Source organism: Chenopodium album, chromosome 19, assembly GCF_948465745.1.
Source record: "Chenopodium album chromosome 19, dcCheAlbu1.1, whole genome shotgun sequence".
Classification (NCBI taxonomy): Eukaryota; Viridiplantae; Streptophyta; class Magnoliopsida; order Caryophyllales; family Amaranthaceae; genus Chenopodium; species Chenopodium album.
In genome coordinates this window covers 10,050,749-10,194,927 of record NC_137852.1, presented here as the reverse complement: position 1 = coordinate 10,194,927, position 144,179 = coordinate 10,050,749, and the positions used below count along the sequence as shown (strand labels likewise).

At 35.7% G+C, this 144,179-nt stretch overlaps 6 protein-coding genes, 1 long non-coding RNA gene, 2 other non-coding genes and 4 pseudogenes across 10 annotated transcripts; 8 read left to right on the top strand and 5 right to left on the bottom strand.

Moving 5' to 3' along the window:
• The first annotated feature begins 30,264 nt into the window (after positions 1-30,264).
• Positions 30,265-30,371, top strand: LOC145596313 (small nucleolar RNA R71). The gene has a single exon (XR_014103160.1). It is a non-coding gene; the product is annotated as a small nucleolar RNA R71 (small nucleolar RNA).
• A 9,452-nt stretch (positions 30,372-39,823) lies between these two features.
• LOC145593991 (PKS-NRPS hybrid synthetase cheA-like) lies at positions 39,824-43,406 on the top strand. The gene is made up of 4 exons (XM_081650341.1): positions 39,824-40,169; positions 40,717-42,739; positions 42,827-43,329; positions 43,374-43,406. The coding sequence occupies exons 1-4, from the start codon at positions 40,119-40,121 to the stop codon at positions 43,404-43,406; spliced, it is 2,610 nt and encodes an 869-aa protein (XP_081506467.1). The 5' UTR covers positions 39,824-40,118.
• LOC145593803 (uncharacterized) lies at positions 43,404-43,921 on the bottom strand. The gene is made up of 2 exons (XR_014102803.1): positions 43,739-43,921; positions 43,404-43,652 (listed from the first exon to the last, which is right to left on the bottom strand). It is a non-coding gene; the product is annotated as an uncharacterized LOC145593803 (long non-coding RNA).
• A 4,947-nt stretch (positions 43,922-48,868) lies between these two features.
• LOC145593990 (cytochrome P450 CYP72A616-like) lies at positions 48,869-52,104 on the bottom strand (annotated as a pseudogene).
• Positions 52,105-68,491: 16,387 nt separating this feature from the next.
• Positions 68,492-71,362, bottom strand: LOC145593989 (uncharacterized). Its single transcript, XM_081650339.1, has 5 exons — positions 71,143-71,362; positions 70,835-71,097; positions 70,250-70,792; positions 69,323-70,201; positions 68,492-69,091 (listed from the first exon to the last, which is right to left on the bottom strand). Exons 1-5 carry the CDS (start codon positions 71,360-71,362, stop codon positions 68,492-68,494), a joined length of 2,505 nt encoding a protein of 834 aa, XP_081506465.1.
• A 3,171-nt stretch (positions 71,363-74,533) lies between these two features.
• Positions 74,534-75,735, top strand: LOC145593988 (loganic acid O-methyltransferase pseudogene; annotated as a pseudogene).
• Positions 75,736-78,715: 2,980 nt separating this feature from the next.
• Positions 78,716-86,704, top strand: LOC145593987 (7-deoxyloganetic acid glucosyltransferase pseudogene; annotated as a pseudogene).
• Positions 86,705-88,289: 1,585 nt separating this feature from the next.
• Positions 88,290-104,427, top strand: LOC145595930 (uncharacterized). 2 transcript variants are annotated; one of them, XM_081652362.1, is made up of 16 exons: positions 88,290-88,597; positions 88,746-88,827; positions 92,060-92,144; positions 92,989-93,113; positions 94,071-94,141; positions 94,220-94,292; positions 94,391-94,521; positions 96,508-96,678; positions 96,809-97,033; positions 97,183-97,227; positions 97,332-97,372; positions 99,357-99,447; positions 99,558-99,753; positions 100,961-101,089; positions 101,650-102,307; positions 102,585-104,427. In XM_081652362.1, the coding sequence occupies exons 1-15, from the start codon at positions 88,426-88,428 to the stop codon at positions 102,281-102,283; spliced, it is 2,271 nt and encodes a 756-aa protein (XP_081508488.1). In that variant the 5' UTR covers positions 88,290-88,425; the 3' UTR covers positions 102,284-102,307; positions 102,585-104,427. The 2 variants fall into 2 exon arrangements, with proteins under 2 accessions (XP_081508488.1, XP_081508487.1); XM_081652361.1 differs by lacking the exon at positions 102,585-104,427 and having other exon boundaries at positions 101,650-102,467.
• Positions 104,428-111,143: 6,716 nt separating this feature from the next.
• Positions 111,144-114,067, bottom strand: LOC145595926 (NAD(P)H-quinone oxidoreductase subunit U, chloroplastic-like). Its single transcript, XM_081652357.1, has 5 exons — positions 113,644-114,067; positions 112,936-112,997; positions 112,403-112,492; positions 112,134-112,277; positions 111,144-111,377 (listed from the first exon to the last, which is right to left on the bottom strand). Exons 1-5 carry the CDS (start codon positions 113,978-113,980, stop codon positions 111,282-111,284), a joined length of 729 nt encoding a protein of 242 aa, XP_081508483.1. The 5' UTR covers positions 113,981-114,067; the 3' UTR covers positions 111,144-111,281.
• A 109-nt stretch (positions 114,068-114,176) lies between these two features.
• Positions 114,177-114,248, top strand: TRNAD-GUC (transfer RNA aspartic acid (anticodon GUC)). Its single transcript has one exon. It is a non-coding gene; the product is annotated as a tRNA-Asp (tRNA).
• Positions 114,249-114,558: 310 nt separating this feature from the next.
• On the top strand, positions 114,559-120,233 carry LOC145594607 (peroxisome biogenesis factor 10-like). The gene is made up of 11 exons (XM_081650929.1): positions 114,559-114,906; positions 115,001-115,032; positions 116,418-116,507; positions 116,909-117,003; positions 117,112-117,310; positions 117,437-117,506; positions 117,601-117,679; positions 118,892-119,025; positions 119,320-119,411; positions 119,664-119,746; positions 119,837-120,233. The coding sequence occupies exons 1-11, from the start codon at positions 114,732-114,734 to the stop codon at positions 119,937-119,939; spliced, it is 1,152 nt and encodes a 383-aa protein (XP_081507055.1). The 5' UTR covers positions 114,559-114,731; the 3' UTR covers positions 119,940-120,233.
• A 518-nt stretch (positions 120,234-120,751) lies between these two features.
• LOC145594599 (small ribosomal subunit protein uS2y-like) lies at positions 120,752-123,901 on the bottom strand. Its single transcript, XM_081650919.1, has 5 exons — positions 123,656-123,901; positions 122,368-122,630; positions 122,067-122,264; positions 121,634-121,829; positions 120,752-121,062 (listed from the first exon to the last, which is right to left on the bottom strand). The coding sequence occupies exons 1-5, from the start codon at positions 123,780-123,782 to the stop codon at positions 120,962-120,964; spliced, it is 885 nt and encodes a 294-aa protein (XP_081507045.1). The 5' UTR covers positions 123,783-123,901; the 3' UTR covers positions 120,752-120,961.
• A 2,740-nt stretch (positions 123,902-126,641) lies between these two features.
• Positions 126,642-128,930, top strand: LOC145593986 (small ribosomal subunit protein uS3z pseudogene; annotated as a pseudogene).
• Positions 128,931-144,179: the final 15,249 nt, after the last annotated feature.

Sequence of the window (144,179 nt, the reverse complement as noted above, 5' to 3'; positions counted from 1 at the left end):
TTGTTCGGGTTGCCCAGGCCCATTTCATATTGTCTTGAAAATTTAACATGGTATCAGAGCCCGGATTGCGGGTCTCTTCTAAACTGGGTATTTAATCGCTACTACTGGATAAGGGATTTACCTCGACAGGATGTCCAGCCCCTAAGATGATTATTGATCTGGCCTTATCCAGTTAGCTCAGAAGTTATAAGGACACTCACAAGTGTGGGGGAGTGTTGAATCCCATTGTAGCCCACTTATGAGTGTCCCACATTGGAGAAAGAGGAGAGAAGGTTTCACTTTATAAGGTAGAGGAGTATCTCCTACTATTGCCAATTGGTTTTAGTATGGAAGCTGCAAAGCCTTGTTTGTGGACCTAACCCTCCTCCTCCTTGTTCGGGTTGCCCAGACCCATTTCATATTGTCTTGAAAATTTAACATTAATTAATTTCAATATATATCCATATTCAAAGCATTTCAGAAGTATCGTCATATTTATTTTGAGTGTACCACCACAACCATCCACGCTATCTCTATAATCATTATACGTGAAAAGCTATACCGCGCTCATCTAATATGCCAACATAACAATGAGATTGAGTCGTTTACTTAATCCCAAAGATCAACAATGAGCTCTTGCCCCTTGCTTCCACTACTCGAATAGCTATCAATAATTTGCCCCCAAAAAATTGAAAAAAAAAATCTTTTTCAATAATTTGCTTTAGCCACAAGTAATTCTTTTAATAACCTCCACATGTAAAATTCATACGTGAACGTGCTAAATTTAGTGACACAAAAACGCAAAATATGCAAAAAAAAAAGTTGTAATAGTGTTACACTGCACAATGTGAGTGCTTTTCTTTGCTGGGTTTTCGCCTTCCCTTCTTTTTGGGCTTTTCTAGGCTAAAAAACGTCCTACAAAATTAAATCACTTTGGACTAAAAAAGAAGTAGAAAGTTAACTGACCCAAAAATTTAAAGTGCCTAATGATATTTTTTCGAGGAAAAAAAACTGCACGAAACATGATTTTTTTTCAGGATTTTTTGACATTTACTACCACTAAAAGTGGCTGTCTTCAGATTCACTACCAGTTTTAAAAAAAAATTTACTTTACTACCAGACAAAACAGAGTTTGTTAAAAATAACTACCACTTAACGGAATCCGTTAGGATTTCCGTTAAGTTAATTTAAAAAAAAAAATTAAAAAAAAAATTAAAAAAAGAAAAGAAATAACCCAGCCACCCCCTCCCTAAACTGCCACCCACCCCTCCCCTCCCCCCCCCCCCCGCCGGCGGCCGACGCCAAAAGAGTCGGTCGGCGTCGGCGACCTCACCCCCCTCTCGATTCCTCACCCACGAGCCACCACGACACCACCCAAACCCCCAAACCCAGACCACCACCACCACCGACAACCCTATACCCAAAACCCACGAACCCAGACCTCACCACCACCACGACACCATCCTAACCCCCAAACCCAGACCACCACCACCGACAACCCCTCCCCTCGAAAACCCGCCTCGATCCCAGCCAAAAACCCCAATTGAGCAAATCTCAAACCCTAATTCAAGGGGAGGGGCTTGGATCGGGGCTTGGATCGGGTTTTCAAGGAGAGGGGGTGGGGTTGGCTTCGTGGTTGGTCACAATTTGGTGACGGTGTTGGTGCTGCTGCTGAAGGGGGGATATGCCGCTGTACGTGGTGGTGTTTTGCGGTGCTGGTGCTAATGGAGGAGGTGCGGTGCGTGGTGTTGCCTCGACGATGAAGGTGGGACGATGAAGGTGGGTGCTGCTGCAGATTTTGCGGTGGTGACGGTGGAGGGAGGTGTTGTGTGCGGTGGTGAGACAAGGATCGTTGTTGGTGGTAGCAGGGAGGCTGGAGGGTGGCAAGGTGGCTAGACGGTGGTACAGCCCTAGTGACAAAAATTATAACGGTGTAAGGCATGAGGTAGTTATTTTTAACAAACTCTGTTTTGTCTGGTAGTAAAGTAAATTTTTTTTTAAAACTGGTAGTGAATCTGAAGACAGCCACTTTTAGTGGTAGCAAATGTCAAAAAATCCTTTTTTTCATGTAACTTCACTATATTATTAACTATATAATAATCATTTTACACATTTGTATTTTTTTGGGAAATTATCATTGCTACACCCTAGGTTTGGGCTTTTATCAATGATTACTTAATTTCAGTTCAGTACAGTTTAGTTTAGCTCTAATCAATTCAGTTCAGTTCAGCTCTAATCAATTCAGTTCAGTTCAGCTCCAATTAGTTCAGTTCAGTTCAGATCCTAATTTTCTTCTCTCATAAAATATTAATTTCAGCTCAGTTCAGCTCCAATCAGTTCAGTTCAGTTTAGTTCAGCTCCAATCAGTTCAGTTTAGTTCAGTAAATGTGAACATGCCCTCACTTAACTTTTAATTATCAGCGTTACACCTGTACTTTCAACTAATTAATTACAGTAAGCTTTCCGTTAATTAAACGTTAGTAATAGGTTAATAACTTGCAAATTTGACCAATTCTAACTTCCCTCCTTTTTTCCATCCTATATTTAAAGTAATCCACCCACAACGAAGCCCCCTCATTTTATGTGATTTATGCAACTTCTTCTTCTTCATATGGCTTCTTTATTTATTCATTTATTTATAATTTCTTCTCTACCTTTTCTTTTACGTAGTATATACTGTACTATGATTAACATTGATGTCGGAAAAGATATCAAATTTAGACGGGGTTTTGCTAGTTAGATCAATTATTATATAAAGAGGGAGTTAAATTGGTTAAAATTACAAGTCATTAACCTATTACTAACATTTAATAATGCTTATGGAGTTATGGTTATTAATTTGTTGAAAGTACAGGTTTACTGCTGAAAATCAAAACTTAAGCAGGTGTATCATTGATAAAGCCCAAACTTTAAGTGTACCAATTACCCATTAAAAGATTATACAATTGTATTTGAATCTTTTTTTGGTATTGTCTACTCTATACTATGTAATTCATATGTGACATACATGACATGCATGCTATAGTATACGAAATATATCTTTGGTATGTGATTATTATTCCACATATTTATCAATTGGATGAAACATTGTTAAAATTAGGTTTTTATCTAGTCAAACCCTCTTTTTATTGTGCTTAGTCCAATGAAAACTTATCATTTATTGATGTTTAACTTTTCGTTTTCTTTTTTGACAACAGGGCTAAAAAAACACAACAAACAAACCTAGGGAAAAATTAAAAAAAAAAAAAAAACTTTTCATTTTCTAAACATGTTATAGATTTGAGAAATGTAGACTTTTTTCTTTTTCTTTTAAAAAAAAAAGCCTATAATAAGAATATTCATGGGATGCTACTTGGATATTGTAATTTTTTTACATATATAAATTGTGTGATAGTGATACTAATCCAATGCTAATAATTCATAATTTATTTTCTCCTATAAGTCAACTACACCTTCTTTTTTTTTTTTTTAATAAACCATCTAATTAACTTAAAAAATGGTCTTAAATCAATTCTAATAATAAAAAATAAAAGTCAAAATCAATAATTAATCATATTTTAAGCCATGATTATTGATCAAACTATCCTTCGTTTACTTTTTTTTTGAAGCTAAATTATCCTTAACATAATTTAATTAGTTAATTGCTTTTACTTTACTTCCGGGATGGCGGATTCATCGCTTGATCTTAGGGTAAAGGTATAATTTTTTTTTTATAAAATTGATGACTCCGAAAGCTCACTGAACATAGCACATAAAATAATGCTTAGTACTATTGTAAACTTGTAAACCATGATCAAGTTCATGTACTAGTGACTTTTTTTTTTTTAATTAATTAAACAAAAATAATCCACGATTTTTTTTTAATTATTATTTTATGTTAAACAAAATTAAGCTGTGAAGCGGTCGATTTTTGTTTTTCAAGCGTCGCAGGCCTTTTGAGATTTGCACTCCACTCTGTGTCAAAAAAAAAAAAAAAAAAAAAAAAATGCACTCCACTCTTTTGTTTCCCTAGGAATTATTTTCATATGTCAAATAGTTGACTTCCTATATGGTTGACATTTCAATTGATAAACTTAAAAAAGTATTGTACTCGTAATATAAAAATAAATTGTCAAAGCTGGTCATGTTCTTATGAAGTCATTTTCATATATATATATATATATTATATTTGATTTAGGTTTTTTTTAGGTATTAGGGTCTGTTTTGATTTACTGAACTGAACTGAAATTTAGCTGAAGAGAACAGACCCTTAATATTTGAATTAGGTTTTGGTGCTCTTAACAATGGGTTTTTATTTTTAATAAGTTTTGGTGTTGTTAACAATGTTTTTTTCCCTATCACTAGTGATTCTTAAATCAAAATATATACAATCGGTTACAAAACTTATTTTGGGTGATGAAAATTAATTTAATTATTTTTTTTGTAACAACTGATTTAATTGATTATTATACAATCAATACTATAATACAATTAACTAATTTATCATACAATTTTAACTAATTTATCATACAATTTATTGTACTTATATTTAACATGTACATGTAATCGTTTATGTAGCAACTTAATCGATGACGTGACTAAATAAGAAAAAGAAAGTGACACGTGGTGATATAACACTCCGATATTGATAGATTACAACATTAGACTAAATGTAAATTTGTTAAGAAAAATTTAAATAATTGGACGTCAATAAATTAATTAAAGTATTTAGAGTAAATGGCCGGATGTACTATTGGTATTAGTCACTAGCTTAAAAAATTATTTTTGAGTATCTATTTTGTCATCTCCATTATTTAGTCTTCGTATCAAATCAGCCTAATCAGGGTTTGCATTATTACATGTTAGTCACTAATGAAGTTTATTATTGCATCAAAAAAAAAAAAAAAAAAAACTAACGAAGTTTATTATTATATAGGTAGAAATTCAATGTCGTGGAGAAGTTTATTATTTATACAGGAAGAAATTAAATGTTGTCTAGGCCTCGACGGCTTGCTAGTCCCAACTGAAGCAGAAGGGACATTAGTCACATTACTCGTTCAAACTTAACATGAGTTTATTATTATTATTATTACTACTCCGTATTATTCAATCGTTAGATGATAATAGACTATGTACTATGTATAGTTAATTAGTCATGCTGCTCATTACATTTTCCTTGAATTTTATATTTAATTTATAATAGTTAAACTTTACACTGAACTACTTTGTATATATGTAGTATTAAAAATAAAATTACGAGAAATTTGGCATACATATCAACAAATTCTTTCGTTAGTGTTAAAGGAGTTACAACATCACTAGTGTCATATGCAGGCATTGCATATTTGCATGTGTTAGTTTTGAAGGGATCACCATACCGACCAATCAAACAAATTTAAAGGGGAAGAATTTTTTGTTACCATAAAAGACAAAATTACACCTCCAATCCTAAACATCTCTATAAAGATTATTAGAAAAGGAACGATTGAAAAGGTTTTTTTTTTTTCATCTTAATTATTATTATTTAAAAAAAAAAAAAACTTTTCATCTTAATTATAATTATGCTTATCTTTGTTGTTTCACAAAGAAAAATTATATCATTGAATATATATTTCGTTTAAAAAAAAAAGTTCATAGGGCCTGTTCAGTTTAACTTAATTTCAATTAAGTTTAGCTCCAATCAGTTCAGTTCAGTTCACTTTAGCTCCTAATTTCCTTCTTCTCTCATAAAATATTCAGTTCAGCTATATTCAGCTCAGTTCATTAAATGTGAGCAGGTCCATAGTTATATAGTTATTCGATGAGTATGCATCAAAAATATAGTTGTGCACTAATCATGGCCTTAATTTGCTCCATGATTAACTATAGTTGAAAATTCAATGAATTTTTTTCTTGAATTCATATATTTTAAGGGTTTTTTTTTTTTGTGTGTGTTTTTTTGTTTGTTTGTTTTTTTTTTTTCAAGTTCAATATAATAATAAGGGTAATGTAGACATTTGGTGGACATCACTCTCTTAGCCATTGACTTAAATAATACTACAAATTAGTAATCGATATGGTTGGAGTAGCAAAAATTGTTACATACACATGAATGCACAGTGCACTCAATGTAATTTTTTTTTTTTTTTTACAAACAAATAATGCACTATTGTCAACGGTTTTTTCATAACTAAGACGACTTTGGACATAGAGCTTTCGCGTTGGTTGTATTATACTCTTGTATATTTGTCTAGTTTATTTAGGTAAATTAGTACTTCGTAATTCTAATTTCCCATCATCGACTCAATTAATAAATCTTGGTGATTGTACTACCTTCGTTCCCAAAAGTTTTTTAACACCCATTATACGAACTTCAATGCAATGTTTAACCAAATATTAATTTTGTATTATAAAAATTGATTTTTGAATAATAAATACTTTCTCAGTTCCTCAGTTCACTTTTTTATTGGAGTTTTCAATTTTGTCAACGTACTTTTTACAACATTTATATCTTTAATTATACTTAAGTAAAAATTAATGGAATGTTAGTATTTTGAAAGTACATACCGAAAAAATCTAACAAGACCTTACGTGACTGTTTTTTAACATATAATATCACAAAAAACCGTCAAAGAAGATTGTGTCCATAATGCAAAATTTTCAACATTGCGATTAAAACAGAACGAAAAAAGTATATGACAGAATACAAGCATTTTAGGAGGGGCTCTCTTACTCTCTAAACCATAACCTATCAATAATGAACTTTTTAGTCCAAATGGCCAAAACAACCATTACAAACAAAGCAAAATCAGTCCCTGTGTCTTTTGGTTTTGCGGCCCAAACTCATGATCCATCATAAGAGATGGACTTTTTTAACTCTTGAACTTTACAGCCCAATAAAAATGCTTTTTGAGGAAACCCAATAAAAATGTTTTAAACAACAATACTCTATAAAAAACTGTAAAGGGATAATATATAAGAGCTTGATTCCCTTTGAGGAGGACAGTGACCAATTGAGGATTTTTTTTTTTTTTTTTTTTTTTTTTTTTTTTTTTTTTTATCCTTAAAAGATTTGACGAGTAAGGACAATATACTTACTGTTGTGTATCTCCTCAATTCTTTGTTCCATACATGTATAATTACAACCCACAACAGAGATTAAGAACCTTAGTTTTGAGTGTGTAAAACACAATCCAAAGCAATTATATTATTGTGTTATTGTCAATTGTAATAAGCATTACAAGCTAAATCAATTTGAATCTCTTTTTTTTTTTTTTTTTTTTTTTTGGCCCAATATTATAGCCCATTAATAAGTAAAAATAAGAAACAAACTTTTTATTTCTTCAACTTGCCGGCCCAAAATAAAAAACGTTTAAACAACGATTTTTGAAAGCTAGGAAATTATAAAAGGAGCTTAATTCTTTTTGACAAGGACAATGAACAATTGAGTTCCTTGCTTAAGGCTTGACTTTTTGGATGAAGTGGAGCGACGAGTCAGGGAAGAGACGGCCATAGAAGGAACCGGGCACACCAGCTGAGAAGTAGGCACGATCTGAGGGAAAGGAGGTAAAGAGGGTGTTGAAATCATTTCCTACATGATCATTGAAGAAGACTTGAAATTGCGGGTTTTGACAAGACAAGGATTTGGCTTTGGTTGTGATTGTGTCTATCACATTTTGCATTGCAGTGAATGTATTCGGACCTACTGAGCAGCCAAGGTCAGCTAACCGGATCGTCGGGGTTGCTGATGGTATTGTGGTAGTAATGGCCAAAAGGAAGTCATAGACATCAAATTTCTCAGTGATTGCTGAACAAATTAGCTCTTGTACTACACTTGAAGCTGATTTCTGTGTGTTGGCTTCAAGAATTCATCATTAGTACTTAACTACTTACTACTAAAAGTGGATACTAAAATTATTATGCAATTTCTTGCATCAACTTAATATAATCATGAATTGATGATGGATTATAACATAATACACAAATAAACTACTCTGTACTTAGAGATAGAGTGGTTATCATAGATAATGCTAGAATACAAACTTATTCAGTACCGCTAATGATATTAGTGGCTCATTAATTAAAATCGCTAATGGTATTAGCAGTTTAGTACACGAGACCATTAGACCAATTTTCCAATAACCCACCATGAAATCCGACCTCTTTTACCCAATAAAAGTATGATGACCCTCTTTTGGCTCAATTCTTTACTCACACTAAATATTGTTTGTCCCTATGAAGTAAATTATATCTCCATTCTCAATTAATGCAATACTCTGTGTCATGTTATGCGCTACTTCTACGGGCCTGTTCTCATTGGCTGAACCTCAGCTGAACTGAACTGAATTTATTAGAGCCGAACTGAATTGAAGTGAACTGAAATGAATATTTTCTAAGAGAAGGAAATTAGGAGCTGAACTGAACTAAATTGAAAATAATCGTATGAGAACGGACCCTACACACTCTTTTGAACAAATCCTTTTGGTGTGTAGTTGGATTCAAATGACAATGCATGTGACTGTTTTTGGCCCGAAAAAATGTTAATGGCCGGATCTGGTTTAAATATCCTTGCCACAATTAAAATCTGGGCAAAAATATTGGTATGTGTGTTATGATTATGCTCCAAAAAATAAAAAAAAATCTTCCTAATTAACATAAGAAGAAAAAGAAAGATTTAGTGAAAAGTAGAGAAATAGAAAGACATTAATATTATTTGTACTTAGGCGTTTCGAGTCAAGTTAACATATCTCACGTGGGACTCTCCCGGCCTTCTTTAATTTATTGGTTATTATTCAATGGCATCATACATTTTAAAAAGGGAGGTACTAAATGCAGGTACCAAATTACCTAAATGCAGTATAAATTAATTTTTATGAAAAATTAGATTTCCAATCTTACCCTTTGTTAACAATAACCTCTTTAAGACTCTTAAGTCCCAGAGTTCCAACCCAGAAATTTTGAAATTTTATACTAGTATATGTAGTATATAAATATAATCATCCCTTTCACCACTTGTACGCAAATTCCAACTTCTTTAACCTTTTGACTTTTTTTTCCAGTTACTTCCATCATTCGAAGTACATAATATTTGTAAGATTGATGGAAAAGTTTCTCTAAAAAATTTCCAACTCCAACATTTTGCAATTGGTTGCAATGTTCGGGCTTTAAAACCAACTACCGGAAAATGTTTCCGGGGCTGACAGCTATGTACCGGATGATGTTTTCGGGGCTTTGAACCACCTACCGGATGATGTTTCCAGGCGTCAAGACAAATACTCTTATCAAAATACAGTGAATTATAACTTTTAAGGCAATTTTTTTCACAAACTAGACATATACTTCGTATAAGTAAACTACCTAATTATGAATTATAACAACAGTTTGTGAACCCAATTGACAAATAAGCAACCAAAAAATTGTTTAAGAGATGAAGTTAATGTAGAATTGGCTTGGAGAAGATTACAGTAGACATTAAGAGAAGGGGGGAAGGAGTGAAGAATCCACTGTATTAAGGAAAACGATAGTATTGATTTAGAAGAGGTTATTTTTGTCTTCTTTTTAATTTACATATTATTAATCTTTTCTGCATTTAGGAAATTTTTTACTGCATTTAGTACTTGTGTTTAAAAAAAAGATATATGATTTACACAGGAAAGTTAACTGTAGGATTTTATCATAATATGTGGCTTTAATAACAAACCATTTATATATATCAATATAATGATAAAAAAAAAAAGGAAATTTTGTTAGAAAAAATCATTTATAACAAATTTTGTCAACTATTAAATAATATTTTAGTTACATTTATTAATTTTTTCCCCTCAATATAGTTATGAATGATGATGCAATATTATTTTCAATAATTTGATAGTTGCTTAGACAAGGTGAGGTTAACTGCGAACCAAATCTCAACCTAAAAATTAATTAAATAATCACAAAGTTATTTTTTTTTGACACAAAGTTAAAACTTAAAATAAGCATACATATTGAAAAATATGATACTTCGTATTAATTTATACTTCGTAAGTAATTAGAGTCGGACAAAACATATATACAGTGGCTGTTCTATGAATTTTCTTGTATGGGTTCGAAATGTTAGAACATTTATTTTGGGACAGATTTACAATGAGAGTGATCTTAACATAAGCCTTATAAATTTAGCTAATAGAAGTATATAAATATATTGATAGATATAAGTAAAATAAAAAAAAATACTCTGATTTTAATGAAAAGTAAAAAAAAAAGAATACTCCTTATAATATAAAGGAAAATTTGTCAAGGATAAATCAACCGTTGCGTGATTAGTTCAAAATAAGCAAACTTTTTTATTTACCCAAAATACGTCGATTTTAAAGGTTGTCTAGTGGTTTGTGAGGTTTTGAGTAAAAACTCATATGCTGGTTAATCTCTATTTAGCTATGTACAAAAAAGTGTTTCTTTGCATGTTCTTGTATATGTCGATGATTTGATTATTGTAGGCTCCTCTCATGATGCCATTGTTTGGTCTAAAGCTTTGTGCAAATGCTTCTATGTGAAGGATTTGGGTTTGCTTAAGTACTTCTTAGGTATTGAGGTTGCTCGGAGTCTGGAAGGCATCTTTCTTTCTCAACGGAATTATGCTCTTGATATTTTGACTGAGGTAGGGATGTTGGGTTGTAAGCCCATTGACACTCCGATGGAACTGAATCATCGTCTTGCATATGCTTTCGGTGAGCCGTTTGCTCAACCGGAACAGTATCGTCATTTGGTTGGACAATTGGTCTATTTGTCGGTCACTCGACTACAGTTGAGTTATTCCGTGCATGTTTTGGCACAGTTTTAGAGTGTTCCACAGGTTTTACATTGGGATGCAGCCATCCGCGTCTTGCATTACCTTAAGGATAGTCCGAGACAAGGTATTTGTTGTGACTTATGAAGGATTTACGCTTGACGACGTTTTGTGATAGCGATTGAGCGGCGTGGCCGTTGACTCGGCGTTCCTTGTCAGGTTATTTTGTGTTCTTAGGTCGTTCCCCTATTTCTTGGAAGACTAAGAAACAACCTACCGTATCCACATCTTCGGCACAAGCTGAATTGACAGGCTAAAGTCGTATCACCTAATCAAAAATAGTTACCTAAGTCCACTAGCTTATGCAGATAGGGAAGTAGGGTCGAATCCACAGGGAAACAAGTCTTTCTACTCCTAATTAATTATTATAATCTAAATTATTAAAGTAACCAATATTTGTTTGTGATTATAAACTATATTACGAAGATTATAAGTAAGGAGAATAATTAGGGAAGAAATCAATAATAATAAAGCCTAGGGCATAGGTTCACTAATAAACAATATTCCAGGGTAAAACATAATAATCAATCGTCAATGCATTAATTAATCAGATCATAAAGGACTTTCGCTACGTATTACAATCACAGAGTTAATTTACCGGTATTAAATCTCATCTCTCAAATCTCGACCTAACCATTTATAAATTAATCTGCCTATTGAAACTAAGCCTAAACATTAATTCTCATCTCTCGAATCTCGAATCAATATTGCTAAACTCATACAATTAAACCTGGCCAAATCTAATTGCATAGCATTCAAACAATCAATAGGAAATCAATTAATCATTAACAATCAATAATCATAAAATTACCCCTTCATACTATTTATTAGATCCCCATAAACCCTAGAAAGAGAACTACTCAGACATAATTAAAACTAAACAAAACATAATAATTAAACAAGACATGAAGAAATTGAATGAATAAAAATACTGAGATTAATAAGAGAGAAATCGTACCAAGACGGCGGAATACAATGGAATTTTAGGAACAAGAGAGAAAATAAGTCTAGAGAGAGAAGGTCTAAGTAGAGAGAGAAAGAATTAAAAACTAGAGTAAGAGAAGTGAAAAAGAGGTATCTAATCTTGCCTAATAAAATTACGTTAATACTAAGCAAGAATTATTCGTTAAACAAAACTGAACGAAAAGTAATTAAACCCCTAAAGCTACATGCGCCCGGTCGGGCAGTGGCTCGCCCGACCGGGCCCGCCTTTTTTCTCGTGGAGCCTTCTCGCGCCCGGCCGGGCGCGTGCACCGGGCGCGTATATTGCTGGAATGGTGCCTCGCCCCGCCCGGCCGGGCGCGCCTTCGGGCGACCCATTGTGGATCCGGGCGAGGCTTTTTTAGCCTCGGGCTTCTTCCTTTGGGCCTCCGAACTCGACCCAAGTGCCTTGTAACTCCAAAACCGAGCCCTTAGTCACCGATTTGCTACCTCCAATCGGTCTTGGGCTATCGAACGTGGTCGCGGTCTTCCAACACTTGTAGATGCTCCTCGAAAACCCGGAAAAATGCTCCAAGTACGCAAATTCCTACAAAACTCAAGCAAAACTACAAAAACACTGGAGAACACAAATTAGTAATAAAAGTGGCTCGAAGGAGCCAAAAACACTACTAATTACGACAAAGGGACGGGGGTAAATATATATATAAAATTGTAGACACCAAATTGTGTCTCCCCAAAACCAAACCCAGTGATGAATACCTTTCGCGTCGAACCATAATCGAATGAGCTGAAAGTGTGAAAAGTCAAGTGTTGCGGTTAGTTTTTATTAAAATCCTTCTTTCTGTTTTCGAAAACCCACTCTATTTTATAAAAACGTCCAATTCAGTTTATTTTGGTCCATGATAAGGGTCCAATAATGGTGTAGTTGGATGGAGATTGAAAAGACCTTTCCAACGATATATTATAAGCCCAATTCCGATGAATAATGAGGAAGTTATGGCCAAAATACTAAACTGGGCCCAAATCGAATTTTACCTACGACCCAATGATCATGAGGAGGGTCCAAAGGTTTAATCCTATTCCTAAACTAATTAGGATTGATTAGAATCTTCTATAAGTTTCTAAAATATCTTAATTATCCTTTTTTGAAAAGATAAGATCATAGAATTTGATTTGAATATAAACTTTCCTTTTTTAAAACTTTCCTAATTCTATTCGGATTTAAAGATGTTCAAAGATAGTCAGATATTATTTTCGTGCCTCATATATTTTATCCAAATTTTATATGGTTGGATAGATCGTGAAATTATCTTTCCAATGATATATTATAATAATAAATCCGAGCTATAACGAAAAAGATATGAAAAGAATACGAAACTCTATCCAAAACTGACACCCTTTCACTATTTCGGCCATATCTTTTTATCTACATAATATTTTAATCGGATTCAAATTTCATTAGAAAGTAGACTTCAAGAGCTTTCCAACGACATATTATATGACTTATTTGGACTTCTAGATCAAAAGATATGATAAAAACAAAATCCGCAAAAACTATCTCTGTCGCCAAACGACAGTTTTGTCGCCTCGCGACAGAATCTGTCGCCTGGCGACAAGATAACTTTATGGCGACAAGGTCGGTTTGTTAGCGACAGCGTGTAGTTTTATTCCTTATCAAATTCTATGTTTTTCCGGACTATTTTCATTATAAATAGGGTCCGAATCCCTGTTTTCAGAATCATCATCTCTCATCAACTCTCATCATCAATTCTCTTTATTCTCTCTCTAAGCAATATTGCTTAATTCTTATTTTCTCTCTCTTTCTAAACCAACCTTTTTACAAAATACAATATTCCGCATTTACAAGACTTAGAGTCTCTTATCCAAGTTCGAAGTTGCCTTCACCCTAGACGTGCAAGGTTGATAATTTCTGAAGGTTTGGTCCAAATCTAGTCAAAACTTTATTTAATTTGATTTTAATTTAATTCTTTAATTATTCTTTATTTATTTTCATTGAAGTTTACTAACTTGTGTATTTTGTTATTAGAAAGAGGTACGAGGCTTCAAAGTATGTAATCTTATTACTCTCTTTCAATGTAGAAAGCATGTTTATTAATGTTTAATTCCTAGTATCATGTTAGGATGTTTAATATTCCTAATATCATGTTAGGATGTTATTTTATGCTTTCTAGTGTCATGTTTAGGATGTCTTTGCTCTTTTCTAATATCATATTATCATGTTAGTACCATGTTAGGTTTAAAGCTTTGATCTTTATCGTTTAGTGACATGCCAGGATTTGTTATTAATCTTGTTAGTATCATGCCAGGATCTTGCTATTATTTTCAAGCTTTATTATGCCTTATCATGTTATTGTCATTATTATTGTTTTATTGATTTATTATGTTGCTTGATATTTTATATTGTTATTGCTTGATCACACCTTTTATGATTGTTAAAGGGAATTTGTACTTGAAATCACGCTTAATAAGATAAATAATAATTTGGTTTAGGCTAATGTGATTTTAATACAAGTGATCGCCAATAAAAGTTTATTTGTGCATTAATTTCAACCAACATAGATAAACAGGGTAGGATCAATATGATGTGTGTATGTTATTCGAAAAGAGCACATGAATACGAGCAGAACAAAGTAGAGACCTATTTTATAGGGCGGGTCCTTTCTTTTGTAGATTGGATTCGTACCCTCATCCCCGAACCCTGTTTGGTTCAAGACCTTATGGAGTTGATGGTCCTTTTGGATTGTCTTTTGGGTTTACAAGTTCCTAAAACTTGTTGGCGACTCTTTTGCTCTCTTTTCTTTCCCTTTGGAACGCCACCATACTTTAGTGTATGATCACAGTGGGGTTCAAGTTTGGGATCATAATGCTTGAAATATTCCCTACAAAAATGAACACATCAAACTCCCCCAAGCCAAACCTTTGCTTGTCCCTAAGCAAAGAGTTCCTCAATGAACAATAAAACATGCCTCACCCCAACATAAAAATCAAGCACAAACGATTCAAGGCAAATCAAGTGAACATGCTTCAAAATCAACCAATCCTATCCATCTAATCACCCTTCCTCCCCAACAATTGTCAAGTAGAGCAAACCACAAGAGCATATAGAATTCAAGACTAGTGCTCACACACTCAACTCTCATTTATGTGGCGAGTAAAAGATGTACTCGATCGCTCTCCATCCCAACCCCTTTAATGTGAACAATGCCCTCCCAAACTCACAACACTCGTGTGTTTAAAAAGACATACACTCAACCTAATAGTCGACTCGAAATATGTCAAGTCATAACTTGCATTGACAAACAACACTTTCACATTTACACAACTCTATGCACAAGGTCAAAAGGTCTTTTAAGCTTGTAATGTAAGGCTAGGGTGAAAGGGTAGGATAAATTTGGGAATATGTGAGAGAAAAGCTTTGCTAAAAGGGAGCCATATCCTAAGAAACCCATGATCAAATATAATAATCACAAACATCTCCAACAAAACTAACTCCAACACAAATCCACCAAATATACTCCAATCATAAAAACCCAACCCAATACTTACAAAATTCACTCATAAAAAATATGATATTATAAGCTAGAGTGAATAAACAAACTTTGAACTCAAACTCAAATATTTACAATGAAACTCAATTTTTTTCCTTTTCTTTTGATAAACCTTCACTTAGACAATTTGAACATCAAACTTTTTTTTTTTTTTGCTCTTTTTTTTTCATTTTTTTTTCTTTTGTTTTCTAGAAGTTCACTTTTTTTTTTTTTCTCACTTTTTTTTCCTTGAACTTCTCTTTTTTTCTTTTCCATCACACTTTTTTTTTTTCAAATATATACACTATAAAACTCATCAAAACAAAAATATGATCAAGAACAAATAACTTCTCAAACCCACCCAAACTGTGCAAATAATGTGCACACCACAAACTCCCTCACCTCACTCACTAATAGCTCCCCCAAGCCAAGCTTGGGACTAGTAACCAATGGGGCAAATATGGCTTGTAATGTGGCTAAAAACAATAAAAGGGCACAAGCAACAACATGGGTAGCAAGAAGGGAACAAATGTATCTAAATAAATCTGAAGGCTACCTAAAAGAACAAATGCCTTCGTCCTTCACATGTGCATAATAGTGAGTTATGAAACACTACTCATCGTTGCAAACCAATACTCAAATTCATTGACATACCAGGAACTAATCACACATTCCTAACCAAATTAACTAGTCAAGCACTATATTCACATGTAGTTGGGCAAAATTGACGCATGTTTAGGAATCCAAGCAATTAAACTTCAAATCATGATCAACAAATCCACAATGCTCAAAATCAAATACCAAGAATCAAAACAATTTTTTCTCAAGTATGGGGCACAAGGAAGCATGATTTACAGTTCATTGGTTCGTATTTTTTTAATTTTTGATTTTTCAATTTTTTTGTATTTTTCATATAAGGAAAGCAATAAAACTAATCTAGAAAGCAATAAATCTAAACTAACAAAACACACCAAAAATAAACAAAAATAAAGAAAAAGGAAGAAGAAATATATACCAAATCCTGCCCTGGGGGGAAAGCGGTCAGGTTTGGGTTGGGCAAAGGAAAAATGGGTAAAGGTTGTTCAGTCCCTGTCCTAATGCACCAATGGGTGACTTGGCTCCCGTCTACCCTCAACCAGCCAAGCCCCTCAAGGTAACTAGAGGTAATGTAGGTGTCGGGTCCCATGTTAGTCATGCGGTGGGGTCCACTCTCTACAAAGTCGGCCTTCTTGATGGCTATCCTAGTGATAATGCCACCAAGACGGATGGGGGTAGTGACCTGGTTGCTGGCCGTAGCGTGCCTACTTAGGTGGTGGATGATATATCTAGCTATGTTCAATTTTCCGAACCTAAACATATAATGGTCAATTACAGCTAATTCCATTGACGATCCAAATCAGGTTCCAATTCAAACAATTTACAAAATTCCACAAAAGAAAGAGTGATGTTTCTATTATTAAGCCTAAAAATTAATTTCGGACCACTTTTATGACTTTGAATAACTAAAGAAGATAAGAATTCACAAGTTAATTCACGGTATGTCGAATAATGCATATCTCCAAATTTTCTCATACCAATATCATTTAAAAATCTCCTAACAAAACCATAAATTCCTAAGGCCTCTAAAGTAGGACGGTGTAACCACCGTGAGGGAATTACCTCTCGTCCGTAGAGCACCTCCAGCTTTTCCCGTTGTTCCGCCGTCGCGATCTTGATCGTCGGCCATTGAGGGAGTTGCAAGGCTGGATCGTATTGCTGAGAAGAGCCGCTCGAGCTTCCTCCAAGTAAGTTCCTTGCTCTTTTAGCCATTAGAGTAGAGGTCGAAATTAAAATTTTGTGGAAAGTGAAATTTTTTGGAATAGGAGTGTAGAGGATGAAGAGAGGATGAGAAATATGTAAGAATTTCTGAATTTGGGTGAGGAATGGAGGAGAAATCTTAGAGAGAAGTTAGAGAATTTTTGAGTTTTAGAGAGATAAAGTATGGAGGAAAATGAGAAAGAAAGAAGAAAGAAAGAAGAAAGGAAGAAGAAGAAGAGAAAAGAAAGAAGGAGACGGGGGGTACCGTCGCGCCCGGTTGGGCGGTATGGGGCCCAGTCGGGCGATCTTCAGTTCTCCAAAGTGTTGATGTCGCGCCCGGTCGGGCGCCACTTCGCCCGATCGGGCGCCACTTCGCCCGATCGGACGATCTTCAATACACTTCCCGACCTTTTTCTCGCGCCCGATCGGGCGTCACATCGCCCGGTCGGGCGAATTTCTCCTTAATTTTGAGCTTCTCCTCGCGCCCAGACGGGTGTCCCAGCGCCCGGTCGGGCCAATAAAATGTCCGTATACCCCAACTCTCGCGCCCGGTCGGGCGTTCCTTTGCCCGGTCGGGCCAATTTCAAGCTTTTTCAACCCCAACTCTTGCGCCCGGTCTGGCGAAGCTTCGCCCAGTCGGGCCCGAGAGCAAGGTTAGTCGACCTAACTTTCTTCAAAGGCTAACTATTTTCCTCTAATCTGTACCAAAAACTCACAAAACTCGTTAAATTCCCTCCTCTCTCCTCTCATAAGAAAAAGAAGAAAAATAAAAATAAAAGCAAGTAAAATACGGGTTGCCTCCCGCAAAGCGCTGGTTTATTTAGGTCCCGCACGACCTTCTTACCATAGTGTTCTCAAGGTGAACTGGAACTAGTTAGGTGTAGCAATTCAACTGCACCAATTGTAGCCCCTTCATGATATAACTTGAGTCTCTGGCCATTTACCTTGAACTCACTACCATACTCATCAAACAACTCTACAAAACCGAACTTGTTGGCCCTTTTTACAGTGAAAGGACCTAACCACCTTGACTTCAACTTTCCTAGGAAAAGTTTAAGCCTAGAGTTGAACAACAACACCTTATCACCCTCTTTGAATTCTCTCGGAAGGATCATCTTGTCGTGCCATCTCTTAGTCTTCTCCTTGTAGACTCGCGCACTATCATAGGCCATCAACCTAAACTCATCAAGCTGGTTAAGTTGTAGAAGCCTCTTTTCTCCCGCTAGCTTAGCATCCAAATTGAGCTCCTTAATAGCCCAATATGCCTTGTACTCTAACTCCACCGGAAGAGGACATGCTTTACTGTACACAAGTTTATAGGGAGTGGTACCTATAGGGGTCTTAAATGCGGTTCTATATGCCCAAAGGGTGTCATCCAACTTATCACTCCAATCTTTCTTAGATTTTGCTACCACCTTCTCTAAGATAACCTTAATCTCGCGATTAGACACTTCGACTTGGCCACTAGTTTGGGGATGGTAGGCTAACCCTGTCCTATGGTAAACACCATACTTCTTTAGGAGGGTATCTAACTTCCGCTCATGAAAGTGGGATCCTCCGTCACTAATTATGGCTCTAGGTACTCCAAATCTAGGAAAAATAATCTTCTTGAAAAGCCTATGGACCACCTTGGCATCATTGGTAGGAGTGGCAATGGCTTCTACCCACTTGGATACATAATCTACCGCGACTAGAATGTAACGGTTCCCCCTAGAAGAAGGGAACGGTCCCATGTAATCAACACCCCAAACATCAAAAATTTCAACTTCCAAAATCCCAGTTTGAGGCATCTCATGCCGCCGCGAGATGTTGCCAGTCCTTTGGCAAGAGTCACAAGCCTGCACAAAAATGTTAGCATCCTTGAACATGGTGGGCCAATAGAATCCTGACTCATTTATCTTGGCCACCGTTTTAGACGGACCATGATGTCCACCATAAGGTTAAGTGTGGCAGCTAGTGAGAATACCATGTACCTCCCATTCGGGAACACACCTGCGAAATAGTCCATCTGCACACTCACGAAACAAAAAAGGATCATCCCAAAAATAATGTTTAACATCATAAAGGAATTTCTTTTTTTGTTGGTAGGACAAGTCAAGAGGTAGAGTACCACCCACTTGTAACACCCCAATAATTCTCCCTTTTTCAAACCACTTACTTTAAATAAAATAGTGGAGAACCATTGACATGTTACCGCCACGTATTAAAACGTTAAGGCTTTATCAAAGTATCGCAGCGGAAAAACAAACTTAAGTATTTAAAATAACACAATTTAGAAAACGAATAAGTCAAAGCTTACAAATTGGAACCATATAAGGCCCTTATTTAAAACCAAACCAATATTAAAAATCCAAAACATAAATGAAATTGCAAAGCATAAATAATTTCAAAGAACGAATACACTCAATCACACCATCCCTTGACAATGCGATTGTCAAATCCCGAACTGCACATCATCAAGCTAACCTGTGCAATACTGCTCCCCAATAATACAAGTGTAATAATTGGATCATCACAGGGTCATTGAAAGGCGAAGGCCATGACCAAAAGAAAACACACACAAAAGCACGCAATCAGCAAAGCTGAGTACATACAAGCTACAACATACCAAACCTAGCATGCTCAATTAATTAAAGTAAATAAACATACAACACGAATTCATTAATCAAGACTCCACACTTAGACAATTTAATTGACTCAACATACTTACTAAATTCCAAACACTTGACTCATCATATTCAATTTAATTAATTTAATTTAGTTTGGAGTAAGCAATAGACCAGGTTGTCCAATCCAGGTCTCAAATGACCATTTGAAATAAAAGTTTAGCGCGATGCAAGAATGGGCGCGACTCCATTCTCACAAAGTTAGTCTAGGATCCCATCTAACTTTCATTATAAAATAAAATGTAAATACCAAAAGAGAAGAGGACATGTTGATCAAACAAGCCTCGAAAAGCCACGGGCTACCACCGTGTACCCCAACCCATAATTGTCAATACTCTAGAAGTGCACGCTTTCCAGAGTTTTATTGCTCATCCATGTTTCACTTTACGTGATTACAATTTTAATTAATAGCCAACTCAATCAAGAAGACCATACATAACAATCATACATCAATTCGTTTTTAATCTTATTTAGGACAATGGTGATCACATCACAAATTAACCTTTAATTCCATTAAACTTCCAAATTATCCAAAATTGTTGAACATAGTCAACTCACCTAGCCATTTCGGCTTAATCCACCTTTACTCAACATACTAACAAGTTATGATTGAGTAATAAATAAATAATAATAACCTTGTGGAATAATTAATAACTTCATTCCACTTAAACCATTCGATTCCAATCCTTTAATCATCCAAATGTGGTTAACAAACCAATCCAATAGAATATGTTTGTATCAAAATTCCATACAAACAATTAATCCAATCTAACTCAACATGTTTTCATCCATAATTCCATACAAACATAATCAATTCACCAAAACATATCTCATAAACATAAGCACATGAATTAAATCAAGGTGTAACCAAACAATTTCCATCCAAGTGTTCACTAATCATAAAACTAAGTTCTTTCCTTTTGGTACCTAAACATGATACTACTTATAACGAAGTAGACATGTACGTACCTCATACAAACAATCCTTTTGAGCCACTTTTAATCACTTAAAATTCTCCTAGGGAATAATCACTTCCTAGAAAACAACCAACAATTAATATTACTATCCCAAGTAATTTCCAACAATATAATATGATGAAAAACTTATTAAAATAAATAAAACATATTTATATGCTTAATTAACTTTAAACATAATTAATTTTATTAATCAAAATCAAGGATAAAATTTTAAGCATAAAAAACTTCGTTAAAAATGAAAAACTGCCCGAAAATCATATTTAGAGGCAGAATTTGGCCACGATAGGGTGGTGCTCACTACCACAGGTAGTGAGTCTTTCTTAAAACATCATTTCTACATGGAAAACACTACTTTTTTGTCAAAATCGGATGAGTTCAGAACCTAACCGGGATTAAAACGGGATTAATATTAACGAACCGAAATCTAAACATTAAAACACGAATTTACGTGTTCAAAATAATCTGGAAACTAATTAGTAATATAATCACCAAAATTTCAAAACATCATTACTATAAAAGCCCTAAATCAATTGTTCATAAAAACCCTAAAATCATGATTTTCAATAAATTGAAACCCTAGGTTTATAATTCATAAAATATGAAATTTATAACATAAATATAATCTGAAATTTATAATCTTTATACCATTAAAATATAATTTAATACTAAAAATATAATCTTTATACTAAAATCAAAACCCAAAACAATTAAAATAACATTAAGCAAAATAATGAAACAAAGGAGGATGAAAATAAGACTAACCTTTTTGTGTGGGAAATTTTGGGGATGTATGGGGTATTTATAGGAGAGAGAGTGGTGTAGGGTTAGTTTTAAGATTGGGCCTCATAAAATTAATGGGCCAATTAAGAAAAGAAAGTGGGTTTGGTTTGTTTGCTGGATATAAATTAGTGAAGAAAGGTTCATAAAAAGTTCTTTGTAATAAAATCGTTCATCAAACCCAAAAATAATTTGAAACTTTTGAAATTAAATCCGAAAAAAATACAAATAAATATTATGAATAAAATATAATTTCATTAATAATATATTTAAAAATACGGGGGATTACAATCTACCCCTCTTAAAAGAAGTTTCGTCCCGAAACTTAGCACAAAATCCCATAAATTGCAAAACTTTTGCATAAAGCCATTTCAAAAATTACAAAATTATATCCCAATTGTGTCATAATATCGACACTAATACTTTATCACCATTCCAATTTACGCACTTCACTAGATGCGTAAACAAATAAAATCGCTATGAAAAGCATGAAAACACCATAAAATAGCATAAAATAGGGTAAAAAGCGTGAAATTATACGCATTCTACCCCCCTTAAAGAACAGGAGTTACGCCCTCGTAACTCACCTCATTAAATAATTTAAGTTATCTCTTATGTATCTTGGTGTACCTCACAACCTTACCAGTAGGCAAACTAATAAGTAAGTCAATAGGTGGCTCTAGAATCAAACAAAGCTTAAGCAGAAATAGAATAAATAGAAAAGTTACCAGTGTCAAAAGACCTTTCAGCTTCTGTTTTGCTCATCACAAACAAACGACCTTGAGTGACATTCTTTCCTTGATTCTCGGAGTTGTTGTTGTGAACATTTCCGTTCTTTCCATTCCCATTATGGCCATTCGAATTCCCTCCTTGGTTGCTTGTTGAAGTCAACTTGTTCCCATTCCCTTGTTGCTTTAATTTGGAGAAACACTCAAACTCCCTATGGCCCTTCTTATTACAGTATCTACACACAACCAAGTTCCCATCACAATCCTTTCCAGGATGATCCTTGCCACATCTCTTGCAGTTGTAATGCCTCTCAGCTTCGCCATTAGTTCTAGATGACCCTCCATTGTTCTGAACATTCCTATTCTGGAAATTCTCATTCCTTGGCTTCTTGGAGTTGCATTGGTCACTCGAATTCCCAAAATCATTACGCTTTCTCCAACACTTCCATTCTCAGGTGCACTCCTGGCATTCAGACAGTACAAGTGCGCTGCTCTCCCATAAACCTTATCTAGAGTCTTAAATGTCTTTCCAGCCAAGTTCTTCTGCAATTGTTTAGTCAAACCTTGCTCAAATCTTTGAGCCTTCAACTCCTCAGTAGGCACTACTTCAGGGGCAAACCTTGCCAAGTTCATAAACTTGTTATAGTACTCAGTAATCGACATATTGTTCATTTGGAGATTGATGAACTCCTGAGCCTTTTGTTTCCTTAAGAATGGTGGATAGAATTTCTCCCTAAGTTTGGTTTTGAAAGTCTCCCACCCAAAATTAGCCTTAGCACGAAGCACATCTCCATTATCCCTCCACCAAATATCTGCCTCTTCCTTCAAATACATGGCAGCTTGGTCTACTCTCATATTCTCAGGGCAATTCAAAGCAGCAAAAATCTTATCAAACTCCCTAATCCAATTCTCTAGAAAAGTTGGGTCTCCACCTCCCTCAAAGTATGGTGGCTTGACTTGAGCAAGTTTCTTAAACATCTCACCCGCGGGATCAGGATTATCATTGCGGTTTTGGTTCAAGTTCTCAGCTAGTAGCCTAATAGCAGCAGCTAAAGCATCGTTGTTAGCCATCCTCCTTCTCTGCCTAGAAAAGTAATACACTCTTAGGCCGACATCAACACGAAAGAACTCTACTTGTTCAATAAATCACATTCACAATCATCAAATATATATATTAAGGTAGAAAGGTGGACACGACCACACAATCGCCCCTAATAAGTCACTTTTAAAGGAAATGATTATTTAATTATAATCATTCCTACGCACGCGAAAAATAAAATAAAATAATTCCTTTGATTCAATTCCATCAAAAATTCATGCATCAAGTGTATAGAATCATTAAATAAATACATATTAGTAGACACATAGTTACATGCTTCACACAAACAACTCATTTAAACATTTCACATTGCATAAAGAATCTCATTCCATTCTACATTACATGTTTTAATCTTAAACATGATACTAAGTGATCACTCAAGTTTGCACCATTACATAAACATACACAATTAAATAACTTGCATGATCACTTCATACAATAATAAAAGCATAAAGTAATTAATTACAATGCATAAAGAAATAAATAATCTATTCTATACGCCCTTTCTAATGCTACCCAAATCTCACCGATAAGCAAAATAAACACACAAGTTAGGAATAAAAATAAATAATTAAATTCATTTTATTTCAAAATAACAAAAATACTTTGAAAATATATAAAACAAATAAATAAACTTTTTTTTATTAAATGCCGAAATAAATATATTAGAATAGAATAATTTTTGAAAATCTAAGTTAACTTTAAATAAGGTAGTCGAATAAACTCATTAGATTTAAAACGTTAGGCGCCTAAAAACTTTAAATTAAATTTAGTGGTAATTAAATCGAACCTAAGCTCTGATACCACTTTGTAACACCCCAATAATTCTCCCTTTTTCAAACCACTTACTTTAAATAAAATAGTGGAGAACCATTGACATGTTACCGCCACGTATTAAAACGTTAAGGCTTTATCAAAGTATCGCAGCGGAAAAACAAACTTAAGTATTTAAAATAACACAATTTAGAAAACGAATAAGTCAAAGCTTACAAATTGGAACCATATAAGACCCTTATTTAAAACCAAACCAATATTAAAAATCCAAAACATAAATGAAATTGCAAAGCATAAATAATTTCAAAGAACGAATACACTCAATCACACCATCCCTTGACAATGCGATTGTCAAATCCCGAACTGCACATCATCAAGCTAACCTGTGCAATACTGCTCCCCAATAATACAAGTGTAATAATTGGATCATCACAGGGTCATTGAAAGGCGAAGGCCATGACCAAAAGAAAACACACACAAAAGCACGCAATCAGCAAAGCTGAGTACATACAAGCTACAACATACCAAACCTAGCATGCTCAATTAATTAAAGTAAATAAACATACAACACGAATTCATTAATCAAGACTCCACACTTAGACAATTTAATTGACTCAACATACTTACTAAATTCCAAACACTTGACTCATCATATTCAATTTAATTAATTTAATTTAGTTTGGAGTAAGCAATAGACCAGGTTGTCCAATCCAGGTCTCAAATGACCATTTGAAATAAAAGTTTAGCGCGATGCAAGAATGGGCGCGACTCCATTCTCACAAAGTTAGTCTAGGATCCCATCTAACTTTCATTATAAAATAAAATGTAAATACCAAAAGAGAAGAGGACATGTTGATCAAACAAGCCTCGAAAAGCCACGGGCTACCACCGTGTACCCCAACCCATAATTGTCAATACTCTAGAAGTGCACGCTTTCCAGAGTTTTATTGCTCATCCATGTTTCACTTTACGTGATTACAATTTTAATTAATAGCCAACTCAATCAAGAAGACCATACATAACAATCATACATCAATTCGTTTTTAATCTTATTTAGGACAATGGTGATCACATCACAAATTAACCTTTAATTCCATTAAACTTCCAAATTATCCAAAATTGTTGAACATAGTCAACTCACCTAGCCATTTCGGCTTAATCCACCTTTACTCAACATACTAACAAGTTATGATTGAGTAATAAATAAATAATAATAACCTTGTGGAATAATTAATAACTTCATTCCACTTAAACCATTCGATTCCAATCCTTTAATCATCCAAATGTGGTTAACAAACCAATCCAATAGAATATGTTTGTATCAAAATTCCATACAAACAATTAATCCAATCTAACTCAACATGTTTTCATCCATAATTCCATACAAACATAATCAATTCACCAAAACATATCTCATAAACATAAGCACATGAATTAAATCAAGGTGTAACCAAACAATTTCCATCCAAGTGTTCACTAATCATAAAACTAAGTTCTTTCCTTTTGGTACCTAAACATGATACTACTTATAACGAAGTAGACATGTACGTACCTCATACAAACAATCCTTTTGAGCCACTTTTAATCACTTAAAATTCTCCTAGGGAATAATCACTTCCTAGAAAACAACCAACAATTAATATTACTATCCCAAGTAATTTCCAACAATATAATATGATGAAAAACTTATTAAAATAAATAAAACATATTTATATGCTTAATTAACTTTAAACATAATTAATTTTATTAATCAAAATCAAGGATAAAATTTTAAGCATAAAAAACTTCGTTAAAAATGAAAAACTGCCCGAAAATCATATTTAGAGGCAGAATTTGGCCACGATAGGGTGGTGCTCACTACCATAGGTAGTGAGTCTTTCTTAAAACATCATTTCTACATGGAAAACACTACTTTTTTGTCAAAATCGGATGAGTTCAGAACCTAACCGGGATTAAAACGGGATTAATATTAACGAACCGAAATCTAAACATTAAAACACGAATTTACGTGTTCAAAATAATCTGGAAACTAATTAGTAATATAATCACCAAAATTTCAAAACATCATTACTATAAAAGCCCTAAATCAATTGTTCATAAAAACCCTAAAATCATGATTTTCAATAAATTGAAACCCTAGGTTTATAATTCATAAAATATGAAATTTATAACATAAATATAATCTGAAATTTATAATCTTTATACCATTAAAATATAATTTAATACTAAAAATATAATCTTTATACTAAAATCAAAACCCAAAACAATTAAAATAACATTAAGCAAAATAATGAAACAAAGGAGGATGAAAATAAGACTAACCTTTTTGTGTGGGAAATTTTGGGGATGTATGGGGTATTTATAGGAGAGAGAGTGGTGTAGGGTTAGTTTTAAGATTGGGCCTCATAAAATTAATGGGCCAATTAAGAAAAGAAAGTGGGTTTGGTTTGTTTGCTGGATATAAATTAGTGAAGAAAGGTTCATAAAAAGTTCTTTGTAATAAAATCGTTCATCAAACCCAAAAATAATTTGAAACTTTTGAAATTAAATCCGAAAAAAATACAAATAAATATTATGAATAAAATATAATTTCATTAATAATATATTTAAAAATACGGGGGATTACACCACTAAATAATTTGCAAAATCGGCATACCAAGGGTGTTGCTCTACAACTGCATACAGGTTGTCATCAGGGAATGAATCATCTATAGGAAGAAAATCCTTACCCTCATCATACCTGATTCGTGACAAGTGATCTGCCACTACGTTCTCTGCACCCTTTTTTTCCCTTATTTCAATGTTGAAATACTGGAGCAAGAGAACCCACCGGAGTAGCCTAGGCTTTGATTCAGCTTTGGCAATCAAGTATTTTAGAGCTGCATGGTCAGTAAAAACAATAACTTTAGAACCAACTAGATATGATCTAAATTTTTCTAAAGCATAAATAACAGCTAGAAACTCCTTCTCCGTGGTGGCATAGTTGACTTGAGCCTCATCCAAAGTTTTACTTGCATAGTAGATAGCATGTAAAACTTTGTCCTTCCTCTGTCCAAGCACGGCTCCTAGAGCAAAGTCGCTTGCATCACACATGATCTCGAATGGAAGATTCCAATCGGGTGCACATATGATGGGTGCCGATATCAAAGCCTGCTTAATCCTGTTGAAAGACTCAAGACACTCGTCAGTAAAAACAAAAGGGGCATCCTTAAGCAAAAGCTGAGTCAGTGGTATAGCAATCTTAGAAAAATCTTAGATAAAACGGCGATAAAACCCCGCATGATCTAAGAAACTCCTAACTCCCTTAACATTAACTAGGGGAGGTAATTGCTCAATCACTGAAATTTTATCCTTGTCCACCTGTATGCCCTTATCAGATACAATATGACCTAGGACTACTCCCTCTGTCACCATAAAGTGACACTTCTCCCAATTTAAGACCAAGTTGCATTCTTCACATCTTTTCAGGATTTTAGCTAAATTAATTAGACATGAATCAAATGAAGAACCATAGACACTAAAATCATCCATAAAGACTTCCATAATAGACTCTATGAAATCAGAAAATATGCTCATCATGCAACGTTGAAAAGTAGCAGGTGCATTACATAAACCAAAAGGCATTCTACGATATGCAAAAGTGCCATAAGGGCATGTAAATGTAGTCTTTTCCTGATCTTCAGGGTGGATCGGAATTTGGAAAAATCCTGAATACCCATCCAAATAGCAAAAGAACTTGTGATTAGCTAACCTCTCAAGCATTTGATCAATAAAGGGGAGAGGGAAATGGTCCTTTTTAGTGGCGACATTTAATCTACGATAGTCAATACACATACGCCACCCTGTAACAGTTCTAGTGGGAATTAATTCATTTTTATCGTTTTTAATCACAGTCGTCCCACCCTTCTTAGGAACCACCTGAACAGGACTTACCCATTTAGAGTCAGAAATAGGATAGATAATACCTGCATCAAGTAATTTCATAACCTCTTTCTTGACTACATCTTGCATGTTGGGATTCAACCTCCTCTGGGGTTGAATGCAGGACTTGTAGTTGTCCTCTAAGTGTATCCTGTGCATACAAAAATCTGGGCTTATACCCTTGAGATCATCAATACTGTACCCTATTGCCCTTTGTGGGTTCTGAGAACCTCTAGAAGTTGGGAAGTTTGTGGGTCATCAAGTGCAGTACTAATGATCACAGGGTGCATTTCCTGCTCATCAAGAAAAACATATTTTAAATGAGAAGGGAGAGGTTTTAGTTCAGGTTTCTTTACCTCTGCAGGTTTCGATTCCTGAACTAATTTTACTACCTTCTTGTTCTCGTTGTCATCAAGTTCTTCTATGGCAAGAGCTTTTTCAATAATATCCACCTCCTTACTCCAAATACTCGCATCACCTGTAGACAAATTTCCACAAAGTATTTCTTCCAAGGGATCCCTTGCAAGAATCTGTGTCAAGCTATCATCACAAATATCATCCATTTTATCAATAACATCGATCAAACAACAATTTTCCTCAAGCATAGGACCTTTTAAAACCTTCCCTAAATTAAAAGTAATATTATCATCACCAACAGATAGGGTTAGTTTACCATTTTTAACATCTATAATGGCTCCTGTAGTATGGAGAAAAGGCCTACCTAATATAATGGGGATTTGTGTATCCTCATCCATGTCTAAAACAACAAAATCAACAGGGATGAAAAATTTACCAACTCTAACAGGGACGTCCTCTAAAATACCTAGGGGATATTTAACAGAACGATCTGCCATTTGCAAAGTAATATTAGTAATTTTTAATTCACCCATATTCAATTTAGAACAAATAGACGATGGCATTACACTAATAGAAGCACCCAAATCACATAATGCTTTATCTATGAAGACATTACCAATATGACAAGGGATAGAGAAACTACCAGGATCCTTTAATTTAGGAGGAGACTTATTTTGTAACAATGCACTACACTCCTCAGTAAAAGCTACAGTTTCTACTTCATTAAAGGCCCTCTTCCTAGTCAAAATATCTTTCATAAATTTAGCATATGCAGGAACCTGTGTAATAAGTTCAGTAAAAGGGACCGTTACTTGCAAATTTTTAACAACCTCCAGAAACTTACCAAACTGCTTGTCCAACTTAGTCTTTAGTTGGCGATTAGGGAATGGTAATTTGATAACTGGTGGTGCTTCCCTACTCTTCCCTTGGGGTGCATCCTTCCCTGAGGTTGTACCCTGCAATGAATCATCAGAAATGTTAGTATTAGCAATTTTACCCTGGAGCCCTGCAGGGGCATTTGGTACAACGGAATCAGGATTAGCAATATTAATTAAATCAGGTTCATCCTCTTTGGGCATTGGGGGCCCATCGTAGTGTGAACCACTCCGTAGGGTGATTGCATTTGCATGTTCCGTAGGTTGAATTCACTGCGCTGGTAAAGCTCCCTGCTGGCGAGATTGAAGGGTAGAGGACAATTGGGCAATTTAGGTGTCCATGACTTTATTATGGGCTATAATAGAGTCAATTTGTTGGTCTCTACTCTCCATGTGTTTTTGCATACTGGTCAGCATTGCCCTAATTTCTGATAAAGCAGGGTCAGAAGATGTAGTAAGGGCTTGTGATGGGGGTTTCTGGTTAGCATGAGGGTGGTAATATTTCTGCTGTGGAGGGGGTGCTTGTTGTGGTTGTTGTGGAGGTGGAGTGTTTTGAACATTGGTGCTACGATAAGATAGGTAGGGATGGTTCCGGTAGCAAGGATTGTAGGAATTGGAGTATGGGTTATTTTGCTTATAAGTTTGAAAAGCATTAACTTGCTCTATCGAACTTCTGCATCTTGCTCAAAATGCCCTACACTTCCACAATTTTCACAAAAAGCATCATTAGCATTATTAGAAACAGCAGAAACATTAGCAACAGAATTAGGAATATTAGTACTAAGGCTATCTAAAATCTGGAAAATAGAAGTAAGCTGAGCTTGCATAAGGGTTACTGAATCAACATGATGCTTGCCCTTATTAGCATAACCTCTAGTATTCCCATATTGGGAATTATGGATCGCCATATCTTCAATAACCTGACCTGCATCATCAACATTTAAATTCATGAATCTACTGCTAGCTGCGGAGTCTAAAATTGTCCTAGATGCATTTCCTAATCCATTGTAAAAAGTTTGAATTAACTGCCACTTTGCCAAGTTATGGTGGGGACACTCCCTCTGCAGATCCTTGAATCTTTCCCAAGCCTCATATAATGCTTCATCTGGCTCCTGGGCAAAATTCTGAATGGTACTTCTCAATAAAGCTGTTTTCTCTGTAGGGTAATATTTATTATAAAAATTTAAAGCAAGTGTCTCCCAGTTAGTAATACCAAGTGCAGCTCTATTCAAACCATTAAACCACAATTTAGCTTTTCCACATAAAGAAAAGGGAAAAAGAATCTCCCTGATTTGATCCTGCGTTACCCCATTCTGCCTAATAGTATTGCAATATTGACAGAAATCTGCAATGTGAAGATTAGGATCTTCACCCTTAGCTCCACTGAACTGCTTTCTTTCTATCATCGTTATAAACTGGGGCTTGATCTCGAACTGGACTCCCTCGAGATCAGGTGTAGGAGAAAGATGTGGAAAATCCGTCAGGGATGGCTGCGAATAATCGCTAAGCTTACGAGGTGGAGGTGGTGGTGGTGTACCTATCTCTAGTTCTGAATCAGAAGAGTGCTCCGAATCACTAGAATTAGGTAATGGATTTCTAGGAATATCGTTACTCCCAGAACCTGCCAGGATCTGCCTATAAAGATTCTTCTGTCTATGGAAGGAGCGCTCGATCTCAGGATCGAATGGAATGTAACCTGATCTGGAACACCTAGGCATAAACAAAGAACTAAAAAGACAGATATTCGAACTACCTCAAAGAACTAATGTCCTTTGAGGCAAAAGAAAAATAATCTAGACTACAAAAACAATTAGAAATAAAAATAAAACCGTTTCCCCGACAACGGCGCCAAATTTTGACAGGCTAAAGTCGTATCACCTAATCAAAAATAATTACCTAAGTCCACTAGCTTATGCAGATAGGGAAGTAGGGTCGAATCCACAGGGAAACAAGTCTTTCTACTCCTAATTAATTATTATAATCTAAATTATTAAAGTAACCAATATTTGTTTGTGATTATAAACTATATTACGAAGATTATAAGTAAGGAGAATAATTAGGGAAGAAATCAATAATAATAAAGCCTAGGGCATAGGTTCACTAATAAACAATATTCCAGGGTAAAACATAATAATCAATCGTCAATGCATTAATTAATCAGATCATAAAGGACTTTCGCTACGTATTACAATCACAGAGTTAATTTACCGGTATTAAATCTCATCTCTCAAATCTCGACCTAACCATTTATAAATTAATATGCCTATTGAAACTAAGCCTAAACATTAATTCTCATCTCTCGAATCTCGAATCAATATTGCTAAACTCATACAATTAAACCTGGCCAAATCTAATTGCATAGCATTCAAACAATCAATAGGAAATCAATTAATCATTAACAATCAATAATCATAAAATTACCCCTTCATACTATTTATTAGATCCCCATAAACCCTAGAAAGAGAACTACTCAGACATAATTAAAACTAAACAAAACATAATAATTAAACAAGACATGAAGAAATTGAATGAATAAAAATACTGAGATTAATAAGAGAGAAATCGTACCAAGACGGCAGAATTACAATGGAATTTTAGGAACAAGAGAGAAAATAAGTCTAGAGAGAGAAGGTCTAAGTAGAGAGAGAAAGAATTAAAAACTAGAGTAAGATAAGTGAAAAAGAGGTATCTAATCTTGCCTAATAAAATTACGTTAATACTAAGCAAGAATTATTCGTTAAACAAAACTGAACGAAAAGTAATTAAACCCCTAAAGCTACACGCGCCCAGTCGGGCAGTGGCTCGCCCGACCGGGCCCGCCTTTTTTCTCGTGGAGCCTTCTCGCGCCCGGCCGGGCGCGTGCACCGGGCGCGTATATTGCTGGAATGGTGCCTCGCCCCGCCCGGCCGGGCGCGCCTTCGGGCGACCCATTGTGGATCCGGGCGAGGCTTTTTTAGCCTCGGGCTTCTTCCTTTGGGCCTCCGAACTCGACCCAAGTGCCTTGTAACTCCAAAACCGAGCCCTTAGTCACCGATTTGCTACCTCCAATCGGTCTTGGGCTATCGAACGTGGTCGCGGTCTTCCAACACTTGTAGATGCTCCTCGAAAACCCGGAAAAATGCTCCAAGTACGCAAATTCCTACAAAACTCAAGCAAAACTACAAAAACACTGGAGAACACAAATTAGTAATAAAAGTGGCTCGAAGGAGCCAAAAACACTAATAATTACGACCAAGGGACGGAGGTAAATATATATATAAAATGAACACATCATGAATACCGCTCTATGGATTTCACTACTCGTGATCTGAAATAATTGAAACAGTTATTGATTGTTCTTTGGTGTCAATCATTCAAAGCCTATGCAGTTGTTTTATGATAGTTAGTCGACTAAGCATATAGCTAAGAATCCGGTATTTCATGAACGTGTGAAACATATTGAGGTAGATTGTCATTTTGTTCGTGATGAGTTGTTAAATGGTAATAGTACTACCTCATATGTTTCGACAGGTCATCAGTTGGCAGATATTCTCACCAAGGCTTTTGGACGTCAGCAATTTGGTTTATTACGCAAGTTGGGCATTCGCGATTTGCATGGTCCAACTTGAGGGGGAGTATTAGAGTTAGTTTGGTTATATTTGTTAATATTGTATATATGTTAACTTTATCTTGTTAAGAGTTTTAGGCAAGTTAGGTTTCCTATTGTATTGAGTATATATTTGTAATTATTATCAATGCAAAGCCTAAGCCGTTTTCTCCAATATTTTCCCTAGTTTAACATAAATTGCAATATTCCTGAAAGAATGTCATGTATTGCAACTAATTTTCCTCAATTCTATTTATCATCAAATGTTCATTTGTATACAAGGGATTATATCCAACAATTATAATGTATAATGTTAAAAAAATTAAAGCCAGGTGCATTGTTAGGGACACTTATTACTAGTAAGTGTGTATTTAATTAATTGATTAATTATGGGTAAATTTGTAAAATTGTAAATTTGTGCTAAAAATCTTTAGACGTACTTTTTAAAGTGTGTTACAAGTATTGGGACAATTTTCTTTTGAGGAAGTGTTGTAAAAAAAAAAAAATGGAAGTATGAAATACTTCCTCCATCTCTAAAAATTGACACATTTGACAATTCATATACATATAGACTAATAACTTTTACCATAATAAATTAGTTATGTTGTTAAATAGGTACGTATTAACTGAACTATTTTATTTTATTTTTCTTATAACTAGGGTGGCTAACCTTTTTTTTTTCTTTTCTTTTCTAATTGGAAATATTAGATTTTAACACCACAAAAAAAAAAACTTTTATTTTAAACACCTCAAAAAAATTACAAAATTGGATATTACCACCACTTAACAGATCTTTGGATTTTGGATGAAACCCATTAAGCGAGCACCATAAAGTACACATGTCATAGCTTTGTTGGCTGAAAAAAGAATTTTTCTTTTTTAAAAAAACACACCTAAAACTAATACAGCCACCCAACCACTGCACCACCACCAACACCTGACCACCATCGACACCCACTGGAAATCTCTTCCCATGCCACCTACGCAGCCCCCGCCCAACCTTACTACCTATGTGAACCGTGAACCAAGAACCACCTCCCGCAGCCAGACCGACACCCAAGGTAACCCTAATAAAAAATGGCCACCCTATCCAAAACGGTCAAGAAATCGGCCACCAACGGCGAAATCTGCCGGTTTTGGGGTTGAGTGGTCGATTTTGACCCTAAAACGGCCGATTTCGGCCATTAGTGGCCGACTTCATGGCCGCTTTTAGGGAAAAGGTGGGCGTTTTGGGTTGGTTGTAGGTGTGTCGGTCAAGCTAGGGTTGCAGAATAGGGTCAGGGGGAGGTTTTTGGTATCGACCTAGGGAGTGGTTTCGCCTGAGGTGGGACCGGGGGCTGGGGCTGTGCTGGTTAGATGGGGGAAACGGTGTCTGTGGTGGTGGCTGGGGTTTTAAAAAAAATTTAATAATTTTTTTTTTCTGTTTTTTATTTTTCTTTTATATTTTAGCCAACTATACGAAGGCACGTGGCATTGTAGCCCCACTTAACGGATTTCATCCTTAAATTCGTTAAGTGGTGGTAAAAGCAAAATTTTGAGCTTTTTTGTTGTGTTAAAATAAAAGGGTGTTTTTTTTTTTTTAATTTAAAATTTATTTATAGTGTTAAAAACCATTTTTGTATTTTTTTTTGTGGTGTTAAAATCTAAAATTTCCTTTCTAATATGTTTCATATGCATCTATATCTTTCTCTCTATCTCTATTTAACACTTACAAACAAATTTGTTCAAGAGTCTATATATGTAACTACGCCAATCAAGTTGCGAATAATAAGAAACAAATGTAGTATAAAAACAGAAATGAGGGAGTAAAGTAAAAATCTAAAGAATTTAAAAAGGCACAACATTTGGGAATACCTAAATTAGAATGCGTAGACATCCATTTGTGTCTCCCAAAAACCAAACCCAGTGATGAATACCTTTCGCGTCAGACCGTAATCGAATGAAGTGAAAGTGTGAAAAGTCTAGTGTTGCGGTTAATTTTTTATTAAAAACCTTCTTTCTGTTTTCGAAAGCCTACTCTATATTATGAAATAGCCTATTCAATTTAGTTTGGTCCATGATAAGAGTCCAATAATAGTGTAGTTGGATAGGACTCGAAAAGAGCTTTCCAACGATATATTATAAGCCTAATTCCGATGAATAATAAGGACGTTATGGCCAAAATACTAAGCTGGGCCCGGTTTAGTTCTTACATACGGCCCAATCATCTAGGGGATGACCTATTATTATTCCTAAAGCTAGTAGGATTGATTATAGTCTTCTAGAATCATCTAGAAGGTTCTTTATATATCCTAGTAGGATTAGGATTGATAATTATGTATACGAGTTTTACTTGGAATAAAATAATATTTTATATGAAAATACGATTTTAGCCTTCGTACGGACTAAACAATTCAATTTTATTGATTAGGGGATTCCGTACTGAAAGCACGTTGAAAGCGCGACGGCAGGTTCGTCACCTCGCGCCTCGCGCTGCAGTGCAGCGCCTGGTGACAATTTCGTTGCCAGGAGACGAAGCTTGTCGTTGGCGACGAGGTGGAGTTTTATTCCTTTTCAAATTCTGACTATTTTCTATCGGTTTTCGGACTATTTTCCTATTAATAGGGTCCCTAGACCTCCGTTTTCCATCAACCAATTCTCATTAACAATTCTCTCTCTTCTCTCTCTTATGCAATATATAGCTTATTCTTTCTCCCTCTAGCTTTTCTAAACTAGTCTTTTACAAAAACACCATACCGCATTCACAAGATCTAGAAACACCTAGCCAAGTTCGAAGTTGCCTTCGCCCTAGACGTGAAAGGTTGATTATTTCTGAGGGTTTGGTCCCAAATTCAGTCTAAACTTTTTAACTCTTTTCTTTTTATTATTTAATTTAATTGTTTGATTTTTTATTTCATTGAAGTTTACTAACTTGTGTATTTTGTTATTAGAAAGAGGTACGAGGCTTCAAAGTAAGTAATTAGCTTACTCCCTTTTTATTTCAATGTAGAAAGCATGTTTAGATTTGATTAATTCCTAGTATCATGTTAGGATGATTTTATTGCTTTCTAGTATCATGTTTAGGGTGCTTTTTATTCTTTCTAATATCATGTTAGTATCATGTTAGGGCTAATTAAAGCTTTGATCTTTATTGTTTAGTGACATGCTAGGATTTGTTATTAATCTTGTTAGTATCATGCTTAGGATCTTGCTATTATAATTAAACCTTATTATGCCTTATTATGATTATGATATTATTATTATTATTATTATTATTATTATTATTATTATTACTATTATTATTATTATTATTATGTTGCTTGATTGTTATTATTGTTATTGCTTGATCACGTCTTTTATGCAAGTTTAAAGGGAATTTGTACTTGTAATCACGGCTAATAAGATATTTAATAATTTGGTTTAGGCTAATATGATTTTAATTCAAGTGATCGCCGACAATAGTTTTATTTGTGCATTAATATTCAACCAACATAGATTAAAAAGGTTTAGGGTTAACCTAATGATTGCATGTTAGCCACAAAGCGCACATGAATACGAGTAGAATAAATTAGAGGCCTATTTTATAGGGCGGGTTTAATCTCTTTTGGATTGGATTCATACCCTCATCCCCGAACACCAGTCTTGTTCTAGACTTATTGGAGTTGACAATCTCATGGATCGTTAAGGGGTGTAACCTTCACCTCGTGAACGGTTTACAAGTTCCTAAAATTTGTTGGCGACTCTTTTGCTCTTGTTTCATTCCCTTTGGACGCCACCAGCTTAAGTGTATGATTACAGTGGGGTTCAAGTTTGGGGTAATGCTTGAAATATTCCCTACAGAATGAATATACTATATACAAATATATTAGATGGAGAGATTGAGAGAGTAATATTTATTGTACTATATATACTCCTCCGTTTTTTAAGTGTATCACTTTAATCAATACAGTTGTCAAGTATTATTTTGACCAATAACATCTTAAATAAGCAACAAGTATAAATTACACACACACATAATAAATTTGTTATTTGAAAAAATATGCATTAAGACTAATATAATTAATACACATATGATCATATTTAATATCACATATAAAGCATAAACATTGGTCAAAATAATGCACATGAAACTTTAATCACAATGATACATTAAAAAAATTATTGGAGGGAGTAACTAGTTGTAAATTTATGCATTGCAAAAATAGTTGACTTTTCAACAATATTTTTTTTTACTCAAAAGGAAATTAAAGAAGAGTAGTTTTTACTCAAGTTTTACCCCATTACAAAAAATGATAAACCAAAAAAACTATCGGGATCTATTTTGTCATGTGTACAAAAAATGAGAAATTTTTTATTTTTTTATTTGCACAAATATTAAAGTACGAAGTAATTATTATGCAATTGCCACTAAATAGACCTTAGCAATTGTCACTCAAAGCCTGTTCTTTTCAGATTACTTTCAGTATTTCTTCTCTCGTAAACTATTCAGCTCAGTTTAGTTCAATTCAGTCAATCAAACATATGCCCTAAATAGACCTTTCCCCAAAGCTAACAATTTTGACGGAAATGGACCTCCTTTAATAATACTTACTATTGCTTATTTATTTAAAATAAAAAGAAAGAAAAAGAAAAAAGCCTTGTATTTCCCCGTTCAAAACAAAGACGAGGTAATTGAAGAAGGTCACGACTCCTCACGAGGCACACGCGAATTGATTGTAGATTGATGTTGATTGTACATTTGTAAATCATGATTCATAATCTTTGCAAATTCAATGTTCAGCGTACACGCTGTCCAAAGTATGTCACTTCACCGTTGTATTGGGATCCATCATCAAATTCGTGAATTTGCCACTGATAGTAAGAATCACAAAGATAGAAAAATAGGAGTATACGTAATTTATAATAAAGTACGAGTATTTGCCTTATTTAAGACCAAAGGAATGAGAAATACGAAGTATAGTTTAAAATGACATACGGAGTAAGATTTTTATAAAGGAATAATATGTCACTTGTGAGTTGTGAACTTGTGATCAAAATGACACCAGGGTAAAAATGAATAATTTGCAGTACTCTCTTTATTTTTAAAAACTTGCTCCACTTTTCCCTTTTCGATAATTTTTAAGTACTTACTCCAATTTCTTATTTAGAAGATTTTACAATATTTAATTCATTTTATCATCTAATGACATATAATTCACAACTCACAAGTGACATATTATTCCTTTATAAAAATCTTATGTCATTTTAAACTATATTTCTCATTTCTTTGGTCTTAAATAAGGCGAATACTCATACTTTATTTTAAATTACTTTTCTATCTTTGTGATTCTTAGAGCACCCTTATTCATGAAATATAAAAAATTGTTCATGTTACTATTCATATAAAAAAAAATACTTTCTCTCTCATATACATAAACCAAACAAAAAATTTCCAACATCCTCGTCTTAACCATGAACCAATAAACAATTGTTCGTGTTACTATTCACCTACCCCACCTCAATTTATCTTTTTACTTAAGATTAAAATACATACATAATTAACAATATATTAATCTCATTTAATATGTAATTTATTGTTATTACCGTAAGGAAAATTTGTCAAAAATAACACCACCTTTAATCGGTCTTCCCTAAATAACACCACCTTTTGATTATTCCACAATAACACCACCTTTGATACACATATGCCAAAAATAGAACAAAAAACATGTGACCTGTATTACAGGTTACAAATGACACATGTCACATGTATGAAAAAAAAAACTGAAAATAAGGAAAACTCCTCCCCTTAACGGTAGCTAAGAAAAACCACCACCATCGGCACCAGCCAACCTCCGTCCCTGGAGCCCCCACACCCCTCCCTGTCCTCCGCCTCCACCCCCATAGCATCCAGAACCACCAATTCCCCTCGCCGGCATTTCCCCTCCCCTACCCCCTACATCGCCACTTAACCACCACAATCCCTCACTGCCTTCCACGAATTCTTCATCAACTAATTTAAATTGGACTCAAAATCATCACGATAACCATCAACAGTAAGAACCCATTAACAAATTCTTCTTCATGCACATCTTCAGAACCAAACCCTTGAAAATCAGAACCAAAATCAATGGCTATTTGAGCAGGGGTTTGTGCTATGATGGTTTAGGGGCAACGCGGGTTTAAGGGAAATGGAAGCATCGGCAAGGAGAATCGGTGGGTGCTAAAAACTGAAAATCGGTGGGTGCACGGGGGAGGGGTTTCAGGCGCCGGCGGTGGTGGCTGCCTGGCAGGTGGCGTTGGTGGGAGGGATTTTCTTTTATTTATTTTTTTTTTAGTTTTTTTTTTTTTTATTTTAAGTTTTTATTTTTTTTTTGAAATTCTAAGGTTTTTTTTTTAAAAAAAAAATTGTTAAAAAAATTGACCAATGATAGTTTGACACGTGTTACAGGTAACCTTTTTAATAGGTCACCAACCAGTCATGTTTTATTTTTGGTAGATGTATATCACAGGTGGTGTTATTGTGGAATAATAAAAAAGTGGTGTTAATTAGGGAAGACCGGTTAAAGGTGGTGTTATTTTTGTGTGCCTCGTCACCTTCTTCAATTACCTCGCCTTTGTTTTGACTTTTGAACGAGGAAACACAAGTTAAGGACTTAAGGTCTATTTAGTGGCAATTGTGTAAATAATTACTTTAATATTTGTGCAATAATAGTAAAAAAAATAATAATAATTAAATTTCTAATTTTTTATACACATGGCAAAATAGATCTCGATAGATTCATTCAGTTTACCATTAATGAAGAAGCTCACAAGCAATTCAAGAAGGGAAAGCTTAACTTCAATGGATGAGGTAAAGCTCATCTAGCATTTGGCCGAATAAACCTTTGCCCTTTATTTCTCCTTTTTTTTTTTTTTTTTTCTTCGGGTAAAACTTGAGTAAAAACTACTCTTCTTTCCTTCGAAGTAAAAATAACAAGAATAAATTTAGTTAGTAGAAAAGTCAACTATTTTTGCAATGCATGGATTGATAACGGGGGTTGTTAATTAACGCCCACAAATTACTCAAAACGCCCGCAAAATTACAAAATAATTACGATATTACCCTTGACTCTATTTCTTACCCTCTTCAACTCTATTTGTTATCTTCCATCCCTTTCATAACTCTAACTCTCAAAACCGAGCTAAAGTAAACTCTACCACCACCGAACACCGCCACGGTTACCAGCATCAACACCACCGCCAGTACCACCAACACCCAACACCACTACCACCACTATCACCACCACTATCACCACCACCACCACCACCACCACCACCAGCACCACCACTATCGCCACCCGGTTACATGTCGGAGGCGGAAAGCAGGGTGTCCACCCCGCCGGACCCACTTGGTGAGGTAAATTTTTAATTTTTCTCGCCGAAAATGTACAAAACCGCCGAAAAAACCGCTTTGACCATGGTCAAAACGCCCAGGAAAAGCGGTTTGACCATGGTCAAACCGCCTAGGACAACCGGTTTACCGTGGTCAAAACGGGTTTTCTAGGCGGTTTGACCATGGTCAAACCGCTTTTCCTGGGCGTTTTGACCATGGTTAAACCGCTTTTCTTGGGCGTTTTGACCATGGTCAAACCGGTTTTCTAGGGCGGTTTTGTATTTTTTTTTAAAAAAAAATCTTTGCTTTAATTACTATTATTATTATTATTTCTATTATTATTATTTCTATTATTATTATTTCTATTATTATTATTATTACTATTATTATTATTATTTCTAATATTTTTATTATTATTATTTCTATTATTATTGTTATTATTTCTACTACTATTATTGTTATTTTTATGATAAGTAGAATTAAGTTGTGATCATTGTTGTGATTATTATGTTTTTTATTTCCATTATTATCATGGTTATTATGCTAAATTTCATGTTATTTCTTTGTTTAGGCGTCATTGCCGGATTATGGGGGTGATGGAGTTGACTACAGTGCAGTCTTTATAACGTCAACGATGTTCCCAACTTTTGAAGAGGCCTTTGAATGGGCTCAAAACATCTCTATTGGTTGCGGCTTTTTCCTTACAAAGTCTTCGTATAAGACACAACGAGATGGTCGGCCGGTCAAGTATCTGAAGTGCGATCGTGCCCATAGAAATACAGCCGAAGACAGGGATATGGAGAATGCTGTACGAAAAAACACAAAAAGAAAGGGTATCAAATGTCCTTTTCGGATCAAGATCACATGTGTGGTAGATGATCTTGGGTGGCAAATAATTCCTGTATCTGGTTTGCATGGCATGCACAACCACCCTATGATGGTTTATCGAGAGGGTCATAGACAAGTGAGTGGTTTAAGTCCGGCTGCGAAGCAATTGGTTCGACAAATGAGTTCAGCATGTGCAAAACCTAGTAACATAATGGCAGCTGTGAAAGATGCGTATCCCAATGAGAACCCTAACATGAGGCACATCTATAATTTCAGAAGTCGTTTAAGGGTTGATGATAGTGAAGGGAGAGATGTCGTAAACCAGTTTCTTCACTTGGCCAACGAGCACAAGTACGTTAGTTGGGTAGCTGCTGACCCCGACACACGTGTTGTCACCCATGCCTTTATGGCACATCCAGAGATGGCGAATATGTTGCGGACTTATCCACATGTCATAGGGATGGATTCCACATACAAGACAAACAGGTACAACATGGCGTTCTTCGAGATTGTTGGGGTCACACCGACAAACCAAAACTTTTTGATCGGGTATGCTTTAATGAAGACAGAGTCTTATGAGAGTTACAAGTGGGTGTTGGAGAAATTGAAGCTGTATATGGGTTTTGAAGTGACTCTTACTGCGATTCTAACTGATCGAGAGTTGGGACTGTTGAAGGCGGTGAAAGAGGTATTCCCAGACACAGCTCACTTGTTATGTAGATGGAATATCAACAAAGATGTGTTGGCCAAGGTATATCATTTGTGTAAGAAAGATATGGTGTTAGCTGAGAAATTTAGAAATGGGAGGTGGTCAAAACTCATGAATGCAACAACTGAGGCTGAGTATGAATTTGAGTTGCGTCAAATGAGGGATACTTGGGGAAGATCATGGCGTACCGTTGTGGATTATGTGGAAAAAACTTGGCTTGTACACAAGGAGAAGTTTATCTTGGCATGGACGAATCAGGTGTTGCACTTTGGCAACGTGAACACGTGTAGGGTGGAGAGCCAACATTCTGTGCTTAAACAATGGCTCGGTAGTTCCAGAGGGTCGTTGGATTCAATATTCAGTCGTGTGCACCGCGCCACAGAGGGTCTGCTTATTGGAATTCGTCATCATTTGGAGGACTCCAGACGACGAATTGGAGTGGAGTATAGGGGCATGCCGTTGCACAATCTCAGTGGCCATATGTCCTTCCACGGTCTCAAAATTCTGAAGCATGAGGTGACCAGGATGAGAGAGTTATCTGATGATGTGTACGAGCGATGTGGTTGTGCGTTGTTGATGACACACGGCCTACCATGTGCTTGTACCATATATACCTCGATTCAGGGTGGCACGGGTTTATATTTGGATCAGGTCCATCCTTTTTGGAAGACTCTCGTCATTGGGGATGGTGTAGGCATTCATACTTTTGCTGATGAGTCGGAACAGGACACTGCACAATTTAGATCCCTAGTTGATGAGGTTCTACAACGCGACCCCGGTTTTGTGCGGAGTGTGAACCGAGTGTTGTTTGCGGAGCTTCACCCTGAAGAAGGAGATTACGAAGAACCTGAGATAAACGAGACAACCAGTGGTCGACCACAAGGCCAGCAGTGGTCCTCGTCTACTAGACGGGATGCAAGTGGGTTCGAGCACATTCCGAGCAGTCGTAGTCGTGGTCGTGCTCGTGGGCGAAGTCGTGGTAGAAGCAGGGGTCGTTCTACATCCAGCTCCGGTCGTGGAATATCAAATGAATCTGTAAACATGAGGACGCCACCTGGTATAAATTGTTATTATTATTAATATTTTTGTACATTACGTAATGAATGGCGAATATGTAATTAATGCGTTGATGATGTATTTACAGGTAATCAGATGAACATCGACGAGTTTTTGTACGTCGATTGGTTTCCAAATGTCATGTTGCCGTATTTGGAAGGATGGGTAGACCCTATCGGTGATGGCAACTGCGGATTTCGTTGTGTTGCAGAATTCTTTTGGGGTAACCAGGAGGAATGGATATTGGCCAGGACTGTGATTGCGAATGAGATAACCAGGCATCCTAACGTCTACTCTCACATTTACGGTGATCAATTGGAAAATGAGGTTCGTCGTATCACGTGGACTGGTGGTAGGTGCACAGGCGACCATTGGATGGCAGTGTTTCAAGACTTGTTCCCGATCGCAAATCTGTTCAACGCTGTCATTATGCTATTCGGTACAGGCATTGATGGTGTAGGTGTGTATCCATGCATCACTGTGTTACCGTGGAGTGCCCCGTCCACTTCCACGGGCCCGAGTAGGGAGCTTGCACTACTAACGGTGGGGAACTATCACTACGTGCGGTTGCAAATGTCTCCTAATTTTCCTGTTCCCCCAATAGCCGGATTTTGGTATGACGTTCGTGAATTTAGCGTCCAAGATTGGGACCAACGATATGCAAGTAGGATAGCAACATGGCATAATATTAATAGAAATTCTACTTGTAATTAAAAACGCAATTTAAATTCCAGTTTTAATTAGTTTTTAATTACAATTTTAGTTATAATTAAAAATTACATTAAATTCTATTACATTCTCATCATTGCATCCCACGCCGCAATAAGCTCCTGGGCCTCAACCACTGTTGGGGTGACCTCACCGCCCGTGTCTGCAATGAATCGCCGAATCACATGCATGGAACGACCCATCCACTGCAAAATACAAAGCAAACAATCATAACGTATAATATTTGTACAATAATAAAATAATACAATGATGCACTTCATAAAATACTTACGTAATCAGTGTTCGTCCTCTCTGGAACTGCCGGAGGGGCTAGTTCCGCAGTATCGCAGATAAGCCGAGGATGGGAGTACGTAAAAAACCATGGCAAATAGTCAGGTGAGCATGTGGGAATCTCATCTAGTAGAGGTGGATGGACATGCAAGCCGAGACAGCAGCTCCCAGGACCGAACTTCTTCCATAAGACCTAACCCCGAAAAGTGACGCTGTACGACCGGACATTAGCAGGTCTATACGCCTCGTCAGGGACAAAACCAGGGAGCGGTATCCCCTGCACGTGACCAAGATGCCGTAAGACCCTGTCTGGGTTATACGGCTCGACGATGTCCCGACACTGTATACAGCCCATGTAAGTGGTCCTCGGGACGTCCTGCGCAGGGGTGAGAGAGTAGGGCCGCCAGTTAACCTGCATATGCAATAACAATAAGAATGTTACGTTACATGACAACACGTTAAACAATATTACACATTTAATAAAACAATAACCATACCTCAGCATCAGTCATCTGATCAAGTCGGGCCCGAAATGATGCGAGTCGGTGCTCATCCCTGGACTGTGCTCTAGTATCCCACATCGAGGCACGAGCCTCACCAGGCTGTACCACCAAAGCTCCCTGACATGGCCGAAAGGATGGGAAGTACTCATATATCCATGCCTGGAGAAGCGTGAGACAACCACCAATGGCCTTACACTCAACACGGGAGGCGATACCCAACTGACGATAAAGGAAAGCAAGTGCAGCTGACCCCCAAGAGTAACGGTCAAGATCGTCAGTAGACTTCTTCAACTCCAAAATACAGGAGGGAAGAAGGCGGTTACCACTCTTGTCAACGAATAAGGTGCTACCGAAGAGTGTAACAAAGAAAGCCATGAACTGAACGTCGGGAACCCGATCCAACAACTTGCACCGCAAATAAATGGTAGTCACCGCAACAACACCGTTTTCCCAAACTGCTCTTGGTTTCACCAACAGCTCATCCCTACTCAACCCCAGCAACTCCTGAAAATCAGCCTGGAGAGACGCACTGTCGCTGACCATGTCCACCAAGTCCCCGTCAACGGGGATCCCAAGAATGTAAGCGACGTCGTGTAGCATGATGGTCATCTCACCAAAAGGGAGGTGAAAAGTGTTCGTATCCGGCTGCCACCGTTCAACGAACGCAGAGATCAGAGGCCAATCAATGTGGGAATGCATGATAGACGGCAAGTGTCGTAGTCCAGTGACACTAACGCGCTCACGTAAATCAGCACTCAACTCTGTCTCCCACTCCTGCAGCGACTTGCACCACTGAATCCTACTGTGGCACCTCAACGGCTCACGATCCTGTCCGACCCAAATACGTGACGCAATATGAGCCGCATAGCTGGGAATAAGACTCCCATCAACTGGACCCCCCGGCATCGCCTCCTGAACAAGCCAAGTAGTATCCGCGTCTCGAGCAGCACGAGACCTACGAGTACGGCCAGTGCTCGTACTCGCACTACTAGAAGCCACAAACCTCCCTCCTCTACCTTGCATGACGAAAACCCCTGATGGCGCCTCCTCGTGCTCGCCTCCTGCGGAAGTCGAGGCATCCTCCATGTAGTCATGATCAGGATCATAATCGTACATGTCATCATCCGCCGCTCGAGAAGCTGCCCTCTCCCTCCTAACAGAAGCATAAACACCTCGAGATCGTGTATGTCGAGGACCTGATCCTTCGACATGTGTGAACTCGATGTTTAACCTCCTCATGTTTCGTGGCTGTTATTTAATTAATAAATGTAATTGGATACGATTCAATAAATTTAATATATATAGAAATATAAATGCAATTACTTTTTTTTATCTAATTTCCTAAATATAATGCTATTAATATATAAACTAAAATTTACCAAATATATTAATTAAACTCAACGTAAAATATAAAACTATATTAGTTGATTATCTAAACATACACCTAATTATTTTAAAATTCAAATACACAAATACATTATTTTATTTCTAAACATAAATTTAATAAAGCTACACATATAAAAAAACAAATATATACAATATCATTTTTTTCCTAAACATATAATTAATAAAGCTAAACATATACGAACATATTATTTAATTTCTTATACATAAAACGTGAACTTAAATTAAACAAATATATATAATTAATATTTTTTTAAATTATACATAAAACGTGAACTTCAAATAAATATTTTTTTTTTACTAAACAAATATTAAAATTAATCTAAACAATTAATAAACAAATATATTATTTGTATAAATTTAAATTTAAAAAAAAATAATAATTTAAATTCCAGTGCTCAAACCGCTCAAGATATCCGGTTTGACCATGGTCAATCCGCCCAGTGAAAACGGTTGACCGTGGCCAAACCGGATTTCCTAGGCGATTTGACCATGGTTAAAACGCCCAAGAAATCCGTTTCGACCACGGTCAAACCGCCCAGGGAATCCGGTTTGGCCACGGTCAACCGTTTTCACTGGGCGGTTTGACCATGGTCAAACCGGATATTTTGAGCGATTTGACCATGGTTAAACCGCCTATTTTGGGCGATTCGGTCAAGCGTTAAAAAAAAACCGAACCTGCTCATCCGGCACGCCGTCTTCCTCCCTCGACCGTCCGACGTTCTTCGTCCTCGGTATCTTGGCGGTTCTCCGGTGGTGTTTTTGGGTGCTTGTGGTGGTGGTGGTAAGGGGGTTGGGTGTTGGTGAAAGTGGTGGTGGTTTTTTGTTTTTTTTGGTTTGAAGGGAGTTGAAGAGAATGGTTTAGGGTAGAGTGGTTCAAGGGTAGAGTGGTAATTTCGTTGTAATTTTGCGGGCGTTTTGAGTAATTTGTGGGCGTCAAATAGCAGTTCACTTGATAACTAGTTATTCCCTCCAATAATTTTTTTAATGTATCATTTTGAATTAAGTTTTATTTTGCACTATTTTGACCAATGATGCTTATGCTTTATATGTTAGACTAAATGTTATATTCGTCTTAACGCATAATTTTAATGTAACAATTTTTTATAATCTATACTTATTGCTTTTTGAAGATGTTACTGGTCAAAATAATACATGACAAGTGTATTGATTAAAGTGATACACTTAAAAAAAATGGAGGAGTATGTACAATAAATATTACTCTCTCCATCTAATATATTTTATATGCATCCTAATTTAGGTATCCCCAAATGTTTTTTTGAAGGGGGGGAGATTATATTCATTAATAAAAAGCCATACGACACTTACATAAGAGATCATAATCGAACAATACAAAGACAACCGAACCAATTATAAGTTCGAAATAAACGAAACTACAATTGCACGCGCAGAATGACTTTCTTAAGTACCCTTGGCTCATATAACGCTGTCCTATGCAGCCTCTTGCAAGGGGGTCTGGCAATATGATGTAATTTCTGACGAGAACCTTCATTGGCTCAGAATCCCGTACTCCTCGACCTGAAATCAAAATTGGTGTCGTACACTTCACCATAGACAAGATCAACTCCGATTCAAACACGGATATCGGCATGGAAGCAAAACCCTTTAGCCCAAACCAACAGAAGATCAAACCGAAGCCCCATAACCAAAAAACCCGGCTTAAATCCTGCACCAGAAGATCGGTACACCGATCTGCAAGCCCCATATCACTCCAACACACCACACAAACAGAAAAAATAATAAAACTAAAAAACACACAACGACTTCTAAAAGGAAAAACAGAACGAAAACTAAACCCTAAAACAAAAAACGAAACCCTAACATCCCACCCCGCCGCCAAACCGAGTCCCACCACCCACGCTCTGGGATTCACCGACCCAGCCCACGAAACGCCGGAAATAAACGCACGGACCACCGAGGCCCGCCTGAGAAGCCCGAACCCCACACGCCCCTGAGCCGCTGCAACGACAACCCTACACGAGGGACTTAGAACGGCCCTACACGAGGGACTCAGAGGGAGGAAACTCCCCCTCCCCGTTCTCATAAACCACGTCACGGCAACGGACAAAGGGGTGGGGCGAAGGCGCGGCGGGGAGGCGGTACAAAGAAACGACGGCAGGCCGGCCTCACAGTCGAAGAAGAATAACGGCGGCGGACGAAGAGGCGGTGCGGCGCCAGATGAAAGGCTGAAAAAACGAAAAACCATAACGGAAAAAGAAATAAACAATCTAAAGGGGTAGATCGGAGGCTCGCCGACGCTGTGGCGTGGGCGGTGAGCCACACGCCCGCCGGCGAGCCTCATAGCCGGAGAAGAAGAAGAGGGGCGGCGGTTTATGGGAGAGAGAGAGAGAGGATTTTTAGAGAGAGAATGTTCCTCTAATGGTATCCCCAAATGTTGTGCCTTTTTGTATTCTTTAGATTTTTATTTTACTCCCTCATTTCTTTTTTTTTTTTTTCATAATACATTTGTTTCTTATTATTTGCAACTTTGTGGAGTTACATATATAGACTCTTGAACAAATTTGTTTGTAAATAGAGATAGAGAGAAATATATAGATGCATATGAAACATATTAGAAAAAAAAAAAAAAAAGGTCAGCTACCCTAGTTATATATATATTTTTTTAAAAGTTTAATTTAGTTAATACCTATATCTAACAACATATTTTTTGATACGTAGTAAAATTTAATATGGTCAGGGTTAGTACTCCGTATATGAATTGTGAAAAAAATGTCAAACCTGTCAATTTTTAGAGATGGCAGGAGTATTTTTTTACTTCCATTTTTCTTTTTTTTTTTCTATTTTTTTTACAACACTTCCTTAAAAGAAAAGGTAGAGAATTTTAGCACAAACTTACAAATTTACCCATAGTTAATCAATTAAATAACTATTACTAGTAATAAGTGTCCACCGGGCTTTAAATTTTTTAACATTATACATTATAATTGTTGGATATAATCCCTTGTTTACACATTTGATGATGAAGGTGAAAGATGAGAATTGAGGAAAATTAGCAGCAACACATTACATTCTTTAAGGAATATTATTGCAATTTTTGTAAACAAACAATTTAAGACGACAGCCTAGCTAGTGGCAATCTTATTATCTTATATGCTCTCATTGCTTGGCAAGACCAACACAAGCTTATGAACAACAAACCTAAACATCACCAATCGAACGAGTTGAGATCGAACTAAGCTAGCTTACGAATAATGACTTGCGCCCCACGTTAAGGTTGGAGATCGAACTAACACAAGCTCGAAGGAAAAGCGTTGAAGCAACATGGACAAAGCCATCTTAGCTTCTAACATGGATAGGTTTTGCCCAATACAAACTCTTGGGCCCCACCCGAATGGGAAATATGGAGCCGAATCTTTATCGGATGCCTTCGAAACCCCTTCGGAGAATCTACTAGGGTTGAACTCAAGTACGTCGTTTCCCCACACTTGTTCATCTCGATGAAGGCATGGTGTTGGGATGAAAACATGGGCACCACCAGGGAGTTGTTTATCTCCCAATTTTGCCCCTTTCTGACCCGTGGTTCGGATTATGCTCGAAGGTGGATATAGCCTTAATGTTTCTTGCAAAACCATGGTTACCTGTGTACAACACACAACAATTACGATTAAGGTAACCTGTTTGCTTAATAAGTTTGAATTTACTATTTATTCTTTATACGACATATATCATATATATTTCATAACTAAAAAATTTACAAAATCGTAAAATTAAAAAATTGGAAACAACAATGTTACCGAACATGCTTAAAATTGGGTTTCAATTAATATGTACAAGTACAAATCATTAATTAGAAGTGTAATTAATTGTTTCTTTACATGTACCATTTATTATTTAACTAGAAGCAATTATAATAATAAATCTTACAGTTTTGAGACGACTTAAATCGTCAAAGGAAGGAGTTTGTTCACGACCAAGAAGTTTAAATACTTCTTCTCTTGCCTTTTCTTGCCAGTCTAGATGCATGCTTAGAGCTACAATAGCCCAAGTGAGCGAATTCGCGGTTGTCTCGTGCCCAGCAAAGTAGAATAGCTTGCACTCTTCGATAAGCTCTTGTAATGTCATTCCTTTACCCTCTAGCTGGCTGTTCAAGTTTGATTGTAGCATCAATCCTAATAAATCATCCTTCACAATACCATCATTTTCCATGCCTCTCTCGCGTTTTTTAATTATACCTTTCAATGCAATTGTCACTTCGTTTTGGATTTGTTTCATCCTTGCATTTGATTTCGTAGGCAAATGCCTACATACATTGAGATTCATATTTATGTTAGTAAAATAAAACTGCTTTTACAGAATACATTTAAAATAATGTTTGCGCAAGCAGGACCGTCTCCGGCAATTTGGTGGTCCAGTTCTAATTATAAAAATTGGGCCTTAAATTTCAAAGGACTATTTATAAAAGGTTAAAAATATTACTATAAAAAGTGATATTTACCCACTCAACTATTCCATATCCACCGAACAAGAACAGTTCGCCAGAATTTTGAGTGCTTCCATTGACGTTTTTTTCACCTTTGGAATTGAGTTAAAATTAAAAGACAACTGAATATTGTAATATGTGTGGGTATTGCTGATCTTGAAATTGGTATAAATAAATAAAAATTGGTCGTTAATATCAATTGAATCGTCATTGATCTTGATAAGAGTATAAATTGCTCTTCAATTTTGCCTAAAAAATAGAGAAAAAATTAAGTAAAGTGGAGATAATTAGACAAATTTGCCGTTTAGGAGTGATAATTATTGAGTAAATTTAATTTTGTTTTGGAAATCAAAAGGCAAAAGTCAAATATTGAATTTTGGATATGAAGATTTTTGGATTTTGGTTTCAAAAGGGAGGTCTTTATGAGGAAGAAGATGAATAGGTTAAGTAGATTTTTTTTTTCTTTTTTTTGTTTTTTTTTTTTAAAAAAAAAAAATTGTGGCCCCTGATTTTTGGGGCCCTGTTACGTGTTTGAGAAAAAACCTCTTTAAAGCCGGGCCTGTGCGCAAGAATTAGTGGGTTCAATTGACTCCATTGATTTCCCCTTTGAAGGTAATTACAGAGAGACTACATCCTTACAAACGTGTTATTAGCATATATAGAGAAGTGGTTACCTTAAGAATGGAAAGGCCGCCATATAGTACACTTTACAAAGTAACTTTGATTGCTCATTCATGAGCTGAAATACTTTACTTCCTTCTTCATAATTGCTGCCAAATGCCACATTTGATATAACATCTGCTGTTAATTTTTGGAACTCAGAGAAAACATCAATTTCACATGAATCCTTTGCCCCTAGAACTCCCTCCAATATTGAAATCATTTCTTTTGTGCACTTTAGTATCGATGGCACCATTCCCTGGTAGAAAATACAAGACAAATTATTACTACACACATAAAAATGTGTGTACGTGTGTAACATGTATAGCTAGATTGATTAAAAGGCCAGAATAATGGAAATTTAATTACGAACACCCCAAAAATTAAAAGTGCCATTATTGGGATAAATAATCGCATTATTTTTTGTATAATTTACAAAAGTGATAATAATCATGTTAATTTAGATAGAGTAAAGTCTGCCTTAATCAAGAAATTGTATTGTCTATATTATTGACAATTTGTATAACTGTTGTTATCCAAATTTCCAACTCTATAGTAAATTACAAAAACAAAAACCTGTAACTTGGTCATATGGAAGGCTGGACTGAGCAACTTTCTGTGCATGACCCATTTATCTCCATTCAAAGATGATACTATTGATACACCAGCAACAAAGAGTCTGGTGAAGCCATTGATCTCTGGTTTTCAAAATTCGCCGGACTTATTCGTTAACATTTCTCTAATCAACTTTGGTTCCATCAACACTATTCTAGGCACTGTTCCCGTCCAATAAAAGAACATTTTACCTGTTTCACGTACATACATTAAAACAATTATAACAAGATCCCACATGACTATGTTTTATCATAACTATAAATCACAAAATACGGTGGTTCTAAAACGCCACATTTAATATATTTATTAAGCTTGAAGGCCGAGTTAATAACTTTGTAAGCGAAGTTGCCACAATAATTAAATTATGTGGGAATTTGGCTAATTGTGGTTAATTAATTATGAGACAATGCCAAGGAAACTAATATTCTACAAAAACTTTGTTAAAATGAACTTGCCATAAATCTTCATTAAATGGGACTCAATAGGATTAGAACATGATAATATATCATGGGATGGAGTTTTGGGCATGGAAGAAATGCCTCTAATCTTCAGTTGATTCAGCTTATCTCGTTCACCACCCCATAATTGGTAAGTAGTGCCATCAATTCCTTGCTTCCTTAACCATTTTTCTTGCCATTTTGGCTTCAATACTAAAGCATTTACCATTTTCACTATGAAAGCTAACACAAACAGTCCTAAAACTACTCCCATTACGACAACCATTGTTGTACAATTGTTGTTAGTGTTCCCTTCTATTTTCTCAATTACTACTTTAGTGGATGTTTGAAAATCAGAGTGGCCGTCTATATATATATGCACATTTGTCCAACTGTACAAAATATCTCTTTGAGCCCCATAATGTATGGTTCTCATTTCTTATTTAACTGAATATTACCTCCTCAATTCTTTTTAAGGAGGATGCCCCACTTAAACAAAATTTGTTTCTAAAACGTTAAGGGGTACGATTAAATTATGAAGGTCACATCTTGTAATTTTGAAAAGGCATGAGCACATCTTAGAAACTCAACAACCACGGGGGCATAGCTTAGAAAAACCCATAGTTTTATTTAAATCTTTTTTACTGCAATGGAGAATAAAAGGCTTACAATAATTACGCTTTTATTACACCAAACATGCATGTAAGGATTTTTTGTGAAAAACTACTTTTTATATACAACTTTTTGTGAAAAACTACCTTTTAAAAAAATTGTTGTAAATGACTACCTCTTTTAAAAAAAATGTTGTAAAGGACTACCACTTGCTGGAATCTAGCCGTTGACTCGCTTTTCCGGCGTTGACCACCCCACTTAGCAGCCTTTTTCCCGTTTTCAACCCCCCCACCCTCTCCTCCTCCTCCCTTTTCTAGTTTTCGACCACTCCTACCCCCTCATCGTCACCTCCACCTCAATCCCGCCCAAATACTCCATCTAACGGCGGCGCAACCACCATTTCCGCCATTATTGCAACTCTAATCCAATGGACAAGCTCCCAATTCTTCAATTCGAAGACAAAATCGTTGAAACAGTCAAGAACAAACTCGTATAATCGGAGAAATTAGTTCCGACAAAAGTACCCAACTTTCCCAAATCCTCTTCCGATAGGGTTTTGCCGAATTCAGCACCATTTGCATCACACAACCTCACCGCGACGCCGCTATCTTTGTCACACGCTGCGTCGCCCAAGAAACGAGGGCCTGTTTTGGGGAAGAAGTTGGGTACGCAATTCGATTCGAAGATCCAACTTCAACAAAACCCCCTCGAATTGAAAACCAAAACTCTTCCCTTCCTTTCCTTAATTGAGAAAGTTATTGATGTTGTTGTTTAAGGGTCACGGAATTGCGGAGCGATTGCGGGTTTGTGTTGGATTTGACGGGGTGGAGGCGGTTTCAAGTGAGGTTGGGTTGGTTTTGGGATGTGTGAGGGTGGCTGTAATGGAGTTTTGTGGTGGGTTGAGGTGTTGTGGTGGTGGGGCGATGGTGAAGATGACGGTAAGTCGACAAATCTGGTGGTGCATACATAGAAGAAAAAGAAAAAAAAATTTAAAGGTCATGTGACCGGCACGTGGGGTGGTCAACGCCGGAAAAGTGAGTCAACGACTAGATTCCGGCAAGTGGTAGTCCCTTACAACATTTTTTTTAAAGGAGGTAGTCATTTACAACAATTTTTTTAAAAGGTAGTTTTTCACAAAAAATCCAACATCTCCTTCGAAAGACAAGGTTTTTCGGACTCCTTCGAAAGACAAGGTTTTATTTGTGTTTAATTTGGTCTCTGGTTGTGCGGGGCTACTATTGATTATGGCTCGGATTCGGGTTATGGAATCAACACAAGAATTTACTTTCTCACAAAATTGCGAAGCTGCGGCGACGGATCCACTCAAAAAGTTGGAGACAACGAACCGAGAATATGCCGAATTGTTATATTTATGCATTTGGATTCTTAGCCCTAGCCTTCCCCGATTAAGTCTTGTTTGATTTTGTTAAATTCGTTTTCATTATTGTTAATTGTCAATTGTAGATGTCATATGGCTTTTATCAATGAAATTTAATGTCCTTTAGGACTTCTTTCAAAAAAAAAAAAAGTCCCAGCCATCCTCTACCCATTGCTAGCCCTCCTCCCCGCCAGCTCCCCTACTATAGGCCGGCTGGCCGGTTACCACCCCATCCCCGACGCCGCCATCTCCCTTTCCCGACCCTCACCCACGACATCCCAATCCCTCCTTTTCCCCTTTCTTGCTTCCCCAAACCACACGACATCCACCCCTCTTTCTCTCCTCTTACACTCTAGTTCATCGGGAATTCGCCGCACAAAATACGGCGATAAAGTCATCATTGAGTCTCACTGGAATCCAACTTATGCTAATCACTTCTGTCAGTTTATTCTCCGGTCCTATTTTCAACGATTTTGATTGCTTCAACGAGGTCAAACGGGTTGGTTTAAGGGTTTTTGAGCGGCGGTATCCGGCCATGGAAAGGATGGGGTCAACGCATGAAAAGGGAGGGGGAGGGCGTGAGCGTCGATGAGGGGAAATGGTGGAGGAGGCAGTGTTCACCAGCGTTGGGAGATAAAGGTGGTCTCCAAAGGTGGCAGGGGGCTAGCAGTGGGTGGGGGAAGGGGATGGCTGGGATTTATTTCTTTTTTACATATATATATATATATATATATATATATATATATATATATATATATATATATATATATATATATATATGTGTGTGTGTGTGTAATTATAATTAACATTTAATAAATATTTAATAAATTATTTTTAATTAAAAAAAATAACTTGTTTAATAGGTTGTAGGTCACTGGACCTATTAAAAGAAAAAAACCTTTAAAAGTCTATGTATTTTCGGTTGATAAAAAAAGTTTGCTTATTTTGAGCTAACCACGACAAGGTTGACTTATTCTTGACAAATTTTCCTTTATATCATACGCAATATTTTTTTTCCCCTTTTCATTAAAATCAGAGTATATTTTTTTATAATTTTTATTTTACTTATAACTATCAATATATTTATATACTTCTTATTAGCTAAATTTATTAGGCTTATGTTAAATTCACTCTCATTGTAAATCTGTCCCCAAAAAAATTGTTTTAACATTTTGAACCCATACAAGAAAATTCCTAGAACCGTCACTGTATTTATGTCTTGTCTGACTCTTTTTTTTGTTTTTTTGGACGGGTTGTCTGACTCTAATTACTTACGAAGTAATAATTAATACGAAGTATTATATTTTTCAATATGTATGCTTATTTTAAGTTTTAACTTTGTGTCAAAAAAAAAAAAAATTAACTTTGTGTTTATTTAATTAATCTTTAGGTTGAGATTTGGTTCGCAGTTCAACCTCACCTTGTCTAAGCAACTATCAAATTATTGAAAATAATAATAATAATAATAATAATAATAATAATAATAATAATAATAATAATAATAATAATAATAATAATAATAATAATAAACGATAAAATAAATAAATCGATCGTCAATTTTAATCATTAGCTTATGTTTTGGTTGAGATGGTCTTTTAACATGATATCTTAAACCAACATGATTAGAAGGGCATGGGTATCAGGTCTTAGGATTAACCAACAAAAATCTATTGTTATCTTCCCTAGCTATCTGTCATTGGATTAGAAGAGATCTTGTCAAGGAATTTAACTTTTCTTCTTCAATATATTCTGGGAAATATCTTGGTGCTGAAATTAGTCCTATTAAAATTTAAAAAGTGTCAATATTTTGGTTTAGTTGAAAAAACATTTGATCGTATTAAAGGCTGGCAATCAAAACTTTTGAATAAGGCCGGAAGGTTTACATTTGTGAAGGTAGTTTTGAACTCCTTCCATGTTTATCAAATACAAACTAGTCTTCTTCCTTATTCTAATTTGGATGATTTAGAAAGGCATTGTATAAAATTTCTTTCAAATAAAGTTTAAAAATCCAAATATTCTCCAAGATGAAGTTAATTGGAAACATATTACTAAACCTATGGAGATTGGTGGTTTAGGAATTAGAAGGCTTAAACCTTGAAATTTGGCGTTTACGGCTAAGTGAGGGTGCACTATGCTTAATAAACCCGACAAGCTTTGGGTTCGAATTTTAAATGAAAAATGTTAAATACGTGTCTAGGCCGCACCCGTAAACCGAGAGAGAGAGAGAGAGAGAGAGAGAGAGAGAGAGAGTTCACTTCACAAGTCTAAGGAGGTTCCATCCTAAAACCATATTACAATAGGGGGAGTAGCCCCTTAGCCTTATAAAGCAATTACCTCTCTCTTCTTCAACCAATGTGGGACACTTATATGTGGTGACACATGGAAGGTCTATTTTTCAACACTCCCCATCACATGTAAGATCCCTTTTTAACTTTGTTTCATGTGATTTTTCGAGCTAGAGTGCTTCTTCACTCCCCTTACATGGACCTACTCTCTTGGCCCAGTGAACTTTAGCCATTTAGGGTCTCATATCGTGAACTCGGCTCTGATACCATGATAAACGGGCCTAGACCACACCTGTCACAACTGTCCACTTATACTATGTTAAATACCGGTTTGAACCAAACCCGCAAAACAAGAGAGAAAGTTTACTTCACAAGTCCAAGAAAGTTCCATCCCAAAATCATATGACAATAGGAGGAGTAACCCCTTAGCCTTATAAAATTAACTCTCTTCTTCAACTAAAGTGGGAAACTTACATGTGGTAATATTTGGGAGGTCTATTCTTCACAAAAAAAAAAAAAAAAAAAAAAAAAAAAAAAAAGAAAAAAAAAAATTTCATAGGTCTGCTTTGTTTGATTGCATGATATGCCAAGTAATTCTAACTCTTAAATTTTGGAAGGATTTTCTCAAAGGAAAAGAATTATTAGCTGGGCCCGTGAATTTGTCTAAAAGAACAATTTGCAGTCTGACATGACTGTTATTAAATGACTGTTCACTGACTCTGACATGACTTGAATACAAGTAGGAGTGTAAGTGATCCTCGTGTATAGCGTGTGCATTGAAAATGAATTTGCAAAGATATTTTATGATAGGTCTACCCACGTGGGGTAGGGCTGAGCAAAACTATCTGAAAATTCGAAAATCCAATGATCCGATCCGTATTTGATCCGAAAAATATGGATATCCGATCCGAAACAAATTTCGGATCGGATATCCGATCCGAAAAAATCGGATATCGGATAGCCAAATTTTGGATTTCGGATATCCGATTATCCGAAATCCGAAAAATCACTTATTGTTACGCACTATGTTTTGGTGAATAAATGATACCCTCAAAGGCCCAAGGCCCAAATAACTAACCCTAATTCCCTCAAAACTCCCCCAGACCCCTACTGCCTCTTTTCTCACCATCTCTCTAACTCTCTTTCTCTCTCTCTCCTTTCCTCATCTCTCTCTAACTTTCTCTCTCCTTTCATCTTCTCAAATATAAATCTCAATATCTCAGATCTCATCAACAGCTACTTACTACCTTCACTGTTTCGTTCCTTCAGTCGACTTTGTGGTTTCGTTCTCACCACCGTCACGTTCTCACCGTTCATTTAGGTGACTTTGTGGTTTCATTCTCGCCGTTCGTTCTTCTGCTTTGAGAACCATGTGAACGGAGAATGGGCATCTACATTTTTTACAGATTATTTATGTAAATTAATTTCGTTTTTCACAATTTTTTTTGTATATGATTCGTATATTTTTTTGGGTACTTTGATTTCAATTCTGATTTGGTTTTTTCATTTGAGTTTTTATCATTTAGATTCTGGATTTTGTGGGATATTTAGATTCAAAAATTTTGAAGAATTATAGTTGCTAATTACGAGTTTGTTCTTGTAGTTATGAGTGTTAATAATTAATATAGTGGACAAAGATGAAATGACTCTTGAAGTTCAATAAAATATCAATTTGCCTTTAAAAACCAACAGATAATTAAATTTTTAACAATATTATTAAATTGATTGGATATTGGATATCCGAACTATCCGATCCGAAATTATCGGATACCCGAAAAGTCGGATATCCGATAATTTCGGATCGATACGGATATCAAATTTTTGAATTTTCGGATACGGATATCCGATCCGAAATTGGAATTCGGATCGGATATCCGATCCATGCTCACCCCTAACGTGGGGCAATAGTTTACAATAAAGTACCATATTTGCTCACCTCGTGTGCCTCGAGACTTTCTTTGTTTTCAATGAGAAAATACTATATCCGTCTTCAAAAGTTCGATCCTTTTGACCTAATTTTAATCTCAAAATGATCGACTTATTTGCATTTAAAAATCCACCAATTTACAACAATATTTGTGCAAAATTAGCTTTCTCATATAAAATTTTGTTTTTCCATATACTTTTATATCTATCTCTCTACTTTATTACAAACCCCGTATAAATTTATCTTTCCAATATATTTTTACTTATATTTATTTAACTTTCTTAATACCTGCGAAATCAACCAAAAAGAGTTGTTCTATCGGGAACGGAGAGTACAAGTCTACGTGGTTTGGGTTTTTCGAGGTGGTGGATGCACTAGGGAATTGGGTTTTTTTTTGAGGTGTTGGTGTGGGTATTCTGGAGTGGCCGTGGTTTAGGTGAAGGGTAGTAGCGGATCCAAAATAATTTAGTTATGGGTTCAGAATCATTAAACGGTTATAGTGAATTAAAATAAAATACTCCGTAGTATAATCTCTTCCAAAAAATACATTAAACTATTTGCACATGTTAAAAAATAAAATTACAATTAAACTAGATATGTCGATCTATTGCATTATCATTCTTAACTAGATTGAGGGGGAAAAAATCAATAAATGTGACTAAAATATCATTTAAATATCGTTTAATAGTTGACAAAATTTGTTATAAATGGTTTTTTCTGACAAAATTTTCTTTTATAATTAAATGGTTATTTTCTGACAAAATTTGTTATAAAATATAAATGATATTGTATTTATATATAATAAATGACTTGTTATTAAAACCACATATTTTACAGTTAACTTTCTTGGGTAAGTCATATATCTTTTTTTTTTTAAATTGTATGATGACATTGAATAATAACCAATAAATTAAAGAAGGCTGAGAGAGTCCCATGTGAGATATTAACTTGACTCGAAATGCCTAAGTATAAATAATATTAATGTCTTTGTACAATTTTCTATTTCTCTACTTTTCACTAAATCTTTCTTTTTCTTTTTACAATAATTAGGAAGATTTTTTTTTTAAAAAAAGAAGGGAGAATAATCATAATACATATTCCAATATTTTTACCTTTCTCCTAAAAAACACCCAACATATCCCCAAATTTTTGTGCCATTTTTCGCATATCTTTCCTATATAAATTACTATTTAAAGTATTTAAACTAGTTTTGTGCCCCGTATGATGTCCGGGTTATTCATTGAATTTAAAATTAAAACTTTTTATTTAAAATATATACTACCTCTGTTCCTGAAATTTCAACTCACTTACTATTCATCTGGTGAAAAAAAAAACTTTGACCTCATTTTATGATTTATATAATAGAAATAAATTAGTATAAGAGATCCTATTAGATTCCCTTTATTATAAAATTTTCAAACATCAACTTTTTATAATTTTCACTTAGGGCCTGGTCTCATTGACTGAACTCAGCTGAACTGAACTGAACTAAACTTATTAGAGCTGAACTGAACTGAACTGAAATGAATATATTATAAGAGAAGGAAATTAGGAGCTGAACTGAACTGAATTGAACTTATTAGAGCTGAACAGAACTGAAAATAATCGTATGAGAATAGGCCCTTATATATAGCTGAAGATATTTATGGTCAAAGGTATTCATTGGAGACCGCGCAAATGTAAAGTGAGTTGAACTTTCAGGAATGAAGGGAGTATGTTATTCTACTCATGGATTAATAATCACTTGACAATCATACTTGTTTGTTTATGTATATTTTATAGATTAATAATCACTTAACAATCGAAAATATTAAAAGTAAAAGTACAACTAAGATGAACGATTGTCTAAAGTTAGGATCTCTTTTCATTTTCTCATGTTAAGAGTTAAGAGAACGGTTGTATATCATAACAGGTCTATTTGAGTTTTTATATTTTTTCTTTTGTATTGGAAATAAAATTCTAAATCAAAGTTTTATTGTGTAAAATAATTAAATCTATTCAAATTTTATTTTAAATGAAACTCTAAAATATCTTTTTTACCCTATTATACAAAAAAAAAATATATTCAAATAAATCCAACATGTCACATTATAATTAGATATTGTCGCCTACGTGGAGCGACACTTGTTAAAAAGATGGAACACCAAGTGTCATTGTCTCGTCTACTGGCTAAAATTTTTTAGCTTTATATATTAGTTATATGATATGATAGGCAAATTTGTCAGAAATATCTTTTTGTGTAGGTTTTTTGTTGTAAAGGTTTTTTTTATTAATTTTTTTTTTAAAAAAAAAGAAAAAAAAAAGTGACATAAAAGATCATTTTATCGAATTTGAGTTGTGCCAAGGGTATTGTAACCAGTTCCGGCCGTTGACAATTTTTCGGACCATAAAAAAGTCACGTACATTGCACATTTGAATCCAACTACACACCAAAAGGTTTTGTTTTTTTAAAAAAAAGAGGGTGTAGTAGTAGCGCATAACATTACACGGAGTATCGATATAAAAACGTTAGGATAAGGAGTATCGAACCCTCAACCTCTTATAAGAAAAATAATTATTTCACCATCTAAGCCAAATAATAAGTATGTTATTAGATTTCAAAAAAAAAAAAAAATTAAGTATGTTATTAATATGTACAAAAAATTTAGAAAAGTATAAACCATAAGGTTTAATTTTTTTTTAAAAAAAAAAAAAATTCTCAAAAATAAAAATTTTGGTTTGACAATAATACTTTTGAAAATTCTTTAAGAAAATTTATCGATTGCATGTCTACAACAGTAGCAACTCTGGGCAACGCCCGAGCTACTCACTAGTTTACTTCTTATACGGATTAGAAGTACTTTGTTTTTTTTAGGGAAAAGTACTTGCATTATTTAAACGTGAAGAACTTGGCAACTCAAGTAGAAATAAAAAAACAACATCAACACAACTTTAATTTAATCTCCAGAGAGAGAAAAATCTTAACTAAATATAGAGATGGCAGCAGTAGAATCATATCCAATGAAGGGAGGAGATGGTACCTTCAGCTACATCAAGAACTCCAGCTTTCAGGTTCTCTACATATTTATTTAATCATCGGCTAGTTATAGCACTCTTTCAAATTAAACTCCCTTCGTTCCTTTTTATTTGTCTTGTTTTAATTCTTTTTTGCTGTTATTATTTATCGATTTATATGAGAAAATACATGTTTATTCGTTTAAACATCATAATCAACTAGCTAAGTTAACTAAGGTTGAGGTGATGGAGTAGTGGTGTCGCTCCCTCCTCATATCCCTGAGGTCTACGGATCAAATCACATGAGACTCATTTGAGAGATTTCCCTTATCTCCCAATAGAATTTGTCAACTTCATAGGGACAAACAATATTTAGTGTAAGTAAACTTGATTATTGGTGGGTCGGATTAAGATCGTTGCATGTTAGTGAAGAACTGTTCCAAAAGAGGGTCACATTTTTATTGGGCAAAAAGGGGATCGGATTCATGGTAGGTCATTGGAAAATTGGTCTAATGGTCTCGTAATCTCGTATACTAAACTGCTATTACCATTAGCGATTTTAATTAATGAGCCACTAATATCATTAGCGGTACTGAATAAGTTTTTATTCTAGCATTATCTGTTGAAATTAGTGCTTCAAGTTTGTGGTTAATTAGCTTTCTTAGTTTTAGGATAAATATCTTAGTTTAAATTTGTTAATTAGAATTAGTCAAATTAAGTACGTTAGTCATGTGTTACCTATTGTTAGTGGATGTTAGTGGATTTGCTAACTAAGTAGTTGGAGTATATCATGGAGTACCCACTTCCTAGTTAGTTGCTTTATTTTAGTTATTTGGTTTATCTTGTAAAGGTTATTTATATGGCCTAACTTTCGATTATTGAATGAATTAGAAAGCATCAGTTCATATTCAACGTGTTCCCTACTATTTTTGCTTTCTTATTTCCAACAAATTGGTATCAGAGCCATTTGATCCTTAGGTCTTGTGAGGTTAAAAAATCGTGAGAGTTCTAATGTCTACCCCAAACAATTTTTCACTTTCTATTCCCACATTCAAAGGGGATAATTATAGTACATGGGCTATCAAAATTAAATCATATTTGAAAGCCATGAGTTTATGGGAAGAAATTGAGAGTGATGTGTATCCAATTCCTCTTTCACAAAATCCAACCGTAGCCCAAACCAAAAAATATGATGAGGATATGGCAAAAATTGCAAAGGCACTTTCGTGTCTACATTCGGCGGTATCGGATGAAATCTTCACAACTATTATGGGCAATAATTTTAGTATCCACTTTTAGTAGTAAGTAGTTGAGTACTAATGATGAATTTCATGAAACCAACACACAGAAATCAGCTTCAAGTGTAGTACAAGAGCTAATTTGTTCAGCAATCACTGAGAAATTTGATGTCTATGACTTCTGTTTCTGTCTGATCTTGACTTCCCCAAGAATTCGGACCTGAGATCCTGATACTCCTATCGGCAAGCTGAGAACCTACACAATGAGAAGAAGTTAGCTAACCCCGGGGTGGTCCGGGGATAACCACTCCGATGATAAAGTCAGAAGGTGTTTAAGAGAGAAGAAGATAAGTAAGAGAGAGAAAGTAGAGAGAGAGAGAAAGTGTAATTCATGTCCTCATTAATGAGGTCTTACCTACTATTTATAATAGTTTACCTTGACAGGTGGCTCTCATCCATGCAAAGCCTTTTGTGCCAAGTGTCGAGCTTCTGTTGTCACGTGTTGAATTCCGGCAAGCCGACATGTCTTCTTTATGGAACATATCAGCATCCTCTTATAATTATTGGAACCTGGTCACGTGTTTTCAAAAGATATCGTTCATACTCAGATATCATCCCATACAATTAGCCCCCCAAGTGAGGACGCATGATCATTCGTCATCGTTCTCAGTTAACATGGGCAACAAGCTGAACCTAACTAAACAAACTTTGGGTTCCACATCTCACTCTTCAGATTTTTCCTTGTGCTGGGAATTTTATTGTGACAACGTTTCTTGTACCCTGTCAAGCATTGTTTACTAACAAAACCTTATTACTGACTTTGCCGTTGTAGCAATTCGTTTCACTTGCTTGGCTTGTATTCAGACAGATTTGCTTCGATACGTCTATATATTTTTAAGCTCTATATTCTTTTGCTGAGAAGTTAGCAAGAGGACAGTTTTTATACCATAATCGCGTACTGTATCCATTTGCTTTTAGGTTTCAACCGTTCTCCTCCCCAAGTGACCTTGTATGCCGATAGCGTACAAGGTCAACTTGTTATAAAATACTTGGGAGCGAAAAACTCTGTTTTCCTCCCCAAGTGACCTTGTATGCCGATAGCTTACAAGGTCAACTTGTTATAAAATATCTGGGAGCGAAAAACTCCATTTTCCTCCCCAAGTGACCTTGTATGCCGATAGCTTACAAGGTCAACTTGTTATAAAATACCTGGGAGCGAAAAACTCCGTTTTCCTCCCCAAGTGACCTTGTATGCCGATAGGTTACAAGGTCAACTTGTTATAAAATACCTGGGAGCGAAAAACTCCGTTTTCCTCCCCAAGTGACCTTGTATGCCGATAGGTTACAAGGTCAACTTGTTATAAAATACCTGGGAGCGAAAAACTCCGTTTTCCTCCCCAAGTGACCTTGTATGCCGATAGGTTACAAGGTCAACTTGTTATAAAATACCTGGGAGCGAAAAACTCCGTTTTCCTCCCCAAGTGACCTTGTATGCCGATAGGTTACAAGGTCAACTTGTTATAAAATACCTGGGAGCGAAAAACTCCGTTTTCCTCCCCAAGTGACCTTGTATGCCAATAGGTTACAAGGTCAACTTGTTATAAAATACCTGGGAGCGAAAAACTCCGTTTTCCTCCCCAAGTGACCTTGTATGCCGATAGCTTACAAGGTCTACTTGTTTTAATGAGCACGTTATGGTAGTGTAACCGTTTTTTTTTTTTTTAAAAAAAAGCGGGAAAATTAATACACGTGTTGTAAATCCTACCGTCATTTTTTGAAATTGATTGTCGATTGAGGGCCGTTGGATTTCTGAACCGCCTTTCACCTCAACTGACTTTTCAGTTTTTCCTTTTAGATCAAAAATTCCACCATTTTTCATTTCACTTTTCATCTTTCCAAAGTTTTTTTTTCTCCGTCTCAATTGTTTCTTTCAACAAAGAGTCTACTTTTCTGATTCTTCCCAATTTCGGTCTACGGTTCTTAGTTTACTCGGAGTGCTTTTCTTCTTCATCACTTGTCAGTTTAAGTTCATCGTATCAGCGACTTTTGTCGAAGGTATTGCTGTTCCTTAATCCCTTAATTTTGCATGTCTGTTTTATTTTCTCATTTTTGAACTAAATGTCTGAAGATAGTGTCGAAGAGAATTTCCCTAACCTTAGTACTGCTAGGCGTCGTTTAATTAGGCAATCCTTAGGCAAAGAAACCGGTAGTAACCAGGGTAATTCATCTTCCCTTTCTGATAATATTGATTATCCATTTGAGACGTTATCTTCTGAAGAAGAGAAACGCGCTTTTATGATACATAGGACCATTGCTCACCGTGAAAGTGCTTTCCACCCTACTAATCCTGATATCCCTGCCGATACCGAAATTCTTAACGTTGAGCCTGTTAGTGTTCGTTATCATTTACGCAGCTTTGCTGGGAAACGCTATTTTAATCAATACGGCACTAACGTTGGCAATATAGGTATAAACACCATGCCAAGGGTAAAGAGAACCAGTTATCAGCCTCGTGCTGCTGCCCGTGAAGCTGCTGAGGCCGCCAAAGCAGCTAAGGCAGCTGAGGCCGCTAAGGCAGCAGAATCCAGCAAAAGACCTGGGCAAGGTCAGGTTGTAAGTTCTTCTGAAGAAGAACCAGTGGCTGATATCCCTGCGAACCCTCAGGAGGGTCCGTCATCCCCAATTCATGATTCAGCCGTCAACTCAGTTTTAGGAGATGACGAGACTCAAGAAGACAGTATCAACAATGAGAGTAGGGATGACATTGTCGACTTGACGGCAGAGGTTATCCAGGAAGAGAATCTGGACGAGGGCTATAACTCCGAGACTGACGGAGCTGAATTCCGACAACCTATTACCCTTGCCAGAGATGGAAAAATGGCCAAGGCGAAAATAAGTGATGATTTTAGGAAAACGGCAATTGAAAAAGAATACTGCCGTCGTGCTAAGAGATTCTTCAACTTACCTGACGGGTATGAGCTGTCAGTTCCCTCTTCTGGAGCCTCAGTATTAGATTGCCCAGCAGGTTCCGTGGCCATTTATATGAAGCATTTAGACTTCGGCCTTCGCTTTCCCCTACACCCCTTTGTGGCAAAAATCCTAAAAGCCTGGAATGTCTGTTTAGTTCAGGTTACTCCCCCTACCATACGGGCCGTTATTGCCACCATATGGGTCATGCTATATCGAAACTATCCCCTAACCCTTAACGTTTTAAGACGACTGATTACTTTGAAGAGAGATGGTCAGTCAGATGGGTGGTGGTCCTTGTATACCCAACCCCGCAAATATACCGTCCACCCCAAATTGACAAGCTGTAAGGGCTGGCAAGTGAGGTTCTTTTTCATGTCGGTTCCTGAGGAATTTCCTCTAAGAAGAACCTTTTACCAGCCTCATCCTCGTTTTGATTCAATCCCCGAGAGGGATCTTGGTAAGCACGAAGAGAGAACCGTCAATCATTTTGACGTCTCAGAATTTGATGAAGGTGACGGCAAGGTTCGTATAGTTCCTAATGTGTGGGTGCCGAATGTAAGTTACATTCTGGGCAACGCGCCGTTATCTCGTGTCGGTCTCTGTTGGACTGACAGTTATGGTACTGTTTATTTTATTGAATTTCTCTTCCTTCTTTTTCTTTCTTTCTCTTTTTTTTTAAAAAAAAAAAAATTATATGTACCTAATTGATTGTACTTACATTCCTTATTCTCAGGTATTGACAAGTTGGACAATAAGCAACTCGGCTTATCTTCCGACGGGAAAAGAGTTGTCAGACGTTGCCCGAAAGCTTCAAGCCCCTACGACACTCTTGCTACCGTTTGCGGCCGCGCTCCAACTGTCAGTGCCAAGAGAAAAGCTGAGATCATGGCTGATGACAATGCCAAAAAGAGAAAGACGACATCCCTGGCCAATCGACGAGGTGGAATTGTGACCTCCAGCCCTAGACAACCTGAAGGGCGTGGTGGGAAGAAGAAGGACCAATCGGAGTCTGAGAAGACTCCACCCATCAACAAAGCTAAGAGCCCTGAGCCTATTGTGAAGAAGGTTATTCAGGGTGTTGAGATCGAAGATCTCACTTCTTCCGAATCCCCTCGTCAACCTCAGGCGACCACCACAATTGCTCCTACTACGGTTGGGTCAGATTCCAGCATTCCGGCTTTAACATACCGGTCCAACCAGTGGATAGAAAGAGTTTCCGGCCGGTTTCCATATGAAGTCCTGAAAGGCTTTGCTGTTCCTGCCGGCCATTCTGGAGACCGTTGGAAGCCCGACATGGATGTTGGCCGGAATGAATCAATGATTACCGACGATCCAACGCAGGGTGGGACCCTTGGTTACCGGCTTCTTAGTAACCTTACTCTTCCGATGGACAGACCTGCTGGTCCAATCGGTCCCCTCGCTGCTGCTCATATGCACAACATGATGAAGGTATGTTTACTTTACTTCTTTGCCTTAACCTATTTCTTATATTACGTTATGGCTTACGCACTCTTATTGCTTGTTTCATGGTTTTTGTTAATTCTTATTCGGAAGTACTTTCCTATTCACAGGCTGTTATGTCTGGTACGGAGCTGGTGGAGATGTACCGCTATTATCAAGAGAAGCACCATCAAGCCTCCTCCAGTCAAAGTGCCATGCAAGAAATCATTAACAACGCTGAGAAGGTCCTGGATGACCTGAGGAAGATAAAAGAAAAAGACGACAAGGAGATGTCGGAGTTGAAGGTTAAGGCTGGAAAGGTTGCTGGCTTGGAGTTGGAATTGCAGAGTCTGAAGACTCAGATTGCTGAAAAAGATAAAGCCATTGAGCGTCTTTCTTCAGTTGAGAAAGATCTCGGCGATGCCAGGGCTAAAGTAAAAAACCTCGAAGAGAAGGTTATGCGGATGGAAGCCGATAAGCCTGGGATTCGCCAGAGAGCCGTGGACCGTTACTTGACTTCAGATGAGTTCTGCTCCAAGCTCCAGGACCGTTTCGATGGAGGTTGGACTGCTGCTCAGAGATGTGTTGCCCACGCCGCCGGTTGGAAAAAAGATGATTGGGTCAAGGTTGAGAAGGCTTTCGACGAGGAAGCCTACAAGATCCCTTCCGGCTTCGAGGCGCAGCAGTTCTCTGAAGAGGACTTGTACAATCTGGCGCCAAGTGCTGATGACGGCCCCAAAGATCCCAGCATCTTGGACTCCCCAGTGCCTGAGAATGTACAATCTTGAAGGGGCGGGCAGTCATCACCGACATCTTCTTGTGGGTCTTGTATTATTGGGCCTTACCAGCTGTAACTCTCTTTTATTGTCCTTTGTATGCGTGAACATCTATTTTGGCAATGCTGTTTTATCGGCATATACCCCTTTTTTGTGGTGATGCCTGTCGATTGTCAATTTTATCTGTTATGCAAACTTATTTTTGTTTTCGTTGTCTGCTAACTGTCTGTTAATTTTTACACTTTATCGTAACTGTGTTGTTCTCTGCTTATCATTTCCTAATCTGCTTGTTTTTTACAACGTTATGATAACTATGTTGCCCTGCCAATTTCAGCATATATAAAAGACAATTTGCAAAATATAAATTTACCTGATAGTTTATCTGAAATCCGACAACTTTCAATTGGAAACCTCTTAAAAAACGCCAGCTTTGAAGATATCAGACTTCAAAACCTCGGCTTTGGAAGATATCAGATTCTTACCTCACTTGAAAAATTGTAATTAATCTTGAAAAATTGCATTAAAAATTACCAGCGTACTATGGGTATCACAAATACCATGCATTAAAAATTACCAGCGCACTATGGATATCACAAATACCATGCATTAAAAATTACCAGCGTACTATGGATATCACAAATACCATATCACTCCTTACTCCCCCCAGTGTACATAGTTCGTGTTAGAGCTATGTATACTGAGCCGTAACCGGTCGTTGATGGTTCAGATTATAACATTGGTCACCTACTGCTTTATTGTTTCAGCCAGTTAGGTACCCTCACGGCGATCACATTCTGAGCTATGCCTCATATCGACGTATACTCGAATTGATTTGGCCGGTATTATATTTTGAACCAGCAACCTCGTGAGTTAACGTATACAACTGATCAGGTTGTATATCTATTAACTTCACGGAAGCGGTTTTGAGCTGTCCGTCCCATTTAACGATGTTCTGTTAAATGGAGGATGCCTATTCCAACACATGTTGTCTGAATGCTTCTTCATTCATCACTGATGTCTTTCTTAATATCAGCTTCACATAAAAATTGTTCATTACACATAGTATTTCTTCAATACAGCTGAGTTACATACATTTTTTAGAGGTGTCCCATCCAAAGTTTCTAGGTAAAACGATCCTTGGATGACGACATCCCTAATCCGATAAGGCCCCTCCCAATTTGCAGTCAGCTTCCCATCTTCATTTCCCTTACCGGTCGCTTTTGTTCTTCGTAGTACAAGATCTCCTACACTTAACGGCCTATGGGATACTCTTTTGTTGTAGGCTCTTGACATTCTTGCTTTAAAGGCAGCTGACTTAACTGCTGCTTTTTCTCTCAGTTCTGGCAGAAAATCTAACTGTTGTCGTAGGAGTAAATCATTTTGGTCTTCACAGTAATGCTGAATCCGGAATGTCGGCAACCCGACTTCTGCTGGTATGACTGCCTCTGTTCCAAAAACTAGAGTATAAGGTGATTCATCCGTGGCTTCTCTTATTGTTGTCCTGTTTGCCCATAATATCTCTGGTATCAAATCTTCCCACAAACCCTTTGCATCTTCGATCTTCTTCTTAATTGCTGTTATGATCTGCTTATTTGCTGCTTCTGCCTGGCCGTTAGACTGTGGATGGCATACTGCTGCGTAAGCAAATTTCACCTTATACATCATTAAGAGATCTTTGACTGGCTTACAGTCAAATTGGGTTCCATGATCAAAAACCATCGCCATCGGCAACCCAAACCTTGTGAAGATGTTTTTCCATATAAACTTTTTCACTTCCGATGTCGTTATCTTCGTTACTGGCTCTGCTTCTATCCACTTCGTGAAGTAATCAATTCCCACTATCAGAAATTTTCTTCCACCCGTGGCCGATGGGAACGGGCCTACTATATCCATTCCCCACTGGGAAAAAGGGATTGGACTCAATATCGGAGTTAGATCATTTGGGGGTAAGTTGATAACTGGGGCAAACTTTTGACACTTCTCGCATTTTTTAATGTAAGCCACTGCGTCTGCATTCATTGTTGGCCAGTAGTAACCTCTTCTCATTGCTTCTCTTGACAAGGCTCTTGCTCCGAGATGGTTACCACAGCTTCCCTCATGCAATTCTTCTATCAATCTTGCTGACTCAAAATCCGCTATGCACCTTTGCAATGGTAGTGAAAACCCCCTTTTGTATAACTGGCCTTGGTACATAACGAACCATACACTATCCTTCCGCAATCTTTTCAGCTGTCCTTTATCTGTTGGCCCTACACCATGAACGATGTATGCCAGTATTTTATCGTACCATTGATCCCCCACATCAACACATAATACCTCTGCCGATATCTCATCTATGCTTCTCTGCTTTAAAACCTCTACCATAACTGTCCTTTCTAAGTCATTAAAACTTGAACTTGCCAATCTTGCCAGCGCATCTGCTTGAGCATTTTTCAATCTCGGAACTAATTTGATCTCAAAGTACTGCAGCTGAGCTGCTAACTGCTTCATCTTCTCCAAATATTTCACCATTGCCGGCTCTCGAGTTTCATACTCCCCACTAAATTGGCTTGATACCAGCTGAGAATCAGTTGTCAAAACTAGCCGTTTTGCTTCTGCTGCTATTGACAATTGCATTCCGGCTACCGCGGCTTCGTATTCGGCTTCATTATTTGTTGCCTTGAACTTAAACTTCATGGCATATTCAAACATTCTCCCATTTGGAGCCGTTATCACAATTCCTGCCCCTGCCCCCGTTGCCGTAGCTGATCCATCAACTGATACCTGCCATGTTCCCAATTCTTCCTCTTCATCGGTGTATGTGGTTTCAACAATAAAATCAGACAACGCTTGAGCCTTAATTGATGTTCTTGGCTTGTAGCCTATCTCATATTCCGACAACTCGACTGCCCATGCCAGTAATCTGCCAGATGTATCCATTTTACGCAACGATTTCTCTAAGGGATGATTAGTGAGCACCTCTATTGGATGTGCATCAAAGTAAGGCCTCAACTTCCTGGCTGCCACTATTACCGCTAACGCCATTTTTTCTATCACTGGATATCTACGCTCTGCCGCATTCAAAACATGACTGACAAAGTATATCGGCTGTTGTTGTTTCTTCCTTTCTACTAACAAAACGGCTGCTACCGTTTTTGGCGACGCCGAAATGTATAATTGCAACACTTCTCCCCTCTCGGGCCTGGCAATCGTGGGAAGAGACCTAAGATGATTCCTTACTACTTCTAGGGCATCACTTTGTTCTTTTCCCCACTCGAATGCCTTGTTCTTTCTTAGTACCATAAAGAACGGAAGTGCCTTATCAGCTGACTTGCTGATAAACCTGGTTAACCCTGCCATCCTGCCAGTCAACCTCTGTATATCATGAATGGTTTTTGGTTGTTTCATTTGAAGTACCGCATTCACCTTATCTGGATTCGCATCTATCCCCCGTTCACTGACCATGAAGCCTAGAAACTTCCCTAATCTAACTCCAAAAACACACTTCTCCGGATTTAACTTCATCTGATATTTCCTTAAAGTCTCAAATGTTTCTCTCAAATCTGCTATATGGTTTCCTTTTTCCTTGCTCTTCACTATCGTATCATCCACATACACCTCAACATTCCGTCCCTTCTGCTTCTCAAAAATCTTGTCTACCAATTTCTGGTAGGTTGCCCCTGCATTTTTCAACCCAAACGGCATTGCCTTATAACAATATACACCAACATCTGTCATAAAAGCCGTTTTATTCCTGTCAGCCTTATGCATGCTGACTTGATGATATCCTGAAAATGCATCCAGAAAACTAAGCATGGCATGACCAGAGGTTGAGTCTACTAATCTGTCTATCCGGGGTAGTGGGTAGCAATCCTTAGGGCAAGCCTTATTCAGATCTGTGAAATCTACACACATTCGCCACTTCCCTGTTGGCTTTCTCACCATTACTACATTTGCCAACCACTCTGGATATGTGCAAGGCTCAATGAACCCTGCTGCTAAGAGTTTATTTACTTCAGCCTGTATTGCTTATATCTTCTCAGTTGAGAAATTGCGCTTCTTTTGCCTTACCGGCCTGAACTTTCTGTCAAAGTTCAACTTATGCTCCATTACTTCTGGATGTATTCCCGGCATCTCACTGGCCGAGAACGCAAAGACGTCGGCATTTTCACGCAGCAAGCTTATCAGGTTACACCTAGTGTCCACATCCATATCAGCCCCAACCTTCACTGTCCTACTCGGGTCACCTGGTTGCAGTTCAACTTGGACGGTTTCTCCCCCCGGTAACGGCCTTGGTGTTTCCTCAGGTCTTGCATCAAAGTTTTTCATGGTTAAATCCTGAACTGTCGGCTCACCTTCCCTTATTGGGTTACATGGTATCGTAACACTACCAACTGGGTTCTTCAAAGCTGTAACATAACAGGCTTTTGACATAACCTGACCCCCATACACCTTCTCCACAGCACCTAAATTTGACACATAGGCTATTGCTAGATGGTAAGTTGACACAACGGCCTGCATGTCGTGAATTATCGGTCTGCCGATAATTGCGTTGTAAGCCGACTTGACATCCACCACCAGAAACTCTGCCATCACATCTCTTGCCTGTGGTCCATCACCCATCCTTACGGGCAACACAATGCTCCCTTCTGGCCTTACAGTCGACCCATTAAACCCAATCACTGGATACGATACCGGCTTCAAATATTGCCTTCCTATATTCATCTCATTAAAAGCTTGCACAAACAACACATTTGCTGAACTACCCCCATCTACCAATACTCTTTTGATGTCAGCCCCATTTATCTTGGTTATCAGGACTAACGGATCGTCATGCGGGAATACTACACCTCGTGCATCTTCCTCTGTAAACACAACTTGTGGTATTGAAGCCGGCCGAGGACGGTTGTCTACGTCTAAAGCACAAACTAGATGTCGGTGTTCCACCAAATGCTTCTTTGCCCCACTAATTGTCCCTCCATGAATCGGTCCTCCCGTTATTACATCTACTCTTCCAGTAGATAACGGTGGTACTCCTGCGTCCCCTTGTCGGACTATTCTTCCTTGAGTTCTTTCAGGTCTTGCTTCCATCTGTTGCCTCTCAACAGCTTGTGCCGGTTGCTGATTTCTGCCGGCATTCAACCGGTATTGTGTTAAGTGCCCTTTCCTGATCAATTCCTCAATGTTGTCCTTCAATTGTGTACACTCCTCCGTATAATGCCCCACATCCCTATGGAACATACAATACTTCTTTACATCCCTTGGCCTTGCTTTCTTGGGAATCGGCCTCGACCAATCTTCTCTATTCTGGTTTACTGAGTAGATTGCCGCCCTTGGTGTATTCAAGGGAGTGTAGGTGCTATATCTCATTGGCAGCCTTGTCGGTCTGGAATCTTGCCGACTTCCTCCTCCCCTTCCTGGGGTAGGAGCTCTCGGCCTGCTTCCTCCAGACGAGGTCCCTTCATACTGACTTTGCCCCTTTCCGGCAGTGACATGTCTGCTACTTGTCTTCATTAATTCCTCACTCTTTATATAATCATGAGCTTTGCTGAATGCCGCTGCCAATGTCGGCAGGTTCTTCCTTGTAAGATACCTCTTAAAATCCGAATCAATCAATCCATTCATTAAAGCCATCACAGCTATTTCCTGTTGCAATTTCGGAATGGTGTTTGCCTCATTGTTAAATCGCCTGATATAATCCCTCAAAGATTCATCCGGTTTTTGCTCCACAGCCATCAATTCTCCAGAGGTTCTCTGCCTCACACTGTTACTGACATACTGACCTACAAACATCTCAGTCAATCTTTCAAAGCTATCTACTGACCCGACTTCAAGGTTGTTAAACCAATCGGCTGCAGCCCCAATCAGAGTTGTCGGAAAGACTTTACACCAGACTGCATCCGAGTTAGTGTATAGCATCATGTGTCCCTCATAGGACGTTATGAATCTTGCCGGGTCCCCTCTTCCATCATACCGACAAGTCGGCATTTTCACCTTTTCCATTGGCTGATCCAAGACGTGCTGGGCAAATGAAGATGCCCTTAACTGCACCACTGTGCGCACTGCTTGTCCCTCTACTTGTGAACTTCTCTGCTGCTGAGTTCCAGTACTCACAACGTGACTTGAGGATTGTTCAACCCGCCGTGATGTTGTATGCGATCTTATTGGCGACTCATGTCGGGGTCTCCTCGACGAGTTCTCCAACTGATTGTGTTGTTCCTCCTGGTGACGGTGCGATGTTCCTCTATCGGCCTGGGCAGCTTCTCTTTCAGCCCGTGCCGCCTCAGCCTCCTTTCTCTTCCTACTCATTGCACTCATCACCCTTGCGGCTGTTTCCAACTCATCTGGAGTGAATGCCGCCATAGGATCCTCTGCCTCCCCTCCTCCTACAGGGGGAGTTATCGGCATATAGAATTGATTACCCTCTAGGGTATGGGTTTCATCTACTATTTCCACCTGGGGTTGTTCTACTGGTATTCCATTGTTTCCGGCCATTGTTATCGTTGTTATATGAATGTTTTTGTGTGAGGTTCTTAGGCGATAGAAGTGATCAACTGTCCCCTCCTTCTAGCGCCAAATTGTTTCTGTCTGATCTTGACTTCCCCAAGAATTCGGACCTGAGATCCTGATACTCCTATCGGCAAGCTGAGAACCTACACAATGAGAAGAAGTTAGCTAACCCCGGGGTGGTCCGGGGATAACCACTCCGATGATAAAGTCAGAAGGTGTTTAAGAGAGAAGAAGATAAGTAAGAGAGAAAGTAGAGAGAGAGAGAAAGTGTAATTCATGTCCTCATTAATGAGGTCTTACCTACTATTTATAATAGTTTACCTTGACAGGTGGCTCTCATCCATGCAGAGCCTTTTGTGCCAAGTGTCGAGCTTCTGTTGCCACGTGTTGAATTCCGGCAAGCCGACATGTCTTCTTTCTGGAACATATCAGCATCCTCTTATAATTATTGGAACCTGGTCACGTGTTTTCAAAAGATATCGGTCATACTCAGATATCATCCCATACAACTTCTTTTCGCCCATTACTACCACAACACCATCAGCAACCCCGACGATCCGGTTAGCTGACCTTGGCTGCTCAGTAGGTCCGAATACATTCACTGCAATGCAAAATGTGATAGACAGAATCACAACCAAAGCCAAATCCTTGTCTTGCCAAAACCCGCAATTTCAAGTCTTCTTCAATGATCATGTAGGAAATGATTTCAACACCCTCTTTACCTCATTTCCCTCTGATCGTGCCTAGTTCTCAGCCGGTGTGCCCGGTTCCTTCTATGGCCGTCTCTTCCCTGACTCATCGCTCCACTTCATTCACCCGTCGTATTCTCTACAATGGTTGTCTAAGGAGCCTAAGGAGTTGAGTAACAAGGAATCCGAGGCGTGGAATGGTGGGAGGATCCACTACACTAGTGCTCCGCGAGGTGTTGTGGATGCTTATGCTAGACAGTTTTCGGAAGACATGGAATTGTTCTTGGGTGAAAGAGCGAAAGAGCTCGTAGTTGGTGGGATGATGGTGCTCATTATGCCTTGTATACCAGATGAAACTGTGGCTCATTCTCAGGTTCCTGCTGGGATTATGTTCGACCTCTTGGGTGCTTCCCTAGTCGATATGGCTAAAGATGTAAGTCTCTTTTGTTCTTTTAGTTTTAATCAATTGACTAGGTAATGCCCAAATTATGCTTGATTTTATTGATTAGATTGTTTGATGGCTATTAAGACCCTGAAATCCTGAATAAGATAAAAGCATGATTTCATCTTATTCGCTTTTAGGTCAAATGAAGTGTTACAATATGTTATTGATTAAATTTTGCTTCTAATTTACATGCAAAAGTAGAAGATTACAATGTGTTTGTGATTTTACTAATAACAAAACTAGTTCAAAATTTTTCTAAGTAATCTTTTTTTTTTTTGTCTTTTTTTTTTCCTCTTCCTTAATGATTTTAGGGAGTCATAAGCCAAGACCAAGTAGACTCCTTCAATTTGCCAATCTACGGCGTTTCACCAAGGGAGATGGAATCCTTAGTAAAGAAGAATGGGCGGTTTAGCATTGAGAAAATGGAGTTAACTGATCCAACTTCAGGAAGAAAGAAAAATGAGGGTGGTTCTAAGACATCAGGTGATGGTAACGCGATAGCGAATCACTTGAGAGCTGGAATGGAAGGAATTTTGTCTAAACATTTTGGCGTTGAGAAAATGGATGAACTGTTTGATAGGTTTTCTAAGAAGACCATTGAGTTTTCTGAAAAGTTCAAGTCAAGCCTTAAGCAAGGAACTCAATTGTTCATTGTCCTTGTCAAAAAGAATTAAGCTATAATTTCCTAGTTTTCAGAAGTTGTTGTTTAAACATGTTTTATATTGGGCTGCTAAGTTGAGGAAATAAAAAGTTTGCTTCTTATTTTTACTTGTTAATGGGCCATAATATTGGGCCGAAAAAACAAAAGAGATTCGAATTGATTTAGTTGGTAATGCATATCTCAATTGACAATAACACAGTAATATGTGCTTTAAAAAAAAAACAATAATAGGTTATTGAGCCTATTTTTTTTTTTTTCAACATTTAGTTTAAATACTAGACAATTGCAAATTTTTAACATTATGTAAAAAGAATCTGAACGTCGCAAATTTTGAACATTTGGTAAAAATATATGAACAATCGCAATGTACGCCTATAAACATTTAGCAAAAAGATATGAATAATTGCAAAATTTGAACATTTAGTAAAAAAGATCCAAACACTGTACCATGCCCATACTTTTTGGTAAAAAAATCTGAACAATCACCGATAATCCAGCTAATCTAGATGGACCAGAGTGCACAATAGACTTATTGGTTAAAAAGTCCATCTCTTATAATGGCTCATGATTTTGGGCCGCAAAACCAAAAGAGACAGGGAATGGTTTTGCTTTTTCTAATTACCTTATTGTTTGTAAATTGTAATGGTTGTTTTGGCCATTTGGACTAAAAGGTCATTATTAATAGGTTATGGTTTAGAGAGTAAGAGAGTCCCTCCTAAAATGCTTGTAATCTGTCATATACTTTCTCCATTTTTTTTTATCGCAACGTTGAAAATTGTACATTATGGACACAATATTCTTTGACGGTTTTTTGTGATTTTATACGTTAAAAATAGTCACGTAAGGTCTTGTTAAATTTTCTCGATATGTACTTTCAAACTACTAACATTCCATTAATTTTTACTTAAGTATACTTGAAGATATTAATGTTGTAAAAAGTTCATTGACAAAATTGAAAACTCCAATTAAAAAATGAGCAGAAGAACTGCGAAATTATTTAATATTTAAAAATCAATTTTTTATAATTTTTATAATACTATAATTTTTATAATACAAAATTATTTGGTTAAACATTGCATTGGAGTTCCTGCAAATAGTGGGTGTTAAAAAAAATTTGGGAACGAAGATAGTACAATTACAAAATTTATTATTTGAGTCGAGGATGGGAAATTAGAATTACGGAGTACTAATTTACCTAAATCAACTAGACAAATATACAAGTATAACCAAATACAACCAACACGTACTAAAGCTCTATGTCCAAAGTCGTCTTAGTTATGAAAAAAACCATTGACAATAATGCGTTGTTTGTTTGGTAAAAGAAAAAAAATACATTGAGTGCACCGTGCACTCATGTGTATTGTTGATGCCAAAAATCGTCAAGGGACAACGCTAGGCTGGGACGTCGACGGCTAGACAGATTAAGCTAATGATAATTAAGTATGGAAATTAAAAGATGAAGACAACGATATTTTGTTGACGTAGAAAACCCAATATAGTGGGAAAAATTGCGGGTGAGAGAAGTCCACCGATTTCACTATGAATGATTGAATGTTACAATGTAATTTTAGGCTTCGAGAGTGCGAAGTAGAGAACCCTCTTCTTTCCCTAAGTTACAAATCTATTTATATGAAGTAATTAACAGCTTGATTTTCGTAGTTATCTGTTGAAGCTTGATGATTATCTTCCGTGATTTCAGGGAATTAGTTAGCTGAACTTGATTGGGTGTATTAGAGCAACGACTATCTCTGACTGAATACATCTAGGGCTTGTCATACTTTGTCAAACGGATCCCTAAAGTATAGGGACATGAGTTGCTATCCTTCAATGACGCTTCCTGTTGACGTCTGAACTTCTTAGACGCGTCATGAAAATTCTGCACTAACATGTAGATAACAATTTTTGCTACTCCAACCATATCGATTACTAATTTGTATTATTTAAGACAATGGCTAAGAGAGTGATGTCCACCAAATGTCTATGTTACCCTTATTATTATATTGAATTTGAAAGGAAAAAAAAAAAACCTTAACATATATCAATTCAAGAAAAAAAAAATTCATTGAATTTTCACCTATAGTTAATCATGGAGCAAATTAAGGGCATGATTAGTGCACAACTATATTTTTGATGCATATGCATCAAACAACTACTCCGTATATAACTATGTACGGAGTACTTTTTTTTTTTTTAACAGGAAAATAACTATTCAATGATATAATTTTTCTTAGTGAACAACATAGATAAGCTTAATTAATAATTAAGGTGAAAAGTTTTTTTTAAAAAAAAATTAAGATAAAAAAAAAAAGAAGAAGAAGAAGATAAGGGTAAAAGGTGAGATTATTTTGGGATTATTCAATGATGGGATTATTCATTCCATTATTTTAATTTTTGATTTGCATGCGTGTTTTTTTTTTTTTTTTTTTAGTTTTGACGGAGCATACATATTCATTTCAATTACTAGAAGCAATAGTAGCAAAAACTTACAGTTTTGAGACAATTTAAGTCATTAAAGGTAGGTATTTGTTCACGACCAAGAAGCAAGAAGTTTAAATACTTCTTCTCTTGCCTTTTCTTGCCAATCTTGATGCATGCTTAGCGCTACGATAGCCCAAGTGAGCGAATTTGCAGTTGTCTCGTGCCCTAAAAAACCTAGAAAAATGCATGAATTAAAAAAAATTTAGTATCACATATTTATTACTCTAATACTCTGGGAGTGATTACCGTATTAAAATGAGTGCCCTATGCCCACGATCCTCTCGAGGAGTCGAGGGTACCTCTCTTTTAAATAAATACTTCGTAATCCGTATTATACTATATATATATATATATATATATATATATATATATATATATATATATATATATATATATATATATATATATATATATATATATAATACGAAGTAGTAGAGAGTTGCATTTATAATTTGTCAATATATTTAGATTATCTACTAAAACCCGATTAACACTCTGAATCTCAAAATCAAAATATGGAGCATCAATCTTCTACTCAAGTACCTCATGTTCTTATTTTTCCAGTTCCATTACAAGGCCATGTAGGCCCTTCGCTAAATTTAGCTGAACTTCTATGCCTTGCAAATCTTAAGGTAACCTTTCTACACACGATACATAACCACCATTGGCTCACCAAGCACGTTGACATCGAAGCTCGTTTTTCCCGGTATCCGGGGTTTATGTTCAAGACGGTATCGGACGGGCTACCCGATGATCATCCACGTACTGATCCTAAGAGGTTGACTGAATTGTTTCAGGGATTAGCGTGTGTAGTGCTAAATCCCTTTTGAGGGATATTTTGGTAGGAGATAAAGTGACTTGTTTAATATTGGATGAATGGTTGAGTTTTGCATATGATGTAGCAAATGAAGTGGAAGTGCCTGTAATGGCGTTTAGTACTTCAGGTGCATGCTTTACTTGGACACTTCATTGTATTCCAAAGCTCATTGAAGCAGGGGAATTGCCCTTCAAAGGTAAGCATACATCTTATGGCTTGTTTTGCATTATTTTTTGTATACAGTGTCCAGTTTTTTTTCAAAACTAAAAACCAAAAACAATATTTAAAAAAAAAAAAAAGAATTTGATTTTATAAAACAAAAAAACAAAAAAAAAAAAAAACAGAAATCCACAATAATTTTATATTAATTAGTGTTTTCAATTTTGTTTTCTTTTGTAATTTTTTGAAGCACATATAGGATTGTTTAGTGTAGGGTGTTCAAAAACAAAACTATACCAAATGCAAGATAACTAGTCCGATCTCTAAGGCGGATCTTTAAATTTTTTTTTTTGAAAGAAGGCAGATCTTTAATTTGATCTGTTCCAAAACCCTATAAAAATTAGTGTTAGATCAAACCAATTTTGGTGTTTAAAATTATGCGTAAAATGTCTAGTATTAGTGTAATTTATTTACTTTTCCACATGTTGGTAATTCTTTATATAGTATGAGCTATATATTTAACATTAGAATTACAGGAAATTAAATACAAGTAATAAAAAAAAAAATTAAAGTTTATATTGTTAGTAGATAAGCAAATTAAACGAAAGTACTTATCTCAATGTTGTGTAGACCAATTGATAATTGCCGCGTCGTGGTAAACCACTGACCTAAAAGACGATTCCGCGCTACCCGGGTGCAGTAGACATCAAGCGGTCGCCCTCCAGGATAAGCACAGCGCCGGAATTTGTGTGCACTCACAAACCCGACTGGAACCAGAATACTTGCCCAAAAACCGAAGGGATAAATTTAGAGAGGGTAAAAGATAGCTGATTTTTGTGTGTCTTATGGAAGCAAAGAAACATGAATATATGTATGTATGTTTTAAGAGGTTGGAGCATAGCTTATAAAGCATAGGAAGGTGTGAAACGGAAGCCAGCAACAATGGGTAAAACCATCAGCCATTAAAGGCATAAATGCCATACTTAATCAACATTAACTAGCCATTAAAAGAGCTAATAAAAGGGTAATTCAAGGGAGCATAATTACCGGCTATTAAGAGCAATCTCAACAGCCACACACAATTAACCATTAATGTGACTTTCTTTGTTTAACATCAAGAACTTCCAACAATCCCCCACAGGTTCGAAGATGTGAAAAGAAAGAAAGAAAATTGGTTTTGGGCAAAACAAAACAATTGCATAAGTGTCAATGTCTCGCGACTTGAATTAACACATAGTGGACATCAAGCTATGATCCCTCACCTACCAAGTGACCTTCGTCTTGAACTTAATAGGGAGTTAGGGACCCGTCACATTGAGCCACACAATTGAACATGTATAATATTCTGAAATTCCGCGAATAAAAGTGACGCATTATACTGGCCATACGTCCAGCCTGGATGCTCATAGGTGCTCTAGAGTATTAGCCCACCCAATACTCATAGGAAGCGGCCACACTTCCACACCTAAGTAGGTGAATCCCATCAAGTGTGAGCTACATCACACCACCAAAAATATGGATATGGGTTCATTAAGAGCCATATGCTCAACCTCTTTCCATTTGTAGCAAGCACACATCAAACATCTAGGGATGGACAAAATAAAATTTTGTGCTTCCGAATTATTCCATAATGTTCCCCTTTGAACTCATGATGAGTAGGAGTTGATTACTTGTAATTCATACTTTGGGCTTTAGTCCCATCCCTTCCGATGTTACCAAAACTAGTTTTGTACAAGGCCTTTATTAGTTAACGGATCCGTAACATTCCTTTTAGACTTTTTCTAGTCTAGTGATATCACCCTATTCGACAATTTATCTCTGACATCAACCATTATAGGCATGGTTCAATCAAAAGTAACTTCAACTTGCAAATCACAACGAATTCCCCTACAATGGGATATTTGCAAGCACATTTGCTCATAAGAGCCATATACTCTTGACCATCTTGCCTCATAATAACCTGTCAATTCAAGAGCAATAAATTTAGATTATTCCAAAACAAACATAGCAAAACAAGGTTGCTTAGCACAAATTCAAAACATAGCTCCACCACTTAGTGGTGCAGACATAACCGCTTGAGTTTGAACTCATCGTCGAACTCCAATCACTCATGGAAACTTGCAATAGTGAAACTCTAATCTTGTGTACTTTTCAAGTACCTATGCAACCTCCTCAAAACGATATAAAGATCATTGCTCGAGTTAAGAGTATACTTTCTTAATCTACTTACATAATAAGCAATGTCAAACTAAGAATAGCTCCCAAGAAACATAGCAATACCAAATAGACACAAATTAAATGCTCACATATGATCAAGAAAATTCAAAATCTTTATATTGTAGCAATGACTCATCCATCCCAAGTTTAGCCATACAAACTTTCAACAAAACTCAATGAAATAGCAACAAAAATCCATAGAAGAAATATCATGCATTACAATCCCAAGAAAAAGATTGTAGAATTCTACACATAGTTAGACATAACCTAACTCATAGTCAACGACTTCTTCCACGGAAACAATCACTCATGACATTTCACTAGTTTAAAGTTGATACTCTAAAGACATAAAGATACCAAAACAAACTTGTAAGGCAAACACCATCAAAAACCGTCTTTAGCACAATTAATCACTTTAAGGCTTTGCATTAAACAATTGAAAATTCTAATGTCATGAGTAATAATACACATATATGCTCAAAGACAATTTATTCAATAAAGAATCAATAATTAAGAAAGACTCAAGACAAAAATTACTCCAAGACTCGCCTACAAAGTCATGAACGAAATGCAAATATCAAGCAAAAATAGAGCCAAGACTTTGAGTCCAACACTAATACTTTATTACTTCCCCCACATTGGACGACAAAGTCCTATTCAAAGCCCTTAGCAACACGCCTAAAACCCACGTTTCTCAATGAATGAAACACCCTCCAAAATTCATATGGGGTCTGTAATGACATAAACTCCTTATATAGAAATTTTATAAGTTCAAAAACTTATAACCCCCACATGAAAACATAAGGTCCAAATCTCAAAATAAAGCATAGTCAAATACATGGTTGGGAAGAAAATTCATAAGTGTGTCATGGTGTAATAAACTAATACCATATAAAGTGGACAAGAGTAGAAAACTTTATTTGAAACATTGAATTAATTAAAAAAAAATAATAATAATTCAATAACACTTCAATATATTAATTCTCATGCCACCATATATGAAATTCAAGCCATTACAAATTACTCATGCAATATTCATAAAGAACTATAACACAATAAAGAGCCATAGGCGGTAACATGTGTCATCATAAAAATTGAAAAAATGTAGTCTAATTCCCAAAAAAACTTCACTTGAAAATTCTCCAAAGAGAAAGTCATATAATATCCTTAAGAAAAATTATCACATAATTTCCCTTCACAAAACTCAACTAGTTTGAGAATTATATATTTTACACATGTTAATGAAATACCGAAAATAAGGTAATGATTATATGCATTTAAAGTCATACTCATAAATATCGAAATTATAACTTTTACTTTCTATTAATCATTCAACAAATATTTAGTTGACAAATTGAACATTTTGTCAATACTCACAAAAGCATATATCTGTTAAGATGATTACTAGGGATTAAACCAAATGATAAACATAATAACATGAGACTTGGTTTAGAATGAACCTCCCTTGAATTAAATCAAGTGACATGTGTGTGACCTCTATGAGATGTCCAACCATCCTTGTTGTAAATAAGGGCCTCAAGATGTCATCATAAGTCACTAATATGAGCAGCTAATGAGAATCCAACCGTTGAAAAATAAGCCTCATGTGCCCCAAGCTCACTCCCAAAATTCAACCCAAACCGACCAAGGACGGCCTTTGATCGGGGGTCATCTTTGGGACTGCTCTCGAAAATCCGCGGATATCGAACAAGTCCTAAAACTCAAAAATATAAATCAAAAGCATTAGAAAATTTCAACCAAAACTCCACAAAACAATGAGATTTAGGAAACATCATAATACTCCCTCATGTTATCATATAAGAATGCAACAAGTTATGCATATATACAACAACATAATATTAGCCAATCAAAAAATTAAAATAACCCATATTACTATATTCGTAAGGTCATATTTTCACAAATGAGTAAAAACTAAAATACTCGAAATAATCACAAGTGTTAAAACACTAAGAACAGTACAACTACAAAATTTTCTCATTCAATAAATTCACAATCCTCAATAAACTATTATTTGCAAAATGCATCTTCACAAAGGATAGTATACAGTATAACTACAAAATTGAATAACGATAATAATAAACCAAACAAAATTTCCATTAAGAAAAGTGGAGAACTGATAACAAAATATAAAGGTCCAATTAAATAACGTAAGGTATTATCATATACTTCGTAGTATACTCTCACATGCTCATGAGTAACCAAGTGGACATATATAATAACTAATAAGTCAATGACCAACACATTTGCCATTATATTACTCATTGCAAATAAAATTAACATTCATAATATAACATGGACATAAAGCAATATACTCTTACAAGTTTTAGCATTACCCACTAATTAGAAATTGGAGGAAGATCAACCAAATCAGAGAAAATTATAAATCGAAGTATAGAACAAATACTCTATAAACACATGATAACTAATAACAAGAAGATGGTCCTTTTTTCAATACAACTCATCTCCTCACATACGCAACAAATGAGCAAAATATGGTCCAAGTAAAACCAAAACCTTATATGATAATTTAAATGATTCAACAAATAAGGAATAACGGAAAATTTCTTTCAGATTAGTCAACTGCAAAATCAAGACCAAACTTTCCATTATACATTATTCACATTATAGCCCTTCTCACAGTAACTGACAACCATCAATTTAATAAATTCTATTCCATGAAATTATTCATCATAGAATTAGTACACAAGTACACAACACAAAATTGATCCAAATAAAACCGCATCCTAACTAACATGTGAAAGCTCATAATTCTTAGAATAAAGAATTTGCAATTTCGACACATAAGCAATCATACAATTGGAATAAATAAATCGTCTTTTAGATTGTTAGTAGATAAGCAAATTAAACGAAAGTACTTATCTCAATGTTGTGTAGACCAATTGATAATTGCCGCGTCGTGGTAAACCACTGACCTAAAAGACGATTCCGCGCTACCCGGGTGCAGTAGACATCAAGCGGTCGCCCTCCAGGATAAGCACAGCGCCGGAATTTGTGTGCACTCACAAACCCGACTGGAACCAGAATACTTGCCCAAAAACCGAAGGGATAAATTTAGAGAGGGTAAAAGATAGCTGATTTTTGTGTGTCTTATGGAAGCAAAGAAACATGAATATATGTATGTATGTTTTAAGAGGTTGGAGCATAGCTTATAAAGCATAGGAAGGTGTGAAACGGAAGCCAGCAACAATGGGTAAAACCATCAGCCATTAAAGGCATAAATGCCATACTTAATCAACATTAACTAGCCATTAAAAGAGCTAATAAAAGGGTAATTCAAGGGAGCATAATTACCGGCTATTAAGAGCAATCTCAACAGCCACACACAATTAACCATTAATGTGACTTTCTTTGTTTAACATCAAGAACTTCCAACATATATTTCCTCCGTGTTCTGTCTATTATTTAGAATTCCACTTTGACTATTACGGAGTTTTAGGAGAGGAAGCTGAATGATTTAAAATATTGGGTAAGTAGGGTTTGTTGGGATAAAAAAAATACAATATTGGGATAATAGACTAATACGGAGTAGTTAAGTAAAATGTAAGGGATGTGAGTAGAGAAAATTCATTATTAAAAAGTAGAAGTGAGAACTATGTGAGGAGACAAAAACAATTAAAAAAAAAAAGAAGTGATATATTTAAAAAAAAACCACCGAAAACAAAAAAAAAGTGACACTTGACCTCTTAAAAGAAAGGTTATTGTTCAACCATCTAGACTATTTGTCAATTATGCTTTAATTTAACCTTGCACAATAAATAATATTATACTATAAAGTATTTTTTTTTTTTTTTGACAAAGATACTATAAAGTATTGAAAATACATATTACATACACACTATTAGATGTTCTTAAAATTAACAGTTGCACAACTATAAAAGTAGTAAACCGGGGCTACTCACTAGTAATTTCTTAAAAAGCGAAAATTAAAAAATAAAATAAAATAAATTTGTTTGAAATGCATAACACTAACTAGTTTTAAAATCTTTTATGTTATTTTTGAAATGCATATGATCACTAGGTAGTTTTAAAATATTTTAATAAGAAATGCTCTTTTCTTTTGATGAAATATCAAAAAGTTGTGACTACTCCTTATTACGAAGTAATTATGATTTATGAATTGTTTTATTGTTGCCGTATTGCTCGTATATCGAAAGTAAAAAATCAAATTCAATGAAGTTTTGTAGTAACACTCCTGAAGTCTTGATAAGAGAACGAATGTTAATACGTCGTATCATAATTTGTTTATACTCTTTCTCTCATTTGAAGTTTGTAGGATTTTAATGATATTTGTGAGAATACTTACAAATTACAATGAACTACAGATGAAGAAATGGATGAGCTAGTAAAGAATGTTCCTGGGATGGATAGCTTCCTTCGCTACCGCGACCTTCCTAGTTTCTTCCGAAAGCTAGACACATCAACCTGCCATAAACTCCTACATCGATTCAGCGGCGAGATACAACTAATGAAGAAAGCTCACTCCTTCATTCTCAACACTTTTGAGGATCTTGAAGGTCCATGTCTTTCCCTAATTCGCGAGCATTGCTCAAAGGTCTACTCCATAGGACCGTTACATGCTCACCTAGAACACAAACTCGGTACAAAAGAAATAACATTGTCTAATACTAATAATGACTCTTTGGATGTAGATCGAAGTTGCATATCTTGGTTGGACCAAAAGCCTAACAAATCTGTTGTCTATGTGAATTTTGGTAGCTTAGCTATCCTCACAAAGGACCAATTGACGGAATTTTGGGTCGGGCTAGTCCAGAGTTACAAGTACTTTCTTTGGGTTATAAGGCCCGATCTCATTATCGAAAGTGACATAGATAGTCCAACCCAAGGTCACCTCTTAGAGGGTACTAAGGAAAGAGGGTGTATAGTGAAATGGGCTCCACAAGAGGAGGTCTTGGCTCATCCAGCTGTTGGCGGGTTCTTTACTCATTGTGGATGGAACTCAATACTAGAAAGTATTGTGGCTGGGGTGCCAATGCTTTGTTGGCCTTACTTTTCGGATCAGCTAGTTGATAGCCGATTTGTTAGTGAAGTTTGGAAAATTGGTCTTGATATGAAGGATACTTGTGATAGAACAATAGTGGAGAACATGATTAATGATCTCTTGGAGAGGAAGCAAGACAAGCTAGAAACATCAATGTCTATAATGTCACACTTAGCAAACAAAAGCATAAGTGGAGGCGGATCCTCCTACTCAAATGTTAACCATCTAATTCAGGATATAAAAGCGTTTATCAAGACAGAGCCATCCTAATAATTGTCATAGTTTGTTCTACATTATTCTAAAATATGTTGTACAAACCCAAATGTTGTTTAATTCTAATAGGTGTTTAATTCGTATGTAATTTTCCAATCTTTGCTACATTATTCTAGAATATGCAGTGACACTACTCCTAAAAACAAATTTACGTGATACTTTTACAACTTCTAATTGCAATTTAACCCCTACGAACTAAGAACATTACTCAACATTATAAAGTGATCATGGCCGGGACAAAAATTAACCCGATCGAGCTGGGCCTGAAATACTTGTCCAAAAAATCTGCTTAAACCTGTCACTTTTCAGGGTAGGCCTTCATTGGTCATGTCTACTATATAGTACGAAGTAATTATTTGGTCAAACGTGTCAATATTTGATCATGAGTTCACATCAAAATGTAAAAAATTAAATTAATAGAAAAATTGTCTTGGATAGTCTAACCTTTGTCTGGTACTTACTTCCAATATAATCCCACACACCTTTTGATTATTCTAGAATATTCCAACCTTTGATATCCATTTACTTGTAGCAATCCTAGCAGGTTACCACAACATTATGAATGGTCTTTTTACAAATACTCATTTCTATCTAGATACACTTTCATATGTGCTGATTATATCTGATATATGAGAGCATTTTTGCAAGTTTGCTTTTGCGAATAAAATGATATCACCTTGCCTTATCAATGAGAAATTCTTGATGCTCCTGTACAAACCGAGCCTCACTAACCAACTTATCAGTTGCTACTTTGGAGATCAGATTAAAAAATCTCGGTCCATAGAAGAAGTAAATATTGTGATATCGAATCCCCTTACCTTATAAATTAGTGACAGAACGAGGGGGTCTACCATTGGTAAGTAATTTATACACATTGAATGGATGCTTCATGTTTTTCAAAAAAAAAAAAAACAAAAAAAAAAATCTTTTTACATTTCAATATTAAATACACCCAAAACTTAGGAATTTGTCACTTCGGATCAAAATAATTATTCGTAGTAAATACACCCAAATTGGGCATCTTATTTCTTTGCCTATCGAGATTATAACTCTTTGCAATGAGGACATGAGGTTACTTATGATATTTATAAAAAGTTTCCAAAAAACTGAAGCAGAAGAGAAAAAACTAATCGTCACCAACTCTGTTAAAGTAAAGATCTTTTTGAACACTAACATGTCAATTATTAGGGGAGGGTTAGAGTAATCCATAAGGTTCATCATCTATGAAAGACGAAATTGCATGACTATCACCAACAATTGGCCAGGTGTATTTAGCAACACAACCTTTAAGTGGAGCAATGTAAAACACCACTTATAAGAAGAGGTGGGTGTACAATTTGAGTCTGTAAATAATATTTCCATATGACTATTTATTAAAAGTGTTGCAATTATAAAAAAACGAAGAGAATATCTTGTATCGCCGAAACAGGGAGAATCGCGCAGCGCAAATTGGGTTGCATGACTGCATCCAAGGCTTCCAAGCCCATAATCAATCGAGATTTTTACATCTAACTCATCAAGTAGATTATATTTAGTACTTTATTATACCAATTACCAACCCACGCAAACAGAACATATTTATACGAACACAAAGTACTGCAAATAATCACACTTGTCAGCAATTTCGCCCCCAATTTCTCTCTCTCTTCTCCTCTCTCACTCTCTCTTTCTTCAACAGCATCATATGATAAACTTCGTCTTCGTTCTTCAAATCTGCAATGGCTAGTGTTCGATTCAAATTCAGAAGTTCTGCTACTTTCGATTCAGTTGATATTGGAGAACAATCATCAATTTCAATTCGCGATCTCAAATCAAAAATCGTTTTGAAGAAACACCTTAATCTTTGTCAGGATTCGGACCTCGTTTTCTCTGATTTTCTTTCTGGCCAAGGTTTTTCAATTTTATTCAATTTTTATGATCGAATTTGTTTATCAATTTTATGATTGTATTTGTTTATCTATTTATTCAATTAATCATGGAATTTGAATGTTAGATTTTGATTTACTGATTAATTTTGATTTATTTGTGTTGAATTCAGAGTATAAGGACGAAAGCATTAGAATTCCTAGCGGTTCGAGCGTGATTATTAAGCGAGTACCTGCGAAATCCTCTCCTCTCAGGTGAAATTTTGATTAATTTGCTTTAATTTTCCTTATATTTGGTCCTATTTTAAGGCAGTTGAATGAATTGCTGTTCAAATAAGTTTATGTTATGTTACTGGTGAGATTGTACAGCAGATTGTTCGATTTATGTTATCGTTTAGGTCTTTGAGCATGGATGATTTATGGTATATAAACTAAGCTGAAACATAATACTTTAGGTTGAGTTTGTACGCCTCGATTGAATAAAGCTAATACATGTTTAGGTTGAGTTCGTGCTCGTTGATTGATCCAGGCGAATACGTGTTTACGTGCATGAATCCGATTTATAGATGTTACTGTAGCTATGCCTTTTGATGAAGTACCATGATACTGTTTTGTTCGAATGTTTCATATTTGGAACTTTGGAAGCTTATTTGAATAATTTACTGAATACCTTGTGTGGTTTACTTTCAAAATTTGCATTGACTGATTTAGATGGATTCAATACTTCACAACGGATTTAGTATGCTTCAATGAAGATCAGTATGAATTCGGTATAGAGTATTCACTTCTAAATTTAGATCGCATCTTTTTACATTGGAAGGTTGTTTAGGAATTCATTAGATACTCCACATGTAGTATTGATTTGTGCAGCTTTCTGTAGTAGATCGTATGAAGATGTAATGTGCATGGATACCTTAGCATTGATTAGGAGTCAATTAATCCACGTATATGGTCGAATTCTGCATTAATTAGCTAAGGGTGAACTTGGAAACTTATCATAGACTTGTGACTTGCCTAGTTGCATGCTATGTTACTCGGACACGCCATTTTTGGCCTCATACCCGGGTCAGTACGACCCGACACGGACCCGGGTATGAAATCCGTTCCGGACACTCCGTTTGGCTCTCGGGTATGGCATAGTTGTCTTGGAGCTTCAAAAATAGCAGGGAAGAGCTTCAAAAATAGCAGGGAAGAGCTTCAAAAATGGCGAACAGTAACACTCAACAGAGGAGAGAGGAGAGAGGAGAGAGGAGAGAGAAATAAAAAATGAATGGTTGAGTCTTTTATTGGACCCACACTCCACTCTCTTTTTACAGAAATTTCAACATATGCTTTTAAAATTTGGCAGTATCAATAAGAGTTTTGGCAGTATTAGACTATTATATTAGGTACTTAGGTAGTAGACTAGTAGTAGTACTACTTTTCGTTAAAAAAAAAATAGTATTACTATACAGAGTATATTATACAGTCTAATTTAAAATAAAAATTGCAAATTTTTTTATGGGGACTTGCTATGATTATCCTATTTTTTTTTTCTTTTATTGTCGTATCCGTACCCGAGTCCAAAGTAAAGACGGTGTCCCCGTGTCCTAAATTTTTGAAAATGACGTATCGGACACTCGGATCCGTACCAATATCGGATACCCGTACCCGTGTCAATGTAACATAGGTTGCATGTATCTGGAGTGTATTGAAATTTCTATAAGCCCTAAAATATTGGAAAATGGAAACTTACCTTGTAACCTTGACCCTTTGATATTGGAAAGCTCTTTTAAAAGTTCACAAAAATTCCATGTGAACATATGTGGACCCTTATATATTTGAAACTAATAAGTGCATTATAGATTAATGTGTCTAATAATTTAGCTTGATGTGATAAACACTTGGCAAGTTTGGCATGGAAGGTGAAAATTCATTGTAGAGTATCAACACAATCATGTTCCTTATTTGCTTCTTATATGGCTGGAAACCTTGTGCTTTCATCAGTTTAGTTGTGTCCACTAGGCTTTCGTCATACCTCGTTGAACTAAAAAAAAATTGTCTTGCAAGTAAATCATTTAATTAGATATTGAGAGGGCTTACTTAAGAACTGAACTGTGTGCTAGGGCAAGGATGAAGCCTGGGAACTTATAGCCTTATAGGTGCATTGAGAGTGGATTGTTTATGGTATTCCTAATTTTACTTTTCCTTATTTTATCTCATTTATAAAAAGTAACAACACTTTTATGCCATGGTTCAACATTTCACCTTCGAATTCATTTGGTAAGCAACTGATGCTCCATACTGAGTTTTCATTCCAAGACTAGATTGTCTTTATTGCATAACTTGATATGCCAAGTGGAAATTTGATGAATGCTTAGATGATCTTCCGACAATCAGGATTCATGCAGGCTATTATTAGTCCGCCATCTTTAAGTGTAGTATAGACTAATGTTTTTGATTACAAGAAGGTAGGATCTTGAATCTATGAAGAGTTGAACTGTGAGAAATTTTTTGGAGTATACACTTGGCTTCTATCATGTCCTTATCTGCATATGAAGACAAAATCAATTCGAACTTCTGATTGTTTCTTTGGGAAGATTTTTCCATTTGGAGGTTTTTTTTGGAATTATTTAAAGAGGCTTTTGAACAGGGTCAGGCTCTATAATTTAGTTTACATACATGGAGTTACATAAGAATTGTAATGATGCTCCTATGACGACATTAGTCCAGAAGCATTTTGTACAGACTTGCTTTTTGCCTTTTAAAATTGAGATGTTGGTGATCTTATCCATTGCCAAAGTTAGGGTTCAGACTTTGTACATGGGCTACTTATATTTATGAACTCTCGTGGATCATCGAAGAACACATACCTGATTTTTATTAAAATTTATATTTAATTCAGGTTTTTTTCTTAACTCTAGTTAGAATGATGCTATTCTTTGAGCCGCAACGCAATAACCATTGAATTGAAATTGGTAGTCTGGTTTCAATTATCACGTCTAATTTGGATTGGTGTTCTATGACCAAGTATGAAAGATATGAATGCAAAGAAGGACAACACTTGATTGGTATTACCTATGTTTTGTGAAATGGCAGAGGCAGACACAACGGAGAATGATAACTTATATCCTCCCTTTGAAAGGGGAAAGGGTATTGCATACCTTTAGAAGTGAAAGTATTCAGATTTTTTGCACAATTACGTGTTATAAACCATGAGTTGATCTGGAGAAAAAGAAAGTGTGTACTTAGATACTTATAGATGAACATTGAGATGCCATTATGCTGTCATTACTCTTTTATTCCAAAAGTGTAAACTTTTTGTTTTTATTGCTGAAAGTTAGCCACCAGTTAGGTAGAATAGGTAACTGCAGTGAATTGATTATCAATTTACATCGCCGCTTTACTATGCTTCTATGGAATTGATTACCAAGCATTTTGTTAAACTTGTTAATACATGTTAGTGTGTGCGTATTTTTCAGTATATCACATGCACTAGTGTTTGCAGGGATTCTGATACCTCACCAGGATGCTTTGCTGTTAAGGATGGAAAAGGTGTAGGTGACCTAGGTGTCATTGATCCCCCTTCTGTGGTATGTTGTTATTGATTATTGTGTTATTTTACTTAATACCTGTTCTTATGCTGTTCAAATTGCAAGTTCAAGTTAGCTGACTTTATCAGACTGTTATTCATCATGGTACAGGTGTTAGGCGAATTTGATTCCATTATAAAACAGCTAGAAAAAACTAGCATATCTATATTATATCTTGTTAGTATGTACAACGCTCTAGTTTATAATTATAAGGGTTGTGGTTTGAATCTTAAGAGGGCATGATTTTGTGGTCCAACATTTTTATATATGATGTTTTTGTTTATTATAGAAGCATGGGAAACCACTGAATGATATCCTTATTTAGATATTTATAAATCAATAGACAGCTTGTTAATCATGTTGAGCATCCGTTGGAAGTGTACTTCCTATTCTTACTTTCAATGGATGCATAAGGTGAAAAACAAGTGCTATGGCCTACAGTTAATTGTCCACTATATATATAATCTTGAACACGTGTTTTTTTCATGGGGAAATAAGAAAGATGTTATAAGTGGATTTGTGTTTCTGACTAGTCGAGAAAATAATTCTCACCAGGTTTGAAGAAGAAACATATGTACTGGTCTACAGTTTATTCACATGTGATCGTAAACTTGCACTTTTGTAAGAAGTTGAACCTAATATTATCACTAGGTGTATTTTTTGACTAATTGAGAAAATGTATTTCATCTGCTAACATAATATATTTCCTAAAGATGATTTCTTCACAATTCTTTGTTATATCAGCTGTACATAACATGGTATATGGAAAAGTTCCTGTTGATTTTCAAAGGGATCAGTTAAGCATCTAATTTTTGCTTGTGAATTATTTATTGGTATGTTGCAGGATGTTGGAGTAAACAACCTCGATGATTTTGGAGTTGACTTGTGTCCACCTCCTTGCACAAACTTATCTGACACTGGAGAACTGCTATTGAACAACAATGGGAAGAAAGATTATGTGGCTACAAGGTATGTTCCTATACGATACCATCCGCACCTCTGTGTAGAGGGGGGGGGGGGAGTATTTAAATAGAATCCTTGGTTCCTGATATTAACGGTGTAGTTATTGCTTATACGCGCATCTTAAAACATGATGATACTTTATCGGGATTATCATTAAGGATTTTACAAAAGTGTGCTGGTATATTGATGTATAATAACTTAAGCTCTTAATAAATCTCATATTAGTTATTTGTGTACCATATTTATTTCTTTATTCGAATACTTGCGAACATGGAATGAAGTTTTATCCGTATCATTGCGATGTGGCCTGGTTGTAACGAATTTCTAAGCTACTAAACAAATTATTTCATTTTGTGACAGTGTTTTTGTAAATCATTAAATTCATCACATGTGCCAGCTATTAATGCATCCAACCCAAAGAAAGAATTTAAATGTTGATAAAACTCTATACTAGTAACTTAATTAGCTAGCTGAGTTAATAGCACAATGTCTAGCAAAACCATGATAATTAAGACCAGTCATTAGTTTCTGCCGCTGTGCGCCTATGGTTCTAATTTTCCAAATGATGAAGTTTCGATTTTGCTCCCGCTCACCAAATCCAAAAGATATTGAATACGTAACCCCATAATACACTGCACCCCTTGTTATAGAATTAGTCAAATCCAACTTTTAAAAAGATTAGCAGAATAATTTATCACTATTAAATAAAACAAGTCCCAGCTTTGTTCGTTGAGGATGTACGTCTATTGTGGTCCAGTTAGTGTTGCCTTTTTTTTTCCCTGATTAATTAGGTGCCTTGCTGGCAATCTTGCATGATTGAGGAGGTAGTATCTGTTTGTGCGATCAAACATCTGCCTTGTTTTGTTACATTTTGAAATGCCCATTTCCCTTAGGCAGTCCAGTGGTGCATTAAGTTAAAGTTCATCTATTTGAGAACAATCTTTTTTTACGTGATTGATACAGATGCTCTCAGGAAGTACTAGTGAAATGCCAAAAGCTTGAGACAGTTTTCCCAGGTCAATTAACTCCAAAAGGTAAAGAGCTTACTGTTCTCTGTTTTACTGAAGAAGGTTGTTATATCTGTAATTCATGAAACTTGTTCATCTTGTCAGGTTCTAGTGCAAATGAGGGAAGTACCCTAGTTATGCCTAAGCCCAAAATTGAGGAACAAACAGAGTTGAAGAGGTAAATTTTTATAGATGTGTTACCGGACTTGAATATTGTCGAGTTTATGATGAGCGATATCTGAATTTGGTATTTTATTTGACTTTGATTTTGTGAAGAGCACATCATGCAAAACATTTAGCCATGGAGAACTGTGATATGCCATCAGAGTTGAAATGTTCGCTTTGCAGAACCTTTTTTAAAGAGGCTGTCATGATACCATGTTGCCAACACAGCTTCTGTGGAAAATGTAAGTATTTGTACCTACTTATGACTCACTATTTCACTTAAGCTCACGTTTTCATACAAAAAGATTTTTTGATGGGTTGTCACATTTGCAGCTATGCGTGACTTGGTAGCTTTACTAGTTAACTTTCAATGCACATGTTATGCTATTATTGCCTATGCTCAATGAGCAACTTTGTAATATATTACACCACCTGGCATATATTAGTACTAAAATTCAGATAATATTTATTGCTTATAAAACTGATGGAGGGAGGTATAGCTATAACTCTCCGGACATCTGAATATAATCTCAGGTGAACATGAAAAGTACAAGTGATTGTCTTCTCAAAAAAGAAAAAGAAAACATGTAAATGATTGAATACAAGTCTTTTCAAAATCTGAATTCTAGAGTGTGATAATGGGACATTGACAAGTCTTTTGCTGTATATTTCCACGAATCAACCATCTCCTCTCCTCTGGATAGATTGGCATATGATTGGAAACTTGCACCCTACTGTTTATGTATCTTATGTGAACTATTCAATTTAAGGAATGGTTTATAGTGTTAGCTCAGCAAATTCTAGGTTTAATGTAATTTTACATATACAGCAGACATCGTAGTATGGAATTTGCACTGTTTTAGCAAATGTGTTAATTTTGGAATAAACAATAAGTTGAAAAATACCTGATTGCATTTTGCACTCTGTCTCCCCTGATCCTCCAACTACTGCTGTATGTGATTTCAATAGCCAAATTTTATGCAAGATGCCCAAAATGGTATAGAATGATAAAAGTTGTGACCTTGGATAACCGCAGAAAACATGACATGTATGATTAATCTTTACATGAAGACATGGCCACTCAAGGTGTGGTGAGGGGGATGGAAAGTATGCGGCCTTATCCCTGTGATTACAGAGAATGTATTCTTTTGACCTGTGATCCTGATAGCAACTACTGACCAAGTGCCCATGGCTTCACAATTAATGAGAATTGATGGCATTAAGTGTGTTATTATTGATGTTAAAATGAATATTGCTGATGGGGAAACTTATTTTTACTAATTAGAACTGATTTTTATTGACTTACTATTGCTTATTATTGCATATGATTACTAATATTTGCTGATTAAAAATGAAATATACTGATTATAAGTTTGTAACTGTATTTTACCGATTACAACTGAGTTTTACTTATTAGAACACTGTTTTTGCCGATTAAAACTTATTAGTACTGATTCTGTTTTAATTAAAGTAAACTTTATAAGGCCTCTTTCAGTTTGAATCCAATGCCAAATTATAATAGTTAATTCAGTTTTACTTATTAGAACTAATTTGCCGATTAGAATTTATTTGTACTGAATCTGTTTTATTTAAGGCGAACTTTATAGGGCCTACTTCAGTTTTAATCCAAAGCCAAATAATACTAGCTGATGGCTAATCGTTTATTTCTGTTGTTTTTAAGTCCATCACTTATCATCTTTTTTTTTTTTTTTTTTTTTTTTAAAAAAAAAAAAATATTATTATTATTATTATTATTTTATATTTTATTTTTTTTTTAAAAGTTGGGCCTATTTTCAGCACTTTGTTAATTACATCATCTTTACTTCCCTAACAGTTTTTGATTTTTCCCAGCTTGGCTTCGTTTTGGTGCTGGAAGTTTTATTATTTTTTTCTTTATTTTGGTTAGGGTGCCTTTGTATGGGGGGTTTGATCCTAGCTTTTCGTTATCTAAATGTGTTGTTTAGATTGTCATCTGGTTTTTATACCAATGTAATTGTGTACTAGCATTTATTACGCGCGTGCACACACACACACACACACAGTGACACTGTAAAGGAGGTGGGGTGGGAGGGAACAGGGAAGGGGATGAGGAAATGTGTGTGTGTGTGTGTGTACCTGGAACTGTGTATTTAAGCTTGAAAAGCAAGTGTTAGCTTTTTTAATGTTTGCTTGTCTCTTGATAATTTCTGTTCATCTCGTTACTTATCTGCTTTAAATTTCATAAACAGGTATTCGTGCAGCATTGTCTGAGAATGCAAAATGTCCCATGTGCTCTTCCACCAAGTGCAAACCGAATGATTTACTGCCAAATGTATCACTTACGCAAGCAATCGAGCGTTTTCTTGAATCTCAACTCTTATTGAATGGCTCAGAAGACGAGCTTCATAGATATGCACCTGGTATACTTTACATCAACACACTTCTAAAAAGATGTTGCCTAATAAATTTGGTTTCTCAATGTAGTGTGGAGGAGCTTATTTACATTTTTTTGTGCAAGCTTTGGGTAATCATTTAACAATTACTGTGCAGATGGTGAATCTGGAATTCAAGTAAAGGACATTTCTTATGCTACAACTGTTCCACAAAAGCGTTTGCAAATAAACCAACCTGTAAATGGGAAATATGCAATCCAGAAAAAGTCTAGTAAGCTACATGATTGTGCTCATCCTGCTGAAACTCCTGGTACATTAGAAGATTTCAGCGAATTTGAAGGGGAAAATGAGCCGCAAAATATAGCTAAAACTAATGAAGAAGGTGAGGTCCTTTTCTGTATGGTATTTGGTGATAAATTGTGAAAAGTAAACATATTTTTGCAATATGCTCTGATGTTTTTTTGTTAAACTCTGGACAATCTGATGTTCGTAACATTGCTCTATCTGGAAAATATTGTTTGTTGCCTGTAGTTTCTTGCTCCAAAATAGGGGAGAGAGTGCATGCTGTTACCGGAGGTGTGATATTTTTCGTCAACATATTTCCAATTTAGTACTCCATATTGAAGATCTAATTGATTACAGCTTCTGATCTTAATATTGTAATGATGTCACACTTTCAGGTGGAGAAAGGAATTTCACAGATCCTGGACGACCAAACAAGGTAAGTGCTGGGTCTACTAAAGTTTCTTGGCTCAGATTGTTTCCTCAACTGAAAACAGTTTTCCATCCAAAGGTTGGGGAATATTTTCCTTTATATGGCTGTTTGGAATACTCTCGACTACCATCATTTCAACCCCACCTAGTTTGTAAGCAAGAAGCTGCCACTGTCTGTCTTCCCCTGCTTTATTTCTGGACAAAAATTGCTGCATTTCTTCTAATTTGGTGGAAAATGGTTTTTTTAAAGTAAACTTTTTTCCAACTTTGCCTTTTTTTTTTTTTTTTTTTTTTTCATCTGGTTCAAGCCAAAATGAGGAAAGTAGGAAAAGAGTTTTCCTTGAAAACACCTTCCTCCAAAACAAATAGAGCCTACATTACTCCTTTTTAGAATTATTGCAACAATTGTCTTTAAAGGACAAACTTCACAAACTTTGACCATAAGTTCTCATCAAAGTATAGGAAAAATTATGGGATTTTGTTAGATCTGTCTCAACTTGAATTCTTGAGGTGTTGGAATTTCATAAAATAAAGATGTTGATGGGCATCATGTTCATTAAAGACTATGAAGTAACAAATGTTGCAATTAATCATACTCCCTGTGTGGACGTTCACATCATGAAACTAATAGCATATTGAGATAGTTACATGCATATTGGCGAGAAGTTGTGTGACAAAAGCGCTTTGTTTTTTTTATTGACTGCTTAAGCGGAAGAACGATACAGTTTAATGTTGGCTGTATAATAGTATCTAGCTATGGACTTCCATGTCTATGTTTGGATTTCCATTGAAGTTCAGGTATACTAATGGTCTTACTATAGAGATTAACATTATAACATTTTCCTTTGATAAAAATCTGCCTTACCTTTGAGATGGTTGACTCGGTGCTTTATTTTGATCTTGATTTGACATTAGATTCTTAAGTATTGCTTTAGTATGGTAGAAAGCTCTTTCCTGTAATATAAATATGATGCGTTGGAAAGATTTTATTTCCTATAATATAAAAGCAGAAAGTTGTTTCTGATTATACGACTTAATCCCATAAGTGGGGCCAACTACAAGAACCAGCATGAAGACATGAAGACAAAACTTCCCCTGAGGTCACCCATCCTAGTACTACTCTCAATTGTTGTGGCTCATGTCAAGTGATGTGACAAAGTTTTACACAAGTTGTCACTGGCCTACCATAACCCTCCTTTATCCAAGCTTGGGACTGGCAACGGGTTTCCCACTGGCGGAGTTCTGCCACTCATGGTCTAAAAAAAAAAAAAATCTAAAGGTAGAGAGAGAGCTATTTACTGACGTTCCTTGTTGCTAAAGAGAGCCATATGCCCATAGGTGAAAAAATGTGAAGTTTTGGTTTTAATGGATATTCTAAGCTGAGTCAGTTTTGTATGATAACTGAGATTTACCATATTTCCCGAGTTCAATGTGGAGAACCCTTGAGGCGTAGAAGAGCTAAGCTAATATTTACTCAGTGCCAACATCTGTAGACATAAGAAGGGAGATCTATCTCCTTTTTTTTGTTTATTTATTTTTTTTTTTTTCCTTCCTACTGTATTAGGGGTTCAAGTGTTTTTAAACACAATCTTAGTCCTTAGATGATTGAACTGTAGAAGTACGAATGAAAAATGTATGGATAGATGGGTCAATCCGTCTGATTCCTGTAGAAGGAAAGAACTAAATGGTGGGGCTACCATTGATAAAGAGACACTATTAATAGCACATATGATTTAAGCAGTAAAGGGGGAGATGAAAGTTAGAAAATGATACCTCGTTTACTTCTTCCCGCAGATAGTTTATATATAATATAGGTGAAACAACTGCATTTATAGCATGTCACTCCCTCTATACCTCACCATGACACCTAGTATGGCCGTATGGGTTGATAAATTATGTAGTTGTAGTTAGCTACCCTTGGTTTTAAACTTTGTATGTCATATTGAGAACTTAGTGGAATTGTTTATCGTTGACATATTGCTCTATTTCAGGGTCCTCGGACATGCTTTATGTGTGGGTCGCCAGATCATTTGATTAGAGACTGTCCGGGTGCTGTGAACCACAACACAAACCACTGGAATGGTAGGTTGATTTATCTACGCTGTTTATCATTTAGTAACTAGTTATATATCTATTGTATACATACTTGTTCTTGGCCTTTTCTGTGGTTGCTTATTCATCTTGTGATCTAGGTGCTGGTTCACTTCCTGGGGCTGTATCAGGCTATCCACCAACATATTGGCAAGGAAATCAACCTTATCCTGGGCCCTATATTAACATGTACGGAGGCCCTGGGATGATGTTCTATAATACCAACACAGCTCCCATTTCACCGATTGCATTTCCTTCCTGCTCCCCATCAATGTATGGTGGCTATCCCGTTGTTAGGTATAGCTGTGACTTCTGTTCTTCATATTTTCAAAAGGTTTATTGCATAGTAACATGATTTGCATGCTTATGTCTGCAAGCTAGTATTGTGTGCTTAACTGTTTTGGGAATATAAGTGATTGTGCCACATCTGAGGTGCAACTATGTGGTGCAATCACTCTTTAATTCTACTTTTGATTGTTTGGTTCTTCCGTTCTTCCCCTCCCCTTTTTCTCCAAAAGCTATCCTTTAAGGCCTCAAAAAAAAAACATCCAGGGAAGTCCGTCGGGTGGGCCACAACCCGCGGGAGCTTCCGATATCAGACGGTTGAGGCTTGGGTGGAGATGGTACCTCCTGCTCACCCTTCCTCCTCCGCTGTGAAAAAAAAAAAAAATAATAAAACGAGCGCGGGAGAGAAAAGAAAAGGAGTTCTCTTTTACAAATAATGAAGTCAAAATTGCCTATACAAGCTTTTGCAAAAATATGCGATTTATGTAGCTGTTGGTCATGTCTTAGCCTCTCACCCTCACACCTTAGTGCTAGATCTCTTTAATTTGTTCCCTGGATCAGTGGAACACCTTGCGCTTTTACAAAGGAGATAATGGTTGAATTATTATTGAAGGTCCATTGGAGATGCACCTTCATTATTATTATTATTATTATTGCACCTCAGACTTGACTTAACAACTTCTGTTCAGAAATTACCCTGGGGCCTGGGCTTGCACCGTGTTCACTCTTTGATCAATATTGATAATTTATCTAATACTTTCAGGCCCTTCAATCAGTCATATAACTTAAAGTTAGAATTTTTTGGGGTATATTTATTGTCATGGGTTATGTAGCCTGCTTTCATCCTCAGAAATAGTGGCACCTTATAGCCTACGTCTTAAAATTCATTTACATTAGTGCATGTTATTGGTGTGCCTAATGATCCACCTTCGCACTTGATCTGCTGTTTTTGAGTTATGATATTTCTGATCTTTAGTTTGATTTTGAAAGCTGTCATTTTAACATGAAGATGTGAACCCCATAAGCTGCAGTGACAGAGGGGAGAGGGTTGTCTATATCCTGAGACAAAATTAGAGGGGTTAAAGGGTTATCTTGCCTGGATTGATTTGGTGAAAATTTGTATCTGTAACAATCTGTTTATACTTTGTGTTTAAATTATTCATCTTGATTCATTGCTTCCCGTGCCCTCCACTTGACTGACATATGGATAATGGCACAGTGGATATATGAATGTGGGAGGCATAACACCACAAGTTGGAAATTTTCCTCAGCAACCAAGACATCTAGATCATCTGGAGCATCAAGATTGTGCATATTTGCAGAGGAATTATGATGTAGATTTGGAAAGGTAACTCTTTTCACTGCTTGTAATGTATTGTACATAGCTATGTATGTTGAGGAGCCATAGTTGACTAGGTGAATATTGTTTTTTTTTTCTTTTATTTGGGGGGTGGGTGGGTGGGGGTGCTGTCAGTCTGCTTCAATGTTTGTTATGTGCATGCTTGATCTTTTTTTTTTTTTTTTTTTTTTTTGGGTGAAAGGGAGTTGGATGCATATAAATGCTAGTTGGCTAATGGTTGGTTCTGATAATAACCCTGTTTGAATTTTTGTGAAATCACAAAATTGCAGTATCATATTTGATGCTAGCTAATCATCCCTTGCTGCCCCTCACATGCCCCCACCCCCTTCTCACCCTTAAATTAAATTTCTTTGCTGGCTGAGCTCTCTTGTTCTTTCGGTTTCCTTTGTATCGTTTTTTCTTGTTCTTGCGAGTTCCTGGTTATTGCTAAAGTGAAGCAATCTCCATTTTTTCCCTAATTGTCTTTTCAATTTCTTATTGCTCATCTTATTAAAAGGCATGTTCTCAGTATATATAAATATTATATCAAGTAAATTTCAACTTTGCAGAGAACGGATCTTTGATAGAGATCGCAATGTGAATACCCACCATGGTTCAATGGAAAGGGGCCTGTATCATTCTGGCGATGAGTTTCCCAAGAGTTCAGAAGGGAAGCATAGAAATCGTGACAATTCAGATGGTGATAACGCTTACTCATATCGTAATAGACAAGGGAAAACTGCTCGTAATGTGGAGTGTGTAAAAGATCTTAGGATAGCTCAGTCAGATATATCTTCTTCAGAAAAAGATGTTCTTGACAGCAGGATTCGGCCGAGGGAAGACAGGCAAGAAAAGCTCTATAAAACTTACAGAAGTAATGATGAGTTTGGAGAGAAGCATGGCCGTGAATCTGCTCGCAAACATTATCAACCAAAAGAAGAAAGCAGTAAAAGAAAAAGAATGGAATATAATGAGAGAAAATCTGATCGACATTCTCACAGTCGCTCTAGGTCTAGCTTGGAACACAGTTATTCTGGTGATGGCGCAAGGCACCGGCGTGAAGAGTCCAGTCATAGATCTCAGCACTCGAATAGAGTTGCAAAAGTTAATGGTAAGGAGATGCATAATGACCGTGCGAAGATTAAATATTCAGATGATTATGGGGAGGATTGTCACAGTTATAAACGAAAAAAATTTCGTTAGGGCTGGCAACAAATATCTTTTGAGGTAATAGTGTATACAAAAGGATCACATATTTCAACCTTGATCATCTTTTGATTAGGTAAATGTATCAACATGGTTTACCCTTTTGGTTGTTTCTCATGTTTTACCTAACAGTTGAATTAACCGTGAACCACACAGATTTGAACATTCATCTTACTGTTCACTTCTAATTTTGGTTCTTTATTGGCTTTGTTGAAACAGATCTAGTAGAGTGCTCAGCTTTGGACTACTCATCATGATTAACCTTTATCTAATCTTCTAACCTACTTCATTTTCTTAGCTTGAAGTTGGATGCAAGCTAATGAGTTATGTCAAGAAGCACTGCTTGCACAGTTTAGATATGGATGCTCTTTAGTGAAGTGTCGTCATTTTCCACGTGAATCTCCAAGATGGTTGAGGTATGTGCTAAGACAGTATTGTATTCGTCCTTTCTCTTCCAAGGACACTCTTGTCCTGCTTAGTACTTTCTGTTCAGGTTTGTATTTGACACTTGGTTCAGTACAGCTCCCTCTTATGTGACATACCCAGCACAAAGTCTTGTGGTAGGGGAAAAGTGGGCATTAGTTATTCTGGAAGCAAAAAGGATGTTTTGGCTTTTCTTGCTCTGGCTGATAGTATTTTTTGATTCATCTGCTTGCAAGTGTCCTGTATACTTCTGCCGTTCCACAAATATTGCAACAATTACCATTTTAGGAATTTTCACAAATATTGCAACATTTCCCTATTTGCACAAGTTTTCTCTCTCCTCATCACACGAGTCCTTATCTTCATTCCTCTCTATCTCTCTCCTCTTCTTAAAATCCGTGTCCTATCCCCATGTTGCAATATTTGGGGAACGGAGGAAGTATAATGAAGAATACAATAAAAAAATACTTCGCTTAGGGCAGCTGCAGAGATAGGTATACAAAAGTAAATGGATGGAGGGGGATGAGGAGGTTTGTTTAGTTGTCTCACAAGCTAAAAGTAGTGGTCTTAGTCAATTTTTTCTCTCTCAAAAGTTATTAGCAGTGTTCGTAATTGAGCAATTTTTTGATATTGTTCTTGAATGTCATGAGAAGGCTTTTGCAACAGCTAAAGAGGAGGTTTAACTTTGGTTAGTTAAGATTATTATGTATTGGGTGTATGCTGAGCTGTGTGGCCCATATCTCCTATGTGATACAGAGTGAAGAGGCTTGCGTAAGAGTTGTTATAAACTAACTGTGGAAGAGTAGGGAAGACTGGAGGGGGAGAGAATTAAATGCCTTGAAGTAGAGGGTGACTTTGTTGCAGAGGGAGTGTTTTGATATTTAAAAAAAAGCTGAGGTTCTGAAGGAACCGGAGACACTCTTTTACGTTGATTCTTCATTAATCTCACAGATAATGTCGAATGTTACCCTTACACCTTTTAACTTTAGCAATTATTTTGTACTAGAGCTGGAGTTTTCTTGAGTATTTCTCTATGCTCCTGGTCCTGGCTAAACAGCCTATACGTCTCCTGTTTCTTGAAATCATATTTATGTTCAATTATCCTGCTACGGTTGCTGTTAGCCAATCCACTCTGCCAGGCTACCACTCATGGATTCTCTGGTCCCTTATAATTTCGAAGCCTGCTAGATAATCTAGATGTCTTGAATTGATCATCATTTATCTTCCCTTCTCTGGAATCTGTCCATAAACTTGATGCACCTTTGGGTTGCTCAGCTGTCCCTGCTATTAGTTATTGCCTCTTGACATGCCTGAATACTCCACATCTATCATTATATAATCTGTCCAGGCAATCTGGGATGCAAGAGTATTGTGTACATTTTTTCTTTTTATCTTCATTCCAGAGTTCACGAAGCATTAAAATTAGTGACAGGTGAATCTTAGGTAAGAGTTATGATTGCATAATAATAGATCCTTTCAAGTCAGCCCTCCTCACTCAGAGAGGGGATATATTACATAATGATAGTTCTTTTCGAGTCAGCCCTCCTCACTCAGAAATGGAAATGGTTGTGTGTGTGTGTGTGTGTGTGTGTGTGTGATGGTTGTGTGCAACTTTTATTGGCTTTAAAAACCGTGTTGGGGCTGCTGTTTTTGAACACAGAAATATATTTCTCTTCTACGTCAGTTTTCGTTCATACTGTGTGTGCGTGTGCACTTGGGTGCGTGAGTGGCCGTGTTTGTGCGGGGGGGGGGGGGGGGGGGGTATATGTTTAATGACCCAAGGGACCTGCTAGTTCTCTTTGACACTTTGTGTCTTTTGATTCACTAACACAAGAGGTTGAGTCCAAAAAAAAAAAAAAAATTTACTAGTTTTATGCCTGTGTGCTTTTTAATGTTTTTATTCATGACTTAAGGTCCACTCCTAAGGTCAAACCCAAGTCTTATATGCACATAATTTTTTGTTCTTTTTTGGCTATTGATGGCTGAATAGAGAAGTTATGGTGAAGGATGAAGAGAAGGTTAAAAGCTATTTTGTTAAGGATAACATTGTAGTGTGACAAATAATGTTTAATATTTGTTATCTTTAAAAGGGAAAGGAAGACCAGTAGAGGGAGCAACATGTGTTTTTAGGGTTATGTGCATTTAATACTTAGTATAGATATAGATCAATACATGCTCACTTACTCACATGCTTGATGCTTCTTTACATGACCTATAATAATATGATATGGGTCAATGTTGGAATTGTTGTATACCCATCTCCTAGTAGAGGGAGCAACATGTGTTTTTAGGGTTATGTGTTTTCTTTTCTTTTCTTTTTATTTTTTCCTTGTTTGTGGGTTGTATGGGGGTTGTGTGGGATGCTTTAATTGTGTTGATCCTCTGAACTTGAGGCTCGGTCTTATCCCATTTTGGCATTACCTATGGCCTGCGTAGGCATGGCGGTATTATGTCAAAATTGGCTATGTTCTTGTTATTTCTTATAAAAAAAAATCATCAGCGTAGATTATGTCAAAATGGATTTGGTTTCCCAGGCATTGGGTATCATGTGAAATTTGATTTGGTTCTTGTTGGCTATCGTTGTTAGAGTTTAAAAGTGTTTGATAGGCTGTTCTTTTTTATATACTAGGAACATTCCTTTGTGTGTGCCCAAAACTACAATATTTTGGTGGCCGCAATTTTCTTATATGCTTGTATTATTGTTTCACTTTGGATAGCTAGACTGTTAGAGGCTATGCTCAAATTGACTTGGGGTCACTCAGGGGGCTTTTGGTTGGTTTGGGGTTTTCAAAAGGGTAACAGAATCAAGATGGTTCATTCCCGTTGTTTGTAAGGAAACTAGTCATTTTCTTCATACCCCAATAGTTTGCAACCTTGATTCCTCACCTCCCCGATGTGGATCAAAGGCATCATGGTTGGAATGTTAATTATTTCCTTTAGATGACTCGAGCAAAAATTGTACTCCGTAGAAAGTAATACTTGCTTTTGATCCGCATCAACCCCCCCCCCCCCCCCCCAAAAAAAAAGGGAAAAGAGAAAAAAAAAAAAAAAAAAAACCACCCTCCATAACACCAAGAAAACCTCACCCGCTGCCACTTTTGCCGCAAAAAAAAGAAGGGGGAGGGGGAAGCAAATAAAGGGCACTTTCTCAATTATCACCCTAAAATATTAAGTAGTTAATTACTTCTATGAAAATTGTTTAGAGCGATGGTGGTGGTTTTTATTAGAGTACTTGACACATTCAACTTTGCACACATGTCAATGCCCTAGTTTGATTTTATTTTTAGGAAAATTTTTTTAAAAAAAAAACTTTCAAATACACCATTTTGCGAAAAATAAGAAAGTGAAAAAAAAAAAAGGTTAAAACTTATTTGTTGATAGAAAGTTATCACCACTAATTCACTTGATTAACCTTTAATTACTCTCTAATGCTTACTTAAGTATATAATAATTAATTTAATTTAAAAATTTTATTTAAAAAAAAAACCCATTACCCTCACCTTCCGGCCAACCACCGCCCTCCGTTTCCCACTCCCCGGGCAACAGCTCTCTCCCCCAACTGAGTTGTCGCTTTGAACCACTCACCGCCGGCCAACCCCCTCCCTTTTCCCCTTACCTCCACTGCCACCCTAACCCTGTAGCTGCGGCAATGTTGAACTCCAAACTCATTTCATCATCTCTCTTTCTTCTTGCCAATATCTTTCTAACATTATCTCTCTCTAAAATGGTTTTTCAAGGAAACGATTCATATGACACAAAACCCATCATGCAACTTCCTCATACGGTTGAACCGGTTGGGTCGGCGGTCTTCTCGTCAAACTCCGTGATTCCCAAGGCATTTCCTACACTTGCGGAGTTACGGTTCATGCCGTTTGGAGGTGGTTTTCGTGGCTAAGGGTAAGGGAAGGGAGTTAGCCGGCAGTGGAGTTGGGTCGTCGGGGGAGGGAGCTGCTAAAGGATGATGTTTATTAAAGGGAGGGCAATGGCTTGCTGGTGGTGTGCGGATGGTGGTTTTTATTATTTTTTTTAATTTATAAATTAATTTAATTATTAAATAGTTAAGTGAGAGTTAGAGAGTAATTAGACGAAATTAGATGTTTATCAAGTAAACTACTAATACTAGGTTTCTATCAACAAAAAATTATTAATTTTGGGTTGTTTTTTTAACGATAAAGCTTTTAAAAGGATTTTTTTCGCAAAGTGGTGTATTTAAAAGATTTTTCGGACTAATTTGCCTTATTTTTATATACTTAAACATTAATGAAAATTATTTTAAAAAATATACTCCTTTCGTGTTTGAATAGAAAAAAAGTGGAAGGAAAATTAGGGATGAGAAAAAGAGGGGGCCAAACTCTCTTGTTTGTGTAAAGGATTGAAAGAAGGAAGGGAAAAGAGGGAGAGATCCATTTTCCCTCTCCCTTTAGTAATAATTATGCTTCCAAAAGTAGAGAGATTTGGAGGGAAATTGCAATTCACCTCCCCCCTCCCTTTGTTTCCTCTTCCCTTCCTCCTATTTCCCTTTCTGTTTCTTTCCTTCCTAATTTGTTCCAAATAAAGTGTAAATGCGGCTGTATTTTAATAAGTGTTACACTTCTTTTTTTTTGGCAAAATGCTACATTTTAATATTATATATCTCCCCTTTCATGGTTTCCACCCAAATTATTTATTTCCTCTCACATTCATTACTTTTCAATAAATTATCTATCATATATCTTTCTTTTACAATTTTTTAATACTCTAAATGCCCCCAGTTACCTTTTATTTTATTTAAGTAAATTAAATTGCCTAAAACTATGTGCTGGTCAAAGTGTAACACCTATTAAAACACAAATAAAATAGAAAAATTTATTAGATAACATCGTTTTTAAGACTTTTGTTGTGAAAAACAACCTTATAAATTTATTTTTCTGTGAAAACACACCTAAATTTTTTTTTTTTAACAAAAACACACCTTACCCCAATTTCAAATCATTGACTTGATTTATTAAGTGTTGACTCATCACGTGACACTCACGTGCTCGGATTAAAACCTTCCCTTTTTATTTTATCCCTTTTCTTCCCTCCAATTGAACTTTTTCTCTCCTATTCCTTACAACCAAAACTTAATTTCTCTCCATTGAAGAAGCAAACTCCATTGTTTAGCTCAAATTGTTGCAAAGAAACTCAATTAACCTTATTTCGAGGTAGGTAAGTTGTTTTAGTTAATGAAATTGCTTGTTAATTTTGTTGGGTGTCGAATGGTCATTAATTAGGGTTATTAATTGGAAATTAAGGTAACTATTTTAGGATTGATTTATGCTCACCAATGTGTTGGGATGGATTTAGCACTAGTTTCAAGGGGCCAAAAGTGCTATTATGGTCTTTAATTCAGTTTTATTTTTTTTTAATTTGTATGTGCTTGCTATATTAGGCTTTACTGGAGGAAAGAGATGAGAAAATGGGGTGGGGGTGGAGTTTTTTCGGTGGATGGGGGTGAATTAACGTGGGTGGTATTTTCATGGGAGTGGATTTATTGGGTGAGATGGTGTTGTTGAGGGTGGTTGTGAGTTGGTGGTGTTGGTGGTGGCGGTTAGGTGGTATGGTGAGGGATAAAGGGAAAAAAATAAAGGAAGGTGGTTTTATGAGATTACATGTCCGAAACGTGCAAAGTCAACATCGGTAAACTTAGTCAATGGCTTGAAAGGGGTAAGGTGTTTTCTCACAAAATTAATCTAGTTTTAGGTGTGTTTTCAAGTGGTTTTTCATAACAAAATTCTTATTAAAGGTGTTATTTGACAAATTTTCCAAAATTATATCATGAAACTTTATAGTAATGCCTATCTAACAACATTTAAAAAAAAAAAAAAAAAAAAAAAAAAAAAAAAAAAAAATATTCTAACAACATTTTTTATGATGAAATATGTTTTTATTAGGTTAGTAAAAATTTATGATCAAAGCTAATATATAAATAGTGAAAAAAAAAAGTGCAACATCTCAGTTATTCTTGGACGGATAGAGTAGTTAGGTTTTAGCGATGCAGGTGGAGTTGTGTAATAGTGGCGGCGGGCGATGCTAGTGGTGGTGTAGTGTGATGCAAGTGGGGTCGTGTAGTCGAAGCGACGGGGCACTACTAAAGGTCGTGCGGTGGAGAGGAAGTTTTGTTTGGTGGTGTGTAGTTGTCTATTGTGGCAATGGTGGTGGAGTGACTGGAGGAGATAAACTCAAATATATGGAAAGCCAAAAAGTACCCTTACTGTTCATAATTTAAAAGTATACCCCAAGATAATCATGATCTCTCTTATAAACTTGGATTTTCCCTTTAAATCATTGAATGAACAACATTTCAATAAGGTGCATCATACATGAAGTGTATAATAATTTTTAGCAGAGATTTTAGACTTATAGTAATCAAAAGAGTCAATTGACCAGATTGGTAAATAAAAAAGACCTCCGGCGACAATTTGGTAAAAAAGCTAATCATATGCGACAATTTGGTAAAAATAATAAACTCCGGCGACATTTAGACCAAAATAACTATTTTTTTCCCGATAAACTCTTTGAATCGTAATTTAATTTGTTTTTGTGTTTTTAAATTTATTTTTCCCATTTAAAATTTCTAATTTATATGTCATCCCTTTTTTATTTCCAACCCCTTTTTAAAAAAAAATCGTTAATATGGGGTATGAAACTTAAGTGAAAATTGATACTTTTTTTCTTCAAATTGTTGTTTCCATAAAAAGGGTTAGTAAAAAAACAAGAAAAACGAACTAAATTAAACATTCGCAAATAATTTATTTGTATATTTGGGTTAATTGTCGTCTGAGATTATTTTATTTACCAAATTGTCGCCGAAGTAAGTTTTTTTACCAAATTGTCGCTAAAGGTTTTTTTTATTTACCAAATCTGGTCAATTGGCCTAATCAAATTAAAAAAAATGAAATGAATAAGGCTTTAGAAATCGCTTGTTCTTGTTCTTGTTCAAAAAGTTTGATTGATATCACGTAACCCTCTGAAAGTAAGGCGGAAAGATCTTATTAGAGACCTGGACAAACAGATTTGTATAAGAGGAAGTGACTAGTGAGGAACCTTGACGAACGGAATGGACGGAGTATGGAGTTCCCTTTTTTACTTGATTCAAAGAACCACTTAACTTTCATTCTGTTAAATGATAAAATTGAGTAATAACATAATACGGAGTATAATTAAGTTCAGGTTTAGCTTCTTTCAAAAAAAAAAAAAAAAAAAAAAAAAAAAGTTCAGGTTTAGCTATAACTCTATGTTTCTTATGTTATAGAGTAATTATTACAGTTCCTCTTTTTAGTAAGTGCAAAAAATCTTGTTTTCAAAAAAAAAAAACAAAAAAACAAAAAAAAAAAAAAAGGTGCAAAAAATCTCCTAAGAATAATGATATGAAGTTAACACTAACAAGCTTTTTTTTGAACACATGTTATTCTCCAATTCACATGTTTAATCATTAATACTCCATATTATTTTAATTAAAAATTAATGCGGAGTAAGAATTATGCTCCCTCCGTCCCCAAATGATAGTCCCTTATGATCTATTTTTAGACCCAAATTGATAGTCCTATTTGCTTTTTTCAAGTACCATCAATATCAATTTTTATCAAAATTTCTCCAATTGCAACCATATTTGTGCAAATTTAACTTTCCCATGTAAATTATGTTTTTTAATGTACATTTATTACTCTCTCTCTCTATTATTTTACATAACCAATGTAAATTTATCTTTTAAACGTAATTTTACTACTTTTATTTAAGTTTTTTAATTCCCGTAATTTTTATCCATAAGGGACAATCATTTGGGGACGGAGGGAGTAATAAGTTGACATTTTGAGATTGCACCGAATTATCATTCAATTAGACTTGAGAACGTAGTAGGTCTTTTTAGTAAGTACTACGTACGTGTAAGATTGGAAATCAAAATTTTAATAACTAGGAAAGAGTTTGTAGAAGGTCTTTTTTTTATAAGTATTGGTTATAAATTAAAAATTACGTTACATGAATTGTGAATGAAATGAAGAGTGTACATGAAAGTAAAATGATTTGTGGTGGAGTATTAGTAACATAAATTTTATGAGTTGACTGGAGTCAATTATTCGTCATTGGTAGTAGGGTTTTTTTTTTCTTTTTTTTTTTTTTTTTTGACGGGAGCAATTTTATATATTAATAGAAAAAGCATCTATAAGTACTTACAGGGTTACATTAAAAGGAAGTAAAGAACATAATTTCTTTCAAAAAAAAAAGTAAGGAACATAACTTTCTCAAATTTGCTCAACATTTAATGGAATAAATTTAGCAAGATTGTATGCCACTTCATTGCCTTCTCGCATCACATGACTAAAATTTGATTAGACGGGGACTCGGAGAGTATAACATCTTGTAATACTATGCTTTTTTCATACGTGAAAGTGAAATGATTTGTGGTGGAGCATACTTGCATAAATAACATGGATTTTTAATTCATACTTGTATATTGTAGTATATATGGTTAAGATTTGACAAGGCATATTTACAAGATAATAAGGATTACAACTTGCAAGATAAAAAAAATAGAAAGAAATAAGCATACTTTCTAACGGTTGAGGGCGATGGATATAATGGAAGATAATATCAACCAGCCTAAGATGAAGTATCCTACTGCGATTGTAGGTCCGACGTCTTCAGGTTCCTGCGAGAATTAATTCAAATTAACAGTTATTTATAATTTTTTTTTTATTTATAAAAAAAAAATAAAAAAAAGTGTTTTCATGAATATTTATCAATTTTGTTTTAAAGGTTAATTTGTTTTGCCATTAGTTTCTCTCAAAATGTGATGACTCTATGATAAATTATATTATGAAATATTTTTAGCACTATACTTACAAAAATGTTTTTTTTTTTTTTTTTTTTTTTTTTTTTTGACAAGAACGTACAAAGATTTATTTTAACCGTTGTAACTTTTGTCGATGGAGTAAGCATAATTTTAATGATTTTTGTGTGACCACTTTCTCCGTTTTATAATATAATAATAATTACAACACTATTATTACAACACTTTGACTTGATGCGTAACTTTAACTATTTATATTTGTAATATAATAATTATATACATAAAAAGTTAATACTGAGGGCCTGTTCTCATACGTTGAAATTCAATTCAGTTCAGTTCAGCTCCTAATTTCCTTCTCTTATAAAATATTCATTTTAGTAATATTCAGTTCAGTTCATCTGAGTTCAGTCAATGAGAACAGACCCTAATTCAAAAAAAAAAAAATTACATGGCAATATATGTTATATACTACGTATACATTGGTAAAAAGCATACACAAGGTAATCATATAAATAGTGCAAAAATCGTCAAACTATTGCGATTATTACGAAACGGATGTTTGTAATAATTATTACGCAGATCGTGTAATACAAATACTTGTGTTAGTATAGTTACCTGTGGAGGAGGAGTGCCGTAATCCTCGGTTTGTGTTATGTCAACCTCAAATGGCCATGTAAATCTCTCTGGATTACCGCTCCTTGCTAGGCTCCAATCATATAACCTCCTTTCATCTTCAGAAGACAATATAACATATGATTCCTATAAACCATGGAAATTTACCTTTAGTTTCTATATAACAAAATAATTAAACACAATTTAAAGCTCATTTATATAGTTGACAAATAGATGACTTTAGTCAACTTTTTTTCCTAACACATTGTTACCTTTAGAAGCTCCAATTCTTTGATGAGATTTTCCTCGTCCATCTCTTGGCTTGAAATTTCCTTGACTTTAGTCTCGTATGCAGCCCTTACCTACTCAATTATACGAGGAAAATGTAGTTTTAACTGTTGTTGAAGTTAACTTCGCATATAGAGCTTATGTGCACCATACATAAGTTCTCTATTTCTCGATCAATTTGACTTGTATGCTTGTCAATGCATATTTATATTATAATCATTGGAAAAACTATAATGATATAGAAGTATTAGAATAAAGAATAAGAGGAGGCTCACATTGTAAACGAATATCTTATATACTTACAAGAATAATGACATTATTTTTAAATTATTCGAACAATAAAATGTGGTTATGTTTAGTTTACATGTGTATTGAGAAATGGATAAAGTTGAAACATGTATTGAGAAACGAATAAAGTATACTAAGCTAGTTTGACACGGGAAATTGAAGAATTAACATATGTGCACACGATCGAATTTATGTATAATCCACTTGAAAAAATAGGGACATAATTTACCTGATCATAGCTGCATCCTCGTCGAAGCCCCAGATTAGCATAATGGTCTACATCTGTAATTGCTGCACCATTCTAAACCACGGTTTTATCAGGCGATTAAGTACAAGTTTCTTATTAGATTCTGATTCAAATATGTTTCTAGTATTAATCAATTTCTGTTTCTTTGGGCAGCTCCTGAAATGCTTAGCTTGATGCCGAGACTACTTCAAGTGCTGCCCCTTTTGTCTACATCTCTTTTCTTTCTCACTTTTCCTTGTTTGTTTATTGGCTTGTCAATTATCAACCCACTATTAATTCATCTCTTTCATATTAATCGATTAATAGCCTAGTGATGGACATCTAGTCAATTAGCTGATGGTTGAAGCCTAAAATCACCTTATTACAAAGTTAGCTTAAGTTGAAGGTTGAAACCTAAAATCGATTGATATACTCTATCACCCCATGTCCCCATTACAAAGTTAATGTTTGATAACATAAATTTCAGATTTTTATGAATTATTTTAATGATGAATTGCTTTTATGTAATGGACCTAAATACTACAAATCTACAATATAAGTCTGTTGTCTACAAATACACTATTGCACATAGCGAGACCACTAGTTGTATACAAGACCTATCGAAAATAAATAGGACAAAGAATATATATGGATGATGATCACTGGATCATATCATTCAAGTGAAGAAATAATTTAGAAAGAATGAATTACCAATGCCACGAAGAGCCTTCTCAATATTAAGGGGAGAAATGAGAGAAGGAGGTCCTTTAGGAATTTCTATTTGACTGCTTTCACCTTCTCCTTCCCATGACTCGTCCGAGGCTGTCGCAGTCGTCTCTGAACCATCATCCGAGCTCCTTGCTAGAAACCTCCAACATACCGCCTTTCGTGTAAGTGTAACATAGTTGTTGGTGCTAACAACATTAGCGTTATTATTAGTAATGTTATTATTCAACCCAAAAAATGTAGTACTATAGGTTGGTTTTACTAGTGTTGGCATTAATTCCCTGTGAGGCATGTATGCCGCCGTCGTCGCTGACATTGTCATCTCCCTCTTTCTTTAAGGATTGACTGTAATTATTGATCTTGTTTGAGGTATTGGTAGTGAGAAGCTTGTGGCTTGTAGTAATAGTCTATCTACGAATGAATAATTTTGGCCATTCAATTTGTGGTATATAATCTACAATAAATTTCATACGAAGTGTAATTTAAATATGTAAAGTTAACATTCAGAACAGCAAAAAGTCGTTGTAGTATAGTGGTAAGTATTCCCGCCTGTCACGCGGGTGACCCGGGTTCGATCCCCGGCAACGGCGAATTTTTTTTTAAAATTTTCAGTTTTAGTAATAATTCAAGTAACAAACGGGCATAACCAATAAGTAAAAATGAGATAAAGTAGTCATTATTGAATTTGTGTAAAAAAAAAATAACATCATTATGTTGATTTACAATCCTAAATATAGTTTTTAATTTCATGTTAAATATTTTCTAATCTACTCGTAATTTATGAAATCATGGTCTAACTAGTACATCGATTCAAAGTAGTCATACGAGTTGTATCTTTGAGTCCGTAGTAAAATGGTCGATGGAACTTAAATACTACCTTAACCATACCTCCTAATTCCTAACTCCAACTTCATCTTACCACTAAAACTAAAACAAACACAATCTCAATAACATAAAAACCTTGTCCTAACTACCTCAACCAAAATCACAAATTCCAGCATCTAATCTCCTCAAATCACCCCAAAAATTATCAGCAAAATCTTGAATTAGAGGAGAGAGAAAGAGAGAGTAAGATGGGAGAAGAAGTGAGAATGGACCCCACAACCACCTCTAGCAGCGGCCAACCTGAACCGATACGCGGGTTTCCGGCAGCAGCGCAGCCGGAAATCATGAGAGCCGCCGAGAAAGACGACCACTACGCCTCCTTTGTCTCCGACGCTTGCCGCGATGCTTTCCGACATCTCTTCGGTTCTCTTTCTCTCTCCTCTAATTTCTTACTTGTAATTTCTTTGCTTTGTTTAGTTTTGAGATGTTAATTTTTGTATTTTGGTTGAGTTTTCAGGTGCTAGAATTGCTGTTGCTTACCATAGTGAGGTACGAGGTTGATCACTTGCTTTTCAGTGTTAATCTTCAGTTTTATTAGTTTTATTTTGATAATTGTACTTTATGAATTGCTGAAAAAGGAAAATAAAAAGTGAAGTTAATGTTAAAATTGCAATTATATCAAATTTAAATTGGGGGACAGAGAAGGAAGGAATTAAAAAATTGGGGAATATCTGATGAGTTAGCTAGGAGAAGAATCGAAGAGATTTGGTGTTTATTACAATCATATGTATGATGAATATAGAAGTCACTTGGTGGGCTGCATTTGTTTACTGTAATCGAATCTGCTTCTCGATTTACATGATTATCGAGTAATTGTACAGTTGAAGGAATGTGTGGCAGTTGGGGGGGGGGGTGTTGGAGGTTGAATTTCTTAAAACAACAGTAAGGACCGGGAGATTTTCGGCTTTAATGATAAAGAAATTGTTGATCAGCACAAATTAACTACAATGTAACAGTAAATTGAGCTCCAATATCATCTTCATTCATTGAATCAAAACAATTTCTTACATTGAAGTTTTACAGAAGAAAAATGAAGAGAGAATTTGAGAGGAAAAATAAGAGAGAAAACTAAGAGAATTTTTCTCATACAAAAGTTGTGATTACATGACTAAAGCATGATCTAAGATAAGACTATATATAGTCTGTTAATACAAAGCAACAAAGAACTACTCCGTAACTAATAACAAACTTCTTGCCACGTCATCCCGTGAATCAAGGAAGTTAGTTACAACGAACTTTTCATCCAGAATCTTCCAGAAGCATCTCTTCATCAAGACCTTGAAATGCTGACTCAATAATTGCTGCCAATGCTGTTGCTGTAATTTGCTGATTGTTCTGCTGACTTGGACTGGAAGCAGAGCTGGAAGCAGGGCAATCTCCAATAAATGAAAAGATTGTGGTTACACCTGTCTGGAGCTAAGTGTGTACCGTGATGGAGAGCAATGGCTTCTTCTGCAAATAATTGCATTTTCCTTAGGAAGAAGTAAAGCGTAGTAGTAAGGTTGCCCTTTTTTGACTGCCATAGATTATACCTGCTGCTACTGAAACTTGCTTAACCGAGCCTTCAAAGTTAGTTTAACTTAGCATAGAGGAGGGAGCTTCCAAGGTAATAAGGTGGGAGTGGGAGGCGGAGAAGGGGAAGCGGGTACCTGTGATTTGGAATTAATCAAAGCAATGTTCTATAATGGCACTCAGTAGTATAAGAGAAGGTTGCTAGGGACATTCTTAGTGAAATTAAGGTTTCATTGGAATATACACGCATATCTCTCTTTCCATGTACTCCAAATGAGAAAAATATAATTCATACATATTTGGTTCATAATCTTGATGTATAACAATTGAGACCCTTACCATGGAACATCAATTTTGTGCAGACAAAACTTCTAGGCCAGATGCTTTATTATATTCTTACAACAGGTGCGGGCCAGCAGACTTTGGGAGAAGAGTACTGTGATATAGCTCAGGTAACTTTGGTTTTGATTATCTTTATATAATAATAATTTCTATGTTTGCATCATTTATGCTCCTTCGGCCTCCAAATTATATATAATGCTGGTGTTTTTTGCATTTGCCTGAAGATGCATTGTGAGTATGAGTTAGCTGTATCAAGTGAATGTATTCATAAACATTAGAAGAATCTTGTGTGCCAACCAAAGTTATTGTTGTTTGTTATGTAACTCTGTCTAATCATTTTCATTATCTTTGGCTCTTTGCTTCTCTGAATTGTGCTGGTCATTAAAAATTTTAAGAATTGGTTATTTTCTCAGTGTCTTCTTATTTTACTTCTAAAACCTGTCTAACCTTTAAACTGATAGTTTGTTTATAGGTAAAAGTCTATACATGACTTACATTGATGATATTGCAGATTGCTGGATCTTATGGACTTCCTCCTACTCCTGCTAGACGTGCATTATTTATTCTTTATCAGACAGCAGTTCCTTACATTGCTGAAAGAACAAGGTTTTGTCACGCTCCTTGGATTAAATCATGTAGAACACCTTTTGCTTTCTCATTTTTATTCTGGTGATTGGTTTTATCTGAAGAGCTTCGATTATTGATCTTATGCAGCTCCAGAATTGCTTCCCGTGGCATGTTCCTCACTGAATCACATTCTGATGATTTCAGTGTTAGCAATGCTCCTTTGAATAGTCAAACAGGCAGTGAAACCCCAACATCGTCTACATCGCAGGTCTCAAGATCATCCCTTTCTAGATTGAAAGAAAGATTAAGACGATTGCGGCTGTACATAATTCAGAGATGGCCAACAGTATGAAACATCTTCTCTTTTGTGATACTAAACTCTTGTTTTTACGAGCCAAGCACAATATAGTTGTTTAAGTAGATAAATTCTAGTGCCTTTGTGCTAATGTCATGATTATTGTGTGGTTTTCAGGTGCTCCCAGTAGCACGTGAGGTTTTACAGCTGTTTCTTCGAACAAATCTTATGCTTTTCTACTTTGAAGGTGCTTATATAAATTGTTTAAATCTGAGGAGTTATTATGCATGATTACACTGCAGAAATTTAGTGATGTCATTATTGATATTGCTCAACTGCAGGACTTTACTATCATATCTCAAAACGAGCATCTGGAATCCGTTACATGTTCATTGGTAAACCATCACATCAAAGACCAAGGTAAGTGTGCCGAGATAGTTTGGGAAATAAAGCATATTACTTTTACGAGTACGTAATTGGAAACTGTATTGCACAATTTTTCTTCATCATCTTAATATGTAGCATGTGGTTTTTTTTTTGGCATTGCACCAATTTTTTTTTTTTCTTCTCTTTCTGCTTCAACTTAAATGAGATGAACTCTTGTAGATATCTCATATTTTCCATTGGTTTTTCCACGTGTCTCATAAAAGTTTATTGAAACTATCATGTATTGGAATTGAGATTTAAGACATATATGCAATATTTGCTTATTGCACTACACTTTGTATGGCATAAACACTTTGTAATTCGGGGGAACAAGTGTTATGAATATAAATGGCAGCGTTTTTGTTGATAATAGCATAGTGCCCGTACGATACACGGTTTATAAATCAAACTATTAATTCCGTAGGAAAAAACAATTAATAATAAGTTGTGAAAAAGATATACTTCTACAAATATTTTTGAAATTAAATAAACAATAATAACACGTCCATAAATATATAAACTGTGAAAAATATTTATCATATTGGAAATATAATCAATTGTTTGGAATCAATCAAAGTCAATAAAATATATTATTAATAATTTATATTTTATACAATAAAAGATATTGAAATATGTAAATCACAAATAAATATCTTTCCTAGGAAATGATGTCAATCCTGGTGTCTGTTTTAGTATTATGTTATTATTGATTCTTGAATGGAGGCCCTAAAATATTCCTAATTTAGTTACGTGTGCTATTGACCTCTTTTTAAGATGTTTCTGTATTCACTATTAGATATCCATAAAGTTACTTCTATCATTGCATGTGCTTCAATGTTTTGGATACATCAATTAATTTTTCTTTAGAGGAGATAAATACGGTAACATATGAATTGATGAATGGAGCCTTTGTATGGATGAATGAAGTTGGGTTTAGCTCTTAGTTAATTTGTCCTGCACGTAACAATCTTTGAGAAGGAAATGTGAAATATATCACTTTTATTTAATTTGCACAGCATCATCAGATGCATTGTATGTCTTTACCTGTGTACATCAGCAAATGCTTTTTTCATTACCTTTGTTTGCATGCTAGTCTAAAGAAGTACCTCTTTAAACTACCTGATATATTGAGAATTTGAAATCATCTCCTGATAATATTAGAGCTTTACAATCTAGTTCTAATCCTCTCAATGTGATCTGCTGCAGATATCAAATACTAGGAGTTTTCCTTCTAATCCAGTTATGTGTCATTGCTGCTGCAAGATTGCGGCAGACCAATTTATCTTCCCTTGGAGGTTCATCTAGTCAGATGTCTTTTGGGCCTTATCAACAGTCAGCAGGTTCCTTTTTATTACCTTGAGCCTTTTATGTCTCATGATTTGTTGCGAATTTTTTAAGGCAAAGCTTTAGGCAGGTTGATAAGAGGTTATACCCTATATATGATTTGTTACTCTTTTTCATCATCTTGGCATAAGTTGGATCAGCTTCCTCTCTCTTCGCCTTGGATTTCCTAGGATAAAAGTGAAGAGGTTGTCTTCAATCTACTATAGCTTATACAACTAAGTTGAGAAGAAAATGCTATAATGATGCAAATGGATGGTTTGTTAACTTAATTTCTTACTGTTTCTATGCAGGAAGAGGAACACCTGTTCTGAATGAGGAAGGGGACTTGATCACTGCAGAGTCAGAGAGAGCCAATTTTCTAGCCGAGTCTACATCATCTGAGGTGATCATTTGACCTTCGTTTGATGCTGAGATTCTTTTATTACTAAAAAAAATGGGGTCAGCTTTATCATAGGAATTTTTCTCACACAATTGTCTGAATAACCATGATCCAATCATTATTGGTCAAATTTGAAAATATTAGAATATCTTTTGCGTTCTACTCCACTTTTTTCCTTGCTAATTAGTATTATACAAGTACTTGTATTTCGTCTTCTCTGAGACTGCATACTTATACTACCCTCTTTCTGATCAGGCTAAAGGAGCAAGTAAATGCACTCTTTGTCTTGGTAATCGTGAGCATCCCACTGCAACACCTTGTGGCCATGTATTTTGTTGGTATTGCTTCTTTCCTCTACAGGACTACTCTTACCTAAACCTTTACTATTCAGATTTTTTATGCGATGGGTCTGCATGCTTTGTATGTAGGAACTGCATCATGGAATGGTGCAATGAAAAGCCTGAATGCCCTCTTTGTCGGACTCCGTTGACACATTCGAGTTTGGTTTGTTTATATCACTCAGATTTCTAGACCACCATGTCGGGCGTAATCCAATGGTGAAAATGTGCATTCAATTTTGGAGGAAACTGATATAAACAAGACCAACAGCATTTGCCCCATGAGATCATTTGGCTTATGCCTTGGTAGGGTATTCTTGATGTTTACTTGGAAGGTTGAGTGAGTTAGCTATTGACTTATTGTACAATTCAATATTGTTTGAACAAAAAACTACATAATACCACTATTGTATTCCTGGTGTATTTTATGATATCTGGCCAATTATTTTGTTTTATTTATTTATTTATTTATTTATTTATTTATTTATTTATTTTTACGGGGATATCTGGCCAATTTGGGTACCTAAATTATTTAATCTGTACATAAGTGATGAGCAATAAAAATGTCAAAAAATTGGAAATTTTATCCTTGTCCTCATTTCAATTACTCCATATTTTATTCCGTCTCCAAGTATTCTCCTCAAATATATGTTTGCCAATTACTAATGAAAATTGGTCGCAATTGTGCCAATTATGGGTTGCGATACAAGCATCAGTACACTTTAACATGGGTGTACAAGCTTCTACCATTCTACCAATGGTGCCTGCAATGATGACTATGATTTAAACTATGTCTCAAAAAATTTTAAAAAAAATGTAAACTTTACACAAATTTATTAAAATTCCCTAAAATACAATCTTACTTTTAAATTTTAAAAAACTCATCAGACTGATTGAATTTTAAGTGTGATAATGCTGTGAGGCTGTGATGATACAATTTCTTTGGATAAAGAAAAAAAATCGTGGTTAACAATGAATCATAATTATAACAGTAATAAACTACCATACTATAACAAAATGACATTAATATCTGAAACTCCATATAGATAATAAAACTATCTCGTTAAAACAAAAACTGATTGAATTACAATCAGTGGTGTCACATTACTTCATTGTCTACAACTAGAAGTGTATCAAAGTGTGTAGCTTTCAATTCAATGCCAAAATTTTGAGGGTTGCCTTTGAAGAACAAGATTTTATCCTCTGCACTACTGCTCATTGCCATCCAGTAGCGGGTGGAGCAGCAACCTCTTCCCAGCCTTCGGAAATTGAAGATACTGGAGCTTCTGCTGATACTGCTGTTGCTGCTACTGGAGCTGTAGAAAGCACAAACAAAAATAATCACAATAGGCACGTCACAGTTTCCTCTCACCTACTCACAGCTATGATTTGTGATTCTACATACATAGTCCAACTCTTTCATCTACTGGAAGTATATTTTAATTATTTGCTATTTTAATACACTAGAACAGTGTTTGCTTAACTCATGATATAAGATTTGGTATAGGAACGCTACTCGGTACCTAGTTTTAAAAATTGGGCTGAAAATGAACCACTTCCACATATAAATTTGCCTTTCTCAGATTGCAGCTGTGGAATTCCAATGTGAAAACGATATGAAGAGGGGCTAATTCACCAGTCCCCTCACAACTGCAATCCGAGAAAGGCAAATTCATACGTATGGGTATATGGTGATGCACCATATAGTGTATATGAAAGAATGAAATCATCCACTAACTCGAGAAATAAATGCTGACATTCCACTATCAAGTTAAAGCACTAAATGTTGGATTTAATAAAAAGGCTGACAGTTCACTATGATTTTCCATAATCAACAGTTGCAACAGAAAATTTAGCCCATCTATGAAGAAAAAGAAATATGGTTACCTGGAGCAGTAGCCCACTCAGCATCAGAAACTAGAGGAATTTGACCAGCTGAAGCAATCCCCTCAGGAAGTGGAGCAGAAGCCCACTGGTCTCCAATGAGAGCAGCACCACCATAGTCTCCGTAGTCAGCAACAACAGCTTCTTCCTCTTCTGCTTCTTTTGGCTCTTCTGGCTCTCGGTGGAAGAACAGGTCAACCTAGACAAAGTAGGTATATTTAAATCAGCTAAACAGACAAAGTACTCAATTACTGCAAGATAAACACTTCTTGTGAATTGTAAATTAAAGAGGTAGAAGTAAGTAAATAGTTTCACTCTATTACACTTGTGCCTCAATACATTTTGCAAAATGAAGAGGTGGTAATATCACAAACACAATTTTACTTAAAAGGCATCAGTACAATGCCCACAAAATAATCACCCAAAGCAAACTCACCATAACATCCCATTTCTGTCCAACGCCAATGGTTCCACGCATTTGAAGAACCATCCTAGCCAATAGCCAATACAAACAACCAATGCTGTGCCTCCCCTTGTTGTTAGCAGGGATGGCAATGTCAACATAACGCATGGGGGAATCAGTGTCACAGAAAGCAATGGTAGGGATATTTCCAAGAGCACCCTCTTTGATAGGCTGCAGACAATTCAATGATATACATCAGAAGAATGAACAAGACAGCAATAATGGATGAAATATAAATTCAAAAAATGTTAGCACATGTAGATGAGGCAATAACCTGATGATCGGTACGTGGATCAGTCAGAATGAGAAGACGAGGTTCACAGAAACTGGTCTGAAGCTGATTGGTGAAGGTTCCAGGAGTATGCCTTCCTGCAATAGCCTGGGCTCCAGTGTACTGAGCAAACTTCATCACAGCTCTCTGACCGTACGGCCTAGCTGACTGGACAATAATGTCCTGAGGGTTCTCAATAGCTACAATAACCCTGGCAGCCATTTGAAGTTTTTCCCATGTCTTTCCCAAATTAATGATGTGAATACCTGATAGTACATATTGTCAGATTAAGATATGGTGTAACATCATAATAAGAGATAAAGTACAAGAACTTCAAATTTGGAATCTGAACCATAATACTGTAACTAATATCCACACGGAATTTGGAATGTTGCTGGGGAAATAAAATTAGAGACATCTAAACCAATCAAAAAAGGGAAAAACGACCTTCCCCTCTTACATACATTCAAATAAGGCCATGTCAACACACTCTTAAAAGATATTTGTTTGTTAGAATGCAGCTTGATTCATTAAAAGATAACCAAAGAATGAAAATTCGAAAAGTAGTCACCTTAACACCATGTCATGCAGCTTGATGAACAATAATACCATAACAGGGTATGTATAATACTACCAGTCATAGATTTTTCCCAGAACAATACACACTGGCATAAAAGTCTTCGAATATAAAATTTATAAAGCCAAAACCTATAATCAATCGAATCGACTCTTCCGTTTGCCTACCAAACCACATATTGGACAATTGAAATGGGTGTAAATACTTGAGTCAAACCCTTAATGCATTAGAGAAAAGGACTAACCCAGCATATCCATATTATATGGATCCTTGTATTCAGAATCTAACTTGTCCAATCCATACAGCCTAAACCACAGCTACTCGTATTTAGTCGTCACATTACTAATCCGAATTACACTATCAACGTGACTATTAATTCCAAACAATTGGAAAAAATAAGCTTAAAATAATAACAGCATTGCAAGCGCAATATCCAAAATAAGTAATAACCACATCAACATTCCTCTTATACAGAAACAACTGCAAATTAACACCTTTAAATTGCATTGCATTTGTTTCAAAAAACCAAAAAAAACCCATCAATCATAACATCAAATTCTATCTCATTAATCACTCTAAAACAGTTCTAACACAAAAACAAGTAAACCCCAGAAAATAAAACACAGATTTAAATCTAACAAACAAAATACAAGACAAAATAATATGATTAATTCTTATAATACTCAATAAATTCATTCAGAATAAGAGAGATACCGTCAGAACGGCGTTTGTGGATGTAACGCTCCATCTGAAAATCGCAATTTTTGGTGCCAAGATGAACATCAGCAGAAAGCATCATTTGGACGCCTTCCTCTTGCGGGGTCAAACGTCTTGACTCCATTGTTGTTGCTGCTGCTGCTTTGATTTTCTCTCTCTCCTAACGAAGAAAAAAGGGTTTCGAGTTAAGGAGATGGCCAGGTTGAAGAGAGAGTGTAGGCAATAGCTCGGCAGTAAAGAAATGAAAATTGGTGAAGGAAATCAGCACAAATACTGCAGCAAAGCCCAACGTCTTCTACAAACCCTAATTTTGTTTATTGACTTTACTACCCTCTCCACTCTTTATTCTTGGGCTTATTTTAAGTTGAATCTTGTTAACAAACGCCCTCGGGGTGTTAGATAAACATGGAAAATATTTTCTAAAGTAGTATCGAATAATCAAATAGGTTAGAATTCTGATTTATATAAAAAACCTAATTTTAGTTTGTACATTTTAAAAATAAATCGCCATTATATATGAATAAAAATAAAGATTACGGATATTTGTAATTTAAAATCTTTTATTTTACATCAAAATTACGATATAGTATCTGTTCAACGTCGTCTAATTTATACTTCAGCGTAGGAGGTCATTTGATAGGTTTTAGCTGTAAGGTAGAAGGTGTAATATTTAAATTTCAAAAATGTTAAATATGATAGCTCTAAAAAAAATGACATCATCATTGTATTTTCTAAAGTAGTATTGGGAATGCATGCTAAAAGCATGCGTCGATCGGTGTAATTTATGTTCCTTCTAATATAATTCTTCGACTTTTAGCTTTCTTATCCAACGCCCCAAAGCGTTCGTTAGTTTTTGGATCTTGTTAACGAACGCCCAACGCCCCCGGGGCGTTAGATAAGCATTGAAAATATTTCCTAATGTGGTATTAATTTGGGAATGCATACCAAAGTCACGCGTCGGTCGGTGTAATTAATATTCATTCTAATCTAATTTTCTACTTTTAGCTTTCTTAACGAACGTCCTCGGAACGTTCGTTAGTTTTTGCCTTTTAAGTTAATATAACTAAAAAATATTTAGCTAGTGTAAATGGTGTGAATATGATTGTCTTGGATTTAATTTAGGTTGCATAATTTATACTTGTATTCATATGAAGTAATGTTAATGTTTATAAGTTTATGATCGTAAATGAGGGTGTGCGACGTGACCTATAACACATAATAATCCTTCATCTAATAACTAGACCTCAAAATTGGATATTCATTGTGTGTTTTAGTTACAACCTCCTTTTATTGATATTATGCATAATAGAATTCTAGCTTTTAAGATGCCCTTGTAAAGCTTATCTAAGTTTAGTTTTACTTGTTTCTAAAAATAAAAAAAAAAGTTTAGTTTTATTTAATCATATTGTCATTTACTTGTTATGATCAGGTAATTGATAGCTATTTTACTCTTCCCTTCTCTTGACCTTCTTCATTCATTCTTTCTGATCATTGTTAAAAAATTATCTTTTCTCTATGTTTCCACCACTTAAAATTACTTTCAACAAACTAGTATTCTTACTAATGTGACTACTCTAACTTCTAATAAACCTTACTTGGCCATTTGGCCTTAATCTTTTGTTTCATCCCTATTAACATTGCAATCAGAGATAGTCACGAGGTTAATTAGTTTAGGAAGGATTGGTAGCAGACTAGGTAAGGATTCATAACACATAATTGGATTGAGTTAGGTAATGGGTTTGGTTGGTTTGCTCGCAGCTCGCAACTTCTAATAAACCTTACTTGGCCACTTGGGCTAGATCATTAAATCATATGGAGGAAGTATTATAATGATAGGGCATAGCTAGATCAATATGAATTTGAATTAGATAGATTTAATCAATTCAATCAACTGCGAATTTTACATGGTCTGATTCTTAAACATAAGATGTTATTTTCGTATTTTTACGTGGTACTTAATGGAGTTATTAAACACAAACTTTATGTATATGACTACACTCGGAAACAAACGATGCACTTCAAATAACGTAGATGTATCTAAGCAAACTTGACCAAATGGTAAGGATTTAACCTCATGACTTAAAGGTTATGTGATCGAATCCCACTAAAACTCGATAAAGATTTTCTCTAACTTCCAATAAGTCTTACTTGCAAAGCTAAACTAGATAGACCGCTAAAAACAATATACTAGTACATCACCAAATGACAAAATGTACAATTGTGCTAGTGTCATTCATCAATCGAAATTCGCACATATTTCACATGCGCACAACATTAAAAATGATTAAAATGAATGTTTAGGGTATATTTAGCCCAAAAAAATGGGACAAATTCAAATTTATTTCCAAGATAAACATGAAAATATATCTTCTCTTAGGGCTTGTTCTCATTGACTGAACTGAACTGAACTAAACTAAAATGAACTCAGCTGAACTAAACTGAACTCAACTGAACTGAACTCAACTGAACTGAATATTTTATAAGAGAAGGAAATTAGGAGCTTAACTGAACTGAACTGAACTCAGCTGAACTGAACTGAACTGAAATGAATATTTTACAAGAGAAGGAAATTAGGATCTGATCTGAACTGAACTGAACTCAGCTGAACTGAAGTAAACTGAACTGAATTTCAACATAAGAGAACAAGCCCTTAGTCTCTCATAATATATTATCTATCTTTTTCTATAACTAACAAAACTGAAAAAGTAAGGTGACACAGAAATGAATGCGTAAAGTCAAGAAGAAAAATTAAGTGGGGATCCCTCCAAAAATAAATCCTCGCAAGTTGCAACATTCAATATTCAACAAAAAAGTGTTACCCAGTGAACAACTTAACGTCCACACCAAAATCATGGTCCTCTCTCACGAGTTCCAGAATTTACTCACATGTCAAAACTTCACTCTCTTCATTCTTCACAGTACTTCTTACTCTTAGGGTTTTCTGTTTGATCAGAGCTCTTTTACTGGAAACATCCAATCAATTATGGCGACCCAAATGATCAAAAGTCGAAAGGTAATTAATTTCAATTTATAAGAATAATTACATCTTCCTTAATTCTGTGATTTAAACTTTCCAATTGAATGTGATATTGCCTATTTGGGTTTTTTTAGCAGTTAATTAATGTTAAATGTTAGCTTTCATGATCAAATTTCTGAACTTTTGACATGGGTTTGATGAATTTTGATGTAGTTAGTAACTGATGTAGTGACAAATTAGAGAAAAATAGAATATAATGGCTTTTGTATTGCTTGTTTATTATTCATCAATAGGTTGAGTATTTATACAAAACCTAAGAACATAAGATAGGAAACAATTTTCCTAAAAGATATACTTAAATAATATCTTAACATATAATAAACCTAAATATATTATTCTCCTAATAAGATCAATACGGAAAATATATTACACATATATTTTCCGATATTATCTCTAACACCCTCCCGCAATCGTAACGGCAGTAACACGAACGTTGCGATTGGAAATACTTCAAATTGTTGAAGCCGAGATGCACACTCTTGTGATGTCGCCTTCAATTTTTTTTCTTCTTCAATGATGAGAACGTTCATCTTTTCGAACTCATCTGTCATCAATCAAACAGGAACGTCATTCTTTTCGAACCTGCAAATATAACAATTTTTGGTTTTTCCAGAGCAAAACCGAGCTCCAATCAAATATTGGTTTTTCAGAGTAAACCACACTCAAATTTCTTATTGGTCTTTTAGAGTAAACCACACTCAAATCTCTTATTGGTTTTTCAGAGTAAACCACACTCAAATCTCTTATTGGTCTTTCAGAGTAAACCACACTCAAATCTCTTATTGGTTTTTTAGAGTAAAACCAAACTCGTATCCAAAGGAGCAAAATATCCAAAGGAGCAAAATCATGCTCGAATAAACTCACTAAAAAGAAAAAAATTGCATAGCGGAATTTTTGGGTAAAATTTATGAATCCCGCCGGTGAGTTTAATTTTCTAACCCACCGGCAGGGGGAATTTTTGTGAAGTATCCCAAGATTTAACCTGCTCTTGATACCATGACAAATTAGAGAGAAATAGAATATAATGGCTTTTGTATTGCTTGTTTATTATTCATCAATAGGTTGAGTATTTATACAAAACCTAAGAACATAAGATAGGAAACAATTTTCCTAAAAGATATACTTAAATAATATCTTAACATATAATAAACCTAAATATATTATTCTCCTAATAAGATCAATACGGAAAATATATCACACATATATTTTCCGATATTATCTCTAACATGTAGTGTTATAATGCAGAACTGAATGGAATTCTGACAAAGAAATTGGCAGAAGATGAATTTTCTAGTGTTGAAGTGCGTGTCACTCCTATGTTCTTGGTAAATAATTCATTTATCTTCTTATATTATATTATACAAATGGTGTTCCATTTGATTTTGTGTGTATGTGGAATTTGATTAACTCTTTGTAATTTGATAAAGAATGGGAATTTCTGTCTGTAAGGCAAAATTCGGAACAATTGATTTATGTCTCGAACTAGTTTGGTATTCATGTAATGTGTGATAAGTGTAGAATGTAGCCTGATCATCTGGAATAAAATGTTGAATTGTAGAATTGGTATATTCAGTGCTGTTTTTGTATTTGCACTCCATTGTTACGTGTTGCATATTTTCTCAATTCGGAACAATTGATTTATGTCTCGAACTAGTTTGGTATTCATGTAATGTGTGATAAGCAGCTGTAGCATGTTAATAGATCATTTGGAAGAAATTGTTGAAATGTAGAATTGGTATATCAGTGCTGTATTTGTATTTGCACTCCATTGTTATGTGTTGCATCTTTTCTCAATTTGGAACAATTGATTTATGTCTCGAACTAGTTTAGTATTCATGTGATGTGTGATAAGCTGTAGCATGTTGTCTCGAACTAGTTTGTGAAAGTACAGTTTCATTTTAGTTGGGGTTATGGCAATGTGAAGACCTGGCATCACGTTTCAGTGCCTAGAATGTAACAATAATCTTGCCTGTATATTTTCCTATTTTGTTACAAGAAGGGAATGAATTGGGGTTGATATTGGCTTTTTAGAGATTCAACAAGTGCTGATAATTTGCTTTTTTAACAATTCAGGTGTCAAAGATCACAGGATTAGGGAATTTATCTCTGTTGTGCAGAAAAAGGTTTAAGTTTCCAGAGAATACTGTTAAGCTCTATGCTCAAAAACTCAACAACAGTGGGCTTTGTGCCATTTCTCAGGCTGAATCATTGCATTGCAAACTCCTTGGAAGATAGGCTTTTAGGAGGTACAAATTGCTGCTTTTTAATTGGTTTTCTATGTGCTAAATTGCACATGTTGATCTTGGTCAAATGCTCTTTATTTTTCCTCTCTTTTTCTTTAGGGGTTGGATAGGGTTATTGCTTACTACCTGATTTGTCTTGTGATTGTATTCTGTAGTATGTTTTTTGTGAATTGTATTGAATTTGTTTCCTTCAGTCAATTGATTTTCTTGCATTCCTGTCTAATTGTGGAAACTTTACTCCTGTTGTATTGTCATCTTTACAGCGAGTTGGTTCAACTTTACAACCTTTCTCGTGTCTGAGGATGACTATACTAATCAAATCATCCACCCATCAAAGCTGGAAGACTTAATAGTGTTTTCCAGAAACAGCTTGGATGTGAAATATTGATTGAGATCAATCTTTGACTCTTAAAAGAGTAGGAAACTTCTATCCCACTTAGGGCATGCTTGGATTGGGGGTAAAACATTAAGGGGGTAATAAAAGTCAAACTTGAAAAAACAAAAGTAATTAGAGGTGTTGTTGTAGGAGACATGGTGCTTACAAATGAAATAAACTAGTTGTGCCATGAGAAAAAGAGAGAGATGGAGGAATTATTACTCTCATAATGAGGGTAATAGTTACCCACCCTCCCCCTAGTGTAACTATTACTCCCAAAATGAGGGTATTGATTCCTCTTTCTTCACCTCACACCATACCATCACTACATAATCTTCTTACAATCACACCATCACTATCTCCTTCTTCCCTATTTTCACATTCATTTTGCTTAGTTTGACTTTTATTACCCCCTTAATATATTACCCCCAATCCAAGCATGCCCTTAGTATTGGTTTATTTCCATATCCAACTATAACTTTGGTGTTACCAAGTATAGATTTATGGTTTTGCTGCCTCAATGACGTTACTAAACTTGAATATATAGTATTAGATGGGATACAGGGTATCAAGTCGGACATCTCGTGGGATAGAGGATGTCTACTGGAATATTTTGTTTTTTCAGTTGTTTGTTAACTACGTCTTCACGTTATCTTAGCAGGCATGCTATAATGTTGTGGAGTTTGTTACGGAGTATGAAGAATGAGCTAAGAAATGAGCTAACATAATAACAATATAACATTCCCCTTACTCATTTGTTTATTTTTATACTAATGATTACCTTGGGGAGGGAGAGAGGTAGTTATCTAAGTGCAGTTTCTGGAATGAAGTGTTGAAGTCCATGGAGTTTAGCCTGACGGTCTTTATTTGGTTTTATGTTAAACAGTGTCCCTGGTTTATAAGTCAAAGTCATTGCTCGATTGGATTATCAAGGGGAAGCAGGTTCCTCCCCTTCCATACTCGATTCGTTACTATTCAGCCTCATAAGGATGAGGAGTTCTTTGTTCAACCTCCAATCTTGATGTCCGACATTGAGATCCCTGTTCCAGTTCAAAACTTTTATTGCAGTGGCTCAATTATAAGATCTAGACAGCTACATATTAGTCATCGTGTAATTTGATACATGTTTGGCAAGTGAATTTCATACAAAGGGAGCGATTGCTATGATTAATATTGAAATGATATGCTTTATCAACAACATATACTCCTTAATGTTGATTTTCAGGGAAGGAAAATTTCTGGTTTGTGATTATATCTTTTTTTTTTTTTTTTTTTTTGAAGGAATGGTTTGTGATTATATCTTGAAAGTCTATTAAACCCTTGTTTATGATTTCTTAATTAATTGTATTGAAAACCTCAAATGAACAGATTGAACACTATCCAACCTATATTGGGCTTAATTCTAGTACTCAAAACTCGTCTTTCTTATTTGGGCAGCCCAAAGCTCGATCTATTGGGATCATTTGTAGCTTACATGCTTCCTAGATAGTGCAGAAGAATTTCTCAAGTTGAATAATATTAATTTTGATCTGTTTAGCACATTCCCTTAATGGGTCTAGATTCTCATTTGCTTAAGGGCATATACATTGCTCACCTAAATTCCGTTTATTTCACGAAATTTAAGCTCATATAAGGGTTAGTTGATTATGACTTAGTTTATATTCAGATAAATTCATATTAAGATAGTTTCATACTTAATGTTGATTATTCAGACTGAATCATTAATTGAATAAAAGCAAAAAAAAAAAAAAAAATTCAAACTGAGCAAGTACTTCATAGAACTTGGAATAGCTAATGGTCTCTACATGACAATATTTGGACGATTCTTAAGAGCATATAACATTATTATTAACATTGTACTTAAAATTCAAAGTTTACACTGCATTTGGTATCAATAATACAGAGTAGATGGATATAAGTACATAAACCTTCAAGATTTTTGATACAATGCATTTCTTATGACGAAGACCAGGAAAATTATACTTTAGGGCCTGTTCTGATTTACTGAACTGTGCTGAATATTAGATGAGAGGAGGAAATTAGGAACTGAACTGAAAATAAACTGAAGAGAATAGGCACTTAGTACCATAACTTTTGAATACTAAATCAACATGGACAACATGTATTGAATCCATTAGATTGTTGCATAAGCCTTAACCGTTGTATCAGACCGTTGCATTTGCATGCTTTCAAAATGTAATAGTGTTAAAACATGTCTAAATTGTTTATATAAATCCATTTCATAATTTCCTTTTCCTCATACACAACATCTGACAACCACCTACTCATTCCACTCATTTGAGCTAAAAGTGGAGCACACTAAACTGACTAACATATTCAAGTAATTTGGTTGGTTAAGTTATAAAGATAATACACTTTTAAGCCATGGGATTTTTCTAGGGAAAGTCAGTGAATCTAATCGAGTTACGTTCCACATTATATTTATATTGGTGTTTGTTGTATTATTACCCACCTTCTTTAATTCTTTTTTCCAACAACAATCAATATTTGTGCTACACAAAGAGGGGGCCGTATATGCACACAAAATCCCACTTTTTTAAGCATCATTAAGTAAAAAAGTGCTTAAAGATTTGTAGCAACTCAAGATTATCTCACATTTTTTAGACATTGTATCATATATTGTGTCCCTACTTGTAGCATTTTGCCTACTTCTCTTGCTATGATTTTTGTAGGATATCTCCACAAATCACCCGAAAGCGTGCGGGTGGGAAAGATCTACCTTGTCTCTTATCTTTTATCTTAATATTCTATTATCTTATAGTCAACCATGTGCTCAACTAGACTAGAGGTGGCTAGTCAAGCTTGTCCTTATTGTGGATGGATGGGCTCTAGCCTCTAGGTATGGTCGAGTCAGGTTAACAAGTAGTTAATCCTTCTCATTAATTTATTTTGACTTATTTCAGACAATATGCTGCGTAATTGCATATAATGATAGGTTTAAACAAAATAACTTTAGATATTATATATATCAAATTTAGATAAAATATATATGTAGTATATTGTACCGTAGTGATAGTAAGTTAGACATATTACAAATTGGCTTCATTACAATAAAATTATATAAGTGCTGAGAAAATTATTCTAATACTACTTCCGTTAATTGTTATCTGCAACTTTGGAATATTTTATACCTCACAAATAATACCCTAAAGTTGCAGATAACCATAAACGGAGATCCAAAGATGAGGTGTATGTTGTGTGAAGCAAATATCACACCTTTGTGAGTAAACAACTATAGGTTGGATTATCCTCCATCCATGCCATGATGACTATGTCAATTATTTCGAGAGATTTTCCATGGCCATGTTTGTAACATAAAGTGAGTAATATAACATATGGTACTTAAAACACTAATTAACCTTCCCAAGAAAAGATAAAAAAACTAGGGGAACATATGATATTATTTTAATTTTCATAACTAACAATTATATGGGAGTCGCATGATTACTACTCTACGATGAATGACAAAATCTTTAGTGGAGCAAGTAGCACGAGCTATGTCATTCTTGTGCATGCGAAGTTGCAATTATCAGCGTTAGGTTGAACTTATATTTTAATTTAAGGGTCAAATTATATAAAAGATGTTGCATTTATACATAACATGCCAAACATTTAAAAAACAAAATTGAGATTCCAGATAAATTACAAAGCTTTTGAGATGGCCACACAAAAGGAACTAAATAAAAAATAAAAAACAACAAAAAAAAATAAAGGCAAAAATGTTAAGTTCTTAAGTGATCATATCTTTATCACGCGTGATAGAAATGAAATGCACTAATCAAAGATATATATTTAAGCATATTATTGTTTTAGTGATGGAGTGTTTACTTGTTTATAGTCCATTTGATACAACTTGTTGACATACAATTTTAGTAAGCTTAAATTTAAAAGTCAGATGATTATTAAGTAGACATTGCCTCTATTCACCACACACCTAGCTATATATAACTAGATTTCAAATTCAGCCAAAATAAGGTATGCATGGGTGATACAAAACAAATTTATTATTCATCAAGTGGTGGAAAAAGAATGAAAATATTGTGTATGGATCGAATTATTACAAAATTCATTTAAATTAAAATTCCTAATTTTGTGATTGTATTAGCTCTAATGTTTTAATCTTATCAAAACGAAACCATATACTCTAAGGAAAGATACACAAGAAGTTAGATTAGTCTTCTCCCAAAATTACAACTGAAGCATGTACTTGGACGAGAGTATAATAGGATGGATTATTTTGTTAATTAGTGCTTGTGTAGCACTCCTTTAATTAAAAATAAATAAATAAATAAACATTATCCAAATCTAAAACCTAATGCAGGAATTATTAAAATTGGAAGATTTGAAAGTAGTTTGACAAGGTTTGATGCTTTTTATATAAATGATAAAAGGTATTGACTCATTAAGAAAATGGACTATAAAGGTGAGGAGGACCTTTTAGTGAAGTATGCTAGATAGTCACGGAAGGTCGGGAAGCCGCCCATACAATTATACAAATATACAATGAGGATTTATAAATTGGTTTTTATTTTAATAATTTACTTCGTAGTTCTTATAAAATATCTTATTATCTGTTTTTTCTAGTTGCAACACTTATTTTTCACGATATTTAAGAAAAGTGAGGGTCTGTTCACATTTACTGAACTGAGCTGAACTGATTAGAGCTAAACTGACCTAAATTGAACTGATTGGAGCTGAACTGAACTGAACTGAGCTGAAATGAATATTTTATGAGAGAGGGAAATTAGGAGCTGAACTGAACTGGACTGGACTGAACTGATTGGAGCTGAACTGAAATTAAGTAAATGTGAACAGAGTCTTATATGACTTAACATGTAGAATTGTATAAATGTACAGCTTAACCTTTCATTATTCGGGGTAAAACATATATATACAATGCTAATTCCTAGAGTTAGGCCCTGTTTGATTCACCTTAAAAAAATAATATTAAGTAAAAATAATTTCAGTTCAGTAAAAATAAGTTCAGTTCAGCAAAATTAATTTCAGTTCAGTAAAAATAATTTCAGTTCAGTAAAAATAAGTTTAGTTCAGCAAAATTAATTTCAGTTCAGTAAAAATAATTTCAGTTCAGTAAAAATAAGTTCAGTTCAGTAAAATTCAGTTTTCTTAAAGAAGAATTATAATAGAAAATCAGTAAAAATAATTTCAGTTCACTAAAAATAATTTAAGTTCAATAAAAATAATTTCAGTTCAGTAAAATTAAGTTCAGTTTAGTAAAAATAAGTTCAGTTCAGTAAAAATAATTTCAGTTCAGCAAAATTGAGGTGAATCAAACAGGGCCTTACTTTAATTAGGTTACTAGAAATTAGAAAACAATATAAAACATAATACCAAATATTCCCAAAATATATCCTACCAAATATATCCTCAATACCCCCTCAAGTTGGAGCACTAGGATCATAAGTGCCCAACTCGGACAAAAGATGGTCAAACTGTGACTTCTCAAAAGCCTTCGTGAAGATGTCGGCCAATTGAGAAGTTGTAGGAATATATAAGAAAGGAAATCAAGCCTTCAACAATCGCATCTCGAACAAAGTGACTACCAAATATATCCTCAATGTAACACATCTTAAATAGGGATGAAAGATTATTAAGACTTTAAAAGTATAAATAAGCTTGTGTCAAAAAAAAAGAGTATAATTAAACAGGTATAATAGTAGCTAGACTTTCAATAATTAGGGTAATAGTGTAACTTATTACCAAAAAATATAAACTTTCTAATTATAGTATGTTGCAAATATTTTGACAATTTTTATTTTAGGAAAACATTGTAAGTATTTAAAAAAAGGTGTAAGTACAAAATAAATAATTTATTAATTCTTAATCTAGGCCTCTTAAAAAGAAAATAGTGCGAACCCAAAATCCACTCCACATTTTGTACCACTTTGTTATTACTATAACTAGTTTAGTTCCCGTGCCACGCACGGTAATTATATTTTAAAAAAATTATATCAACTTTTAAATATAATTGGTTATTTTATAAAAAGTTTCAAAAGTCTAAAAAATTAATAAATATATACACTACTTAAATGTGTATTCTAATCAATAGATGAACAACTATTTGGGAAAAAAAAAATGAATATTCCCTTGAAGTAAATTAAAAATAATCCCAAATTATGATAATATTTTCTACTAAAAAAAACTAAGGACACACCTGGAGATGACACGTGTCATTGCTGGTGTGTCTTTTAGTATATAGTTATTGATGCCCATAGAAATCAATTGAATGCATGTTCTCTTATTTTAGATTTCTAGTGATCCACTTTCCTAGCTCTTCTATCCTCAAATTATACTTGAATGAGGATAGAATAAAGTATTTGAATAATTACGTACCGACTTTTGCTTGATTCTCAGTAATTTCGACATATGAAGTATTTGACACATTCATTTGGCCATTTGGGTTCAAATTAGACAGCTCACGGAATAAGTATATTGGTCAATATGCCAACAAAAGGTTTTGTGTGAGACCGGACTCACGTGAGACTGGGCTCAATAACAAAAGTCCAATAAAAAGGCGCGGGCTAACTAAACCTGATCGCGAGGCCCGCAACACCAAAACATGATAGTGGACTCACGTAAGTCCGTCTCACCCAAAACTTTACCATATGCCAAATTCTAATAATATATAGAATTGGAACGAGAGCATAAGTGGTATTGAAAGAGAACTGTGGGAGAAAAATGGTTAATATGTAGAAATTTATTAAAATACCAAATAATATACACTACATTAGAGAAATACCTGTACATACATTATTACATTAGTACTTCACATAATTTGAATTTGAGAACAATAAAACTATTAACGCATTGTCGCATTTAGGACATAGTGACATACAGTAAATATTAGTTAACTACATGTAGAAGTACAATTCTTACCCAATTTTACCTAAATGGCTTAATTGTGTCATTTTTTATGTGTGTCATTTTTTATGAATTAACCTTAGACAATAGACATGTAACCATAACACAACACATGAAACCCTTATGTTTTGATTAGCCTAAGACATGATGTAATTTAATTAGAACATTCACGTATCAACGAATGGTATTCTCAGTTAACAACTTTCAAATTTATATTGGTTATTTGTCGAATATGTTCATAGATCCTGGTGCAAGCATGATCCATACATACCTATCTTTAATAAGTACTAATTTTGGAAAGGCCAATATCCACACTATTTCTCCAGTTAAGGATGAATATATACATTTTTTTTTTTTTTGTAGGTAAGAAAATATGTTATATTGGATTAAAAACCTTTCACAAGTAATTTCGGCTTGAGTTAGCAGACAAGACTTCTTAAAAATAATCGAGAATGGTGAGGGAAAGGATGAACATCAGAACATGTACTATTATGTACTTCGTACATGGATATAAGAAATATGGTAACATACAGTGCACGCAGATGAGAAATGATATGATGGAAGAAAATCCTTAAAAGTAATGGGCTTCCCACAAAATGAAGTGGTCTGACCCCCCACGCTCACAAACATAGCTATTGTTTGTTGGTTCCACCACCTTCCTCTCAACAATACAACAACAAATAATAATCAAACTCACGAAACTTAAAAGGGATTGAAAGGGAGATGCAAAAAAGTGCTCAATATTTAACCTTAATTTAGTATAATTTAACTTAAAGATTGTTTACTATGCATGCTTCGTTTCTGAATTGACATCTTAATGATTTTCACTTTCGTTAATTATTCTTACTATACTATTATGTATTCATGTTAACTTAAGGCTTTTTTGTTTACTATGCATGCTTCGTTTCTAAATTGACATTTTTGATGATTTTCACTTTTGTTAATTAATTTTTTTTTTTACTATTTTGTATTCATGTTAATGCACATGATGTATAAGATAACAATAGCAACATATATAGACGAGGGATGTTGAAGGAGATCAGATTCATGATATCCTCGAATGATTATTAAGCTTAATTAGATGCCTCCTTTGAAAGCCAACTCTGATATGGAACCTAACCAATTTAAATCCCGAGATTTGAGGAGAGCATGCACGCACGCACTCCCTCTCCCTCCTCCCCCTTCTCTCTCTCATTCTCGTGTCTACGACCTTGTTTAGTTCACTTGGCCTGATTTTAATACCTCTATCTCTATGGTACGGTCTTGTAATGTTTAGTTCACCTTATTTCAGTACCAGATGATCTTAGAAAAATAAGTTCTTAATATACTTTATTGTTTTATGTAAGATTTTTAATCGTGAAATATCTTTAATTTCGTAATTAATGAAAAAACTATATAATAATGAACTAAGGGCTTGTTTGGCGTCATTTTTGGTTTTTAGTTTTCTTTTTTTTGAAAACTAAAAACCAAAAACAGAAAATAAGAAAAAGTGGAAGAAAAATGTGTTTCCACTTCTTCTGTTGTGTTTTCAAAACTATCATGATTTTTAACAAGTTTAAATATTTTTTGATTAATTATGTGACATATATAATATACTTTTAAAAACTGAAAACCAGAGTGATGCCAAACGAACTCTAAGTTAACAACAATAACAATGTCTAGCTAAGCGCTCACTTTCTATCTCTCCCTCTTCTAAGTCTGTAACCATTGACTCTATTACCGTAACTTCAATTCTCTCTCTTGTTTACTGTCTAATTCTGTAATATAATCAATGGTACTATTACAGTTATTTTTTCTTTTGATTCCAGTTTACCTTGAAATCTTAAGATACTATTCGTTCCACTTAATATTTGTAATAACTAAAATTTATGATATACCCAATCACGTGAGTGTTAGAGTTTATTTGGACATTAAGGTATGCATCACATACTTGTCTTCCCCAAACTTTGGTTCATATTATATGAAGGCCAACGCCAACTAGCCATGTAATGAAAAACATAGTCATGTAAAATTATTGTTAGATCAACCTTATTATACGTTATTGGGAATAACATTGATCAAAGTTATACAATTTCAAATATCAAGTAGATACTAATCAATTTTCTTCTGTTCAAATTTTTATTCACTTTAATTGTTTTTCATTTCATAAATGTCATACTTTCTATCCATATACTCAGTATTAAAATTTCTAACTCCATTTTGTGGGACCCAATTGTATTAAGTAATTCTCTTACTATCTATTTCATCTTTCTTCTCTCAAAAACAAAGTATTCACATTAGTGGTTCCTCTCTAGAGTCTTCCTTAATTTCTTTTTTTGAGTAACTTCCTTAATTTCTTCTAGCTTAATAAATGTGTAAAATCTAGGAAATTGAGTTTGTATAGCAGAGTAAATTTTGATGTATAGCCCTTATGGATATAAATAAATATTTAATAACTTTTCTTATATGATAATGTATCAAATTAGAAATAAATACAAAATCACGCGTAAATAAATGTAATTAATGTTATATTTTCATTTATTTTTCCATTTTCAGCTTCTTATATGTAGCCCTGGAGCTATGTATAACATTTTTCATAGATAAAACTTAATTTAAAAACAGAAATAATAGTTTAAATAAAATAAAAATATGAAGTAATATTTTAGTCCAAGATCTCCACGTAGGTAAGTGCATTCAACCACGTCTCCATTTTGCAACACGCGTGGACAACTCTCAATTCCATCCTACACTTCAAAATCATATAACCAAGCAAATTTTGGTGGGGTTGGTGGGGAAACTCACCTTGTGACCTTAAGGTCACGAGTTTGAGCCCCACTAGCTACAAAATGCTTGGGAGTAGGGAGATTTCCTATTTCTCTTGTCTGTCCTCTCTACTCTCAATTGATGACATGCGGAGCCGATTTTTAGTAGAGTCCTTCATTTTACCTCAAAAAAAAAAAAAATCAAAATTATATATAAAAAAAATAAAACCAACTAACCAATTTCTAAATTGCAACCGTTTTAATCTTATAAAATTATAAATACAAGTAGTTTGTTACAAAGTTAGATGGAAAAGAGGATATTAAGGCGAGAGTAAGGATGATGTCATGCAATGACAACAGCCAGTTGGCCCTTAATACTTGTATACCTACACTCTATGAGTCTAGCTATTACCATAACATGCGCATGCTTCTTTAGATATAATTGCCTTTTTTTTTTCTTTTTTTTTTAAAAAAAAAAATAAATAAATTTCTTCACCCAAAAATTTTAAAATGCTTCACTAATTTTCTCTTTTTTTGCCAACTCAAATCGTCCGTTAGTTGTACTTACTTATTATGACATCAAAACAAATCATGGTTTTCACTACCACATTTAGATCATGGCTACCTGGCTCGCATGCAATGCGTGACCACTATATCTATACATAAATCATATCCCCTCTACCTACTATCTCATCTACTTTCTCCGTTTTATTAAGTGTAACACTTTGATTAATTAAAATTCTTATCAAAGTAAAGCAACACTTTGATTAATCAGAATCCTTAGTAAAGTAAAATATTATAGAGTATATAAGCGGGCTTTGTAACCCCAAGTAAAATGAAATTTAATAAATAAAGTTTATTTAAGTGCCTTATTTTGATCGGTGTATTTGCAATTACGAAACTTTGACCAATAAATCTTTAATTAGTTGCAATAAGTATAAAGTATAAAAAGTTGATATTCGAAAACATACATTAAAACGATTTGATTGTACAAGTAGCAGCATGACTCTTTCTGTTGATTATATATTTTTTTTATTTATTACAAAATTGTATTTTGTAACTAATAGAGTTACATTGATTAAGAAATTTGAATAAGCAGAATTCTCAAAAAAAAATTACACTTTCTCCGTTCTTTTTTTACTTAATTTATTGTTTCATATATCAGATTGTCAATGCAAAACTACTTTAACCATCAATAACTATAATTTTACTTAAATAAAACTATAAAAGTTATATATATGATTGTACCTATTACGACAATATTAACAAGATCTTACATGAGTATATGTTTCCTTACATATATTCACAGAAGACGATCAAAAGAGGAGATGTAAATAATGTCAAAGTCGAAACGGATCATATAAAAAAGAACTAAAAAAGTAAATTTTCATCTAATAAGCAATGACATATATAGCTTCAATCACTATAACTCATTTTATTCAATAAAGAAGTAACCTCTTACGTAAAATCGGGTGAAATGAACCATGATAAAATAAGTAATAGATTGATAGTTAAACTTGAATAAAGATAGTAAAGCATAATTTTGTGCTATAAAGGATATTATCATTTTGTCCCAACTTTCTCTAAATATAGATTATGGTTTATATCTATATAGTACTTCAATCCTTATAATAGTAAATTGAAATTATGGCTTTCTTCTTTCTAACCTCTTTAATCATGCTATTCTTCAAATCCTCTCTATCTCAAGTCATACGGTTTCACATTACCTTAGCACAAACTATTCTTTCACGTCTTAGCACCCTCCATTATTATGACCCAAAAATTGTTCCCCACTCATTTAAACTTGCAAACTTTGGCTTCGATATCATTTGTGTATGTCACGCCTACATTACACTAACTCACTAAGTTTAAACTAGATTTCATATATTATCATAAAATAAATAGTCATATACTCTGATAATTTAATGAGTTATTTCCTTCCAAAGATTAAATATATATGTAAAATCTGAATAAATGATATTATTCTACTACGTATATGCTTTAAATTAAGCATCAATCTTAATAGCATAGACTAATTAATTATGTTGCTAATTATACGTAGTGTTAAAAATAATCGTTGATATGAATTCTCTCTCTCTCTCTCTCTCTTCTCTCTCTCTCTCTCTCCCTCTCTCTCAAAAAAAAAAAAAAAAAAAAGGTATTGTATGGGTCCAATTTAGTCCAATTGGGCCTAGTCATTAAATGATCCAATCCAAAGCCCAAGGTCAAGGTTCAACTCTCCAGCCCATGCTAAAGTCAAGACCAGTTCTCAAGGTCAAGTCAATTGGGTCCAGGCCCACATCTCTCATATATGCCAAGGTATAAAAGCCATCAATGTGTCATTTTTCTGATAGAACACGACAAAGCCTCAAGCAATTAATTCTCTTGCATAGCTTTCTCTCTCTACACATTGTACTAACTTTAGCATCGGAGGGGCCTTCCTCGGCAACACCCCCGAGGCTAGTTTACGTGTGCTTGCTGTGCAGGAAACCCTCGGTCCATCATCACTTGGATCGAGCCCAGTCTTCACCACCTCATTGGACCTTCGGCAAGGTCCCATTGTTTTCACCCGAAACAATTTGGCGCCGTCTGTGGGGAAGACTTTCAAAAAATCTTTAAGCCAATTTCGCTCGTTCTACATCAATCTTAGTTCCAATGGCTAAGAATCGCAAGAACAAAAACGACGGTGCCTCTCCTATGAGAAAGCGCCGAAAGTCACTAGGAGGGGGCCCCCTAGAACGCCCCGCTTCTAGCCAATCTTCTCCCCGGGATAGGAGCCCCTCCGCGGGACCCTACTCTCGTGAGGAGTCTAGGGAGAGATCCGAATCTCCTATGATCCAGTCCAATCATCAACCGAGTCCACCTCGGCTGAATGACGACGACCAGTCCATTCAAAGGACTCAGTCTCATGCCCGGAGCCAATCCCGGAGCATTCGCTCGAACTCCCGCTCTCAGCCGAGGACACCCTTGACGGGACTCAATTCTGAGGAGGTAGTGAGAGCCCTAGCGGCCCTCATGGAGGCCATGAAGGGCCAGAGCATGCCACCTCCTCGTGACCGAACTCCTCCGCAAACCAGAAATCAGCGGAGGAACATCGGCCAGGAGGGGGGGAAGCTCTCCTCCTTCAAGGAGCTCGGCGAGTGGGAAGAGGACACTTGGAGAACCGAGAGGGAGAAGAACAGGAACTCTCACTTCTTCAGGAACTCCTCAACTCAGCTCACCACGAGCCGAACCCACAAAAGCAGCAGTTCAGCCTCTCGGCCAGAAACTGCCCACCGAAGCATTCACGACCGTCTCGGCGGTAGGGAACGGAGCGTGCATAGCCGCCTCTCGTTCCCTGCAGCCGAGGCCCAAACTTCCCAGCCAGGGACGAAAACCACTCCTACCTCTCTGAGAGGGCGGAGCGCGGTCCCTTCGGCCAGGAACAAGGGCAAGGCCGTTATGCTACCCACCAGTTCCCCATTCGAGCAATGGATACTGGAAGAGCACGTGCCCACGGTTAAAATACCGTCGCACATCACATATGATGGGACTTCGGATCCGAAGGACCACATTGCCTCGTATGAGGCTCACATGCATCTTTGCCCCAGGTCCGAAGCGACTTGGTGCAAATATTTTCCAACCACTCTCAAAGGGGTCGCGCAAGCGTGGATCTCCAAGGGAGTAAAACAAGGCTCCATAACAGGGTGGGACGACCTGTCCTCCAAATTTAGGAGCAAGTTTTCCACGGCAAACCGCCGAGAGAAGACTACTGCAGAACTCATGGGTCTGCAACAGGGGGAGACCGAAAGCCTCCGGGACTACCTGACCCGTTTCAGCAACGAGTCATCCAGCGTCTCTCAGCTGGACCAGGGGTTAGCCGTTTTTGCAATGCAGAATGGCCTTCAGCCCGGGAAGTTCCTAGACTTCATGGTCATGCATACCCCGCAGACCTTGGAGGAAGCTCTGAATGCCTCGGATAAGTTCATCCGAGCCGAAGAGTGGAACAAAACAAAAGCCCAACCCCAATCTGGGGGAGGGAAAAAAAAACAAGCGTCCTCGTCCGAAGGCCAAGGCCAGAAGACAAAGGGAAAGGCGAAAGCCTCGGAACAATCTTCGGCCAACGAGTCGAAGAAGGAAAAATCTGCCCCTTTCACGGGTAGATACGAATCCTACACTCCGCTCTCTCTTCCGCGTGCTAAGATCTACAGCGTGACGAAAGAGGAGCAGAGTTACAGAAAGCCGAGATCGCTCCCAGAGTGGTATCAGCGCAAAAATAAAAATCAGTGGTGCGAGTTCCACGAATCAGCGGGACACAACACTGAAGAATGTATCCAGCTGAAGGACCAAATCGAAGATATGGTCCGAAAGGGGTACTTGAAAAAATACATCGCGGATCACCGCGAGAAAAAAGAAGCAGAGAGGTCCGAAAAGGACTCTCGGCAGGAGATCGATTTCCCCCGAAAGAACAGCAAAACTGCGGAGGGAAAGTTCCCCCCAATTCACGTTATCTCGGGAGGATTATGTTCTCGGAGGGAGCACAAACGTCACCTCAGGGCTTTGACCCATCAGGTGAATCATGCTGATATACAGGCACCCCAGTCACCGGTGCCGAACATGACGTTCACAGCCGCTGACTGTCGGGGGGTGACGTACCCTCACGAGGACCCGTTGGTGATCATCGCCACGGTGGCCAACCATGACGTCAGCAAAGTCTTAGTTGACGGTGGTAGCGGGGCAAATATTTTGTTCCGAAGGGCCTACGATCAAATTAAGCTGAAGCCCAAGCACCTCACGCCGGTATCCTACCCAGTATCCGGATTCAATGGGGCTTCAACTTATCCTGATGGGAAGGTCCTACTTCCTGTCACTATCGGCTGCGACGAAGCGGCTAGGAATGTCATGACCGAATTCTTGGTCATTGATGCTCCTTCAGTGTACAACGTGATTTTGGGGAGACCCATAATTCACGAGATCCAGGGAGTCGTCTCAACTTATCATCAGCTGATGATATACGTTTCAGACGGCGGCTTCCCCGAAAGGATCCAGGGCAGCCAAAAGGAGGCCCGAAGGTGCAACTACCTCAAGCCGTCCACTAGTCGTCCAGAGGACGATGATGAGGATGAGGAGGAGAAAGAAAAAGGGCCGAGCACGAAGAAGCCGAAAGGTCTAAGTGCTTCGGCACAAGGTTCTGTACCCAAAGAAAAAGGGTCAGAAAAAGAAAAGGCAAGCTCCTCATCTG

Coding starts and splice junctions, on each gene's coding strand:
- LOC145593991 (XM_081650341.1), top strand. CDS start 40,119: ATGTCGGAGGCGGAAAGCAGGGTGTCCACCCCGCCGGACCCACTTGGT. Junction 40,170..40,716: donor CGCCGGACCCACTTGGTGAG/GTAAATTTTTAA, acceptor TTCTTTGTTTAG/GCGTCATTGCCGGATTATGG. Junction 42,740..42,826: donor AAACATGAGGACGCCACCTG/GTATAAATTGTT, acceptor ATGTATTTACAG/GTAATCAGATGAACATCGAC.
- LOC145595926 (XM_081652357.1), bottom strand. CDS start 113,980: ATGACAATGTCAGCGACGACGGCGGCATACATGCCTCACAGGGAATTA. Junction 112,493..112,935: donor GAGGATGCAGCTATGATCAG/GTAAATTATGTC, acceptor ATAATTGAGTAG/GTAAGGGCTGCATACGAGAC. Junction 111,378..112,133: donor ACGGCACTCCTCCTCCACAG/GTAACTATACTA, acceptor TAATTCTCGCAG/GAACCTGAAGACGTCGGACC.
- LOC145595930 (XM_081652362.1), top strand. CDS start 88,426: ATGGCTAGTGTTCGATTCAAATTCAGAAGTTCTGCTACTTTCGATTCA. Junction 93,114..94,070: donor AAAGATTATGTGGCTACAAG/GTATGTTCCTAT, acceptor TGATTGATACAG/ATGCTCTCAGGAAGTACTAG. Junction 94,293..94,390: donor GAACAAACAGAGTTGAAGAG/GTAAATTTTTAT, acceptor GATTTTGTGAAG/AGCACATCATGCAAAACATT.
- LOC145594599 (XM_081650919.1), bottom strand. CDS start 123,782: ATGGAGTCAAGACGTTTGACCCCGCAAGAGGAAGGCGTCCAAATGATG. Junction 122,631..123,655: donor CCACAAACGCCGTTCTGACG/GTATCTCTCTTA, acceptor ATGTACTATCAG/GTATTCACATCATTAATTTG. Junction 122,265..122,367: donor ATCCACGTACCGATCATCAG/GTTATTGCCTCA, acceptor AATTGTCTGCAG/CCTATCAAAGAGGGTGCTCT.
- LOC145594607 (XM_081650929.1), top strand. CDS start 114,732: ATGGGAGAAGAAGTGAGAATGGACCCCACAACCACCTCTAGCAGCGGC. Junction 114,907..115,000: donor TGCTTTCCGACATCTCTTCG/GTTCTCTTTCTC, acceptor TTGAGTTTTCAG/GTGCTAGAATTGCTGTTGCT. Junction 117,507..117,600: donor TATGCTTTTCTACTTTGAAG/GTGCTTATATAA, acceptor GCTCAACTGCAG/GACTTTACTATCATATCTCA.
- LOC145593989 (XM_081650339.1), bottom strand. CDS start 71,362: ATGGTGAGAAAGCCAACAGGGAAGTGGCGAATGTGTGTAGATTTCACA. Junction 70,793..70,834: donor ATCCAGATAAGGTGAATGCG/GTACTTCAAATG, acceptor CATGATATACAG/AGGTTGACTGGCAGGATGGC. Junction 70,202..70,249: donor AAGCGTTGTCTGATTTTATT/GTTGAAACCACA, acceptor GGAACATGGCAG/GTATCAGTTGATGGATCAGC.